General features: G+C 38.0%; 5 protein-coding genes across 8 annotated transcripts; 2 read left to right on the plus strand and 3 right to left on the minus strand.

The window, feature by feature from the left end:
* Window positions 1–3000: 3000 nt before the first annotated feature.
* On the minus strand, window positions 3001–14696 carry SLC7A9 (solute carrier family 7 member 9). The gene is made up of 12 exons (XM_009485715.2): window positions 14592–14696; window positions 13262–13409; window positions 12053–12295; window positions 11332–11457; window positions 10903–11002; window positions 9051–9095; window positions 8593–8716; window positions 6726–6829; window positions 5777–5873; window positions 4831–4980; window positions 4039–4213; window positions 3001–3065 (listed from the first exon to the last, which is right to left on the minus strand). Exons 1-12 carry the CDS (start codon window positions 14694–14696, stop codon window positions 3001–3003), a joined length of 1482 nt encoding a protein of 493 aa, XP_009483990.1.
* A 15801-nt stretch (window positions 14697–30497) lies between these two features.
* On the minus strand, window positions 30498–72633 carry CEP89 (centrosomal protein 89). 4 transcript variants are annotated; one of them, XM_075715531.1, is made up of 20 exons: window positions 72553–72633; window positions 70578–70684; window positions 69158–69313; window positions 68510–68529; window positions 68328–68428; window positions 67371–67476; window positions 66249–66277; window positions 64965–65019; window positions 63433–63651; window positions 62908–63050; window positions 62532–62582; window positions 61334–61417; window positions 60280–60387; window positions 56558–56669; window positions 55354–55534; window positions 54268–54435; window positions 53462–53603; window positions 50487–50576; window positions 38031–38200; window positions 30498–31306 (listed from the first exon to the last, which is right to left on the minus strand). In XM_075715531.1, exons 1-20 carry the CDS (start codon window positions 72589–72591, stop codon window positions 31069–31071), a joined length of 2319 nt encoding a protein of 772 aa, XP_075571646.1. In that variant the 5' UTR covers window positions 72592–72633; the 3' UTR covers window positions 30498–31068. The 4 variants fall into 4 exon arrangements, with proteins under 4 accessions (XP_075571646.1, XP_075571645.1, XP_075571647.1 ...); XM_075715530.1 differs by having other exon boundaries at window positions 68328–68529; XM_075715533.1 differs by lacking the exon at window positions 30498–31306 and adding an exon at window positions 43642–43710 and having other exon boundaries at window positions 38164–38200; window positions 68328–68529.
* LOC142594218 (E3 ubiquitin-protein ligase RNF182-like) lies at window positions 45908–46772 on the plus strand. The gene has a single exon (XM_075715740.1). The coding sequence runs from the start codon at window positions 45930–45932 to the stop codon at window positions 46653–46655; it is 726 nt and encodes a 241-aa protein (XP_075571855.1). The 5' UTR covers window positions 45908–45929; the 3' UTR covers window positions 46656–46772.
* A 1069-nt stretch (window positions 72634–73702) lies between the features above and the next one.
* Window positions 73703–76075, plus strand: FAAP24 (FA core complex associated protein 24). Its single transcript, XM_009482479.1, has 4 exons — window positions 73703–73814; window positions 74586–74725; window positions 75027–75179; window positions 75833–76075. Exons 1-4 carry the CDS (start codon window positions 73703–73705, stop codon window positions 76073–76075), a joined length of 648 nt encoding a protein of 215 aa, XP_009480754.1.
* A 2417-nt stretch (window positions 76076–78492) lies between these two features.
* Window positions 78493–107584, minus strand: RHPN2 (rhophilin Rho GTPase binding protein 2). The gene is made up of 15 exons (XM_075715308.1): window positions 107516–107584; window positions 96874–96989; window positions 93603–93731; window positions 90545–90620; window positions 89421–89498; window positions 88619–88743; window positions 87537–87703; window positions 85066–85253; window positions 83578–83734; window positions 82975–83094; window positions 82683–82877; window positions 81886–81962; window positions 81083–81229; window positions 80037–80192; window positions 78493–78744 (listed from the first exon to the last, which is right to left on the minus strand). The coding sequence occupies exons 1-15, from the start codon at window positions 107582–107584 to the stop codon at window positions 78493–78495; spliced, it is 2052 nt and encodes a 683-aa protein (XP_075571423.1).
* Between the last annotated feature and the right edge of the window lie 6085 nt (window positions 107585–113669).

A 113669-nucleotide genomic window follows, 5' to 3' on the forward strand; every position in this document is an offset into this window, starting at 1 on the left:
CCAAAGGCAAGTTTTGTTACTTGATTGGAAATATGTTGACTTGGTGTGAAATTTTGTACAGTACAGCTCGCTATAGTAACTGACTGCTGTACAACTTTTCTGGAACAAGCACTGTGATAGTAGATTCAGTATTTGTTTTGTTTGACATTTTTCAGTTTTCATGAATGCTCTTATTTCATTACCTCTCATTTATCTAAAACTTTTCTCCTTTGCAAATGAACAATAAAATCTTGTCTGTTTAGCCCTAAGGCTTTGCCTTTTAATATACTATCTTTCAGTAAATAATTTTTCACTGTTACATTTTTGCACATCCAGAACATCTTGCAGTGAAGTAATAATTTAGAAGATATTTATAATAAATGAATGTAGTATAGATCTCTTTGCATCTGTAGATTTTAAAGCACGCTAGTTTCCCCAACATAGCTATATGGTGATTTAGAATGGAGACTTCACTTTACAGATTTATTTTAATAATTAAGCCTAATTTTTTGTTGTATTCTTAACTAGGAGGAATAGACTTGCTTGTTGGGGATTATTCTTTCAAGAAATATTGGGATGCCTTTGCTCCAAGAATGGGAGAAGGACTGGATCAATGTTTACACTGACAGCTACAGTTTTTCTAATATTAGCATATAATAAAGCTGCTTCTTTCTGAATATTTAAGAATATTGATGAAGCCAGTGGAAAACAGAAACAGTTCTAATTGTTAATGTATGGCTAAAAAAATTAGTGCTGTTGGGAACCTGACTACAACTGAGCTCAATTGTAACCTTCACCTGAGTACAGGTACTTGCAAAGCTGTAATTGTTGTAAAAGTACTTGAAGAAATCAGTAATGTAGCTGTATTTTGGTCTTGCTCTGCATTGTGATGCAAACAGAAGACACTCAAACACCTAATTGAAAAAAATGCGATGCAGCACGATGTTTTCCTTCGTGTGTTTTGTTCTTTGACTTGTCTGATACCTAAATGTAAGGTGATTTTTCTGCTGGTAGATAAATTAGTGGGTTATTTAATAGACATAAGTTATCTGTAATTTTTGTTTGAAAAGTAAGACACCTTATATGAGGTAGAAGCAAAAGCTGGTTTTAGCTATACATTCTTAGCAGCTGCCAAGAGCCAATTTATAAAGAACAGTGTAAAAAAAGTAGCAGTACATTCCAAGAATATTCTCTTGGCCTCAAGCAATTTTTGATCACGGTCTTCATGACTAAGAGGTTTTCTGTGGAGTTCTTATTTGAATTATTTCAGCTGCATTTTGGAACCTACATCAACTTCTAGCATTTCTCCTGTGCTAAGGAAGTCAGTAGTCAACATATTTTGTGAAGATAGATCCCCCCCGCCGTGTTTTGAAGCCATCCCTGCTCTGTCTGCTTGACATCCTGTACCCTCAAGATGTAATAGGAACAGATAGCTCACTTTTCCCATTTTCTTGTCACTTAAGACTCTGCCTATGGACCTCTGTCATCATTTTTCCCCCCGTCCCCCAATCAGGTATCTCTATTTCAGCTTTCAAAATTGTAGTAGATAGTCATTCCCTACACAACGGTATCCTATTCCTTTGGTCTTTCCCTAAACCTTACAGTTGTTCTGTTTGAAGTGGTATTTTTACCAGCTGGGGTAGGGGAACAGCAGTTTTAACAGTGTGACTGGGACAAAACACTGTGGCAAGTAGGTACTTTATATGCAGTGTCATAATTACAATTTTGTTTGCTCTCCTTTGCCTTCCTTAGTCAATCTTAACCTTCTTTATACTTGCTTTACACTGATTGAACATGGAGCTGATATTTTCATGGAGCTGACTATAATCACAAAATCTCCATCAAATGAATCAGAACCCATCGTTTTTATATGCACCTTTGGGATTGCTTTTCTATGTAGGAGATGCAAAATGAAATATATACAAACTTAAGTTTTATTTATTTCTTTGTAGCTGCAGGATGATAGAAATAGCTTCTTTAGTTGAATTTGCTAGGCTAGAGGTAGTATGAACTTGATGATCTTCAGCCAGTTGCTTAATATTCTTGTGTTACATATTTAGGATGAAGGTGCTTAAGAGTTGTTGAGAGGACTTGTGCTTTCAGTATAAACAGTCTTTCTCAAATTAATCACTTCAAAATATTGAGAAGTGACTTGATAACATGTCTTCCTTTGTGAGTTTGCACTGAGGGAATATAGTCGTAAAGAATGTTACCAAGAATCCTTAAGTTTCTTGGGCAGGGAACGTAAAAGCTGCTTACATCTGTATGTTAATGTAGTATCTATTTTTTTTTATTTAATTTTAATCGGCTATCAAATGGAGTGTATCTAGGATGATGAAGTTACCTCTGTAAAGTCACGTTCATGCTGAAGATAATTTCTGTGGCATTTACTCACTGTTCTGTAACTTGGATGGTTTTGGAGAAAACACAGATACCTGAGAAATTAAGCTTTGATTATCTTGTTATAATTTAAAAAAAAAAAAAAATCAGCCTCTTTTCTTCCTGTCAACTGTGCTTTCCATTCTTTTTTGATTCCAACTTCCTTAGTCTTTAATTTTTTTGATAGCTAGTGTTTGGTCTGAGAAACTGAGAATGGAGTTAGTCTGGTTTTATGTTTTTTCTGTCCTTTCTTTGTGGCCTGTTGCATGTGATGCTGTAAATGATAGCTGCTTCATTCTTTCAGCAGTGTGATCAAAAGCATCTTAAGAGTGTTGCTGGTAAGTTTTGCTATCTTCATAATTGAAAAGTTTCTCTTGTTTATTTTGAGTAATTTTAATGCAGAAAACAAGATACTGTAACTTATTAGCAAATAATGAAAACAGCTCTGCTGGACACCATAATCTGGCTCAGAAATGGTTTATTCTTATATATTTAACGTTTTTCAAGTACTAAAGTGTTGCAAAAATAATACACCAGTATGAACATAACAATTTAGAAACTATAAATGTGTGCCAGACTAAATTGAATCTCCTTCAATCAGTATAGCACTTAAAAAAAAAAAACTGGTACATATAAAATACTTCATTCAGTAACTTCCTCTGCTGGAACAACTTCCAAAAGCATCTGAACGTGCATAGTGATGGACTCTGATGGAAGAAAGTTATTGTTAGAGGCTTTATGAGAGAACAGTATTTCTATTCAGACTTACACTATTTTTCTAAGTGAGAAAATTATCCTTGTGAGTAGTTGTCTGTCTCTTCTGTATTCCTATCTCAAACTTAAAAAATAAGGGGTGGTGAACAAAAGCAATCTTACGATCCAAGCTACAACATTTCAGGGTATCTAAACTTGCTCTTAGTAGAGTACAGTGTTTCTAATTGCATAATTACATGATATTTAATAATCCCAAGGGGGCAGGAGAGATGGGTGATGGGATTTTTTTAAATGTCTGGAGAACTACTAATTCTGTCCATTCTGTCCCCTTCAGCTGGTTCCATTTTCCCTTTTAGAAATACCTGTGTATCTTGTTTTCCCTGAGATAGTTGCAAAGAGTTTCTCTTGAGACTATGCAAAATCATTTTATAAATGGTCAGACTGGGTTCTTGCAGCTTTCACTTGACTCAGCAGCACTGTGATTAATTTTGGTCTTAATCTTGTTAACATTTTCTTTAGTAAGTATAGCAAAATTGATTAACTTGAGCTAAAAGCAGAGGATTTTGTGGCATAAGAATGTATGTCTGCTGATCTTTAGTTAATGGCTAAAGCAATGTTTTGAAATATGAACAATCAAAAAACTAACTTTCCAGATAAAATATTTCTGTTCATTTTAAAAGTCAGTTTCTCTGTACTACTACAGTGATGTATTGCTTTTTTGTGAATTAAGTTTTGTTTTTCCTGAAGTCAGGCATCATTTTTTTCACAGGAAGGAGTAAAATACAATATTTAGTAAAGCTCACTATATGCCCCTCACTATGTCTGGAAAATTGCCTCCCTCCACACCCCGTTCCCGTGATTTAGACGGGATGGACCATATAATGAGCTTCATTATGGTAATTACTTTAACCTAAAGCTTAGCAATGTTCTGTTGAATTTGGAGCTGGCTGTCTGAGGTATACTTACTTGATATTTTTCGGGGCCAGTTGAATTTAAAATGAACAAAAAGTACATAAACTATAAGTCCACTAAGTATAAATAAAACACAGTACAAATAGGCCAATTCAGGTGCACTGATGATTGGTGCCAATACCAGTAAAATGGAGACTAATGTCACTATGACTGGAATGATGATGGGTATCTGTAAGATAGAAAGCACAAAATTACTTGTTCATTCTTTTGCTGTTCTTACAGAAGGGGCATATATGAAAGAAGAATATTTTCATTGCCTTATGCAGTTTTTCCTTCTAAAATTTCTGGAATTAGATGGGGCAATTGAAAGACTAGCAAGAATTTGGATAGGGAAAACTCTTCTGCTAAATCATTGACCAAGATCTCTTTGTCTGTATTGCAAATTGCAGTGTAAAAATTTGCATTTCAATGAATGTGGGACCCGACTCCAGTGCAGTGACCTGGGTGGGGTCTTTTTTGGGTACTCTTTCAGTGGTAGTATGCTTGCTGCAGTTTCCCATCCCTGAAAATGTGTCTTGTGCCCATGATCTGTGCAAGTAAAAATAAACATCGTGTAACCTTTTCCCAGTCCTTATGAGTTTTGCCCTAGTGCAAAACTGGAACAAAGAGAATAATTAGAAATAAATGGCTAGGTTTCAGGTAAGGGCCGGGGGGGGGGGGACGACATGACACAAACAAGGAGGAGTCTGTCTGAGGATGTTGTTTAAATATCCAAATATTTAGGAGGAGTTTGTGTTTCAGTATTTATGGGAGTGGAGGAAAAGTCATACTGAATGCTGAACTTACCTTGATTGGTCTCTTGAGTTCCTTTCTTGTAAACCTCATAACAATGAGTGCAAGTATGGTTAAACCATAAAACAGCCAGACTGCGAAACTAAAGTAATTTATAAGTGTGTCAATGTCACCAGGGATAATATAAATAATAGCAATGGCCCCCTAAAAATGAAAATGAAAATTAGTATAGTCTACTATAAAAGAAGGCTGAATTTAACTTATGTGTCAGTATTGGGTATATGTTTACAGTGTTCCAGAGTGTGATCTGTGAATGCTTTTGCTTAAACATTTGGATGTAAGTGTATTGCAGCACCTTTAAAGATAGTATCTACATCCTGCCAACATGTGTTTATGTTTGTGTGCAATCTTAATTCCATTTTAAGTCAAAAGACTTGCAATTTGTATGCAAATCTGTTATGTTGTTGACTGCGTATCTTGGAGGAAGTGAAGATACTAAATATATTTTTAGGTTATTAAAGTTACTGGGGTCAACAGCAATTGAATTTTGAATTTATCTTGGTTTACCTTGAAGATAAGATAAATGGGTAAAATATATAAAAATAACAAGATATTCTAGATTTATTTTAAGATGTATTACTGAATAGAACTGTTTTTTAGTGAGATGTTAAAGGAATTCTTACAGGGAGGAAGTAGGGTAGTGATAGCTTTCTTTCAGGCATCCTGTGAAATAAAGGATTTGCCTAATACTAATTATTTAATTTCTTAATTTTGTTTTCATGTTGTGGCTTCTTAAAAACATTTTGATTTTAAAATCCAGTTCTGGAATTGAGAAATTGGGGGGTTTTTTATATAGTCTTTTTTCCTAATGTGTATTTAGTAATTTTCTTCTCTGGCTAGTCAAAGGTATGTGTGAAGACCGCTGGCAAGAAATTATGAAAGCACGTATTACTGGAAAATTTTTGTTTATAATTTTTCTGTACTTAGAATATATACTTACGTAAAATATGATAGCAGGTGCTGGTGTTAAACGCTTAACGCTAATGTAAGATAGCACCTTTAGCATGTGCCCTTCACGACCTGCAACATAAACAAGTCTGACAAAACAAAAACAAGGCAGTCTGGTTAGTGTGGCACCTAGACTTTAAGTGGTGTTACTAAATAAAAAAATTCATTTTCAGGTTTGTTTTATTATGTGGCTACATCTGACTATAATTTCATCAGTATTTCCTTTGATATGCAATGGGACTTAAGGAGTATTGTAGTAGACTGAAATAAGGGAAATAACCCGTATTAAAGCAGTGAATTTGAAACTAATTCTGAACCAGTATAGGAGAAGTGAACTTGAAACTAATTGCAGAATCATTAGTTTGCACGTTTAATTTAAATTTTTTTTTTGAAAAAAAGTTAGCTACTGTGTCCCTTTTAATTAAATATTTCGTAATTAATTTGCTCCATATTAAAAAGCTACATTGACAATCTTCTGTCAAAAAAATTGGTCTTTACAGCCCTATCATATTCAGATAGAGTTGAAATTTAAAATATTTTTAAATAGTAAATGGAAGCATTGAACAACTGATAGAAAGGAATAGGTTCTCTTTCCAATTCTCGTCTTTATCATTACTGGTGTAGTCATGTTCTTACTGGCAATTTTTTTTAACTGTAATTCTTAGCTTTAAGCTTGATGAGAGGTGGAAAAAAAACCTTTTGTGCTATGCCTGCTTTGAATTAAGAGACTTTATTTTCTAATTTTTGAAACCAGCATAGCCACTGCTTCTTTTTGAAAATTAAACAATATAGCTAGATTTGCAGGTACTTTTTAATTACATTTTGTACATTTGGATCAGAAGAATCTCTATATCTTTATGTGTGTAGATACATAAACGTGTATATAAAATTTTCCATCCTTTAAAAGTTTTCATTTTAAGATACTTAGAATGGGAGCTTACCTGCCTGCAGTAAAACAGGTCCCATTGGCAGATCCAATTGTAGAAAAGGCCACAAAGAGAGGAACTATCCAGGAGGCTGGATAAAGGACTCTATCTCCGAATGTCTGTGATATGGGATTAAAATGAATCATTTTTGTCATTTTAACTACCATTTGGTATATTCAGTAATGTTGGAGCCTCTTTAAAAGTACAGTAAATGGGTATCTAAGGTATGTTACCAATCAAAACATATGTTGTAAATTTTGTGTAGTTATTAAAGAATGCTTTGCCAAATGAAGACCTGGATTAATTCATGAACCACTCTTTACAGAGCAGAATATTGTTGTTGTGGTGTTTGAGATGCAGCATCTGTAGGAAACATCGAGAGACATGTAAAAACTACACAGAAATTAAATTCTTTTAAAAACACCTGGTTTGGGGATGTGTCTGCAAAACAAAAAGAAAGATAGCATTGCAGCAGGGAGCCATGCATACGCAAGCTGGTTTCAACCTGTATAGGAGGAGTAACACTAGTAGCGACGGCATGACAGCCTAGGCCTTATGGGGGAACACGTAAAGGACAAGCTTGCTAAGGTCCTTCACTACACTTCACTTTTCACCTGTGCCATGGTATGTTAGTTGTTACTGCAGGATGGATTAGATCTGATGTAGGTACATTGATCTACTGTAAATGAACTTGAATTCAAACTTTTTGGACAGGTAGGTTTGGGGTTTTTAGTTGGGGGGTGGTTATCTCTTTAGTAAGTCAAGCATAAAGAGTTCTGGTTTTGCAGAAGTGTAACATCAGTGTTGTTTCTTTGTGCAGTAGTAGGACATTCAGTGCTAAGCAAGAAGTCTACTTACAGATGTGTAGACCTCTTTATACAGTGCACTCCTCTTGCTGTTTGCTGTGCTGCCTTTGTACTGCTCAGTGGCAGTTCTGAGATTTTGTTGTTAATTTAGTCTGAGTTTAGTGGTAGCTGATATGTGTTGTTCACAGACTGTAAGTTTAGTGGTATACTGAATAGGACTAGTTCTTAAACAAGATATATCTTGATATACATTGCTGTACCTCTTGGTGCAAACAAGATGCTGGAATGCACTGAAGTTCTACATTTTAAAAGATTATATTTCTTAACATTTTTAAGTATTTCTCCATTAGTGTACTTCTTCACTGTGCTACGCTGCATTTTGCATGCATGTCGCATACTGTTTGTTTTCCCCAAAAACTAACATTAGTAAAAATGGCTGCATGACCTCTCAACAGTTATTTCAGAGACAAATGTCCCATGAAAAATTCACTTAGTGGAACTGAAGGGACAAATGTGTTTGTTAAGATTTTAGAAATTTATGTAATCTTCAATTTTGTCTGTAATAGTATGTCTTGCAATAATGTAAAAAGGATGTTTCTTAGCTTTGATAAGAAAAAAAGAAGAATAAGGAGGAAGTGAATTATGGACTACTTGCTCCAGAATGACAATCTTTGATTTACTGTCATTTTGCATGTGCTTCTTTCTTGGAAATACTGGAAACACTGGAAAGGGCAAAGCAGCAGTCAGATGCTATTTCTCTTTTCATCTTTTTGGTGCTTATGGAAAACAGTTAACCTCCGAGCTGTAGTGTTTCCAAAATGTTAACTGAAGACTGCATTACTTTGGCTTGCTTGCTTTTTTTCCTTGGGATATGACACAACTACTGTTTAAATTAAGCGCTACCAGAATAAATTTTAGGTGAAGAAATGACAGTAGATAATCGGGGAAAAAGGTGACACTGACAGCTGAGACAGAAATTAATTGTATCTTAAGCAAAATTACAGGTTCCTTTTTGCTCACGGCTTTAATGCACACAGCCGCCTTCAGATGCTCTATTACAAAATAAAGTGGCTTACCACAGCAACTGCCTGGGACTGCAGGAGTTCTGTTGAAGTCATTACGGTGAAATATGAAATGTTTATCAGAACGTAACAAACTGTAACCAAGGGGATTCCAATAATTATAGATAGCGGTAGATTTCTGAAGAATGCAAAAGTAAGACTCCATCAGCATTGCTATATCACTGGTAGAGTTGTCATAGTAAACTGTGGACTCTTACTTTTTCCCCATATGCTCTTTGGGTGTATTTACATTTCTCTATTGTAGACCCCATGGAAATCAGGATTTTAAAAAAGGAAAAATACAGCTTTATGCAAATTTATGAAGCCTGTAATAGATGCTAATTAGCTCTTAGTGCTCAAACCTTGAATAACCATTGCTTTTAAAACCAAACCAAAATACATGCCTGCTTCTACAAAAATATTGAGTGTTTGATTTCTGTCACTAGAAACACTGCTTTCCTCCACAGTTTTACCTGTAAGGATTTTTAAGTTCTTCTGTGATGTAATTGAGTTGATTCCTGGAAGGAAAAACATTTGTATGTTGTTATTAGCAGTCACGTGTTGAAATACTAAAATATTACAATCAGGTGTTATTTCCTGTGTGTTACTGGTTTTTACCTCTTTAGTTAAAAAAACCCAACCAAACAAAAAAACCCAACTTATGGTACAACCAGTCTTAAGCAGCAAAACTGCAGGATAAAAAACTGTGAGCTTCTTAGCCAAATGTCAGCCTCTTGATTCACCATCTTTTCCTCCTTGCGGTTTTAGAAGTATCTCTCAGATTTTGAAATGAGATTGTCTTTGTCCTTGGATAAAATATCCCAGAATAACAGAACAAATATTTGGCAGACATTTATCTCAAATTTACAAGATTGCCTTTGAACTTCAGGCTTTGCAATATCTGAGCCTTCTCAAATAAAAGCGCAGGCGTACCCATTGCAAGGACTGAAGCAAGTCTGCTGATGTTTCACAATAGTACTGAAGTCCTGTTATCTAGAAAACAGTCATGAAAGCCTTCTTACGGATTACATCTATCAGAATTATAATTTCTAAATGCTCATTTTTGCTAGAGCACGTAGACCAGATTGAAACAAGATTTTTAGTCATCCACTTCTGAAAATGTGAGCAGGAGTAGGTGTTTACAGTTCAACAGGCTAATTTTCAAACGTCGGTGCCCGGTGGTTACATATTGAAATAATTATTTAGGCACCAGCTTCCCTGCCACATTAAAAAAATCTGGTTGAATGTCTGAATTGGCAGACATACATGCCTGAGTTGAGACACTCAAGCTTGGAAATAGAACCTGAAAGAGTAATCCATTTAAATATCAGTTCAGTTTTAAGCATCTAAATGGGACTTGCTTTGTTGTAAGTTAAGATTTATATTCTGAATTCCATCCAAAATACAGACCTATATGCAAAATTTCACACTTCGAACATTTAAAAATAGCATTAATGGATCAGACCTTGATCTTAGACTTGTGCCAACAGAGCCCTAGACCAATTGATATTCCCTTTAGTTTCAGGAAATGAAACATGTAAGCTGTTTTCTGGACTGCGACAGATTAAGTTAAATATTCCTGCCAGTAAATAAGTTTATTCTTAAGAAAATAATTCTGGAAAGCACTCTTCTGAGTATTAAATATAAGTGCTGTATGTAGAACATAAATGTAAACCTAAACCCATCCATATTTGTGACTATTTTCAAATGTAAGTGTTCTCTTAAATCTAACGTGGTAGATGATAATGGATAAACGGATCTGGAGACTTAAACTTGAAAGCTTCTCAGGGAAGAAGACTTCAATGTTTTTACACTAATTCCAAATGAAACTGAATAAGAAAAAAATTTGAAAGTTGAACCTTATGATTTCTGACAATGTGGGGGTTTTTATGTCCTCCTGTACTAATCAACCACCACTACATACTTCACAAGAAATGGCAGTTGATGGGGTGATCTGTAGGGGCTCTGGGAAGGCTGTTTTGCCTAACGTAATGGAATTAAACTGTGTTCTATTCTCCTTGTTACCACAGTATCCAAGCACCTTCAGCAGCAAAGCAGTAGCCCTTTCAGGATTTAATATTGTTTCTTTCCCTAATAAACAGTAACTTGAAGATTCAGGGGGTCAGGAGGGTGTTTGGTTTTTTGTTTATTGGGGTTTTTTTTCTTTAACCAGACCAGTGTTCTATTTCCAGAATTCATTAAGAGATTCATAATAACAAGTCAGATGTTAACTTTTTCTGATCACATCTTTGAGTTCTACAGGGAGAGAGTAAACCAGTTAAAGGCTGTTAAACTGCACTCGTTAACACTAGTAAAGAACCTTACCATCCATCATATGCCCAGAGTCCATTATAGAATGCCAAACTGAGAGAACTAACAGAAATTTTACTGTCCTTGAAAGAATCTTTAAAGTTTTCAGTTTTTCCTGCAGAAAAGACACAGATTACTGATCAGTGTTGAAATAAATTCCTTTAATCCCAAACAGATGAAGAAATATTCCAACATCTGTTTCATGTTTTGAAACATCTCACTGTTAAAATCAATTCATACCAATTTTTATGAATTGATCTGTAGTGTTGTATTTCCCACCCACCTCCCTTCTCTAAAACAAAATACCATAGTTCCCAGGAGATCTGGAACTAAAACACTGAATAAAGAGAGCCTCATTGTTGTGCCACTTCTGTCAGTGGGAAATTTTTAAATGGTCATAGCAGAAGCTAAAATAATCTTTGCAAGTAAAGTATATTTGATTACCTTGTGCAAGGAGAACAATTCCACTTACAATAATGATCGTGACAATGATCATTTTAGCAGCCGTGAGAACATTCTGGAGATAGCTTCCCAGCTTCACACTCACTGCATTCACTATTGTAATTATCACTAAAAGAAATTAATATTTCTGCATTAGTCAGAACTGAAAGAAAAGTTGCTTCTTAACCCCCCACCTTTTTTTTTTTACTGTACTGCTTTTTCCTCACACTGTTTGTGTATATTATACACTTTTTTAACATAGTATGTTTGGATAACACTTAAAATAGTGAGGAAAAACAGCTTTATTAATTAGATTTTGATAGTACCTTTAACAAAAAAAAAAAAATTATTTTGAAGTTGCACAGCATTCTGATAAATACAGAAATAATACCTCCACACTTAATTTTTCTTCCTTTTCTGCTACAAATAAGCATTCGTTCCACAGCTATGTCTGTCTTGGTAAAGAATAAAAGAAACTTAGACTAGGAACAAACCATTTTTAAACCTATCCTTTTTATATGTTGAATTAGTTATTGTGGGAAGGGCTTGCTGTACTGTGTTCCAGAGTTTTCCGTTGCTTTCAGTGTAGGGTTGCTTCCTGATGTCTTCATGATTAACCTGCTGAAGTCTTACTGTGCTGAAATGTATTCATTGATGGGGTTGAACGGAAATCACTGTGTAATTATGGATCTTGTCTCTTTCTTAAAAAAAGTATGAATCTTACCAATGGCAGCTGCTGCAAGACACTTGATGACAACTTGGGGTGGATCGCAACCCGGATAAAAAGGAGCTGATGCATATTCCGCAAAGCTGAGACAAATGATTGCAAATGAACTGGGTTTTGTGACGAGTAAGCTTGTCCAAGAAAATAGAAATGCTGGAATTGGGCCAAATGCTTCCATCAGGTAAGGATATTCTCCCCCGGATTTTGTGATCATTGTACCAAGCTCAGCAAAACAAAGTGCCCCTGAATAACAAGAAAGGCACTTATTATTGGTTATTTAGTTCATGCACTGCTTAAACTATGACTGGCTAGAGCAGATTAGACTTTTTTTTTATAGGTAGCAAAGTTAAATATATATGGATATATACATTGCATCATTACTTTTTTCATGTTTCAGTGCATTTTACTGTATATACAAAATAAAATTCTAATTACTTGTGAGAAATTGGAAAAAATATACTGAAACCATTAAGTTACAGTCCAGAATTTACTATTATTTGTGTTTAAGACTTCAGCAAATAAAGTACAAAGATTCTGATTTCATATTAAATTTCTTTTTAAGAAACCAACACTGTACGAAGCATCTAAGCAATAACTGCACTGGCTGACCTACCTTTTGGAAACTTGAAAAAAAAATAGAATTGCTGCACAATTTTGAAGTAAAATGTCTACTAAGCTCAGCTTTAAAGTACAGTGATACTTCTAGATTTATTGCTGTATCTGGTATTTTGCTTAAAAGTTTTTTGTGTATGCTGTGTACCTGACACAATGCCCAAAGAATTCCTTTTTGTTTTACTTCTTGAAACATTCTGAGGTGCTTAGTGCTAAATTTTCATATGATAGAATATTAGGTATACCCAATTACACAAGTAGAAAAGTAGCCAAAGTACCTAGCTTGCTGCCAGTAAATTTCACATTTTGCCTGGAAATAGAAAAGCATTCTCTTTTTTACAGTTTGTGGATGAAGTAAGCAAAACTAAACCATGCTTTCAAAATGACCTAAAAATGTGCTTTACAATTTTAAAAGCTTAACTTATCTTTTATAAACGGCACATACTTTAAATTTTGTCTGAATGCTGCTACACTCATCAGGGTCTGATTGATTTTGGTCTAGGTGCCATTAGGCAATTTGTGAAATGAGAGTAGTATGCAGAAATAGGAGATACAAAGATTTAAGCAAAGATTCAGATTCTTTGTTGACTCATTTACCTAACGTTGCAACAATTCCACAGGCTGCCCAGATGGTTAAACAAGGACCCACAGCTCCAACATTGGCAAGTACTGATTTTGGAGAAACAAAGATCCCTGAGCCAATAATCGTACCAACAATCATACAGATTCCACTGATGAGGCCCACCTTGAAATAAAAGGAGACATTTTGGTAAAGTCATTTCTAATAATTCAATAATTACTTTTTGGTTTAATACAATTATAGTAATTGTCATTACTAATTTATTTTTTCAGCTTTCGGTATATAGCTTTTACTAAGTAATACATCCGACTAGGTGAAGTTTCTCTTCTCTTTTCTTTCCAAGGTGCATACACACCCTGTGGCATACTCCTGTTGTTTCCAAAAGTATAGTTATATGGACTTTGCCTGCCTGTGTATTTGCTTTATTAAACCATCCTTTGGATTATGTAGGTGTCAAATCTAACCTTGTACAGGTGACCTTGCCACTCTTTGATTAACCTCTTTTATGAGCACTTGAGGAATTCTGAATTTTCTAAGCTTCAAAAATTTGCTTTCTTGGATGGAGTCTACTTTTTTTAATTTAAGTAGTTGTTTTCCTCTCCTTGCTTCCGGGTATCTGTGCACAGGAATATATCTTGATACTGCTTGGTGGTGAAAAGATCGTGTTCTCCTGACTTCTTAGTGACCTATGTGTTACATGAAACTACTAAACCTTGAGTCGTCTCCTAAAAAAAAACAGTGGCATGGGCTACTTAAGTTTTCCTGTTAGTTATGGCTAGTCTAATAACGTGAATATTTTGCCAGTCTGGGCACCAAACTAACACCACATAGAGAATCTTTTTCCAGGTTACTTAGAGGAGTTCCACTCTCTCCTGAGAGCAAGTGGCACATCTGTTTTCTAAAACATCTCTAATTTTCTGGAGGAGACAAATTTTCACTTGTCTTTCTGTACCAGTGGCTATTTTACAACCATAAACACTTACAAACTTTCAGAAGCAATGAGCTGAACAGCCCACTTCAGCCTCTGGGAAGTACATGTGGAAAGAAACAGTAAAGTTTCTGAGGTGGCTCACTTGATCAACTTTGAAGTGATCAGATAGAAAAATTCAAAGACTTAAAATATTCTTACTTTTAATTGTATTTATAGCAGAGCTATTTAACTAGTAATAGCAGCTTCCTAAAATGTAAACCAACCACACCGTCAAGGTATTAGCACATCACTGCTAAACTGGGACACAACTGCAGTTTTTGTACAATGATGCATGTGCCACAGATACCCCCCTACTGCCTCCCTCTGCCAGCCCCTCATATGCATGCGGTCTGAAGGGGGAAAAGAAAAAGTTTTGCCTGCTTTTGTAGGTTCATCGTTTGGGGTTCATGACTCTGAATGGATTGTCCATCCTCTTTTCTGTTGTCCTCTCCTCTTCTTTTCCTCAAGCTTTCTTCACCCATTTGGTTTACTTGTTGAAATCTCTAAGGAAATAAAAACAAAATATCAGTCTAGCATATTAGTCCTTGCTTGAGTTTGCTTATATATATGGATCCAAAATAGTGTAGTTACGTTTTCTGGCAATATTTAAACACACACACTTGCTCACAGACAAAGGACTTCCATTTAACTACTTCCTTGGAGATTAAATCGAAGAGGCGTTAATGTCTACTTCACCTCATCCATCTGACTTGCTGTGGATTTTCCTCATATCCACCTGGCAGTGAATGTCTGTCTATCTTCTGTCTCAGGTTATACTCAGTTGAGAGGATCTCCTTACTGCAAATGTAGGTTTTATAGCTCGTCCCTCCCTTGAATTCCTCCAGAGGTCCAGACAGATTTAATCTTTTTCCCAAAAGCTAGTCTGTTTTCTTATCTGGGAGACCTTCTTTCTGATCTTCGTTAAATTAGGCCTTGTCTCAATTCCTTGGAGATGCAAGTATCTGCTAAACCAAGTGTTGTCTCCTGTAATTGTCTAATTAGCGGCTCTTTGCCTCAAAGAGTCACCAGTCTTCTCCGTGTTGCCTCAGGGTGAATGTCTTCTACTGAACGTTTTGTTCTATTTAGAATTACAATGTGAACAGTTTGTTTTCTACTTTAAATTTAGACTTCGGTTGTTTTGTGAGGAATTTGCTTGTTTCCCATAATATTGGAATAAAATACAGCCTGACATAGTGAAGGAAACTGATCAGGTTAGGTCCTGATTCTTAGAAGTTGATTCAGTCAAAAGTCTCTTCTCTCTTCAGACTCTACAACTATAATTACTAGAATCTGAATGTTGAAGATCATTTTGCAGTTCTACAGACAGTAATTCAGGAGTGTGTCATGTTTAGGCAACTTAGGTAGTATCCAGTAATGCTTGGTTGCAAAAAATGTAGCATTTTAAGTTGACAGAACAGCTATCTTGGTACTGCTGGTCTTCAGAAATATTTGGGCTATAAAGACATCCAGTTTATGTTTTGAATTAAAGATTTTTAAAAGAAATCATCATGAATCCAACTTTTAAGATTAAACCTACAATAGAAAATTGCCCACATAAGAAATGCAGGGCTTGGGCCACTGAATTTTATTACAGTTATCTCTAAATTTAAAGTCTGGTATCCAGAATGTTTTAATCATCATCTTTTAGCAATTCATATTTTCACTTACCTTATTTATTTATACTTGTTTGGTGTTAATCAGGCTCCAGGAATCTTTGTATACTGTATTCCTTTATTTCTCCCGTTACATTTACCAGCCAGTTAGACAGCAAGATATGTCCATGTCTGAAACCAGAATACGCAGAAGCAGCAGCTTAAGTACAGAGGTTATAAAAGGTAATCATTAAACCCATTCTCAGCCAAGAAGCTTTGAGATAGGAACCACAGGTAAACCAATAGTCCAATTAGTTTATCTTTAAAAAAAAAGTCTTTGTTCCATTTGTGAGAATGTTTGTCCAGTACCTAAGCAGTATATTACATAGTGAGAGTGAACCATAATTTGAAGAATCTATTTTGATGATTTGATTTTATATCAAGCACTTTCTAATTTAGAAATACTTTGGAAGGATAACTTTGAGGTAATTGTCGCGTCATGGGTGCATTAAAAACATCTGTCCAGATGTTAACTGCATCCTGTAAAGCTAGTTGATGGTTTTATATTGAGAAGGTAAGGGAGTGTGAGCAGAAATCTTTCCTTTGTTTTTCATTAACCTGAAGGTAGATGAGTGGGCAGCTTGTGTCCCTTCACTTGCAGTTCCAATTAATTTTTCATTTTTGTAAATGTTTAAAAATCTTACTTTACTGAAAAATGCCATTCTCTATTTCTATACAGTTGCATATCCAGGAAAAAGGTGGTGTTATCCTAAATGCTGAAATAAGGTAGCGTCTTTCATTCCTGCTAGTCATCCCTAAAATACTTGCAAAATAAACTCTTAATCACATTTCACTTCATTGTTTTTGGCAGTGGAGTTGTACAGCTCCTTTCCTGTATGACATCCAAACCAGTAAGTCCTGATCAACCTGATCTGACTTCACCTGACTCTTTTCAATATACATCTACTGTTAAAAGCTAAAAGATGTACTGGTATTAGTCACTGATGTTAAGATTTGTTATCTTGTTATGATAATGCCTCATGAACAATAGTAGTACAAGATTGGAAGTAAGACCAAATTGTTGGCCCTGAGTATCAACAAAACTGTATCCTGGCATGATTTTTACAGTTGGTTTTGGGGTTTTTTTTAAACTTTCTGTTTAAGCATGCAGGCTTGATCAACAGGAATTCCTGTCTTTTGTAATGTTGTAATGTTGATGTAAACCTGTGACTAAAAATGGAAAATGTGAAATAGACTTACATTGGTTTATATTTGCCACGTTTTGCGATGGTTGAGCCAGACTCTGTGCCATGAATGTCTTTCTCTGAGATTGCAAAGTGATGTCAGTACTGAAAACAAAACCAAAGCTGGGTTGTCTTTTTTTTTTTTAACTCACTGTCTTACTCTTTTCTCTCTTTGTTTTTCTTGCTTAATTCTCACAGAAACAGGGTGAAGCTTCAAGAGAAGCTCTTCCATCTTAACTAACTTCTTGTTCAAAAATTGCCATCTGAACAATGGTCAGACAAAAGTTTTTTCCTACAGATAAAGAGAATAAAGAGTGTTATAGTCTTACTACAAGCATATGAAAAGCCAGATATGAACAACTTACTCCTTTTTCTGCATCTTTTACAAGGACTTTAAAATATTTTTTATGGTAATTGTGACATAGGATTAAATAAACTAATGTTTTTATATCCATCAATTGCAGATGCCTTATTTGGGATCAGATATTATGTAATGTACTTCTGTGTTCTCTGTAGCTGATAATTTTGAAATTAAGATTCATAATCTTTTTATCATTCCTGTGTTTTTCCTGAAATGCCACAGAGACTATTGAAATAGATAATGTGAAAAGAAAAAAGAAGGGGGGAATCATATTATGGGGCTAACTTTGCCCCTCAAAATGAAGTAGATGCACCTTTCACATCATCTCTACCCTGGAATTTCCAGACAAGCAAAAAAAAGGGAAAAAATCTTCTGTAATTTTGATGAAAAGATAATGGACTATGTCATCTTTGATTCCATATTAAGTAAAGTTTTGCTTAGGAATTTTTTTAGATTTAGTGTAGGTAGTCTTTGATTTTTTTTGTGCAGATGTATGTTCTACACGTCTCGTGATGGTTTGGGGTCTTTTCTTTCTGCATCAGATCTATACTCTACTTTGTTCCTTCAGCTATAATAAAGGCAACATTGAAAATACGTTGTTTGAGTTTTTGCCTAAGCAACCAGTTTCTTTAGTCAACCTGGAATGTGTATTTGGAGAGTTTCCATCTGTTCAATAGGTGTCTTAAATCTCTGCCAGTGACTTGACCTTAACTAGCCTTTTCCTTATAAAAATGGAAAAGTACCTTCATTTATTGTCTGGTTTTGTTTTAGGGGTTAATCTTCTTGGGATGCTATAAAGTTTCTGAAGGATTTGCAATTTTACCAGCAATCCTTCTTTTCCTCAGCCACTTAAAGAAAAAATAAACATTGAGTTCAAGGATTCTACTGTTATTTTCTCCATGGACAAGAGAAATGGCATTTTACAGCCATGGGAAAAGACTCCTTCCCTCTCAAATATATACATAGATGAAGAGATCAAGGAGTTCAAATTCCAAGGGGCTGCAGAAGCAAACACTGGGCTGCTCCTGTTTAAACAGTGCAGTTTGAACCTCTTCAAATGCTATTGACCAATTAAATCATAAAAAGTAATTTTCAACTTTAATTCAGGAAATAGCAAGGGCACAGTTTATAAATACACCTTTTATTATCATTAGTCACTAATAATAAAGGTTAATGTATGTTAGGATTGGTATTTATTGCCTTGCAGTAATGCACGTGTTCTGCTTTGACCAATACTTAAGCAAATGGTAAGGGTCATTCTAACGTGCAGATTTTACTTGTAGCTTAGCAGTATCTCAGAATGGGTACTTTCCATTCTAACCTTGCTACTTAACAGGTTACTTAATTTTAATCAGAGCACTGGTCTGTTTACTTGCACTTGCTCTTCTTTGAATCCTACCATTAATAGATGTGCTGTAAGAAGTGATCTCACTACTGTCATCCTTAAATGCATTTTGATTTTTTTTGTGAGTAATTGCAGCCATGCTGCAAGTGGAATATAAGAAAACAGTCCTTTTTAATAGCTGTGTTGATGCTGGATTATGCTACTGGATTGCAAGATCTTTGCATCTTGTGGGAGTAAGTAGGAAAGATTAGATGACTATGTAGTCCTTAATGCCCATAGTATGTATGGGGTTTAAGTATCTGCATTTTTTCCCTACTTAATTCTTGGTTACAGTGTAGTTGGTTTTGCCCCTGTGACAAATAAGGCTGTTGAAAAGATCTTCAGGTTTGCTAAAGGTTTTGCACTAGATCTGTCTGAATACTGCACATGTTTTAGTAAGACAAAGATTTTCTGGTATTACAGGGGTCTATTTCAGTACAGCTGTTTGAGGACTCTTCATAAACTTGTAAATGCTGGGTATGTCATTCTATCCAAAAGGTCACAAAAAATCAAGGCGTGTCTTCTCAAGGATGTTCGGATATTCTAAAGGAATTTTGATGGCTGCTGAAGAAAATAAGCTTGACTGTATCAAATTACTTTTTTCAGAGCTTTCAGGAGCCAAAGTTTTTAAGTGTTTTGGAGCCTGATCAGAATTAGCGAGTTCCCTAATAAACAGGCAGCTGAGCACCTCACTTTGATCTCCTTTCTTGAGTCCAAAATTCAGCTTGCATTCCACTGATGTTTCATGAAGGAGGGATTACCAGATAACATTGGCTTTGGAAGATTGAATCTTTAGCGTGCCCATTTCTGGCTGAGGAAGAAACCAGTGAATACCGAAGCACTCTGTAGAGGTTATGATGCTCTGTGCTACCTACTTTTGAAGTCTCAGTTTAATTTTAAATTACCAAAACCAAACATTTGATATGTAAACCAACTTTTAAGTACTATGATCTGATATCTTTAGATATTTCATAGCTGAATGTGTGTTTATATGGATATGTTGAAATTAATTTAGTACAGGGGGAAAAAATCAGAGCTAAAAAAAATCTGGAGATCTCACTCACTGCAAAACCACATTTTTAAAGGTAAAGAAGCCTTCGAAGTGCATCTACTCTTCTAGATTCGAGCTGATTGACACTAGAATTTTTACCATCTTTATTTACATTAGATTTGCAGAGCAGAATGAGTGGTTAGAGTTCCCCTAAATGGAAGAGCTGTGCCTGGCCAGCGAAGGATTTGTAGTCCCAGAGGAAAAGCTCTTAGAACTCCTGATGCAATGTGCCAGTATTATATGGCATGAATTTTTCATGGAGAAAAATCTTAGGAGGCTCTCTTCTGAGCTGCTGAAGAGCAATGTTTTGGCTAGAAAGAAAACAGCATCTTTCTGGCTTAAAAATAGAGGTAGGGAGAAAGAAAACACTGGGTTTAAATGACTTGTAAATGGGTGGATGGAAATTTTCTAATGGGCTAGAAATTAGAAAATGAGTGACCCCCTAGTTCACAGGACATTAGGGCATACTTATCTTAATGTGTCTGAGTGTCGGAATCTCCTTGGTATTTACAGAACAACTGAAGCAGAGTATTGTGATACTCTGCTCTGACAATAGAGTAAGAAGTAATGCCAATAGAGTTTAACAGTAGTTGGAAAATGCATTGGAACTAAAACTGAGGTTTACTCCAGACTCTCTAGTGGTTTGGTTTGTTTTTGGAAAGGTGGTGGAAGTGTTTGCTTTTTGAATTTATAATCACACAATTTAATCCAAATGTTTTTGTAGGGAAAATTATGGTCAGTTATTATAGACAGAATATGCTCTGCAAGTTCAGCAATGAAACTTTAATGTGACTGCAGTTCTGCAAATTCTCAATTATTTTCTCAGTTTCTTGATAGGAATTGAAGAGCACTCCGTGTTTTTGTGTTGTTTTGCGAAAGGAAGCTGAAACTACTTCACTGGTTCAGTTTACAGACTGGAAGATAGTGTAAATGGAAGGAAGGTGCAGTAGTACATCACAATCAGTATGCTCTGTCAGCAGTGATTGAGGTAAAATAGTAGTAAATTCTTTAGTATCTATGAAGCAAGGCAAAGTAACATGATTTTAAAAAAAAAAAAAAAAAAAACTGATTAAGTTCGGGGGTTTTAAGGTACAGTTTTCTTCAATACTGTCGTGGTTTAGCCAGCAACTCAGCACCACGCAGCCGCTCGCTCACTCCCCCTACCCCGATGGGATGGGGGAGAGAATCGGAGGAGTAAGAGTGAGAAACACTCCTGGGTTGAGATAAGAACAGTTTAATAATTGAAATAAAATAAAGTAAAATAATAATAATAACAATATAATAATAATAATAGTAATAATAATATACAAAGCAAGTGATGCACAATGCAATTGCTCACCACCCGCCGACCGATACCCAGCCAGTTCCCGAGCAGCGATCGCTGCTCCCCAGCCAACCCCCCCCAGCTTATATACTGAGCATGACGCCATGTGGTATGGAATAGCCCTTTGGTCAGTTTGGATCAACTATTCTGGCTGTGCCCCCTCCCAGTTTCTTGTGTACCCTGTAGAGCATGTGAAGCTGAAAAGTCCTTGACTGGCATAAGCAGTACTTAGCAACAACTAAAACCATCAGCGTGTTATCAACATTCTTCTCCTACTAAATCCAAACCACAGCACTATGCCTGCTGCTAGGAAGAAAATTAACACTATCCCAGCCAAAACCAGGACAAATACCTGTGTACTAACCAAGCTCATTTACTTGATTATGCAAAATTCCAACACATTCACACTTGAGTGTGTTTGGAACTTGTTTCTAAATCCAAGGTGATGATTTACTTAGAACAGGCTAGTTAATTCTTCATTTTGGCACTTCAAAGATGCGTAAAAGTTGTTACCTGTGCAAATAGGAAGAGTATTCTGTTTGTTTCTTTGTAGTACTGTAGTGCCTAGCACTAACAGCTATGACACTGGACTATAAAGGAATGAGTTGCAGCAAGTATGAATTGATCAGTAATTCTGTCAAAATAAACTGGTTTCACTTCTCAAAGTAATAAGCCAAGTGGATAGGGTAGAAACAGTAAAATATATATATCAATTCTGGAAGGGCTTTTATTGGTGACTCTCTATGTTTTTACCAGCAAACTGTGGAGGGAAGGTCTAAAAAAATATATTTTTTTAAAAAAATCTGTAATAGAGTAGATGAACTAATTGAAAGACTTAGGCAGAAAGAAGCAGTGGCTCACTGTCAGGCTGGGAAAAGGTTTGTTCTGCAGGAGCATGTCCTGGATCTGTTCTGTTCAGTGGTTGTGTTTGTTGCAGCTGACAAGGAAATACTGTGAATGTACAAATCTAAACAGCACAAAATAGGGAGGATGCTGTAATAGAGTGGGCTGGTGAAGGGCTAGAACATATTGCCCAAAGAAGTTAGGAGAATTCCTTCATTACACACCTTTAATGAAAGATCAAACCAGTATCTGCCAGTAGTGGCACAGTAAAACCTCCTGTAAGGGCATTTTTCAGTGCTCCTGGATTTTTTGTAGTGTGCTGAAAACTACACCAGGCGTGGGAGAGAAATCCAACAGATGTACCAGCTTTGTAAGACGTAACAGTTAAAATCATGAAAAGCAACATCCTGAAAGCTTTGAAGTCATGGTTGTGAACACCGAGCAGGATTCACAGTATGTGCTTTGGTATGTGCAAAGTGATTTCTATGTAAATCATGCCAGCTGAGAGAGAAAAGTAGACCTTTGTTTGTCTATTTGATTGCTGCAGGAGGTACAGGCTTCAGAGGTTTATAATGTCCATATAAAGTCCACAGAGTACATGGTAGTACTTTGGAGTTTAGGTAACAAGTTCTGCGTGAATGTGTGTGACAGAAGCCTCTGCAGCCTCTGTCAGCTTCAGGATTTTTAATTTCTTAAGGCAGTTGTTTTACAATTCAGATTGTGCCTTTGGTACTTTTTCCCAATGCTATTTTCTTCCATGAACTTCATCCCATTACTTAGTGTGGCTTGGTTCAAAGGTTACTTGAAGTAATTTATTTCCATCCTCGATGTTAACAGAAAAGTGAAGAATGATTACAAGTTTTGTTTCTTCCTTAGTTTTCACACCAGTTAGAGAAGAAATCTGTAACTTTGTGTTTTCCAGAAGCTCCCTCCAAAGATGAACCTATAGTAAATGTTGCCAGATTATTAGCTTTCTTTTAGCAGTGGTTTAGCAGTATTGCATTTTTGTATGTAGTAGCAAGGAGTGGAAACAATTAACTTGGTCAATGGCTGGTATTGTACAATATTAGGGCTAAGGATTTAAAAAAAAAAAAAATGTAGCGTGGGAAGTCTTCTTTCACTCCTTGGAGAAAAGGTAGGATAACCAGATCCTAGTAGTTAACTGGGGGGTCAACTGCAGCCATGTCTAATCCTGCAAGAGATAATATACTTAAATTTCTGAAGTCTTAAAGAATTATCTATAGTAAAATGCACTATATTGTTTACATTTTATTCTTTTGCATTGTTTGCTTTCATTATTTATTTCTCAGGTGAAGCAAGGTGAATGTGGAGCTTTCTACTGTGTTGGTACAGGTCAGTTGAACAGCCTTTTGCAAGTGCTAGCAGGAGGTTTTTACCATGTGTCAGTTGGTGCCTGATAAATGTAGATGCAAAAGCAGCAGCCAGCAGGTGTCAGGTATGGTGTTACATGGTGAGCACTTTTTCTCCAAGTAAAAGCCCAACACCCTTGCAACCAAATAAACTTCAAAAATTTGTGAAGTTGGTAAGATCATACAAGATGGCAACGAAGCTGGTGAAGGGTCTGGAGCACAGGCCTTATGAGGAGCGGCTGAGGGAACTGGGGTTGTTTAGCCTGGAGAAGAGGAGGCTGAGGGGTGACCTTATTGCTCTCTACAACTACCTGAAAGGAGGGTGTGGTGAGGTGGGTGTTGGGCTCTTCTCCCAAGTAGTTAGCGATAGGACGAGAGGAAATGGGCTCAAGCTGCGCCAGGGGAGGTTTAGGTTGGATATTAGGAAAAATTTCTTCACGGAAAGGGTGGTCAAGAATTGGAACAGGCTGCCCAGAGAGGTGGTGGAGTCACCATCCCTGGAAGTGTTCAAAAAACGGGTAGATGTGGCACTTGGGGACATGGTTTAGTCTAGTCTGCCCTTGATTGGCTTAGAGTAGACTTGGTAGTGTAGGTTAATGGTTGGACTGGATGATCTGAAAGGTCTTTTCCAACCTAAACGATTCTATGATTCTATAAGATCAGCTACTACCTTGATACTGTAACCCTTGCCCATTTTGCACGCTTTTTCATACTCTCATTTTTTTATAGCAGTACTCAGTTTAGATGCTGTTCGTCTCTTCCAAGCGTATCCTCTTGTGAAGAGAAGCTCGGTGTACTGGAAGCTGATGGCTTTGGTCTTAAAAACCATTTAATGATGTATCACCACTGTCATAATTCATAAGGATCACAGATTTTGTGAGGGCAACTTCTCTGAAAACTAAAGCTATGGAGTTTGAAAAAGAGCTGAATTCCTGCTGCTGCTGAAAATGTTTGTGGTACAATTTGTGTATCTTAAAGCAGGGTGACAGCAATCCCTAAGTAAGAGTAGAGTCCTGTTGTTTATGCACTGTACAGCTATGTCAAAGCTATCAAATATAGTTTTCTCCTGATTTGGTATCTTATCACCAGGTAAAAAAAATGTTTGCAGTGATGGTAAAAGTCTGCATCTGGTCCCTAACAAATGTAGTGCTGTGAAATATATTTTTTCATTGCTGAAGGTTTCTCTGACAAATGTGGTTTTTAAATTAGCCTTTTGAAATACTTTCTATCACCTGTAAGTTTTGGCGTGGTAATGCAGAATTGTTTACACTGGCTGATTACAAGGAAGCTCTAGTTCTTGTGTTGGTGCCAAATAATTCTAGTTAGAACTAGTTCTTTAGGCTTACGGAGCCATCCCTAGTACATTGCTAAAATGCAGGGCACAAGAATTCATTTTCAACTACTTTTTGTAATGCTGTCTTGATCCCCTGTCCTTTTGACTGTGTTATTTCAGATTATGTAGGCTAACAAATTTTTTCATACCAAAGTCTGAGATGAGTGTTTGTACTTCTGCTCAGAATTGCAAGATGATTAAAATCATATGACCAGTGGGGGGGAGAGCTAATACGTATTAAAATAGTATTCAGAGTACTTGCATGTATTTGTTTTTGCAAAATTATTACCACAGTGAAGATGGAAAAATTCAGATAGACCCATCTTTGTAGTGAAAGCAATGCCCTTCTTTTCACCTTTGATCTTCAGACCACAATTAATCCTTGATTAAACACTAGATTGGACTACGTGACGGCATTCTCTTACAATAATCTGATACCGTTTTAAAGGGAAGAACATGTACCAACAACTGTTTTTTATTGGTTCAAGTCCTATCCTAACTTGTCCTGTTTGCTTCTAACTTCTGTAGCACCTCTCTTTCTTGTCTTCCTGTCGAGTACTGCAGCAGAGTGAGAAGAACATGGCTGTGGAGAAGAATCACTGTGCACAAGGTAGCAGTGTGTTTGAATTGGGTTTTTAATATAGCTACAAAAGGAAAACGTAAGGAAGGTAGTCGTTATCTGACAGCTGAAGTAAAACGGTATAATACTGTCTTGCCTAGTCGCTTCTCACGCAGTCCTTGGTGGCCGTACCTGAGAACTGCTGATCGCTCTGTTCTTTAACTATTTTTTCACACTGTGATGACATGCATCTTTCTTTAGACTTGTCTGCCTGATACCCCTTTATTTAATCTATTTTTCCTACTCTTTTGATAAAGTAAAATGAATTTCAGAAATGCTGTTTGTGTCAATCTCTTACTTGACTGGAATATAACTTAAAGTATGTTACAGACTAGACTTTCCAGCACTGGCATCTGAATTCACTGATTATGTTGTTATGGTGTTAAAATGTTGTTTCATTGGCAGTGTGTCTTCATGGAATTAATTTGTAATGAGAAATTAATACCAGAGGAGAATGCTCTCTGTTCATTCCAAAAGGATGGATCTTGTACTTGCATGATAGCATTTATTTGGTATCAATAAACAAACAAACAAACAAAACAAAAAACAAAAAACAAACTTGAATTAGGGTTCCTTCTGCTAGAGAAAAGCATGTGTTCTGTGGCAATATATGGAAAAAAGTATATTCCAAGTATTTTCAGTTTGTGAAATAAAAGGTCTCTGTATTGGGGCAGTTAAGTTCAGCCCATCCATCTATCATTCAGTGTGTTGGTTACGTTGCATCTTTCTGTGGTTCAGGATGGGTCTATTTGCCTAATCAGAGCTGTAATAAAATGTAACGCAGCCACTGTGTTTATAGGCCTGCTAACCTAAGGACAGGCTGAAGGACCTGTTTTCCCAGTGGCAGGACGGACACAAGCATATCAACTAAAACTGCACGCAGTTCTGGTAACGACAAGAACGAGGTTTTCTGGCCGGTTGTCACAGTTCTGTACAACTTCAGTCACAGTTCCCAAGCGTTACCAAACCTTCTGTCAGGCCAGTTGTGGGTGTAAGCCTGCCGAGGCGCAGCATCAATTGACAGCAGTCAGTGCCTTAGCCATGCTGTTGAATTGTGTGATAAATGGGTTGGGCACGACTGGGAGAGGGCACTGCATTTTGTACTCTGTTTGGGAAGCCTGAGAATCCAGTGTGGACAAACTTTTTTTCCACTAAATAACTTTTCACTCTTATAACACCCATTTTCAAATAGCGTGTTAACGCGTATAATTTGATCCGTAATGGTAAGTTGTAAAAGTGCTCAATGCTTCTTAACCGTGCTTGGTGCTGGCATCAGGAGTTCAGCACCTTCCTTGGGGGGCAGTTTCAAGCAGTTGACTTCAATATCATGTGTGTATGTTCAGGGGGACTGTACATTATGAATTAAAAACATATGTAATTTTTAAAGTTTTTTTTAAAAATAAGATGTGCTGATAAACTCAGTGATTCCTTGTGGGGTTTGGTTATCCAATAATGTGGTTAAATTCTCCTTAATTGCACCTCCCAGAATTACCCTAGTTTTCAATATTCTGAAACTGGAAAGAGTCACTAACTGCCAAAATATACAAAACGCCTCTAACTGGGTTGGTTTCTAGTGGCTTATTCGGGGTTTTTTTCCAGTGCTCAAAGAAAATTATTTTGGTTTTATTTTTAACTGCTTCTTAAGCATAGAAGTGATGGCAATCATCCTTTAAGCTCTTTACATTATTTCTTCTAGTTAGCTTTTGAGACATTGGATTTCTGTTTGATTATTTTAAGTAGTGGTATTGCCTGCTAGGCAATCTTAACTCTTAAAATTACCAACTTTGTTAGTAATTTCAGTGGGATTTTTCTGGTGTGTTCGTTTTTGGTTTGTTTTTTTTTTTTTTTACTTCGTGTTTAAATGTGTGTTTGAATTAAAAAGAAGTATTTTTTTCAAAAGAATATCTATGTGTAATGCCTGCCTTTTATGTTTTTTTCTAATCCTAAAATTGGTGGTCTGAAATAATAAATATTTTCATGTACTTTTTGTACAGAGAAACATACTGAAAACAAGTGTTTTAATGCAAGATTAAAAATGTCTGTAGCCTAAGATTTGTATTTCATCTGAAAGAGACTTAAGGGAAAAACAATTCCTTTAGCTGTTTATAAAGTAGAAAATTAGTTTCTTTCCTGTCAGAAGGAATTGGAGAGAAGTACCTGTCTAATCATTAATTCTATTTGTACAATACTTGACACTCTTGCAAATGTGTTTGCTTTTGTTAATCTGAAACAATTCCAGGATTTTACTGCCCAAGAATGCAAAAAGAGTGATATGTACATATGTGTTTAAAATACCTTTCCATAGGATTCTTTGGTATGCCAAGAAAGTGGTCATGAGCCACAAAAGGACTTTTTCACCCACGGGACGTGGTGTTTTCTCAGTTTTCTTGCAAATGCTGTGGAAACAGAGTATGGACAATCTTCCAGAGATTTGATTAAATGTTAGCTCATTTAAAGTTTAACATAATGTTTTAATGATACGCAAATGAAAAAGCGAGTGTAGCATTTAGTGCAAGTTAACGGTTGGACTTGGTGATCCTAAAGGTCTTTCCCAACCTAAACGATTCTATGATTCTGAGATTTCTGAACATAGTGTTTGTGTCTGTCCTGGTTTCGGCTGGGATAGAGTTAATTTTCTTCCTAGTAGCAGGCATAGTGCTGTGTTTTGGATTTAGTATGAGAAGAATGTTGATAACACACTCATGGTTTAGTTGTTGCTGAGTACTGCTTATGCTAGTCAAGGACTTTTCAGCTTCCCATGCTCTGCCAGGCGCACAAGAAACTGGGAGGGGGCACAGCCAGAATAGTTGATCCAAACTGACCAAAGGAGTATTCTATAGAACATGATGTCATGCTCAGTATAGAAACCGGGGGGGGGTTGGCCGGGGAGCAGGGATCGGTGCTCGGGAACTGTCTGGGTATCGGTCGGCGGGTGGTGAGCAATTGCATTGTGCATCACTTGCTTTGTGTATTATTATTATTATTATCATTATTATATTGTTATTATTATCATTACTATTTTACTTTATTTCAATTATTAAACTGTTCTTATCTCAACCCAGGAGTGTTTCTCACTCTTACTCCTCCGATTCTCTCCCCCATCCCATCGGGGTAGGGGGAGTGAGCGAGCAGCTGCGTGGTGCTTAGTTGCTGGCTGGGGCTAAACCACAACAGTGTCACTGTCAAGGTGCTGTCGTTAGAGCAGGCTTTAATGTATGGTTCAAAAATGGAGCTGTGAAAATGGGCGGCAAGTGTGGCAGAAGCACAATGCCAAGACATTCCCAGTTTACTTAAGTGGAGGAACAGTTAAGCCAATATTGAGATAGTCTTGAAAATCTCACTTCTATTTCTAAGGTATTACCAATATGCTAGTGTTTTCCCTGTGAAGTTGTTTATTTTTACAAAATCTTGAGACATATTCAAAAGGGCAATTAAAAATGGTTGAGGAGAATATGTAAATAATTTCCATATGCAGTTCCAAGGTTGCATTTGCATACTCAGAGATGCTTATCTTGAAAATATGACACAACACTTCATTTACCCTTAATTGGTTTAGTGGTAGACTTGGTAGTGTTAGGTTAGTGGTTGGACTGGATGATCTTAAAGGTCTTTTCCAACCTAAACGATTCTATGATTCTATTCGATGATTTTCAAAACCTGCCTTCAAAGACATGAAAAACAATGTGGGTATAGCCGTGTTTGCTTGATGTTCTTTCAGGATTGTTGTGAGCATACATGCAGATTGGAGCTTGTATGGAAATCAGGGGAGTGTGTATGTCTATATAGTCTATGTATGACTTGTCTGAATAGGTATTTCAGACCTTCCATTTCAAATTAGTTTTTTCAAATTCAAGGAAGACAGGAGACAGGACTGGTTTAGCAACAGACACCCCCCACCTCACCCCACCCCCCCCACCCCACCCCCCCCCCCCCCCAAAAAAAAAAAAAAAACCCAAACCAAAACCCCGACAACTTCTCATACTAAGTTATTGAAGACTGTGCTTAAAAATAATTTCTGATGGTTTGGTTGTTATTGCGAGTCACTGAGTCCTGAAATAATCAAGTTGAAAAAGCCAGGCAAACGAAAGAATTTGAAGATGTACCTCTTGTTAAGTCTCTGGGAGGAGACCATAAGACAGTAGTGCTCGTTTTGTTAGTCAAAGTCTTAATGTGGCATGTTGAAGTTTTATCTTGATGAGCTGGTAAGGTTGTTGCACTTGTTTTATTCCCAGCCAAGGAAAAATAATTGAAGTACATATTAACATCCCACTGACTGTAGGACTCGTGTGTCTTTATGACTTAGCTGCCTTGGTGTTTTGTCTCTCGTCGGGGCAATACCTGAGCGCGCTAAGATTTTACAAGTGCTTTGAGTCTGTAGAGTCTTGAGTTTCTGCGGTATTGTGGATGCTGGCTTTAAAACAGCACAGACACACAGCACTGAGAGCGCGGTGTGACGGGAGGTGCTCTCCCCAGCCTCCCCCAAATAACCCCCGTCTGCTGAGTCGTGTCCTTGCCCTGAGGGAAGACACCTCAGGAAAGCAGGAAAACTTTCTAGACATGAACAGTATGTAATCTTTCAGGTATTTAACTTTGTTTTCTACTCTTTTTGTTAACTTTGATCAAAGCCAATGAGATTCTTCGTTATTTCTGACACTATACAACTACGATAGTTACAGGGGTTTTGTATTAAGTTTTCTGGTACCGTTTAGGTTTTGTTATGGAAATGAAGCAAAAGCAAAAAGCTGATCCAACAAGTTCTACGTAAATCCAAAATAAAGTCACTTCATACCAATACATACTACTCCAACGTTGATGTGCATATTGTGAAAAATCAACAATTATGAAAGCTGAGACAAATACGTGCCATAATAATCTAAAGGCTGGCACTGCTGCAGCGAATGCTGGGGGGGGTGGGGGGGTGGGAACCAAAAAAAAACCCCCAGTGGCTTCTGAAGCTACTGAATCTTAAGTGGGACGAACAAGACAATCTGGAGGAGGGCTGCAGCCTCTTCTGGCATCTTGTCACCTTGGCAAAACTATGGCAGGAATTTGCTGGCACCTGGCCTCCTGTAAATCTACTTAGTGGAGAGTTTGTGTTCAGGCACTACCAGGCATCACCAGGCTGATGAAGCAGGTCTTGTCTGCTTCACAGTCACATCGTTCTCTGTCCTTGAGATGACAAGATTCTTGGCAGACAGTCTGGTATAAGGACATCTCAGGATGTCAAGATGCTTCATCACCAGCAATGAGAACACATTTTTTTTTTTAAAAACTTTGAAAAAGTCTATACTTTATTTGGTGATTTGGGGAAAATTTATTGAAATTTGACCTTTTAATTAAAACATATGTAATCAAGATGCATTATTTACCATATTGGAGGCTTTCTATCTTGCTGTTCACTTACTTTGTGGCAAGGTTATGTGTCTGTGCTAGAACGCCAAGCTTACCAGTTGTTTATCTTGTTAAATGAATCTTGTCTTTTTATGTTAATTTAGAGCTGTACCACATTTTGCCTTAAGGAATAGCCTTTTCTTCAAAAAACAAAGTTATATTTTAGGCTAGACTTACACTACTGATGATACAGCTGGAGAATATGCTGTCATTTTGACACTAAAATATACAGTAATTTTGAAGAGGGCAGATGTTCTGTTACATCTTGTGTTGTTGAAAAAGTCAAATTCAGGCACTGAGGTCTCTTTCTTGGGTGAGATGCATAATGCATCTGTATTCTTATCACTGAGATTCTTGTTGAATTTCATTTTTAGTAGGGGATGAAGGTTTCACATCGCAATAGCTAAAATCATGTCCGTAAACTAGGTCCTTCTGAGAGATTTCATCTAAGTGTGGTTCATGAACCGTGACAGTGCTCCACATGCTGTTCTTCCTCAGGGATTTATGTAAGAGTTCTCTCATTCTCCTGTTTTCTTTGGATGTGGATTCCCAAATGATGTCAAGTTCCCCTTCCACTTTCCTAGAAAAAAAATGAAGAGAAATCCGAATTTTAAAAACGCTTTTCAGCAGTACATAGTTACAATATGTGGATAAGCAAATTATAAACTGCATGTATTTAGATGCTTGAAATTATCTGACTGAAATTTGTTCCTGTTTTGTTTATAAAAAAGCCCACTGCACGTAATGCTAGAGAGGATATGATCAGAAAAAAGATCTGGACCATGTAATAAGTTGGATTAAGTCCGCACAAAAGAGCAGTGTGTGTGAGATCCACATGTTGTGACTGGCACTGTCCACTGAATCAGAATCCGTCGCGACTGCAGTTCTGCTTCCTGTGACCGGTTGGTCCCTTCTGCCAGCTGCCAGGAATTCTGCATCTTTCTGCCTGGAGGCTAAAAATGTCTCAGCAAACGGAGCGTCAGACTCTGTGCTTGACTAATGCGTCATTGTGGAGGCCAAACGCAAGTGGTGTACACTTTTGGGGGGCGGGGGGGGCAAAGATAGTGAAGGGCAGTGCTTAAGGTGGTATACCTTATGGCCCGATTTCTCTGACTGCCCAAGCATAAATGAATGAATTATTTAATGTTTTTCTCGAGAAAGAGGTTATTTTTCAAACATGGCAGCTAACATCATTTAATAATGCAGTATATTCCAGCAGCAGACTTTTTAGTAGGGTATATTTGGTCAAGGTTAAGCTCTTGGGTTTCCTCTGACTTGCTTCTAGTGTATGTCAAAATACAAAATAATCAGAAAATCACAATCATTTGAAGTGGAAAGGAAAGCTATTGTGTAGAGAAGTCTATACCATCAAAATTTGTGTGCTCGTTTTCAAACAGTCATTTCAAGCCACTACCTGAAGCACTTGGTAGAGCTGGCCCTTTACACAAATTCTGAATACCAGGTTCTAAAAATGAGAAACAAATGCAAAATGTAAATGCTGTCAGGCTACATTTCTGGCAAAAGGCATATACTAGAAAATACATAGCCAGTACTTCTTACAGAGCCTTTTGTGGTCAGTAACACTGAGAATGCTAAAAAAAAAAAAAAAAGTGGCCCAGCCATAGGTACTAGCTCATTTTGTGTTTCACCTTATGACTGGATATATAGATGGAAGATGGGGGAAAAAACCCAAAACAAAGAAAACACAAAAAAACCCCACCACCTTACTGAGAAGGCCTTAAGATTATCTTTGTATATATTGCTTGGAATGAACTTTTCGTAGTGGAAGAGATCATTAAAAATGGAATTAAAGCAAAAGAAGGCAGGTGAAAGCAGTACAGTTGCCAAGAGTAGCCCAAAACTCTGCTCAAGAATACGAGAAGCCACATTAATGAGTTAGACCTTTCCATTTCTGCCAGGTCTCTAAAAAACTACTAGGAAGCAATCTTTCATTTTTTGAAACACCAAAACTGTAGATGACTTTGTTCTCACAAAGTATATTTTCTTCTTGAGCCAGCGGTAAGAGCATCTAATGCTACCAGTTACTCAGTATATGCTTCAAAATGCTTTACAAAGGCAATTATCGTCGTCATCCACTTACGTTTTGGGGGATGTGAGGCACAAAGAGTAAAATTACTTGATTGAACTCCCCCAACAAGCTGCCCTGAGTTTCACCCATTCGTTGACTCCGGCCCTTTGTATTGTGATCTTGGAACATTTTCAGCATCTGGTTTTGGTTTTAAATGAACTTTTCTATCTTGATAGGGATAAGCTGCTCTGTTGCCACTTCTCTCCAACTAGAGTCTGCATGCAGTGTGCACAGCACTCCTGTGTTCTTCTACTAATGTACAAGAGCTTAATCTGGTTTACCCATATTGTAGTGCAGAACATTACCCAGGCTTTATTTCATCTGCTGATTTCTAAAATGATCTTTTTTTTAACATTGTTTCATTGTTAATGTTTGTATGACTTTGAGGCAGAGAAAATTTGAAGATGAAACTAAAGATCACTGAATTCTGAATTGTAGTTTAATACTGTCGGCATGCCTGACAAATGGGATGCTCATTTTCAGTCCGTACGTTCAGTTCAATGGCAACTGCATTGATTTTTAGAAAAAATAATTTGAAGAGATTAGTTTTAAAAGTATCCATATGGTTAAAATTACTTCAGTAGCAAGGAAACAGATGCCTGTAGAGGTAGTGCTGTATCTGAACTCTTCTTGGGAGGATTAATTTTTAAACAGAGCTGAGAGATGCAGAGTCTGGAAGTGCTCGCTGACTCTGCTGTGGCACGAGCAGTCCAAGTGTGTTGTCACAGCAGCACATTGCAGCTGCCCCGGCTTTGCACACAGTATACTGCAGTCACAGGCAAGTCTTTTCAGTGCGGCAGAACGTACTGCTTTTACAGCTCAGCTGTTTTTCAGGTGAACATCTAAAAAGTAGCAGTTACGACCTAACTGTAGTTAGACAAGGGGGTTTTGTCTCTGGGTTTTTTTTGTTTTAAAATTCTGACCTGATCAAAATCTAAAAATACATTCAGCAGAATGGGTTGGGGAGGGGGTACCTTTATTGTTGCTAGTCACAACCTCCTAGCTGTCTTAGGAACTTGGATTGCATAGCAGCTTGGTTACCATAGCTGCTGATGGTCTGAACTTTGTTCTCAACACCAAAATTTCCTTGCTCCTACTTCACTGGGCAATGGCCCTCACTACCCTTCTCTTTCTTACATTCTTCTGGATCTCACCAGAAGTTCCCTCAGGCTCTGCAAAGCATTAGAATCCTTGACCATGACTACTGTGACACACCACCCTATACAGATCACAGCCTAAGAGGTAACCCTTGTTACTCCATTGTGCCCACAGCAGCCAGTTCACCTCTTCAAACACAAGTCTTTGTCACCTGGCATTTAAAACTAGATATGTACTCCATAGTAAATGTGTCCTGTTTCCTGTTGTCTTTAGGCAAAAAGCATTAAGTTTGTTTCTCATAAATGTAGGCTGTTGTTTCTTAAATGAGTAAAAATAAAAATTCCATGCAACCCTTAACCTAGCCAACATGTAAGGTTTTGTATCTTGTTGAGAGTAAGCAAAATGCTAATGCTGTACTGATGTTTGAGGATGAAAAACAATAGAGGCAGATTCTTCTTTACGAAAAAGACAGAGCTTTCTGCCCTCACTGAATTAAATTCATTCAGCCTTCATCTCTGGGAATCTTATTTGGGCTGCTGTCTCAAGAATTAATTTTCATCTATCCTGTAACAGTTTATCCATGTCACAAAGATCAACAATTTTTATCATGGTTACAATTTTATATGTAACCTTACAGGAAAGACAGCTCCTCTCCCTTGCCTGTGCATGGCTGCGAAGCTTTTCTGCTGTTGACCATCTTCCGAGGATGGTCTCAGGCAGTTTCACTACTAAGGCTTTCAAACCTGCATTTAGCATCCAAAGTACCGCAGCTGTAACTATCTCGAAGTACCACTCCTCTGCAGAAGACTTATGAAATACACTGTGACCTAGAAAACTTACAAAGGTAAGTGTCCTGTGAAATAAGACTTGAGGCATTTACAAAGCTGGTTTTCTACCCTAGAACCACATTGACAACTTTGTTTATATCTGAAACGTGGAATGTATTTCCTTTAAGGAAAGATACTTGATAATGATGACTCATAAGACTACTCTGTAAAACAATAAATGTGGTGTTATGATTATCAGCTGCCTGAAGAACAGAAAATTATACTGCTTTCTCATCGGTTGCTTTAGGCAAAAGGTTGCTGTGAATTTCCAATATTCTCTAGCAAAGGCTGTAACTACTGAGAAGGCTCTACAGAGCAGCTTCTAGGAAGGTGAAATTTGCATATCTTTAGAAATTTTAAAAGCTTTTTATTTATCAGAAGAACAATTATATCTATATGCATTTCTCTTTGAAAACCCAATGGAAAAATTCTGTTCCCTTGGATGCAATGGGTAACTAGCACAAACCCTGATTTTTGTCATCAGGTGAAAGATTATGCAGGAGGGGAGAAAACTTCAAAGGAAAGTCACTTTTGTTATGTTTTACGAAGCCCATGTTAGTTTGGATGTACACTCGTTAGAATGATGAGAGAAGGAACAAAAATGAAGTGCATGAGTATTGCTACTGTGCAAATGTCTAAACAAGCCTGACTTTCGAACATGCTGTGATCTGCAGTAACCACCTCTGGCCACGTCGGTACTGTGCAGTGTGCCGTGGATGGAGGGTCCTGAGCTGCGATCAGCCAGGGTCGCCATGGTCCTGTTCACATTAATGAGATGGGGCTGTTTGTGTCTGATGCAGCATCTCACTGAAAGAACTGGGCTGTTTCCAGACCTGAAGTGGTAGCCTGCCTTGTTTTACAAGAAAACTTGCCACCAACAATAGATGCGGTAAACTTTTCTGATAAAGAATTTCATGTGACTTAGCTAAGTCAGACTTGGTATGATTTCCCAACTCCACTATTATAAAACTAAATGCAAGAGCAAAAGCTATTATATGAAAAAGTTTTCTGTCTTCACCTACTTACAGTGCTTTTGACTAGAATGACTGTGGTCAGTGCCTTTAAAATAGCTTAATTTGTTCTATAGCCTTCCTAAAGAGAAATCGTAACTTTATTAAAATACAAAATCAGCTATCCGAACAGCCAGCATACTTTCAGCTAAATTTTAAATTAAACTGGCTTTTCTGCTTAAAATGTGGCATGTGACTTAGATTTCATTACTTAAACACTGAATTTAGAGAAGCTAACGTACAATATATTTATTGTATGCACTTATCTTAATGTTTATACAGGTATTTTGAATTGAAACGCTATCAGCTAGACAGTTTTCTGGACTATAAACTTACTCCATAAACAGAGCTAGTGGAAATAAATGTAAATGTTTGGTACTGTCCTGGCACTAGTGACTTCGGTTGCCAAGCTACAGATGACTAACAACATCTAAACTACAAGTAGTTTTCCCTTCCTTACTCCTGTGACTGTGTGGAGGGAAGGGAGAGAGAAAACAATAAAACCAGAAAAACACAAAGCTGACCAAAATGCATGTTTAATTTCTGGCAGATAGGCGTAACAGAGTACACATGTATTTGGATTACCCTGGAAACTACTTTATATTACCACAATACTTGAGCTGAACAAAGGAACATGAGGAGACTAGTTTATATGAACGGTATCAGCCATGGCATTAGTAGGTTTTATTGATTTTGTTTTATAAAAATAAAAATATGTTCGTTCTTATACAGGTGTAGAATTCAGCTGACTTCTTAGTGACACTTCATTTTTTTAACCTAGATTTTTTAATATCGTTATCAAAGGAAAATAGTGGATGATGAGGTGAACCAAAATACAACTTGAAAGATGAACATAAAAATTATTTTTTTACTTTCAGAGTTGTGTTCATTATATTATACTCTAATATTAAGGCTTAACTACCACCAGAAAAAGGCAGTCACCAGTTAACGTAGGAGACTACAGAAATGCAAGACACGTCTTGTGAGGTTCATTTTGCGCTTGTTTCCATAAACCGTTTTTCATCATCATATTGTTAAATGGTCCAAGTGCAGATCTTGCTTCTTAAAAGTTAGTTGCAGGTATTAATTTTGTATGCTTACTGAAGAAAAAATGAGTCAACTCAGACTGGAGGAAAAAGAGATTTAGTATATTGTATGGAAAGTGTAATTAACTGTTTGTCATGGCTGTGTTACATCATCTCATGTACCTACTTTGGGGCTAGGAAAGTAAATTTTGAATGATCCATATTATGGGACTTTGAACTATGCTCTAGCCTACATTGAAAAAAAACCCTCTTTATTTAACTAGCTGTTCTCTACTGTAAAAAAATTGCAGCATGAGCCCAGAGGTATGAAAAGCACTTAACTAGTTAAAAATCCTAAATAACTATTTCCAGAAAAGTGTGAAATAGTCAAAATACTGTTTTCTCATGCAAATTTTAGAGGTTAGTGGGATGGTCATTGTACAATCCCCAGCTCCTCACACCTGTTTAATAGCACTGTACGAAGTAATTGAGAGAAATTGTGCTGATATAAGGTAGATGATACCAAGCCCTATTTTTCTGTTGTCTTTATTATGTCACAATGGCAGAGATGACTTGCGAGATGACTGCTTAATTACCTCTCTTTAGTTGTAGAAAGTTTTTCCTGTATTCTGATAACATGAATGTGCTATAAAGCTTTCCACTACCAGAGGGGAAAAATACCTTTAAAGGACTCTATATTAAAAAGATATTTCAACACTGACAGTCATAATCTTGTCTAAATCTGTTAAATTATCTTTTCTTTTTATTCTGCATGTAGGCAATCTAAGTCACTTGTTAACGCAACAGTAGGTAGGTTCAAAAAGAAACCCATCATATGCGTACTCATTAGATTCCTTTAATTTCCTACTATTCTGAAAACTGTTGAGGGGTGTGGAGAGAAGGTGTTTGGCCTTTAGTAGAAGATGCTATTAAATAATTAACATACATCCTGATGATTTATAGACCCTCCAAATCATCAAAGACAAGGCTCAATGACATTCTTAAGAAACAGCAGTAATCATCCAGAATACAGTCCTCCTTCAGAAGGTCGTCTTTGGAGCTAGGAAGGATGGAATTAAGAGGAGCATTTCAGCATTTTCAGTATAGCTAAAACATGAGTGAGAAAAAGATACCCAGAATATACCATATGAGGCTCTGCTGAAAAGCAAGCGCTTGCGGCTCTGTGCAGTTGCCTCCCCCCAGCCCTTTCACCTGTCAGATCTAATTGGATTGCTTCTGCCTGAGGCTGACTTACCTTTGCTGCTGCAGCACTTCGTCAAGGGTTTCCTGTTTGTCTTGCAGCAGACGCTGGAGGTGCTTCATTTCTTGCTGGTACTGAGCAGTCTTCCCGGCAAATTCTTTCTCCTGCTCAGTCATCTTGAGACTGATATCGCCAAGCTTCCCAGCTGCCTTCTTTTTATATACCTGCAAGGGTTAAAGATAATAGGAAAAATGTGATTATAGGAGAAATAAGGACAACTTGCTACCAACAAAAGAAATAGCTAGAGATACTAATTTGCAGTTTAATCTTTACATCACTGCCGCCTTGCTTAAGTATGTCAGGTAGGTTGCATTATGGTTTTTTACCTATTTGTTAATTTGAAGATATTACACTTGTACTTCGTTCTCCACGTAAAACCAGTGTGTACAGTGAACACCATGCCGTATGTTTGTTTCAGGAGTGAAAAGAAGTAGCTGCAAAAAATGGGTTTGTTTTCCAAAATGCAGAGCTACACTTTATAGCACATGTTGCTTACCACTCGTCCAACAGTCATATTTATCAATGCATACCATGAAAAAGTGTTCGTGTTCTGTTAGTTCTTTAATCTTAAGAGGAAGAATAGAGTGGCTTCATGTTTTAAAAGATCTTGCTGCTTCACATAATAGTTCCTTCTGTTCAGTGAAGCACAAATGATTCTTTTTTCTTATTGGCAATAATAACTAAGTACACCGGTCTAATCTCAAAAACAAGAAATCATTTTTGTACAAAGTGATTTTGCTTTTTGAAATAACTTCCCCATTAAATTACATAAGCACGCGAGGAACTGAAAAATATGGCTTGTGTATTGTCACACATTTCTACATGCTGCTGCTCTCAACAAAAAACAACATGTGTTATCCAATATTAGCTTTTTTCCTCGATTACAAACAGAATGCGTAAACTGTTACTGTATCCGCAGAATGCGATGTTTTATGTAGGCTATAGGGCAGAGTTTGGGGACAGAAGCACCTCCTTTAATAAAATGGCAAACTATTTAGTGAAGCTTTGAAAATACTGCTATTTATGTCTTGCTAATATAAAGTTATATCTAAGGTGTTAACCACTAAGGTTTTATCTTCTATCTGAATCGGAGCAGAAAGTTTTGAGTATGCTTTCTAGAGGAAGGAGGGAAAAAAAAAAAGGCATTTTTAGGTATATGCTGCAAGCTACCTAATCCTTTCCACAAACTGTTTCCTTTCTAGCTCCTGTAAAATGTGTCATGTTGGGAGTTTCGTTTTCTGGAGGTAATAGGATAGTTATAAATAATCATATTTACCTCGGAAGTTAGTAATTCAGTATTTAAGGCTGACTTCCTAGCTTTTCTCTGTCCATTCTAAGAAAAGAATTAGAAGCCTGCAAGTTAACTAGTCACATCACTCAGCTTTTTAGATTCCCAGAGAAGTCTTCAAAATGTGGAGTTAGATGCTTGCGCTTGTAATGCTATGGGTGGATAAAGGTAAACGTGTTCCTTCTGAGCAGAGGGTTGTTTAGAGCTAGCCTAGAGGAAGTGCAGCGCACAGGAAAACAGCTGAACTTCCACCTCTGCCAGCACATGCTTCCTCCAGCTCCGGACCCAAAACCTGAAATGCTCTCTTCAGGGCAGGTGCCTGTAATTATTTCAGAGAACTAGAGAGAACTTCCTCTCTCGCATAAAAGACTGATAAAGAAAGTAGGCAGTAGCATTGGTGAAATCCATTTTTTACCTAGTGGTCACTGATCAGCCAGCTAGTGGGAGGTCTGTGTCTGAAGGTGCACTCTGCCTGAGATAGTTCAAGCTTCCCGTGGATCCCACAGCTGCCTCTGCTGGCTTGGCAGGCCTGCCCTTCACTTGCCAGCTGAAGCTGTGTTATGTGCAGAATGGTTGCAAAATCAATGGGGCACAAAGGGCAAAAGTGCACCTGATTTTTCTGACCTAATGATTAGGGCATGAAACTAGATATGAGGGACACATACTTCTGATCTTGCTCCTGTGATTGATTATAACTAAGTCTATTTAAAATGCGTAAGCTGTCTCAGCAGAACTTCAGCAGGATGGGTGTAGAGGGCCTAGACTGCTCCGTACTCGCCGGTGGGAGCCAGACCAGCTCCAGGTGGTTCTGGGCACACTGACACGCGCAGCTGCTGGCACTCACAGGTCCTTCGCAGCAGGCTGCTACCTTTGAATTGTTCAAGACAACCCCCTATTAATTTTCTCTGAAGTGAAGCAGGTAGCAGTAAACAGGCTGGTGAAGACAACAATTCTCAGGAAGAGGGTGATATTACCGCTTCCAGCTATGTGTTATTTTCCTCTAGAGCTGAAAAGGGTAGCCTGCCCAGGGTCACGGCGTCACAGTAAGCACCCAAGATGAGGCATGATCACAGATGCAGCAGCTGGTACTGAAGAGGACATCATTTACAGGCTTCTAAAGTAGTTTCAGGAAGGTATACTCCTGGGTACCATAATTCTTTTACACCTCATGTACTGAATTACAAACTGGAAATTGGAGAATTCTGGATAGAGAGCCAGCAAAACATTATTTTACAGATGTAGGCTGCTGGCCATAATACACGTAATGATCTGGTCCTCCCTGGTGAAGCAACAAAGCTACTTTCTGTCAATCACATATTGTTCTTGCCCTGTCCTTTTACCAGTAGAAATTAGTATTATCCCTTCCAAAAGAGATAAATCAAAGTACCATCTGAAGAAAATTGTCTCTCTGTCTCTATAAAAAGTGTTACAATTCTGATCCTGACAGAATAGCCCTGTAGTGGGAACCCTGATTAAATTTGTACTGGGTGCTATGGAACGTTGTCAGCTGTCTCCCATGACAACTAAAACCTTCTAAAATACATTCATTATGATCACAGTTATCTTCAGGGCTGTGTAAAAAGTCATATATGGGGGGGCAGGAGGGGAGTCCCTTTTCAGTAGCAGACAAGGACAATGTTTATACCTATAACCTGCCCAGTAAAATTGGATGTGACAGTTGAAAAGTGACAGCCTATATATTCAGAAGTCTTGGTGAAAGAATGTCTTTTGTCAGACAGTATTGTGGTGTTAATAGGAAAAAAACATTTCCTCACAAACACTGGATTTCTGGTCTGTTAAGGGTTTGTTTCTGTTTCTTAAAGCCTCTATTCAAGTCTCTGTGAAAAGGGTGTGGGTAAAATGTAGAAACTTTTAAATTCAAAAGCCAACAAAATGAAGAAAATGTTCAGCTATAGTTGTGGTATGTGTCGCAGTAAAAAAGTCTCTATTTGCAGGCTGATATTGGCATATAGATGAAGGGTAAATAGTTGGGAAATCAATTGAAAAGCAAAAAGTTGTTTATGGTGGAGAAACTTTATATGTCCACAGCTGTGAGACAGTTGTGTGTGTGTACATGACCTGCTTTGACAAAAAATAATCTAGTATTAGAAAAACAGAACTGACTGTATTTTAGAGACAAAAGATAAAATTGACACAAGGAAATTGAAATTTCTATTACTTGAGTCTTACTTTATTCATGAGTACCATGAACATAAAACACTTTGCACACTAATCCAATATTGTGAAATAAATTTAAAGCCGGAATTATCTTAAAATTTAATAGCTCACTAGAGAAATTGCTTTATACAGCATATTTCCTGATTCTTATCTTACTCTACTCTTTAACCTATTCTTATCTTATTCTATTTCTGTAACCTATTTAGGTTTAACCTATTTCTATCTTAATTCTCTTCTCCTGCCCTAAAGAGGGGTATAATGAAGTATTCCATTCCCATACAGAACAGAACTTGCATAAATACAGAAGTCTCGAGTTTACTTGTTTAATCTTCCCCCTGGTTTTTGAACTTGCAGGTTGAACTTGTCAAATTTTAAATATCTCTGTAACCAGAAAGGCTAGAAACTTTTTAAGAAATTGGGGGTTTTCCTGGTGTAGCAAGCTTTTGGGAGCTGAGGGAAGATTTGGAAATGCTGCATTTCCATTTTCTGAGCAACACAGCAAAAACACCCGTAATTCCATTCCTGTTAGGAATCATAATTATGCAATATTCTCCTGTAGAAAACATGACTTTTCAGTTTGTTGTGACAAATTTGAGGCTTCCATCTAAGTCATCACTTTGGTATCTAGTTACTAATTTGAAATTTTCTACCTACAATGTTCAGGTGATTCTAGTTTCTCTGCTAACTATTTTGGCTACCAAGCAGACTTCGGAGGGACGTAGCGTGGTCTTGTTCTTACTCAGAAATTGTCGATCTGAATTTATTATTTGGCTTGGAACCCTCCAAAAACATTCTAGCAGGAACCTAGCACTACTTTTTTTTAAAGAAGAATCTTTGAGTTCATAAACTGCTGTCTGTGCTTAAGAAATTTTCCTTTAGGATCTTTACCTGTGAGTGGTTGTTCTTTTTAGAAGGCTCAAGGAGCCAACACACATAACTTAGAAAACTAAAATAATTGTCCTGGAAGAATAGCAAATGGGGTGGGGAAAGTATATTTAGATAAGTTTGGGGTTTGGGGTGTTTTGGGGTTTTTTTTTTTTTAAGGGCTTATGCCTTTACCTAACTCTAGAAATAGGTAGGGCAATTCTTAAAAGTCTTAGAGGGGTTAACTTTTTGCAACTTTGGATGTTTATTAACTTTTGGGGTTTGTCACCATTATATGACTCTGTACTGCAGTTACAGGCCAGCATTAGGTCTGGAAAACCAGATGTCCGTTCTGACCGAGACAGACAGGGAAAGAGCGAACTATGCTTGCTTTCTTTTCTGATTCTTTGGAGAATGCACTGAAATAATGCACTTCTCCATTTCCCACCCACTGCTTAAATAGGATTGACTGAGACAAAAGCCACTTGCCAGAGATCAAAGCATGTTTCTGTGGAGACCAAAGGTGACTTCTAGCTGCTGGTCATCCTCACAGACATCACTCCAGAGTTAAGCACAGCAATTTAAGTGAAGCAAGGAAAAATTAATCTGCTGTGATAGAGATGGTGTCTGTTGGTAACTAAAGCATATTAGAAAATACCTCTAAAACAAATACACTGAAATAGGTTAGCAGGCAGTAGCTTTTAGTAGAGAAGTTTATGATACTACCCCATCTGCTCAAAACAAGCCACAGGCAGTCACACAGGGTAGGCACTGTGCTATGGTTCTGTCTAGTCTCCTAAGAGGACGCGTTTCCTGGGTTCATTACAGAGCTCTTGGGAATAGATGATTTTGTAGCAATGGTGGAAAGAGAGGTTCTACTAAGCAGTGGTTCAGAATACCTGAGGTGCATGGCCAAAATGACTGGGGATACTCATCGCCGATTTGTAGCAGTACTTTCGCATGAGTGGCAGAGTACGCAAATAATCTACCTGTAAGTTCACAGTTAAGACCGAGTAGAGAAGCATGAGGAAACTGAAACAGTTTCAGACAAAAGCCAGAGTAAATTTGGGCACATCTCTCCCTCCTGTGCATATAGACTATCTCAGATGTGTGAAAAGAAAACTTGGGGAAAAGAATACTTCTTTCTAATGTTTCCTTATCAGTAAGATGAATGCATTTCCTTTCAATTTTCGTTACAATTCCTGTTTTCTATGCAAACACTGTTAACTCTGGGGAATAAGCTACCTAGTATACGAAACAGTGACATATACTTACAAGACTCATTTAGGGATTCTTTGTATACTTCAGCTAACATCACAAAGTCTGAAAGATCTTGAATGTGTCCTGGAATGAAGGGAAAATAGGTGTTGCAGTATTATACGCTGTACTACCTGGGCCCTTGCATTTCCCAATTGGTAATTTGGGACAAAAATATGGGTGCATATTCTATCAGATGTAATCCGGGATAATTTAAACAATCTGGAAAAAAGTAGTTCTGTGGGGTTTTTTGGTTGGTTGGTTTTGCTCAAAGTTGGCATGTAAGGAGGAGACAGCTGCCTATATAGATGATAACAGTGGGATGAATAGGTGCAAGGGGGACTGACTTTTAACCCCTGTTCCTCTGGCAACTTTGTATATGATAAAAATTAGGGCAGAAGGGTTCATCTGCTATTCTCATATTCTGATTTGGAGATCTTCCTTTTTTCAATTATGATTACAATCTCTATAAGAGAGACATACAATTTAAAAGGTTAAAATAAAATTACCTGCTATTATATGGTGGTCATGATGCAAAGAATAAATGTGTGCATCTTCTCAAGAGACAGACCCCTCCTCTCCCTCAAGTTCCCCCCATGTTAACAAGTGACATCCTGGACCCCTGCAGTTAGTGGCAATGCTCCCTTAGGTCTATTGTTGTATCCAAGGCTGAGACCAGGTATGGTTACAAAATGGTTATGGAAAAATTCCAGAAAGGTAGATCCTTTTCTAGGTAGGCACTGAATGATTGCTTAGATCAAGCCTCAATCCAAACAGTATCAAATGGCTAGATGGATGTATTATGATGACAAAATGAATATGGCATTAAGAACAAAGCATGTCTTCTAAAGGTTGAATGCAAAACAAGCCAACAAAACAACTCGCCAAAACTGCTATGCTAACCTTTCATACTGAAATCATGGGGGGGGGAAGGAAATAAGATATATTTTAACTTTTTTTTTTAATATATAAAAGCTGCTCTATACATACTAATTTGCTGGTTCTGTCTTGGTTTTTAATTGAATAGAATAGTTCAGTTGGAAGGGACCTATAATGATGATGCAAAAGCAGATCTAAGTGTATCATTTCACTTCAGTTACAAAAAAAGTTTCATGTGTCAAGGACTCTTACAATTATTGCTGACAGCATATCAACTCCTAAATGCAATATTGATTATATGGATTTTATAAGTAGTTTCCTTGGCTGTATGTTCTCCAGGGACAGGATGCAAATTAGTAAGTACAGTCTTCCTTTCCTGCCAGAAGGACCATGATTGGATACTGCCAAAACAGGGTAAAAAAAAAAAAACCCAAAAAACTAATTCTAATGCATTCTACTCCAGTCTTATTAAAAAGTACACAGAGCAGATGTTTATGAAGTTACCTATGCCTGTAGATAGAAAAAGAGGGGAAATGCTGCTTTTTATAAATATACAGGAAGATAGATTTACAGAGCCAAACAAAAGAAACTACATACTGAAACTGGAAACATTTCAGTGGGCCAGGCATATGCTTAGAATAATGAAAGCAAGACAGCTGAGCTTGGATGTTCTGAGCTGTTCAAACATCTCATTGAAGAGTGAGAAAGACTCAAGTGCACTTTACATTTCTCCCTTGAGTTTTATGCCCTTTCACTTGATGTGAAAATATGGGGCAAATTGCATGTGGTTAAGGTCCATCTTTAGGAGAGACAGAGCCACAGAAGCAGTTTCTTCTGCGGTTGCATTACAAAAACTGCAACACTCCTTGAATTTTCATGGGCCCCAAAAAGGAAAAATTTGAATTCTAACAAAGTAGAATACTCTCTGGACAGAAAAACCATGTGTGCAGAGAGACTTAAATAAATCCATGGTCTCCTGATGTTAGACCCAAAGCACCTTTCCTTAAATCCAGATTAATGTTGATAGGAACATGGTGAAAAAGCGGCCCCTGTTTGATTCAAATGTGCTGGTGTGTGCAACTGGTTTACAGAATACAGGCATTTCTGAAATACACAGTCCCTCAATGTTCAGGAATTGTTAAGAACAAACCTTTAATGCCTTCTCTTCACCAATAACGATTTCGTACTCTAAATACAATATGTAGCAAGATGGTAGGAAAAACATTTAAGGCCAGTCTGTTTGGTAAAGTTGCATGAAAATGAGGGGAGTCACAGTGGGAGATGCTAGATATCTTCAGTATAAAGGTTGTTTCTATCTGTTTTTACTAAAACCTAATGACTGACAAAATTATCGTCAAATTCAGAATCCATGAAACAACTTGTTACAATCTGACTTCTTCTTTTTGACAGTGTGTCTTAATTTAAAGATGAATTATACTTGCACTGAAGGAGAGGAAAAGGTGCCTGCTGATGAACTGGAGTGCAAAATCTGTTATCAAAGATTTACTGTTCACAATCGTAAGCCCAAAATCTTGGACTGTCTTCACAGAATTTGTGCTAGATGCGTGACTAAAATACTTCATATAGGAGATGGATCTGTCTGTGTTAGCTGTCCCTTTTGCCGCCATGAGACAGAGTTGCATGAAGAAAAAGTTGAAGGACTCCCCAATGATACAAACACTATGTCCAAGCTCATATTAAAAGACAAACCAGCATGGAATTCTGACTGTAAAGAAGTTATCTTAACACCAGAAAACTTGGCTTCCTCAAGTTCTTCCCACGGATCATCAAACTGCTTAGTAATTACAATTATGGAAGTACAAAGAGACTCCCCAAGGACTCCCAGTCAAAGTAATGCCTCAGATTATTACGCTGACCATGGCACTGAGTCAGTCTCTCTAAGCTCTCAGAGTCAGCTGGACCAAGATCTCTTCTCAAAGCTACGCAAGCATGTACCCAGAATATTGGTATGTCTGCTTGCATTTCTCTACTTTGATTCCCTCCCTCTTGGGATCTATTTACTAGTGATTCAGAAAGTGACCCTAGGTGTTGTGTGTGTGAGTTTAGTTCCCTCTAGTCTAACCGTGAGTCTCGTGTATGGCTTCTGCCAGTGCCTCTGCCACAGAATTTGTGACTGCTCTTCACAAAGCTGATAGGCAGTGTTTTATCAATTGGTAAATTTTTAACAGAACCATAAAACAACTTAATTGCAGACTTTAACCTTTATGGACTGTTAAAAATGTGTATAGTATGACATTTATGTATTTTTGTTAAAGCACAATAACTTGTGTGAATACTGGCAAAATGACAATGTGGTATTGTGGGGTTTCTTTTACTAAAAAGATGGAGATTACTGTCACCTGTTCCTTAAGTAACAAATGGTTTTAGACCACCATCTCATTAACTGTGAATAGAACAGATATTGGAATGTTACTTATTATTTTTAAAAAAACCCCAAGCCATACCCTGTTTTTATCAAATACATTGTCACTGTCTTTAAAAACAGATGGAGATCAGAAATGCTCTGTATATGACTTGTTTAAAAAAACCAAGAGTCCCATTACAAGCTAGTTCAGATTTGAGTCAAATCTCTTCTGATGTCAAAGGGAAATAAAGTTGCATTAAATAGTCTGCTCTACAATCAGATTTTTCAGGAAAGTTTTGAGTTATGAGAATTATGACAAAGCAGCTTGTAGCTGAATCTTAAAGGGCCAATTAAAGAAGTTTTTAAGTAAGCTTTAGTATTTTTCATGATTCAGTATGCCTGAAAAATTATCTGACATAAACCAAAGTATATGAAAGTAGAAATGAACCTAATTTGTTTTGAAAATTAAAATACTGAAGTAAGTTTTGTTTCCTTAACATAGTTCCTGCAAAAAATTATTTCTTTTTCTGAATATTTGTATTCAACCTATTGGATACTGCTCTACTGTTATTTTCTGAATTTCATGTGGTACTGATAACCTACAAAACATTTTGCACAGTGAATTACTTTATAAAGTTTGTTTACAGTAATTGGTAAGTCCCAAACTAAAAATGGGTATTTATAAAGAGAATCGCTTCTGATTTGCTACCTAACTTAAGCATACACAATTTAAAAAATATGTAATAAAGCTGTATATATAAATATCGACATGGTTTGGGGTTTTATTTTAGCAAAAACATGTTATTTAAAGACTTCCAAAGATCTGCCAGATCTTGATTTATTTTGAGGCTTCTCAAGGAAAAACAAAAAACACAGGATTTTTGTTCATTTACTTTCATCCGAAAGAATTCACTAAAAGGAAGAACTCCAGCCCAGAAGACCAGATCCACTTTTATATGCAAAGCACAAATGACCTGACTTCAGAGGGAAGTGATCTAAAGGGAATGGAATTGCCAGCTTTTTGAATGACCACTGCCACTGTCTATAGGGTACGTGCCATATGTTTCCAGTGAAGAAGGGCTGTCCCACCTAGCCTGCCTTCTTTCATCCCCTCAAGTAACATTTGCAGTGATGTGAAAGAAGCCCCAGAGAATCTTTTGACACACACACGGTGCATCTGACCTGTAACATGGTTTTGGATGAGTTTGTGCCTGCTGAGATAATGAGTCAATGAATTCACCAAAAGGTAAGCATAAGATACCTGGTTATGTCTAAAAAGCAGAAAATACAGACGCACATTGTAGGCACTTGTAGTAACTCAAACCTGTAGGCTAGAAGCTTTTCTCTCATCATAACCCAAGGACTCTGTGCTCTAATTCATGGGATACAATTTGTATTTCCTATCTTGTATCTCGCTGAAATAGCTGAATATGGCTAAAAGCCAATGCAAAACACCCTTTTCTAAGACAAGAAATAGTGTAGCACTCACACTACCAGTATTTATATCACCCTTTCAAAAATATGAATGCGTTTTAAATACTATTATCACTGGAGACAGATTACACCTAAATACAGCATAAGAGGTTTATCCTGTAATTCAACATACAGGGCAGTGACCCAATTTGTGATTTCCTGAAGCAGCTGATAGTAGTATTCCTCCAGCTGATACAATCAGACTAATGAGACTCCAACCTATCTCACCCAACTAAGTAGGAAGTACGTAATCTTAAAGTAAGCTGCTGTTCAAGTTTCATGGTTGTTGGAATTGTGCATGAACTGTGGAGGCAAACATGTATCTTCCAAGTGAAGAATTCTTTTGCCTTTCCACATTCACCTGAATTTGTATCAGCAGCACCTGAAAAAACAGTGTGTGCAATACGGCCTGTCCTGTTTGAGGAACTGCATTACACGTTGAGATTAAAAAAGTCTCATGACTAAAAAGAACCAAACTAAAAACTTGGCAATGTATTTAGACTTACAATTTTTTTTTTTATGTAAAACAAAAGAATCCCCGTAACTTTCCATACATCACTGAAGAGAACAAGTTAATAAACTTCTATTTAGAAAAGGGGATTAACTAATTGGAGTTGTTTAAAAAATTAAGGTGTTTTCAGCAAAGAAATAAATGATACTAGCTTTTAGCAAAGTTCAATTAATATGATAACCAAGAAGCAGATGATATTTTAAGGTGTTCTGTGACTGTTTAAGCTTTCTGCTTTACTGTCAAAAACTAAGAACAAGAAAGTTTTACAAGTAAATTAGTCTTACTTTTGCTAAATAGAAACAGCAATATTTAAGAACTTTATTTACAGGCTGGTTTTTTCTAATTTCCATTAACAGTTGATGGGTTAAGAAGGACTTTTTAAATTTTATTTGGTTTTGCACTTAAAATTCACACCATGTACTGCATGTAAATATTCTTGATTTTACGCAAGTCTCTTCTCTATCCCTTATAGTAGTCACAGATCTATTAAAGTGCAAAAAATCTGTATTTAAGAATACAAGCCACTGTCTTGGTAGGGGAGATGTTTTCTAAATTTAGACAGACATGAATGAGGGTGAGAAATGGCTAAAAAATTTATAGCTGTATTAGTGGAATGAGAGAATTCTTTTATGGTAGTGTTTCACACGTTTAGGTATTTTATGAAGGGCTGCTTAGGAATTCTAGCTATTTTTCAATTTCCTGTTCTCTCTTTACATCTACGATTTTGTTTATTTTCTTTGTTGCTAATTCCTGGGCTGTGTTGGTCCTTACAAGGGAAGTACAGAAGGAGCTGGTCTCCGTTATAATAGCGGTGCAGATTTGTGTCATTCGATGCAGGAATAGCAGCGTAGGTCTCGACTGGGAAGTACAATGTATGGAGACTCTCTGCTTTTGGGTAAACTGCGCACACTTGACTTAGTACAAAACGGCTTTTGAAAGTAATATATATTACTTTCTATATATAGAAACAAATACACCAGATACCCTCTTCCTTCCTTTCTTGAGTTTACAGTAAAAGCAATTACTCTAGCACCAAGGATGTTAAAATATAAAAAGTTTCAAACGTATTTCCCTCTCTACGCTGTTACACTGCAATTACACACTATGCTTTGTATTTGTTTAGACAGTTGTAAAGATAACCTATAATGTATTCTCTAGTTAGGCTAGATGTTTGAACATCCTATGTGTTTCTAAACCTCCTACCCTATGGCCATATGAAAGTACTTGAGGATAACTACACTCAAGATATGTCTTTCATTCTTCCAAATATAATTGTAATGGACGTCAAGTTGAAGCATTAGTACAGCCTCAAAAAAGTAGGAGAGAGAATGGTTGGGCTACACTACAGAGCAAAAATGAAATACAAATGAAGTATAATTTTTAATTATTTTTGCAACTAGTCATAATTCCCCAGGTAATGATGTAAATGGAATGACCTGGCAGACATGCAATGTACAACTACAATGGAAAAAGATATTTGTGAAAACTCTAATGATGATCTATTTGGCTTTTTAAAAAATATTTATAAAATAATCCATGTCTTTCATAAAAACACTGACACAGATAAACTACTGCCTTTTCTCATTAAAAAAACAAAACATTCTACATAATATTTAGCTTAGAAATACTGCTTACCTTAACTTTTTCTTCCAATCTTCCTAAGCGTAGACTGCCTTCTACTATTTTGTTGAGAACACCATGATTCTCATTTTCCAAACATTTGGCCTGCAAACATACAGTATACTTAACTCAGTGTAATCATTACTTTAGACAGGGCAGACAAAATACATACACTGAGGAAGACAAAGCTATTCTGTTTTGAGCTCCAATAGTCTGAAGAACCAAGATGGAAAAAGAATCCTGAAAATTATTCTAATGATGGCTAGTTAATAAGTTGTCAACTGTCTGTGAATACTATTTCACTAACAAAATAATACCTTGAAACAGTTTTATTCTGAAAGGATCATAGCTACTGATACTGTAAACCCAACCAATTCTGCATATTTTTCTACAGATGGATGTAGGGATCCTATTTGTATGCATGAGACTCATCCTTCTGGGTGAGATTTAGTAGTCTGCTCTCAAAAGAGCCCTTGAAATTGGCAGGGATTCAGGCAAGGACTCTGACATGTGGCTTATGAAATGCTTCTGTCTTATGTCTGTTTCCATCATTTCATACATGCTCTCTCAGATATAAAAAGTAAACAAAACAAAAACTGCATAAGCTGTAAACAATGAAATAATTTTAAAGCTCTAAGAGGTTTCAACTGTTAAATCCACTGAAAGCACTCAAGAGAGAAATAACCATGTTTTAGGATCAGCAACATCTGATGACCTTTAACTACCCATGTCGCTCCAGAGACACATCTCCTTTCACCGAAGTCAAAATTAACTAGCATCACTGGAGTCTGTGGGCTTCGTGCTCAGTGACATTTTGATTTACGGTGTGGCACATGAATCATACATTACAATAAAAGAATCATTTTGACAGCTGCTAATTCAAGATTACAGTCAATCATCAGTGTTGCACTATCAAAATTGTTTTAAATAAGTTTCTTGCTGCTCCGTTTTACTCCTAGATTTATCAGTAGGCTGTCACTGATCCTGGAAACAGTACATTTAAGACTATCCATTTATTTTTGTGGAGGTGGGGTTACTACAGATTTTTTTCTTTTTTAATACTCATTAAGGAAGACTATTCTTAGAGTGCTGTACCCTTTCTGCTCTCCCTGTCCTGGATTAAATGGGCATAAAATGAATTTTAAAACTTTAATTCAATTAGTGAATAAAAGAATATGGCTAAGGTAATAGCAGTAGCTGAACTGAGTAAGTAAACCTGACATACCAAATTTTGAGGTGGGGGGAATGGTAATACATTTTTAATTATACATCATGCTCAGTAGTGGCTCTTCATTACCATTAGGGTCTGGCTCTAACTAAATTTCTTTTGTTTTCTAGGCCTTCCCATTAGACAGCCTTATCAGATTACCTGACTACAAGATACCTGCAGTCTAACTTTCTGCCAAGGTAGGTTTTAAGTTCAGCAATTAAAAGTAGGAACAGGTTGTTCTGATTCAGCTCTATCAGGCAGCAAGGTAAACTGGATAAAGGTTTTACTGATATTAGACTACTTCAGTAGAAGTAGTATCTCAGTATCTGCTGTCAGCCCAGACACAGTGAATTCACAAAAAAAAAAAAAAAGCAAGACCTGTGTGCGCTGTTTAGTACCTAAGCCACAAAATAGAGAAATAACAGACGGCAAGTATGTATCATCTTCATACATATATGCAAGAGAATGCGATCCAAAAGGAGAGATAAATTCTGTTTTGCATGACCAGACTGGCATCTAATTGCTGGATCAGTTTATACCTGTCAAAAGACAGACAGGCCATCGTTGACTGCATGTTGGGCTGCTTTCCACAGACCTACTCTGAGCTTTTTGCATGTGCATGAAACTTGATTTTCTAGTGTGTACTTTCAGGTGCAGGTTTCAGAAGGGAAAAATATGATGTCAAATACTACACACTTGCAAAGATAGGGTTTACACTACCTTGTGGTGATTAAGGTTAAGACATCTCTCCTTCTGAAACAGGCTTTTACTGCTAAAAGTATTCTGAACATCTACTAGGGTTTTATTAAGCCAAATGGCACACCTTGTACTTACGGGTAATTCTGGATCTGTCATACTTCTCATGTGGTATGCTGAATATTTGAAAGTAGATACACCAGAGACTGAGAGGTAAGAACCAGTTCCCCTAATTCCTAGGAGACATTTACTGTGCCTAGTTTCACAATCCTAAAGTCCAGTTTGCAGTGAACAAGGATTTGAGTTGGGTCACCATAGTTCCTCTTCTAGAATTAGGAATTAACCACTATAGAATCTTTTTACCCAACACTGATGACAACCTTTGTCTACTACTTGAACAACAGAAGCAAAAGAAGCTTTATTTCAACAAAGTTTTGTGAAATGGTTTCCAGGACCAATTTGAAGATGGAGTGCCAATATGTAAAACTGAAATTTTGTCCAAGATCTTGTAAAGGAAACAAAATGTGCCTATAAAAAGCCCAGTAACTTCCATGCTCCAGACGCTTTCACTAAACTGAAGTTGTTCCAAAACTCTCAACCAGCCTGCCAAAATGACTGCTCACCAAAAAGGAGCATTAACATGCATGCATTTCCACAGTAGAAGGTCCATACAGATCACTTCAAGGATAACAGTTTACCTTTACATTCAGAAAAGTGTATTAAAAATTTATGATCGTGTGCTATTTTTCAATACATGTAGCTTCAACAATTGAAGCCAATCTCTAAAATCAGATTAAAAAATTCTTTTAAACTTGATATATACCATTGCAGACCCTAATGATGCTGTGAGTTAAGGTTTAATATTATCTCCAGAAATTAGAGTAGTTGCTTTTAACCACTATTCTAGAATACAATCTTTTGCTGCTCCTGTCCTATCTGCAAAAGTCTATTTAAATAGCTAAATCATTAAGCTGAAATTACAGCTTTCTTTTTTGATAATGCAAATTAACCATAAATTGTGCTAGTATGGTGCTAATTGTGTGAAATATCAAATAAGTCATATTAATTATTTAAAGGCAATTACCAAAAAAATAAGATGATCACGCTCCTGAGCGATCTTCTCCACCAAACCAATAAGGTTTGTTAGATAGTGATGGGCTGCAACTTCTTTTTCCATTGCTTCTTCCAATTGCAGTTTCAAAAGACCTATTTTCTTCTTTAATCTCCTATAAAATTAACAGAAAAAGGAAAATCTTCAGATTGGGAATTAATAATGGCATTTAAAAAACTTGCATTGCATGTGCAAATCAACTTGTACAAGTCCTAAACAATCAAATATACTGCTAAAGATGCACCGACTCAAAATATTTGCAATGCTGAAAGTGACGTTTCCCACTTTCTGGGGCCATTTTCCTTTACAATATGGTGTGTGAATAACAACAGTCTTAATGATTCAAAAGAACAATTTGTGCAATGGCTACAAGCACATATTTCTTAAGAAATATAACAATAATACTGTGTTTACTTTTTGAACTATTGTGAGCCCAGTCTGAACCACTCAGGTGCATGAGAAGGTCTGCAAATAGTGTAATACCCTATTTTTCCGGTGAGTACACAAATGATTAATTGCTATAGCTAACTACTAGCATTAAAGATATATTCTTAATTTGCATGTAAACATAGAAAAGTGTGCATGAAAGCATACAAAGTTTAGCAAAGTTACTTTACAACCAGGCCTTTAAATGTGACAAAAGATGTGTTTAGGAAACATGTTTTTTCTGCAATAGGTAGAAATTACACACTGTGGAATGTCAGACAGTATTTTTACACGTATTTCTCCTGTTATTTTCATAAGTATTTCTACGTAAGAAAATAAGAATGTGGTATGACCTGTTTGTCTTTTGTGTCACTGCCATCTCAGTTTCCAGGATCTTGTTGTCAGCAATGGAGTTATTTTTCTCTAAAAGCAGTTTCTTGTTTTGAGCTTGTAGTGATGCTATCTTTCCCATTAGATCCTCCACCTCACAGCGCTTTTTCACCTGCTCCTGTTGTAAATGGCTGCAAAAACCAACAGTGTAGAACAGTAGTCATGTGTAGACCTCTTCACTAAAAAGCTAAATTACAATAAGATACACATGTTGAAGGTATGAAAAAGATACATTGATAATGCTTAATGTTCAGTGGTGACATCAGAGCGGTATTACAATCTCCTAACATATCAAATCATGAATGAAGCATAATACAAGCGAAATTATTCAAATAATTCATCCTGACTTCACTTGAAGTAGAATTTAAATTATAAAAATAGCCTATATAGCCCAAATGTATTTCCTTCGTAATTTTTCTTTTTTCAAAGAAATTACTAGCAATACCAAAAAAGGAGGTCTGAGAACTTCTCAGGAAGGCACTGTACCAAGAAACAGTAACTTGCACTATCCTAGGCTTGAAAGCAAACAAATTTACACAATGTCTTTAGAAAAACATTACTTTACAGACTATGCTGCATGACAACACTTTTGTGTTGTGTTATTTCCATATCGTAAAGACTGGAGAAACACAGTGTTTTTAGTTCAGCATTTCAGGATCCTTCAGACATTTTCCTAAAGATGGGAACAAAAGAATGCAAATGTTTTATATATAGTGTTGACAGAGGTAATTAGATTTGACAAAAATTCTACTTTTAAAGCCTCCTCTTCTACTATTAAAAAGGTACATTTAGCAGTACATACGCTATGGTAGAAACACTTCTACCGATGTTTCTAGAGCTGGGATTTCCTTGTATAATTTTAATTGCCTATAAAAAGTGAGACAGTATTTTTGAAATATTTCTTTACCTTTTTTTGGTAGTTATCTTCATAGATTACCAGCTTAAGTTTCCACTCGCCTGCAACCCACAGAGTGATGCGTATGCAGATCTGTTCATGTGAAAGCTTTGCAGAATTGTTTGCAGAATTTGCGCCATATGTAAACTCATACCTTTTTAAATCATTCACCAAAGCAAAGTGCTCCTCTGCTGCTATTCTGCTATCCAGTCTGGCTTTCAGGTCTTCACAAGTAGAACGCAAAGCTTCCAACTGCTTCTGGTACTCTGCTATCTCTCCCTCTTGACTGTGTTTCTTATCTTCTAAGATTATTATCTGTTTGGTCAATTTTGAAGCTTTTGGGAGGGAAAAAAAAAAAGCAAACCTGGGTACAGCATAATTAATTCAATTGCCTCATGAAACTACAACTAAACCAGTAATATGTTAATTCCTAGTTGTTCACAGCATTACATAACAGTGAATTTGCCAGTTTGTTTTGTATTTTAACAGTTTAGATTTTTTTTTTTTTTTTGCTGTCTCAAGCAGTTTGCTTTGGAAAAGTGCCAAAACTTCAATTTTCAGGGCTATAAGCTATTTGCTCATTGAAATGTCATTTTATTCTGAAAAATCCTCTGATTCAGATTTTACTAATTCAGGAAAAGAACCTAAAATGGAACATGACTTTTGTAGCCTAGTAGATAGGGCACACATCTAGAGACTGCCTAGTTTCTGTTCACTGATCTCCAAGTTCTTTCTGTAGTATGTATTTCAATCACTGGATACACTGCCAAAACAGTTGCAGGAACTGAAAGGAAGATCAGGGCTCTTGTCTCCTTGTGAGAAATTCAGCAATAGATAACAAAATCTGTCAGTGTTTTCTAGGGATGTTTTGACAAATCATACCAGATCGAGCTATTTTGAGATTTAGAAAGAGGAACACCTGATTTTGGGGTATTGTCTGGCCTTTGGCCTGGTACCTGATGAGTTGTTATCTTCTAAACACAGATGGATGTAGAGATATAAAACTCTAAACAGGAAACTCAGAAACTTTAAAAGCAGAAAGGAAAGTATTTATGGAATTAGGTGGCAGATGAATAGAAAATTTCAGAATTGGAGTTTTGCTATATAGGTTCACTTAAGGAAACCATTCTCATCAGTGACTTACGTTACTCTCACATAATTAAATGTTTTTCTGAACATCCTAATCTGTGAATTAAGGTTCAGTCTTGCTTTTTAAACTTCATTAAGAAATCTTACTTTCAGTTTTGGGATTTTAAACTGTAACACGCTTGTTCTCTTTCTAATACCCAATCAGAAGGCTATTAACAAGAAATATCCAGAGGAATCTGCCGATGCAAAAAATAACTCAAACACTGTACCTTCTTGAACATGTTGTCTGTGACTCTCTTTTGTTTTAGCTTGCTGAATTTCGAGTTGCTCCATCAACAATCCGTTTTCTTCCAAGACAAGCTTGGCCTGAGTTTGCAGCTGCTGCCTGCAATGACAACTGGCTTATAAATAAAATATAATTCAAATATTAACTTACGTCCACATTAAAAACACGACTGACTTCCAAGAGTATAAACTTACAAAATCATATTTGAACCTCTTAAAAAAAAAAAAATTTAAAAACCCTTATTGAAAGCAATGTCAGAACCCAAGGTAAGCTTCTTAGAGACACGAACTCACAACCCTCGATATGTAAATTATTTTAAATAATGTTTAAAATCTTTGACTAACTAAAGCAAAATATCCCTATAGAAAGAAGGAAAAATATGTATGTGTGAATTAGAATTGTGGCATCATTGAATGGCTGAAGTCAGAAGGACCTCTGGAGGTCATCCGTTCCAACCCCCCTGCTCAAGCAGAGGCACCTAGGGCCAGCTGCCCAGGACAACGTCCTGATGGCTTTTGAATACCTCTAGGAATGGAGACTCCACAACGTCTCTGGACAGCTTGCTGCAGTCCTCACAGTGAAAAACTGTTTCCTTATGTTCGGAGGGAACCTCCTGTGTTTCAGTTTGTGCCCATCACCTCTTGTCCTGCTACAGGGCACCCCTGAAAGGAGCCTGGCTCTGTCTTTACGCCCTCCCTTCAGGCATTTAGATACAGTGATAAGACCCCGCTGAGCAAAACAGCTGTAGGCAAAACAGTCCCATCTCTCTCAGACTTTTCTCATATGACAGAATTAAAGCTACATAATGGTGCCAGATGACTTGGAGAGAGCTGTGTAACTAGTAACTGAACCAAATTTGTTTTCAAAACTTGCAATAAATTCGTGGATAGGATTTGGACCTACTTGGCTTTGATCTCTGGAAAAATACTGCCAGTGTTTTATGGGCCTGTAAAGAAGACGGGCGTTTAAACTGACCTATCCTGAGCAGAGAACTTAACTCCTTGCTTTATAACTAGTATTAATTCTGCTTTCAAGAAAACCAATACCAGTATTTCTGATGTTAACAGAAGTTTAAGAACTATTTGCTCTTCTAATAATAGCTTAAGAAGTTGAGAAGTATTAGCCAGAATGCAAGTAGAAATACAGTACAAGTGTCAGATGATATCACATGAATTTAAACTCAAGAGTTGTCATCAGTCAATCAACAAGAGTAGCCTAAGCCCAAACAAAGTGTAGCAAAATAGACTGTTACAAAGGATTTCTGATGACAGTAACTAACACGATGTGTATCTACTTTGTTCATGTGTGGCCTGACCTAGATAAAAATGCATCCTATTGTGTACAGATCTAGATATGGACAATTTCCCCTACCATCAAATGATATTCTGACTAAAATTTAAGCTGAACCATACAGCTAACAATTGTTGTCTGGCAGCTGAAAAATATAGTCTTAAACAGTCTACCCTGAAGATTTTTGCAAACACAGAAACAGAAGTCAGCTTACACTTGTATCCATGAAAACATCTGCACACAGGAGCTTGTAAGATTAGCTGACTTATTTAATTTACTGTGAAATTTACTGCAGAGGGCACAGGAGAAGGAAGCAAATGCACATCAGCCACTTACAAATCAGTTGATAGCTAAGATAAAGTTCATATTGTTTAACCACTTAAGACTCTGCATGTTTTCATCTGCATGGATAAATACGAAATGAAAACTGAATGACAAAATACATTCATTATTTGTGACTGGAAGGTCAGGGCTGATGGAAGATGCTAAGCATTATCAGCTGAAAGAAACAATGGAAGGTTTTTTTCCCATTAAAACTATCTAGGATGGAGTTAAGGTTGAGAAAATGGATTGTGAATCTTATGGGACAAGTCTTTGAAGCAGAACAATTTTAAACAAAGAACAAAATAATTTTCCCGTTAAGACTGCAACTTTCAAATTGGTATCACTAACATCATATTTCATCAACAGGTTTAGGCATGAGGAATGTCTCCCACAAGCCATGCCTGGCACTGTGAGGCTATGTCATGAAACAAAATTTTAAACATTGCTACAAAAAGGGGATTAGGTTGATCAAGACCAACTCCTTTATGTGCTTGACAGTGCATGCCCATGAGCAGTTATGTCAATACAAATAAAGGAAAGGAGCAATGCACTGCAACACTGAGCGTGAAGAAGCCACTGAAGGTACAGAGCAAAAGCTTGGTAATCTGACATCCCTGCCTTGCTGAACCCTGGCCTTAAAAAACAGCTCCCAGACAGAGACTAGAGACAGCCTGAATCAGCTCAGAGAGATATGAACTTCTCTCATTCATTTGCAGAGAGGCAAAATTAAAAGCAAAGGTGTTAAAAGGTCAAAAATTCATATTTAAAAAGCTGAAACATCTCTATGAAGAGTGTTTTGGAATTTGTGGAGAGTATATAAGCATCCAAGGATACATAAAATATCCAGAGTATTTTATTAAAGCACCTATAAAACACTTTGATACCTTTATAACAACCTACTTAACCAAATCTATACAGAAACTAAACACTTCAATTCTGTCCTAAGGAGCCTCTCATTGAAAGTCAGTCGATGTTATTGGTTAAATCTGCAGAGCGACTTAAGATTGGAAGAGACAGCTTAAGTCATAAAGTCCTAGTATATATCCTGTGCCATATGATCCCTTCCATACAATTACCACCTGTGTCATGAGTGCAGTAAGAATTTTTAAGTTCACTACTCACAGTGGATGCCATTCCAAAACCTGTTACACTGGTTAGGAATCATCTTCCAATTTCCACTTTGTTTGTGGTGAATGAATACCCAGTTGTTGTTCTAGTAACACTATCTTCAGTCCTATAAATGCAGCTTAAGTAGTTCTTTGCACACTCCATGACTCCTGTTCCTGATGTGCTTACAGAAAGCAACATTGTCCTTTCTCAGCTTTTGTTTTGCTAAATGAGAAAGGCCAATCTGTCTAAACTCCAAATAAAGAAGGCCTTCCATTTCCTTGGCCACAACACAAACCCTTTCAGCTTTGTTTGTCCGTACTTAAATATGGATAACTGGGACTCTCCAGAGTCTTCCATATAATTGTGTTATTGCTCAGCCTCTACTAGAAGGAGCTATTCTAACATACCCCAAGACTATACTGCCTTTTTTTTTTCCCCTTTACAGCTGTTGCCCTAAAAAGCTCACAATCATCTTGCGATGAACCAGTACGACCATCTTCTCCATCTCAGTTACCAACTAATGAATGCCTGACTTAGGTAAATTGTTATTAAGCCTCATATGTATTTTATACTACTTTAATTATGTTTGCATTGTTTCACTTCAAGATCATCAGATTATTCTAAAGCCATACTGTAATACCGTTTTATATTAATGAAAAACTGATGTCATTAGCACATTCCTACTATTACTAGAAGTGTAAAAGTTGAGTATGTATGTGACCTGCAAGGTCTGGGACAGAATTACATGGGCTTCAGGTGCAAAACTGCGTATTCACTTTTTAATCTTTACTCCAAAAATATTTCAGGCATTGTATATCAGCATTGTTCCAACAAGATATAATCATGACCCTATTAACTCTTCAGCAAAACTTAATTTGCTTCAGGGTAACAAAATTTTTCCTTAAGATCTGTAATCTCAGAAGTTTGCATGCAACAAGCAAAAAAAATGAGTAGCTTTTAAATTAATTTCTAGTAATATACTTGCCATTCTGTAGGGGTAATAAAGTTATTTTTATTTAATTGCTCATGCAGGTCTTCATTCTCCTTCACCAGCTCTTCAACTCGTACTTTAAAATTCTTCATATCCTCCTGCAAGACAAAGGACTCTGCATAAAATTCTTTACAGGTAAGTATTTTGTTTTAATTTTTACATCCACAAAAACTTTTATAAATATTCATGCCTAAGTGCCTTCTAATTCTTCCAGTAACAGCATATTATCTCACTACTCACTCATCTTTAATTCGGATGTGCATATTTAATTTCTAAATTGCTTCATCAGTCTAGTAATATTTGATTAAAAATAATATAGATATTTGAATTGTGCCACATTTTTGCCAAGTGTCATTTGAATTAAGCACGTTGTAGAACCTTAAAATACAGACTTAAAAAAATTAATTCTGGAAATTACTAGATGATATTATACATTTTCAGTATGAATGACATTAATTTGAATATTGTAGGACAATACTGTGAATTTACAGTAATATAAAACCCTCAGTGTTTTCTGCTCATTCTATGGCTTAATTTTTTGAAGGAAATAAGTTATTTTGAAAACCTATGGCAGTTCTGCTCTGAAGGAAATCACCATTTTTCAAAGATTCAGTGACACAAAAATACTTCTAAAAAATAAAAAAAAAGAGTACCCACTCCTTAAATATCTAGAAATAAATATTTGTCTACCACAAAATCTACAGGCCTGTAACTGGAAGAGCAGCTATACAGGGCACTGCATCCCCATTATGAATGACAATAGCAAATTCTTTCTACCACTGACTGTGTTTATGGTTTACTCTATTCAGAGAGCACAATTCTTGTACATTTTAGTGTAGTGCCTGCTTCTACATCTGAACAGGCTGACAAAACCAAGCAAGCCAAGTAGGATAACACAGCACAGTAACTATGCATGGAAAAGTAAAACAAAGTCACTTTTTCATTTTAGGCAGACAATAGCTTTGACAAACCCCTTTTAAAAAAAAATCAGTAATTTATTTCTACTTTAGTGTAGAAGTATATTTTCTTTAAATGGCAACTTGCCTCATGTTCAAGAATTAAGTCTTCCTTTTCTCTTATTCTGTCTTCGTATGCCAACAGAAGAGGTGACAAATACTTCATATCCAACTTAAAAAAAAAAAATTAAAAAATCAATCCATATAGATCAGTTACAAACCATAATCTCATCAGTATTTTTTACTTCTTCTCCTGCTATACATTGCAAGTTTTAAAAGCTATTAAGGGTTTTCATATACGCCTTGCAAACAAAAGTGCACGACTTACACAAGCACACAGACCACCATATGCAAAATGATGCTGCAGAAACACTTAACAGCACTGCTTCAGGAGCAAGCTTTGGAAGGGACAAGGCTGGGTGCTATACTTGCACACTTCACTAAAAAGCAGCTATTACTTATCAGTATACGTAACACAGCAGAATGTGGATGCAAATGAATACGAAACCAAACTGAAACACTACAGTGAATAGTTAATGATAATCAAATTTAGCCCAGATTCATTAGTAAGTGGGAAAAGAATTTTTACACTCTCGAACCTGCATCTTTAAAACTAAATACATACGTATGTGATTCTTGGATATTATAGCTAGAAAGACAGAGCAGAAGGAGGACTTTCCTATTTCTGTATAGTTCTGAATAACAATGAGGAAGGAAAATTTAAGATCTTATTAGCATTTCAAGGAGAAATTGTTTCACATATTACAAATGCATTCAATTTCACAGACTATTTGCCTTCTCCTTGCCAGAAGTACGTAGGCTACTAGTGGACTCATGACCATTCCTACCATCAGAATCACTGAAATATGCTATTTTCTTCTAGTATCATCTTAAAAATAATCACAAAAGAAGATTAACAATTAAGAAGATTAACAATTAAGCAATAGACCTTGAAGCAAACTATATGCTAGACAATACTAAGTGAAGATGGTATTTATGCTTCTCAGGGTAACAGTGCTTCTACTTAATTTGCATTCAGTAGTTCAAAGTTGGTGACTGTATGCAGTCTGTAGCTTACTGTAAATTCAACTGGAGCTGCACACATTCATCGCAAAGTTCTGCCCTACATCTTTTTATGCAACAAACATGAATGTTTATAATATTCCACTAGCATGTGATAGTTCAGCAGAGTAACTAAATAATATCCTGAATATTTTGGTTCCAGTAAAGAAATTCTACTACTTAGAAAGGAATGAACAGGTAAGTGAAAATATTATTTTACTTACCAGCCACGGTGGTGGTGGTCCTTTCATGGGTAAACTTTTCAGTTTTAGATTCTAAAGTAGATTTTTAAAAAGATACTGAAATTATTTCCTGCTTTTGGAAGCACCAACCACTGTCCACTGCAGTCACAACTATTACCCCAAACAAGCTTATGTTTCTAACTACGTGTTGCATATGTAACACATGCTCAAAGTCAACAAAACCGCAAGTTCAATATTGTACTAATATAGGAAATGCTAGTTCTAAATTTCAGAAAAAGCTTATGCCATTTGTAGACTTTATGGCAACTTGGGAGAAAATAGTCTTAAAAACTGAAAGATTAACAAAAGGACAATGGGACATTTCAGTACAAACTGCCTCTATAACCAACATTCTCACCTCTTCTTGGGACAATGGCCTGAATTTAGTTTGATAGCGACTTAATTCTACATTTAAACGATGGACCGTCATTTTCAAAGCGTCATTTTCATCTACCAGTTCTTGTGCTTGTTGTCTGAGAGAAAGTAATTCTGTAGCCTCCTCTATTAAAACAAATATCCAACAAGAAAGTTCAATCAAAATTCAAGAAATGTTCACAATAATTTGTTAACTGTAAGGAAAAAAAATCGCAATAAGCTGAAATCCTAAGAGAACTTCGATCAAAATACTGTAATGGAATAAATGCACAAAAAATTACTAACAAAAAATGATTATTTTTCAAACAACCAAGTAATTTTTTTCATGATCACGTAAGTATTCCCTGACAAAAGTTCTACAAATGTAGAAAATACTGTTCAGAAACTACTTCTCCATAGATACTTGCTCAAATCAATGACTGGAAGCCTACTACTGCTGGAATTGGTTGTAAGAAATTAGAAAAATCAAACAAGATAACTACAGAATAAGCTTATATGTTTCTCCCACCTTCTCTATGTGACTTCTCTGCAGCTTCTTTAAGTCTTCTGTTTTCTTGTTCTAGTCTCTTCAGCTTTAATTGCTGCTCTTCCATTTGCTGTTTTGTTCCCTCAAATTGTTGGACCATAGCCTGGTATGCCTTGTTCAGAGACCAGTTTTCTTGTTTTAGTTCTCTGAACTTTTCTTTAGTCATATTTTCCCGTGCTTGCCTTGCCCGAATAGACACATCTGTAATGCCACAGTACAATGTATTTAAATGGTATTCAGACTTGAATATGAGTTTCAGCAAATTATAATCCATTTTTTCTAATATTAGCATTATGTATGAGTGTTACTTTATAAGATATAAATTGACTCATGGCTCCCAGAAGATAAGGCCAGAGAGAAAGAAAATTTGGAAAGAGAGCTAGAGTGGCTGCAAGTTCCCATCTTTTCTCTCAGACACTGAAGATATTCCTTCCTTGAAGGACAAAGAAAGTGTCAGCAGATCTCCCTCTCCCTAGCATGGGTGACTAGAGAGATGAGACAGAAACACGCACTGCAGTAAGCAAAGTGTATGTGCCCTGCATGGACTAGTCAGTCCTCTTGCCCCCTTCTTATTTTAATCACCTATGTAATTAAAGCTTTTAGAAGTTATTTAACAGTCCTTACAAAAGTATCATTTTAGATCATCTGCAAAACTGTGGATATATTGTTGCATCAGTAATAATGGATCACAGTTTCAAATTTTTCTTTTCATCTGTATGGGCTAAACAGCTTACCTATTAAAATGAAGGCTGAGATTTTACCCTTACTGTCAGACTTTTAAGAGCCAGCAAAATCTAATAGCATACAGGTGTGAACAGACTTAGTACAGAACAGTTCCTTAGTATAGGATATATATGAAACCCAAGAATTGGTTTTGAAATACAGAGCTATCTCTGTTATTGATGACATGTAACAGCTTCATGTCTTTGTGGTCACTGTTAACTTCCTGTGAGAAGGCATAAGATACTTGGACGGCACAGAAATACACAAAACCCCATGAATTCACGATAGGCACATATCCTGTCCATGCGACACACAAGCTTCAGAGGTGCTGTGCCTGGAACCGTTACATGGATCCAGTAACATAAAAATAAGGCACAAGCTGAAGATAGACACTGTATCTCATACCACTGTATGTTTACCACTTCAGTTGCAATGGGATACTTAATAATGCTGACATCCGCTAGTGTAGATGAAGCTTAAAGGATTAGAGAGTTCCAGTATGACTTTAATTTTATTACATTGTTTCACAATCATTTACTTAAGACTTCAAAAGTCACTCAGACTGGAAAAGAAAAACAAGTCTAAAACATCTAATGTAAAAAGCCTGTAACTATTGTTTTTATAGCTATCACAGAACACTCAGCACTTTCTCATCTCCTGTACAGGAGAAATACTTCCCCCGCCCTCCAAATTAGGCTTAGAGAATACAAGCAGGAAAATTTATTTTTATATACATATGCCTATTATTAAAGTGAAGAGTTGTACTAAAGGCATAAAAAAATCAGAAGTACCTGGGGATGGTGGAGGCTTTTCACGTATCAGATTTTCAGCTAATGATTTTTCTTCCTAGCAGAGAAATAAAAATTTAAACAATTTGCTTTAACAGTTATCCTTTCTGAAGTACTCTGAACAGCATCACTGTTGGAAAACTTAAAAAACGGAACTTTTGGAGCACTTTCTTTTATATCAACAAAATTTAAGGTTGGATTCACTACTGACAACATATGACTTGTCATTTACCATCTTGACATCATTTTGTCACTTATCACTGCCATCAGTCACTTTGGATACTTGAAACTGTTAATATTTTCTTTAGTTGTCAGAGATGTACAGTTCTCAAAACAATTTTATGACAGATATAAAAGTTACATAAATACAAAGCTTCTTGACCAAACAGGATGGATATTGCTCCCACTTCTTAGTTTGTATAAAATATGACTTTAGAATAGTCAATTATGATATGAACTGTCAGTCCCTAACTGGGAATCAGCGAATAAATTAAAACATAAAATGTTCTTCAACAAAGTTGAAGTTGAAGAACTTTGTTCTCCCCTTGCTGTTAAAAAAAAAAAAGTACCTATCTTTACATTTTCAGAAAGTTCTTTCATCAGGAAAGAACTACAGGCCGAATTTATACTAATGTACTTACTTGAGGTGAACATGATTGATATACAAACTTTCACCACGCTTTTATGAAACAGCAGTGAAGTTCTATAAGGATATGATGCCTTGTAATTTAACATACCAAGACACTGATGACTAAATGAGTCAAAAGTCAAGAACAATTTCAAAAGAAAATGTATGTGGTCAAGAACTTGAAGAAAAAAGCGATGCTAACAATGGAAGAACTGACAATTTTTGTAAATAATATTCCAGCAAGTTGATCTGAGAAACTGAAGTTTTGGGTATTCTTTTTCAAGCTTGAAAGCAATCAGATGGGCCCAGCTGGAAAACTAGAAAAAAATCTGGTGAAGCCAGGCTGAGAATTTGAAAATTATCAGCAAGAGCAATCTCTTGCTATAACATGACAACTCCCACTCTCAGTTTCTTTCTTTTGCATGAATAACAACAGAAGATATATTAAAAAAAAAACAAAACAAAACCTTTTGTATGGCCTATTTACCTATACAGTGGTATTTTTCAAAAGGAATGATTAGCCATTCTTGTACTCCAAAAGAAAAAGATTCCCTAGTAGCAATAAACTGGTTTTCTTTTAAGTGACTGTAAACTATCAGCTCTTTGTAACACCCTTTTTTCCAAAATGCATCACAAATTAACCTTCATATGAGTCTTACCTTTAAATTCAAGCCAAGATGTTGGTCTTCTGTTAGAGAAAAACAGATCTTTCAGTCAATTAAAAACAAAAGCATTTGTAAGTCCCTAAATTATGAGGGTTCATATGGATATGTAAGTACACGTATTATATACTGCAAATAAATTTAAGAAAGTCCTCCCAAAACCACAAATTAGATCACTAACTTTCTGTTATCTCTTTCATGGTGTATCAGGATACTGATGTGAGACCTTACTACACCTCACACTGTATAGATGCAACTATGGAAGAAATGAAGTTGTGTTGTTGTCTTCCGCTATAGTTTTAGAATTTGACTAAAGGACAAATGAAATATTTTCATTGCTTTTACTGGGCTTGAATCCTGTTGCATCTCTGAACAAGGCAAGTGCAAATCTGACAGCTTCCAAGATCTGCAACACTTACTGTGTAGAAGAGGGATTAGAAATGGTTTATATATCCTGTTCTTTTCAGTTTAATGCATCCACTTCCCAAATGGTTTCATCAAAGCAACCTGTTCCTCCTGGATATTGTTTTTTATAAAGCTTTTCAAATAACTCCACTGAAATAATATTGAAACAACACTGGGATCCAACATGAATAAAACTTAGAAAGACAAAGATTTTTCAAAACAGACTCAGTTCTGCTATCTCCTTCCTACCCAATAGGCCCTAGAGTGCTGCCATCCTCTGTAAAAACTGCATTTTGCAGCTCTGGAACAAATTCTTATTTCCTGTTTTCCTGATTTTAAAATAATGGACAAGATGATGATACAATAAGACTCCTATGCAGGTAGATTGGTCTTGCTCTCTTGTCACACTTTTTTCTCCACAATATTCTACTGTTACAAGAAAATAGCTTAATGACAGGTCCAGTTACGAACTGTTTAGGAGTTTCAGTTATACAGTGAATATAGACCAATCTTCCCTCTTCATGCAGATTTTTAATTTTCTGTAACTACTAGAAATAGCTAAGTATTTAGTAGCATTTCTTCCATTGCCTTTTTTTTTTAAAAAAAAAAAGGAATATATCATTATCATATAGTATTAAATTTATTTTATTCAAGAATTATTTTTCCCCATGGTATTAAAAGGTACAGCATTTTGACTAAAGTAAGTTTATTTACCTTCTACTTGCACGTTTGACTCATCCACCAGCACATGAAACTCAGTTTCATGAGAAGGTGCCTCTTTCTTGTCAGCATTAGTACTAGGAGATGGTGGAAACTCTTCCTGTGTAAAAATAAGACAAGCCTATCTAAATCATGATAACACTGTTAAAATAGCCTAACTGTCTTGTTATCTGTATGAAACCTTTAATGCACAGTCGCATTCGGAATTGCATTCCAATATTTTAAGATAATAAATGATAAGACATAATTTTTTTGGTTTAGGGCTCTATGTAAATAAAAACTAAACCTTACAATGATCAACAGGAGGTAGGAAACTATGATAGTTATTTAGTTCACAGGGCCAATATTCCCTGTCACCTTATTCAGTCACAAGAGTCTGTGAAATTATCCTACATTTGCTTGTTCTGTGTTGTATCTAAACTTGCTCGTAATAAAAGAGCAACCATTTATCTACCATATCACAATCCAAACTTATAACATGGAAAAAACACCAGTCCTCAGGACAACAAGGTAATTTATTTTGATTCTGAATCTCCCTGTCTCTGTATAGGTCTCTGCTCATTAGCACAATACTGAATCCATAACTAAGCTTTCACCATTTGTAAAAGTAAAGTTCCTAGTGCTTTTAACAAATAATCTACGATATAAGTATCATGCTCAACATAAAATATTGGACATTTTACAAGATTAAATTATGCACAATAATTATACACAATACCAGTGTTTCCTAATAAGGAAAGGCTCCTAATAATCAGAGATATGGAATCTGTGAGTATCAACAAACAAACCTAAATGGTATAGGAGTAAATGAACCACAAAAAGAAGCATGTGAAATAAAAATTGAATAAATGTCTAAAGAATAAGAAGAGAATGAAAAGCCTTAGAAATATTTAATATTTGCATTAATACATTAAAACACAGTAAAGGAATTAACACGTCTTAAAATCCTACCTTTTTATTTTTGCAGGGAACAGTATAAATAGCATTGGTGTTAAAGCTTTCTCCCCTTTTCTCATTACTCTCACAGCTGGACTCTGCCTCTTGATCAGCATCTGAAAGATAGGTATCCACGTCCTCATCCTCACAATAATTGCCTGATACTTCCAGGGACTGTACAGGAGATCTGTCACTACCATCAAGTTTCCAGTTGGGCCTGCAAGTAGAAAGCAGCTGAAAGCCTGTGTTTCAGTGTTGCTTACTCTTCCAAAAAAACAAACACTAGTAAAGTAGAACCATCAGTCCTGGAAGATACATGACAAGTCCAGACAGCCGACACAAACAGACATCTAAGCTTCTGTTAGCTGCAAACAAGGAATCCAGCCTATGTGTATGCTTTAAAATAGAAGATTGCCACTGGAGCTACATTTTCTTCTCTATCTTAAAGAAAATGCCAGATTAGAGATAGAAGGCTGCTAATTCTACCGAAAGAAGAGTCTGAAATAATTATTTAGCACAAAGGAAGTATCTGACATAATTCAGATGATTCCTCAGTGATCAACTGTTTGTATAATTGATTGTCATTTGGCAGAAATAATACGTTTCTACTTATGACTGCTGTACAATCCAGATCTCCCTCTCTGAAGATTGTATGCGTGACATCACTTTATGAGAAATGGAATAAGGATTGTAGACCCTTCAGACCCAATTTATGATGTGGTGAGAAAAAGTAAGTGGCTATAACACCAGCAGTTGAATTAGTTTGCTGTAACTCTTCGGTAAAATTGTATCATTGACATACTCTATTTCTAATACAAGATATCAAAACAGAAAGTATACACTACCCCATTCTGAGCTCTGTGACTGTCGCATATGGCTCAAAGCATTCTTGTTCCACGTAAGTGGAATCACTTTCAGAAAGTGATCGCTGCCGAGGCTGAGGAATGGCAACAGTGCGCCCTGTTAGTGTTGTTGCAAGGATAGCTGCTGCTAGAGCAGATCTGGAAGAAAACAGAATAAAGCAATGAAACGATACTAATGGCTTCTCTATGCTCCACATTTTTTTTTCCATTGCAAAATGTCTTCACTATTTAAGCAAAGCAAAAAGTTCACAGTTAACAAGCATAAACACCACTGAAAGTGCTAAGGGACTGGTTATAAACTATTAACTTCCAAAGTAAAGCACAGAACTGGGCAAGCTATCGTAACACAGCTGTCTAAGAGTAAAATACAATACCTATAGGTTTTCCCAAATCACGTGCATGAAAATCATGGAATATACCGAGTTACATTCCCAAAACTGACATCGATAATTTACAGTACTTAGCATTCACTTTAACCATACAATACTACCTGGCATTTTGTTGAAAAAGTGTTCCATGTTCTGGTATTTTGTCTCCTAGTTTCCATTATTCCCTACTCTGAATCTTTTACTGATGACTCTGAAGCTGTTAATAAATGCTAGCACATTGCAAACTAGGGCAAGCGTAAGTAGATAGAAGTGCCTATTTGTGGGATGCTGTGGAGTGTAGAGAAAGGTAAGATGAAGAGAAAAAAACAAGTAGGAACAAAGGAGAGAAATGGTGAGGACTGTAACAGGAATGACAACAACTGGAGGTGAAAAGGGAAGAAGAAATGAACTAGGATTAAGCAGGAATGTTACAGACACTAGAAAGACCATAGAAAACAACCAGAATTGAACTAAACATAGAGAAAACACAAAAGGAAAAACTGCAAGAAACTACAAATGAAAAGAAAAATAAATTTCTATTTTTTCTTTATGTAACTTGTCTATACAGCTAATTAAAATCGAATCCAACATGGTTTTACATGCCAGTTTTTTAAGTCCCTGCTTTTTTTAATATGCAATAAAATGGCATGTTAGTAACATTTAATTTATGCTTTTCTAATGAGTTAAAATTTCCTGACTCACGGTACTTGTACTGCTACAGTCCTACAGTCTGCTCTAGCAGCCAAATTAAAAACGGCCCTAACTTTAAATAGTCCATTTGTCTTTAATTTATTCTGATTTATAATAAATAACATTCATAATGGTCATTGTCCTAATCATTTAGCATGCTTAGGAGTGGGAGAAAAATAGGTATCTTTAAAGTTCAAAGAAGGGAACTGCCCCAATTAAAAATATATTCTACCTATGAAAAGGCTTATGTAAATACTGCAGCAAGGACATGCAAATATTCTAATCATGCTTTTCTAGTGTGCTATTGTAGTTGATGAAACAAAAAGAAATAACTCAAAACCTACCTGGGCCTTTCTGGAGAAGGGTTTGGACTACGAGGGGGAGGGGTGCGGGGAACTGCAGGTTTAGGAGCTATGGTAGCGGCAGGGACCAGGCCATGAGCTATATGTTTCTAAACAATTTAAAATAAAATTAGTTGACAATGACTTTGAGGATCACAAGGAAAAAAACCAGAATTGAACATGCACAAAAACTAACAATGCAAAATAATATAAAAAGGAAGAACAATTACATGCAATTAATGTAAACAGAAGACTTGAAATGGTTCCAAGTTTAACTTTTTAACATGTATGAACAGCTGCTAATGAAGGTTAGAAATGCAATTTGCATAAGACCCATGAATGTAGGTTCTCCACCCACTATATCATAATCTGCAAAAACAGAATTTTAACTTACTCAAGTTTGGGGTTTTTTTCCTGTATATATACAAGAAAAAAGGAATACTAGAAATTAACTTTTTTCAAAATATTTGAACCCTGCTTCAGAGTAACAATATTAGTCCCTTTCTTGTAGAGTCTGTCAGTCAGAAGTAATCCTCAGTCACAGCAGTATGAGATGGAAGAAAAAACTATCACTAAACAAGTCTTGCAGTCAAAGGTTCAGCCTGAATTAAAAAAAAAAACCCAAACCTAATGCATTTTTATCAGTAAACCCAATGCATTTTTATCAGTAAACCCAGCATTTTTTTTAAAAGGGTAACATTAAATACCAGCTCACTAGGACCAGAGTTCCCTGCAAAGAGTACTGTGGATGGAATCACATAATGACTGAGGTTGGAAGGGAGCTCTGGAGATTGCCTAGTCCAAGTCCCTGCTCAAAGCAGGGTCAGCTACGCAGAGGATCGCTGGGACCCTGTCCAGTCGGGTTTTGAGCATCTCCAAGGGTGGAGAATCCACAACCTCCCTGGGCAACCTGTTCCAGTGTTGGACCGCCCTCACTATTTTTTTTATTATTATTATTATAAGGTGAATTTTCTGTGTTTGAATTTGCACCCATTGCCTCTTGTCTAGGCATCAGAAAATACTATGTCATAATAAAGTCCATCACCTTCAGACACATCACTTTTTTATGAAGTAAAACAGGCTAAGTTTCTATTTGTGCTACAGAGATTTTTTTTTTTCAATTATTCTTTAATTGTCTTCTCCAACAGGATAACAAACAGGTGAACTGGGAGGTATTTCTTTACAGGAAGCTGCATCAAATAACTAAATGGTACATTACAAAGACTGTCTTTTTACTCGGTCTTATCTTGCAAATGCACTGCTCCCTAATTCTGGAAGTCAGTCTGGCATGCACCATTTTGTTTCCTAAAGGCTGCTGGCTGTAGATATCTTATTATAATTACCAGAGAATACAGCTGAGGCAAAAGGATGCTTGCTGTCACCCCACAGTAAAAGTAGAACAACAGAGGATCAATACTTTACTTCCATTCTAGTATTACAGAAACTTCAATTATTTCAAGTGCGTTAAAAGATAACGCCCACACCACTGCTGACAATCCTACAATCCTTGGCCGCTCCAAGCTTTCGCTGTGCAACTTTTATCAGTTCACTTTACGGCAGTGAACGTGCGCTCCGAGGATCACCTCCGCAAGCGCTGGAAGCGAGCGAGCTGCACGTCCACTCCGGGGGCTCCAGCCCCCGCCAGGCCCAGAGGCCTCCCTGGCGGGGAAGGGCGCCGGGAACGCCTCCCCCGCCCCGCCAAAGCCGGCTGTTGATCTAGAGAAGAGGGGCAGGCCCGGGACTGGGGGAAAGGAGAGCACCAGTACCCGGCCTCCAGACACCTTCTTTTCTTTGCTTAGGATTTGTTTTTCTCCCCATTTTTCACTTCAAAGCGCTCCGCGATCACCGGCGTCAACCGCAGGGCGCGGCCGCCCTCCCTGAGGGCCTCCGCTCGTCCCGCCCGGGCACGGCCCCCCGCCTGCCCCGCTGGCCCTGCTTCACGGGGACGGGGACCCGCCCTGGACGGGCCGATACTCACGAAGGGGCCCTTCCGGCCTCTCCTGAAACTAAACGCCATCGCGACCGGGTAGGGGACGGGTCTCTGCTACCGCCTCCCGACTTTCTCCACACTTCGGACGCTTCCCCCGTCGCGACCCGCTTGGTAACAACGGCGCGGCGGATTTGCTGCGGGTTTGCACTCCCCCAATCAGCACGCGTCTTACTCACCCCTCCTCCGGCCTTAGCAACCTACCAGTGACGAGGCCCGCCCCACTCCGCCTCCTCATTCGCTCACGGACGGCAGAGCTCTCGCTTCCTATTTGCGGCCGCCGCTGTCAGCCAGGCGCGCGCTCTGAGGCGGGCTGTTCGCCCGGCAGTTGTGAGGCGACGCCTCTGCTGAGGGGGCGGCGGGGTCTCCGCACCGGCTGGCCTCCGCTGCGGCCTGCGCGGCCTCCGGAGGAGAGGCTGCCACCCCGCAAGGTCGGGGCGCCCGGGACGGAGCTCAGCCTCTTCTGGGCAGGTCAGCGGCGGGCTCGGGCGGCCGCCCTCGGGGCCGTGTCCCGCTCCTCTCAGCGGGCCCCCGGTGAGGGCTCGCTCTGGGCCGGGCTGCAGGATGTGGTTCAGGGTGATGGTGTTTGCGGTGGTACCGGCTCGTCTTTGGCTCTTCTCCTTAAATCTGCCTTAGCTTCAAAGACTCCCGTTTCCCCCTAAAGTCAGAACACGGCATAAAGCTGGCAAACCTGAAAATAATCTCTCCCAGCAACTACCTTCTAATAATCTGTCTGGAGACTTCTGCCAGCTGAGGGCTGGAGATGCCTCTGGAGTCAGCTTTGTAATTGAAACAGACTTTCTCCCAGCAAGGGTGGATGAAGGCATAGAAAAAGCCGTGTGGTTTTTTTTTTTTTACCATCTGTGTGTCTTAATTCAGGTGTTTTTCAGATTGGCAAAGTTGGGAGTGGAATTTGCAAGCCAACAGCCTGTATTAAACAGAGTTGCTTACCGATTTTTGATATGCTAACCATAACTGTAAGGTAGCTTTGGGGAGGAGATAGTGTCTCTTCCAGGCTATTCCATCTTACAAAATTTTAATCATAGAATTTAATTTGGCACAGGTTTATGAAACGTGTTAATGCCTCTTCCATGTTTCTTTCTAGGGTGCTGCTACTGAAGTAAAGATTACAGGAGGTCTGATGACAACGAAAGCCAACTTTCCTGTGACGGCAGGATCTATAGTTGTCCCTTATGGGCACGTGATCGGAAATGAAAAGTGGAGAGGGTCAGAGATAGCACAAAAGCTACAAGGTAAGCACAAACAAATTGGAAGAGGAAAAACAATTCAGGCAAAGTATTCCCCTCTGTTACCCAGCATTAGCTCAGTTGGTTAGAACATGGTGCTAATAACGCCAAGTTCACAGGTTCAACCCCTGCTTACTGCAGGGGGGTTGGGCTTGATGATCTCTCAAGGTCCCTTCCAACCCAAAGCATTCAATGATTCTATGATTGTTGAGACTGGCTGGAATATGCTTTACTCTGTGCCTGACTGGTCCCATATTTGTGGTACAGCCTACGTTAGCAGGCTGAAAATTCCTATTTGTCTATCATGTATCTGCATGATCAGTTCTGTCGTATTTGCATAGTTGCTGAGCACTGTAGAGAAGAAGCAGAAGTATCTGCTGCTTGGGAACCACAGCAGTGGGGCTATTGTGAATATGCACCTCCACTGAAGTCCCTTGACTTTACATGGATACTGGGACTGTGCTATCATCAGTTGGCACAACAATAAACTGAGATGATCCTTTCAGAATAGCATGTGATGTTTTTGTTCAAGTCCAGATTTTACTGAGAAGCTATAGCACTTCCAAATCAGTAGTTTGAAAGTGCTGTTACTTGGCATTACATCATACAGTACTTCGGGTTGCTTGTACCAGTTTTGCTTAAAGAGACGAAAAGCTTTTAATGAAGTTTGTTGTCAAGTCACTAGGATTATGGACACATTAGGAAAGGTGTGCTGTGAAGCAATTTTTTTTTTTTTTAAAACTACTGTATTTTTAATTTAAACAATCTCACCTTAAGGGAAAATTAGACTCATCTTTGAAGATGGCTTGGGACTTGTGGATTTTCATCTTTCAAACCGAACTTGCATTTTATATATTTCTGAAGCAGATTTGGTTGCAGGGGATGAATTCAAACGAAGATTGGTTCGGTTTAGAAATGTAAGTACTACATAAAGAGAAAAGTTTTAAATTGGTATTGGTTTATTCCATGCTTTGGAAAAATTCTTCTTGTGTTATTTTTAAATTCTAATGGAGCTAAACTTTTGTGATAATTTCCACCTGAAAACTGAAAAATTATGCAGCTGTGTAATAACGCTGTATTAAACCTCAGTACTGTTGCTGCAACTTCTGTTCTTCCTCTGATTTGCTTTCAGGCAGCTCGTACTTGACAGAAGTTTGCTCTCTGTTGCATTGCATCAGCTTGTCATTAACAAGGTCGTCTCTCTTCCTTTCAATACAGGCCAGCAGTCTGGGGGGAATTGTAATTGTGGAGAGAACCCAAATAAGTGGTCAGTACTTCTTAGCAGTACAAAAGCTTGTTGTGCTAGAACTTGGAATGGTGTTGCTTCCTGTAGCAAATCAAGGAGAAGCTTCTCAACTTATTACTCAGCTAGTAAGTTTCTATGTTAGTGAACAAACATTTATTAAAATATGAGACATGAGAAGAACTACCTGTTTTCCCACAATCATCACTCATTTCAGAAAGAATACCTGGGATCGTAAGGGAACACAACATATTTTGTTGTTTGAATGCAAGGAATAAATATCCTGCAACAGTAATGTGGTAGTACAGTTCAGCAGAAAGATGGCTTATTTTGGGAAGAAAGAAAAAAAGTTGAAGAATATGGTATTGGATTTTTTTTTTTAATGTGATCTTGCACTGAGATGCCACTGGGCAGCATTAGGCAATCCTCACTTAGTTTGCTGTCAAAACCAACTTGAGATTTTGCTTTCTCAGGCTGGGGGAGTTGTGTTCTTACATAGTTTCTCTTTTCCTTTATCCTTTCTCTGATTTCATCAGAAGGATGCCAAAATCATTGTTTTAATTCATGGTTGGTATTAAGAAACTGTTGGTTTCCTAGTGAGACTTTGTGGATCTGTATCGAAGCCCTTAATAAGGGCACACACTTAAGGGGGGAGCTTGTTTTAAAATCTTCCTAGTGATTGCATTGAAATCTTTTGGGATGAACAAAACTATTTCAAAAACCAAAAGCAGAGCTCCAGCAGAGGGCACTCAGTGTCACTTGTGGTTTTCTTTTGCTTCAGGTGCGTGAACAAAGTAAGGATCACAACAGTAATCCCTTTCTTCGGAAACGGTGTTCACAGCTGGCAGAGCCATCAGTGTTTCGAACCGTGCAACAGATTCCTGGAGTTGGGAAAACAAAAGCTCTGCTTTTACTGCAACAGTTTGGAAGCATCCACCAGCTTTGTAATGCATCTGTCAAAGAGCTTGAACTAGTAGTTGGACAAACGGTAGCACAACAAATTTACAATTTTTTATGTTCCTGACATGCATGTGTAGTGCTGTTTTGGAAAACAAAGACTTTTTGTTTGGTTGTTGCTTGGGAATTATAACATTTTGTTTTTAATAATGACATATTACAGTAATTTCTATAACCCTGGTAACAACTGGAGGATGTTGACTAATTGTCTAGATACTACTCTGCTGCTGCTTCTTTACAGCTGTTCTGCTCATGTAGATTGAGCTGTGAAAATTACCCTGGAAAGAGGGCTGTAAAGTGTTTTGCATCGATCTTGTACAAAAAACTGAGAGAAAGCTGTCACTTTTAGCATCCACAGAAAAAACAGAAAAGCAATTTGCTTGCTTGCTTTTGTCTTTACACTAACTTACTTCTCTGGTTCCTTTTTCAGTTCACAGGGTGTTATCAAGTTTACTCCTTTGTGTCTATATCCAAAATCTTGGTTAATTCATGTTGTGCTTTTCAATACAGGTTGGGATAATTATAATCAATTACAATATATTAATAGTAAGTATGTATTTGTATGGCACTTGAAAAGCCCAAACTTTGACTAGAATTGGCAGGGGGGGAGTGATAAATAAAAAAGACCCCCACTCCAACTTTTCCTCAAGGACTAGTGAGTGGGATAATGGGAATGGCAAGGCAGTTAATCATGCTGCTAAGGGGGAAGATATTTGCAGAAAGACTACCATAGCAGGCTAAGAGAAATGAAGAGCTGCAAGGGTGATTCATGTAACTTTGCTAAAGATTTCATTAGCTGGGTAGTAATTTCAGCCATACATGCAAAGTAAATTTTTTCTGTATGGAATATTGTATGGCAGGGTCTTGCATGTCTGTATATGACTGCTGCTGCTTGTGTGTGTAAAAGAAGTGCTACTATAAATACACATGAAGAATAACTACTAAGGGTAGGCAAGTCACAAGTAATTTACAACTTTTTTTTTATGTGACCTTTATAGGAAAGCTCTAGAAATATGTTAATACATGTTGTAAGGAAGCAGGTTTTAGACTATAATTTATAAGTTCCTGTATTATACAATAAAAACTTTTAAGACAGACAGTTTCTCAGAACTTTGTAAGCAACATTACAGAAACATGCAAGAGGTATGCCAGCAGTATATAGAGAAAACCTGTAAATTATGCTGCATCATCCAAGCTGTAGCAGAATCAAAAAGCTACTACTAAATGGCAGCATCTGATTTTTATTCTTAAATAAGTCATCAACATATTTACACCTATTACATAAGAAACTAAAAATAAATGACTTTAACTTTACACCCAGATGCAAACTTTCCCCTTATTTTAAGTTTTGAGTATCAAACAGCATATATCTACTCTGTAGATGGCAATGTTAACTAACACTACAGTGTTAGCAATTTTCAATTAATTTCAAATTCAGAAAATAGAAGAATCGCAAAGAAATGCTCACATAGTTATTTTTTTGTCTCCCTCCTTAATAGATATAGCCAATACTTGCTCATGAATTGTTCCAAGGGGAGGATTTTATATTGTTTGGTTTTTTTACTTGGTGTGATAGTAAATAAATATTCTGCCACTTAGACTCACATGCACTTCTTTTCTCATATTATAAAGCATCACCACAATTTATGTACTCTTGATCAGTACACTGGAATATGTCAGGTTTGAGATTTGTTCCACAGCTATCATTTTTTTCCAGACTAATGAGATACAAGTCTTACAGTAAGTAGGTTAAATAATTTCAAGTTTGGAATGAAGCCTCTTTTTAACAATTGAATCAGCAGGCATTGAAAATGTAACCTAGATCAGAAAAGAGCACAGTAAAAGCCTTTTGTAGTTCAAAAGATCTTTTGACTTCTAAGCCTTCTAATTCTCTTCCAGAATTAAATTAACTATTCAGTAGAATACACCTAGTACTCTCAGAAAGAGAATGTCTATGCATAAAAACCACAACTACATGACACTGCCCCTTGGCACAAGGCTAGTTTCTCTGAATAAAACGTTATTCTCTCTTGCCTGTGGTTTGTTAACACCACTTTAAAGAATAATCTTAAGTGACTTATTATTGCCTCTAAACTTTTACAGCAAAATCATCCATTAATATGTCCCCTATTGTTTTGCATGCAGCATCAAGTTTGTAATAAATAACTCCCACCTATCATAGTTATAAAAAATTAGTCATGATACTGTATTTTGAAATTCCAAAGGAATCCAGTCTTCATGTGAGCAATTTTATTATCTACAACTTATTATTGCATACCTCCCAAACCACTTCATTCTAACCTTCCAATATGTAAGTTTTAGTTTTTGCCAGCCTCTGACCTTCATAGTGGCTCAATACACAGTAAATGAAGTCAATGGCACTTGTCTGCATTTATACATATGTATATATAAAGATAAAACTGATCAATATTTTTATATACATTTGAAAGAAAAATGTCATGTTAACAGATCCTTCTGAAAGACTTAGTACAATGAACTTTCTGTATTCAGAAGTGTGAAGGGAGAAAGCTTCTTCTTAATCTGAGAACTTCCAGCCACAGCTGAAGGAAGGCAGAGGGTGCTTGCAGCTTTCTGTCTATTTTTTGTTCCCCAACTTAGGAAAGGCAGTTTCAGTGGGGCTTTCTTGGTCTGATCAATCTTACCCTCTTCCATGGCTAAACAGATTAAGGAGTATGTCTTCTGCATTCCCACAGAGTAAGTTGCGCACTTACTATGCTGTAGAAAAAAGAGAAGCATTATAAGAATCAGTCACTCAAAATGGGGTCAAAATTTTGAAGATAACAAAAGACGACTGTGCAAATAGTTTTCCAAGGCAGACTACAGCAAGCTTTCTGTGCTAATGACACACTAACTGAACACAAGGCCCTTCAGAGTGCTGCAATTCTGGTATTTTGCCCATGTAGTCTCAAGGGTATACTATGCAAAGCGTAAAAGGACTTGTGAATCTTTTCCATGGGTTGCATTATAGTTAGCATTACTGGCTGCTAGCATAACTATACGATACATACACTAGCCTCTCTACAAAGCTGAGGTACGTAGTTCCTGCACAAATCTCTGAAGGGGGGTCTTTTTGCTGTCTTTGGACAGGTTCCATGTTGATTGCAACTACGATAACAAGAGCTACTGTAGGGCATTCTTTTGGGATACCCGAAAGGCACAGCCTTCTCTGTCTTCTCAGCTGTGCCCTGAAGCAATCTGATTATATTCTAGCCTTTTGTGTCCAGTAGCAGTTTGGAATGGCAGGTGTGCAATTCCTTATTTTCAATAAGGAAAGTCAACTTCTTAAACAAAACAAGAAAACCTAACAGCAGTAAAAGCACCTTGATCATTTCTAAGGCGACAATACTTCAGTGCCTAAGCTTGCGAGGGAATGTTAGAAGCATGAAGCAGTGGATTTAGCTGAACTACAGGTTCTCTCACACTACAAATAAATTTAAGTTATTTAGAGCTTAACATTTTTTAATCTTGTGATGATTTTTCTTTAGTCTAAAGCTTCTACAGCAGTTTACTGACTAGACAGTTAAAGTCCACCAAAATAAAAAATATATACATTAATCTGTGATCTAATACAAAAGTCACAGATCATTTTTGTTAACAATGCATAGAAAATAAGCATGTAGTCTTGGATGTTGTATTCCATTCCATTATTGTTTCATTGTGGCTTTTCCAATGCTGAACAGGGTAGTATTTTCATCCTCTGGGACTAGTTAGGGGAAAATAAAATATGCCCTGGAATTTATAAAGCAATTAATCTACGTAGCTCCACTACAAAAAAAACTCCACCACCCAACCACTCCTATGCACACAGACTGTACTTTAGCTTGCTAAGTCATGATGATTTACACAGACTGTTTAAAACTGAACACATGCCTGAATACTTTATATATTCACTGGTGGAGTGGGATATCTGACTACATGAAAGTAAACATTAATCAGGGACTGAAGCCAGGAAACTGAAAAAACTCTCAAATATCCAATCTGCAAAACATATTTGCCTCATTACATACCACAGACGCTGCTGTATCCTGGCAACTGATAACCTCAATCTCAATGGGCTGCTCTCCCACGCTTTTGAATTTTTCCAGCACCTCATTCACTCCAAGCCACTTGCAATCCACGCCACCAACTGAAACAATGTAGTCGCCTTCTTTTACGCCCATCGACTGTCAAAAAATTTTGCACAGGTTATTATCTGAAATTATAAAGATGCATAAAATGGTTTTGTCATCCTACAGTACCTGCCCTAAAGGCATTTCCCTCTTAGATGCTACAAAACCACTGCCTAGCCAGACATGTGGAACAGAAGTGTACACATAACATAGAAACACGCAACGTTTTCAAGTACATGGATTACCTATTTGAGTTACCATTGATAAATGTGATTCTGGCATACTCAAGTGTTTTTTTTACGCCCTTTTTATGTCCTTTTCACTTTTTTCTCCTTAAGTAAATGAAACCTGCGTTTTGCTACCCTATCATCCCCAATGAGATGTTTTCTCCAGTTTTTACTTCTGTTTCTTCAGTATTTTTATTTGTACTTCTGTGGTCACTTCTGCCTTTCCTGCAGCTAAACTATGCTCATCACTGTGTGCTGCTTTATCCCTTTGTTTTTTTTACCTCCAAAAGAACAACATATTAGAAGCCAACAAGATGTCCTTTCCCCTCTTTTTCCTTGGGCACATGCTACCTTGCCTTCCCTTCCAGATCCTCATCCTTATTGTTGTTGCTACTTTCTAAAGCCTTTATCCCTTCTAACTTCCTGAATTAGATGGGGAATAACATTTGCTTTTATTAGTTAGGACTTTTTATCTATTAAGTGTGAACAGAGGAAGCAATCAGCTCTAGTTTAATGTGGTGTCAGGGATACGGATACTCTAACATCTAAGGTGTATATAGCACTGAAAATGTGTTCAGATTATAGGAATTGACTATACTGATGTATAGCAGAACTCAATTAATACTCCATATACCAGTATGAACAAGCTAGAGTTACATTTAAAAGATTGTAATCTGGAGTCTAGATAAATTGTTAATATTGCACCAGTGTACTTACTGCTGCAGAACAAACTGGATCAAGACAGTAAATCTGTACTGGTGAACCTCCTTTAAGACTGAATCCTAGCTCTCCTGCTTCATGGTGGATGCGAATAGTACGTGGAGCCGTCCATCTCTGCTTGGCTGAGAACACTGTCAGTGGGCCCTGGAGGTAACATAGCAGCAGGCACAGTATGGTTTACTGTCATTTGTAAGTAAGCATTTCTATTTTTCTAAGTTATAATGCTTTAAGCTCATCTTATACAGGTTTTACTCAGGTTAACTTCCAGCTACTTCCACTGAAACAGAACAATGAGATTTATCCCAGAAGTTCAAGGAGTGCCCTGAAGTGCTCAGTCCTACTTCATGACTGTTCAGGGGAAACCTCAAACAGAGCGGGATGAGAGCAGCTGCCAAGTTGTTAAGGTGTGCAGAATCTTTTGGCTGCAGCAGGCTCTAAGGTCCTATATTACTCCATTTTGGAGGAGATAAAACTCGTTCATGAAACATTGCATATTCTGATCCTAACGGCAACTCACAATTCCCTTTGCCCACCGATACACACAGAGCCACCTGAAAGACTGGCTTCGTAGCATGCAACATTACATGTTCTGCATGCTCATCTCCAAGTACTACATGTTTCTCCCTGCCTCTAAGTTGTATGCAATTATCCAGTGAAACTTCATGGGACTTTTATAAAACCACGGTTACTATAGGATCATTTTTTCAGGCTATAATACTTATGTCCCTTCCCTCACATTAGAGTGAATTTTACTTGCTAGCAAAATGACAGACCTTGGTCAGGATTAGCATGTTACATACCAGCCTGTGAAAGAAGTCTTTAACTTTCACCTTGGAAAACTGAGGAGCAATTGTTTCTATTTTGTGCTCCGTTTTAGCTAAAACAAAAAGAAAAACACATTAATTTTCTCTCACGTGTTAATTAAAACATATACAAACTTATTTTTCTTGCGTTCCAAGCTAGATAGAAGTTTCTCCTAAATTCTTACCAGTCTGTAGAAAAACTCATTTTTGTGGAAATGTGTAAGAGATATCTGAATTGCCTTAAAAATATCTTCAGAGCTCATAGGATCAATACAGAAAACTTAAAACAATCCATCCAAAAAAACTATGCTATTCTCCTCTTAAATACTTTTTTCAAAGAAAAATAAATTAAAAACCAGTGCTCATTCTTTCCCACTGCTTCCAAAGAGGAAAGAGCTGGAATGAGGTAGGAAGAACCAATAGCAGTCAAATTGAGTTAACAACTTCGACCAGTATAAGAGTTATGCTACAAGAAACAATTATTAGTTTTCCCCCAAATTATTTTAGCTTTTAAAGCTTCCCCATTTTTTCTAGCTCACAAGACAGTCACCAAAAAAAAGCTGAATTCTAAATAATAACCATTGTTATCTACCCCAGAAAATGATGTGGCCAGACAGAAACACTAAAGCAGCTGTATATACAGTATATAACCTGTACATTATTTATATTATGTATACTATTATGTATTTATACATACATACATATATATATATATATAAAAAAAAAGGCATATCCCCATGAAAGCATATACATGTATAGTTAGATACCCTTTATTTCTAGCTGTGTATACTTACGAAGGATATCTGGAGCCTGGATTAGACTGAGAAAGTCATCCTCCGTCTCTTGCTGAGCATATTTGAGAAGTGAGCGCTTATGTGCGGCTGTCAGAACCTCCTGAAGAACATCAATGTTTCGAAGCTTTTTGCACAGACCACAGACTCTTAGGGCTTCTTCGTGGTAAACGATGGCTTTGTGTAAATGTGCTTTCCCTGAAAAAAATTAGAAACCGTTGGTTGTCCTCCACAGACAATAAATACAAGGTAATTTTCAAATGGTATCAAGTAGCTGTGTGAAACTGGCAGTTACCTAATTGTTTTCTCTGAACTTTGTCCTTTAAAACGGTGAGAACCATCAGTCCTTCAGGCATGTAGTCATACAACTGGGACAAGGCTTTCTCCTGCTGATCTTCATCATCACTGGACTGCACTATAATAATTGATATAGAACATTAACCATTACACATCTCTTGGTGCCCTGTTCCTTTAGGTGTATTGTTGGGTTGTTATTACTGCCTACTCTCCAAATGCAGTCAAATATTTTTTACACAGATATACTGATGGGAATTTCAAGTTTTTAGGACTTTTATCAGTTTTATCATCTGCAGTAAGCAAGTAATACTTGTAACACAAGTAATACAGTATGCCAGAACATACTGACAAGAACTGAACAATTTAGTAGAATGTAATGGATATAATATTTCTTTTGTTTCTGCAAAAATTAGTTTATTGAACTTTAACATTCTTCTGTAAAGGACAAAAAAGCATGGCCTCTTATCTGAATGGGAAAATGGCCACAGATTAACATATATCGAAACCCTGGCTCCTAGTCTTATTCATAGACCAAATTATAACCGTTTATGTGTTTATTATTGTTATTTATATGAATATATAGAAAATGTATGATTCTTACATTCATGGTCACATAGAATGGTGGCAATGAAGTAATGCGCCAGAGCTTTGTAATGGTCTGACTTTATTTGTGCCAGTTTAGACCAGGAATAGGGGATATTCTCTTTCACTGGTTCCTGATTCATTGCAGTGTTAACCAGCATGTAAACCTCTCCCACCTAAAATAAAGCACAGAACTGAAGTATGAGAATTTAACATTAGTTATTAGGAGCTCAAGTAAGGGATATAATATTCAGCCTTAAGATAATTTCATATGCATCACATTAACAAGGGGGGGGGGGGGGGGGGGGGAGATTGTTAGAAAGGGTTGGAAGTAAGTTTTGAGAAAATTTGAAATTCCATCTCTGATTTTTCCCTTACAAGAAAAGTAAATCAATTTTGTACAAGAACAGCTGGACTAAGTCAGTCAATCTATACGGCTTCAGAGTTCAATAAAAATACCATACAATAAATGGTTTTTAATTTACAAATACATCTCATCAGGTTAATTCAGCTGAGAAAAAAGGTGACGCATATTACTTATACAGTAGTTTTGTGCTTCACTTCTGAAATTGTGGAGTCACATCTAGCCTTAAGTTTGTGCAGTCTAGTTAAAACTGGGCTACTATCTTTCATGCAGAGGAAATAAAACAGTTTTTCAAGCAGTGAATGCTGCTTTAATGGATCAAACAACTCCACCTGGCAGAATCCAAAAATCCTTCCCCTGCAGCTGATCCATTCCACAGATAAGTCAGGGTGGCTTTGCAGGGTTGGTAGGAAAGGCTTTGCCCATTTATCTGGCATGGAACCAATTATGTATCTGCTACTCTGATCGGCTCAGAAAGCATATTCAGATCTTGTTGGCATACCCAATTTTTTGTCAACCACCTCAATCAAGTATGAACACTACCTTCTGGGGCACAGCCTGCCTCCCCATTTTTCAGGCAAGTCCCAAGACAGCTCTGCAGCTACCAGTCCGACTCCACTCATCAGGGCCCTTCCCCCAGTTACAATTTAGTTATTCTTTTGGACTTAAGGTTTTTAGGTTTGCATAACCTCCAGCTGCTGGGAAGTAACAAGACAGGTTGTGTTCAGTACTTAAGAGAGAACTACACAAACAACCCTGTCCTTTTGTATGTTGTTCTGTGGACAAGATCTGTACTGTTTGAAAGAGCAATATAATAAATAGATTGTAAAACACCTTTGGCCAGTTCACTGCCCAAGTGTTCCAGCATGTTTCTATTAAACTTCATGAATTATGAATTGAAACCAAATCATAACAGTTCTAAAATAATTATATTTTAATTGCAGCTATTTGCATTTTAATCTTCTGAAAGGTTGTGATTCTCATTGTAGCTTGTGAGCTGTCCCTTATTACTTTTGGTTTTCAGTAATGGTTGTTAGCATTTAGGTTTAATAAATTCTGTTAATATTACTAGAGGCTGTAGCTAGTAACACATCACTGTAAACAGTTATTTTAAAGACTAAATTTTTAAGTCTCATATTTTACCTTGGCAACTTCCTGTGTCATTTTCACTAGTGTGAAAAACTCATTGCGTATTCCAGGAAGACCAATCTGCTCAAAAACACACTCTTGAGCTTGTGCGAGCATCATTTTTACTAGTACGTTCAGCATAGCTGGGCTCATATCATAACTTGGTGTGTGAGTGAAGGTCTCCTTTAAGTAGCTTAGGACTCCTGAAATTACAAAATGGTTTTGTCAGCGTTACAAAGAAAGAAACAAGTGAACTTAATTCTAGCATGTACCATAACACTTAAGACTGAAAGCATGCTTTCTAGTATTGCACTATAGCAATCTGAAGGGATTCTTAGTACATGTGAAATTAAACTGACTTACAGGTTTTGCTTTGCATCCCATCAAACATCTCCAGGCACAGTTCTCAAAATTACAACTCAGAGGAGCAACAGAAGCTGCAAGTTTTAAGGGCAATACCTTCAGATTTGCTTATAACAGTTCTCGTGACTGACCATAAAGCTGCGCTGAACTGAATGTGACTTGTACATGGGAGTGGTAGGCTAGGCTTATACACAGGTCAAGAAAGAAAAAGAAATCTATGCAACTAAAAAGAGGTGACAGTAGAACCCTTGGATGGAAGGAAAAAACACAAACATATTAACTTAATTAATTATGAATCTCCTTTTCAGATGCTGCTAAGTGCATTGCGCGTCCCAATGAAAGCTCAGTTCCATCCCTGTAGGTAAACTAGAACAGTATATTTAATAGAGTAAAATTAGATTCTGCTCTGGACATTTGGTTCCACCAACATATTAATCATTTCTATCATTTATCAAATTAAAAACAAACACTAACTGTAGTGCAAATATTAAGTAACAGTTTCATGGATGGAAGCGTAACCTTCAGCATGCATGTCATCCAACTGGTTTAGTCAGTTCTACTAGCCTGCTAATTGGTGATAATACTTCAAAAGTGTAACGATAAGACCTCTGCTTTTTAAGTGTCCCAGCTTCTGTAATCTTACTTCTTGCCACTACGTTCAGTTCTGGCAATGCTGTGCTGCATTTTCCTACTACTGGTTTCTCTGAGATTTTTCATGTTACACTTGCATCTTTTAACTTATTTATATGCCCTTGCACAAATGTGAATTATGGCCATTTTTGCACCAAAAACACCCAACCCCAAACTTGCCAGGCACGTCCCAAGTACAGTTGGAGTGCCCAACTGAAAGCACAGGGCAGGGAATTTTTTTTTTTTTTCATTCTCAACATATTTCTGCTTACGTGGTAAGCATATACACACCGAGAGCTTCGTTGAGGATAAACTCTGTGCAACGTTTTCCATTCAGCACAGAGAAACAGTTAATACATGCTCTATATCATGTCTCTACCAACATAATGAACAGTGTTACGGAGCCATGCACAGGTACAATGAAATGCCTCCTGAGCACATTGCTTTGGGGCCTTCCAAAGGTACTGTGGTAGCAAATGATGCATTTCAATTTGTGAATTAATTCCATTCTGCAAATATGTTGAAGTGAAAAGCAGTCAGCTTTTATCTGCAAAATGGAAGGAGCAGCAGCAAAAAAAGAGAAGTTTCTCAAGTATTGAAATTTCTTTTAGATCAAGTACAAAGGTTGAAAAACAAGCTATTTAATAAATGCATGAAGAAATACTGTCAAATTTTTTCGATAGCTGTGTATTCCGAAGGGGGGGTTTATGACAATCCAACTCTGTGGTCTGCAGCTTGTAGCTGATAAAGCTATCCATACAGTGGAAACCAATAGCCACAGATTGTTAGTGCAGAAATAAATATTACAGTACATATTAATTACATGGGTCATGTCTTTAAGCATTATGTGTAGTACAGATGACATTTACAAAAAATTAGAAAATCTACTTGGAAAAACACAAAACAAAAGCTTCCATAACATGTCAGTTCAAGGGATATGATTCCCTTTATTAGGATTTGTATTTTTCTTCGCTTGGGACAGGGACTGATTATTTTGAACCTGTTTGCCTTTGGACTCTATGAAAAAGTATGTAGTCAACTTCCAGTGAATTGCAAATTGCACCAGAGAACACAGTAAGGTTAATTTTGAAGAGACCATATGGAAAACTAGGTTTTAAGCCCTTTATCAACCCTTTAAATTGTTTTTTGTACAGATTTTACACCAAGGGAATATCACTGAGGTAAAAGCAGCTATGCTGGTGAAACAAAGAATGAACAATGAAGCAGTTAACGCTAGACTTATTACTCAGGCCTTTGAACTGCAGTTCATTAATCATTAACCACAGTATTCACTGTCTTTATCTGCATGTTCAGACTACAGTTCCAGGTTTTGAATTAAAGCTTCACCTCAGCTCTTCACGAGGCTTCTTGAATTTCCCTCTTCCTCCTTTTTTGTGTAATGAAGTCAGTGGGAAACGCAGAAATCTGCAGGATGTCAGGATGAGATTAGGAACATTTGCATAAAGACCGTCCCAGTATTTTAAAATTTGTACCTGCAGCTCTCTGAAAAGCATCAACAGCATTTTCAAGTCCACCCTGGGTCTGACGATTGCATCTTGTTCCAATCTGGGTGTAGAGGGCTCCAATGTTGAACAAAATACTAGCTTTTTCAAGCAACAGGTTTTGCTGACACACTGGGACACCTGTGAAGGAATCATACCTTGGGAGACAAATATTAGAAGAAGCGTTAAGATTAGCAGTCCATTAAAACAACAGAGATTTTAATACTGTTTTTTCAAAAGAGCGGTGGAATTCTTAATAATTGTTCTGCTACAGTGAAAATGAAGGTGAACAGAAAGACCATTACGTACTGTGAGGACAATCTAAGTGCTGCAAGCCGGAGAACAGCTTTATTTGAGGCTTAATTTTCAGCAGGTTTTACAGCAGTGCCTCCATAAGCATATTATATCTAACTCAAAAGTGCCTATAAAACATCACAGAGGCTGAGAGTATACTGGGGTAGTATCCATATGTGCTGCTACGCTCTCAGATGTTGACAAAGATCAGCTATTGCCATGTTCAGATTCTCTATAGCTTGTAAAGTTTCTTCTTGCAGTTATGACTAGAAATTTAACAGTTCCTCTTGGCTGCATGGTAGTCATCTTTTCTCATCATAAAAATAAAAATCCTGAATTCAGAGTCAGACTTAGATGCTCATAGATGTAGTAAACACTCCACTATAATAAATTAAGTCGCTCTTCCTCTCTTCTGGCCCAAATGATCTTCTTAACAAATTGAAGGAGGGCAATTAAGGTCTGACCCGCTCCCCATCTGCTTTGTGCACCAAGGTTCAGAGTCCAGGAAACATCTACAGTTCTCCAAAATGAAGACTATTTTCTCTCTCCTTTGTGCTAACCTGTAGCCCAAATCATAATCTAGCTAATGGATTCACTCTAAGCATGAAAAGGATGTACTGTACTCAGGTTTACTCTTAACACTAAAAAAATTGACAACACACACTGCAGGGAGTCGGGGGGAGAAACACACTGACATGCTTTAATTTAAACAGAAGACAGTTAATGATTAACAGTGTTCTAAAAAAAAGACAGAAGACAAACATGAACTACACACTTACCATGTAAATAGAACTCCCATGTGTCTAGTGGGTGGGAAAAATCTGTTTTCTACATAACCAAGTTGAAGGAAATAGCTTATCAACAGCTCAATGCCAGCTTCATCTCGGCTAGGAGTGCGGCAGGCCTTAAAATACAATAGATTAAAATAAAGTGTATTCTGTTGAGTTACAGAATGAATACTGAAACACCAAGGATAAAGCTCTGCTTCCTTTGGACTTCAGCATACCATAGAATGTGTGGAATCTGAAAACAGTAAGCTGAAGGCCATATGGATGCATTCCAAATAAGAGTTTTTCAGCTGCACAGAAGTAGCACATAACCTTTAAGGAAGCAGAGAGGATCTGTTGGGCAAGTCTCAGAGTTAATCAAATAAAGATTGTAGGTATTTTATGAAAGCTACAAAGAAAGTTTATGTTTCTAGTACAATACAGGAAATAAACAGTAGTTAGGAATAACCACCATTCTACTACAATCTTTTACCAGATGCATTCACTTCAACACTCTTCCTGCTAAATTTAAAATACTTTAAAAAAAGTAAGACAGACAAATCTTAGATTTACAAGCTTTACAAAGTTGGTCAATAGCTCAATCACTTTGCATAACTTCATTCTTTTCTTCAGTTGTTCTCTACTCAGATTGTAAAGCTCTCGGACAATGGAAATTCATGTTCCATATCTCAGAAATGAAGTCAATAAGAATATGGTAAATTATAAGTAATGGTGGCATATTCTGATTCCACACGAATGTTGTTATTTACAATGTAGATTAGAAGACCTCATGGTGTGCCATGCTTGAACTTACTTGTCTCAGATCCATGAGATCTGCTATTTCATCTTCATACTCAGAACTGTCTTCACTATAATGTTCCAGAATAAAGTCCTAAAAAAAAGGTAACAAGTTGGAATACCTAAAATTAACTGAAACTATTCTTTTTTTTTTTTCCTGAAGTTGCAAACAGTACAAAATTGATTGTTTTGATTTGCATGTTGTCTACTCCCTTCCAGTCAATAGTATAACAACATACAATGTTACTATATACATACTCAACAGCAATGAGACTACAAAAAGACAACAGCACTAATAATTTGATTTGATATGCAAGACAAGAAATTTCAGTCTGGTGTAAAGGAACCAAACACCTATTACATCAACTCCATTGGGTTTCAAAACAACAACACTTAGTGGTTTTGAAAGGGACAAATGAACCCTGTTAGCTAAAATAACAAGGGAATCAAGTGACCATAAAACCTTGTTAACAGAAAGAGACTGCCAAATTCTTGTCAGCTATATTAGTGCAATTCCACTTAAATTAACAAAGCTGCAATGGCATAAAGTGGTACCATAATCTGACCATGGAGATTAACCTACAGAAGTAAAAGCAGAGACGAATGCTACAGTGATATAAGATGGTTTACCATGAGATAAAGTCTACATTGCACAATACACAGTAGTCAAAAAATACAGAAGGTGGCCTAAATAGCCAGTAAAGTATATTAGCCAACAAACAAGTAGCATTAATACTGCAACACTGCTTCCCAACTGAGCTGGCCTGGTTAGTGCAAGTGGAGTATCACTGCATTATGCCGAGTAAAACCTTCATTACTACTTCCTTTCACATTTAGCGTGGTAATCAATAGTGTAATTGGAACCAAAAACTGTAGAAGGAATTTTCACTCTCTTTGGTTTAACTCTACTGTCTCTAAAGTGGGATTTCTTATAACATCTTCTGACTCCTTGCCCTAGTTAGATAGTAGCAATGACCCAAATAATTGGTGGCTAACTTTTAAACACATTGTGATCTCAGTTTTAGGGCAAATGAAACAAAACATAATTTTTACATAAATTACTTCCACTTCTTTAAACAAATCTGATGTGGAAGTTATTTCTGTTAACTATTCATTCTGAAATGCATCTCTGAAATTTACCTTGAGGGGAAGTGTAAAATCTACTTCTTTGGTTTCCTTCAGGCCAAGAGGTACCAAGGGAATGCTGAAAGTCTCTCTGTGGAAAAAAACAAAGAGATTCAGAAATGTGTGGTTTCTGTTTGTCTGTTGATAATTACTTTTGTTTCATTTGATGACAGAAAGTTAGTATGCTGATGGGTGTTCAGGTAAAAGGTACATAGTTCATAACAGTTCCTTCCTGTCCAAGAAAGTCTGCTTAATAGCCTATGACTCCTCAAAAAGGGAGTGAGGAAAGCTACTTGCCTGTGGGTTTTTTTGTTTGAGCCTATTTTTCCTTCAAGGAAAGAAAAGGAGACACTCAAAGGCTGGCTTACTGCAGTTTAGCTCAACTTTTACACACCTACACAAGTTATATGGACAGAAAACAGCTCCACAGCTGCTAGATCTGCCACGGTAAGAGCTATGGTAATCATCAATAGTTACCAACAGTATTTTACATGCTACCAATGGTTTCATATGTAGAAGTGATGTGTGTCTAACACAGGGAAAAGCAGGGCCAAAGTATACCAACTTTAACAGTGAAAGGTCTAAGACTAGGAAGTCTGAGAACTACTTTGTTTGTAGACAATGCTAGGTGTTAGCCTCTAAACAAGCCAACCTCTAAAACATCAAAGGGCAATAAGGATGAGAACTGTGACTTAAAAAAAATCTTATCCTCAAGAGAATACACATCTGTATCACAGACTTAAACCTGGATCATATTAGTAAACAATGCTAAACCTGGATCATATTAGTAAACAATGCTAGCTAATAAGACTCTTATGAATTAAAGAGCACCATTTATCCCTCAAAAACTACATATATTGCTCTTCCACTAAGCATATTACCCAATTATAAAACAGGAAGATCAGAATTGCTTCCAGATACAGTTTGTTGAGTAGGTTTAACAGATCAGTATTGGGCAATTATAAGGTTTATCCGATATTTTCCTTTTTCCTGAAAACAACTGATTGACTGTCTAATCATTGTTTAGAGCGTTCCATTACCAACTACAAAATCCCACAGGTGTGATTCATTTATGGTCTTAACAGCAAAGCCAGCAAAATCACTTTCCTACTGGTGAAAATTCCATGTTGGGAAGGTGGGAGTAGGAGTGCAGCTTCCTCAGCAGAGGAAAAAGAGTCCTTAAACTGGTTGGCATGATGCAGAAAGTGGCTATGCTAGCTTGAAAAGGACTTCCAGGATACAGAGCCAAAACACCACTACAGGTAGTGCAAATGATCCCATTTCTGATGAGGTTTTTAGAAGAAGGCACAACACTTTTACAACAGATTATATCAAGACTTTTTCCCCAAAAGGAAGTGAGACACATGCAAAAGAAATCCTAGCTTACCAATTTAATGAATCACAATTACACAGTCCTGTAGACACCAGCATTTGTCATTCAAAGGAACTGAACTTCTATTTTTTTAAGTTTCTAAGGTGTCACACCCGTGGCATCAACATCATGGGGAGACTGAACAGTTAGGGAGGTGATCCTGGATTTCCAGAACTGCGTAGAGTCATGCTTCTCGATCCAGCTGAGATGTGTGCAAGTACTGGGAAGGCCAACCCTTCAGATCGGTGTAACACAATACAGCGTAACCGAGTAATGTGGGTGTGACCTCATGTTGATGACTATATGCACAATAGATTCGGAGAACAACTATTAATAGCTATTTGCTATTAAAGGCCGGAGAGCAGTTACAGAGGGAGTGAATTATTTTAGCTGACAGAACATAAAAAGTATTTAGAGCTTAGAATGAACAGCATCAGCGAGGTAAAACACCATTCAAAACAGACTGGGGAAGCAGGATCAGGAGAGATTAAAAAGCATACTACTGTCCAGCCGCAAGGCTTCTACCTGCCTTGGGGACTGACCTACGGCTCACCCTTCATTGCGAATCCAAATATTTCAAATATTCTTTAGCTAGAAGAAGGAATAGTACTTCTGGAGTCTTGCTCTCATTCTCACAGCCATAACTTTCATACTGCTCTCTATGCTCACATGCATTTATGAAGACTGGTAAAATCTTGAACGAAAAACTTTTTCACATCAAATAGTTGTCAAAGTTTGACATGGGGGTGGAGGGCAGGACCTTTAGCACAAGTTTCTTTCTGAGAAAAATGAAACAGTTATTTTGCATCAGGTCAGCATTCAGTTGAAACATACCCCACTGGAAATGTGATTAGTCCCTCTGCATTAAGAATTCCTTGTAGTCCACCTGGAAGTTAACACCTAACTGAGAACAGCGCTAAGAGGGACCGAAAATTATACCTCCCTCTTATGAAGTGCTTCAAATTGTGTCTTGAGCTGCTAATGTTAATCAAATAGTAAATGTTTCATTTTAGGAGCAACAAGACATCTAACTGATATAGAAATCATTGCAGTATTCAGGCAATGAATAATCTGTAACTCTGAAGTTTTCTCTTTGAGGAATCCATTGCAACTTGAAGTTTAGTGTGCTCTTTAAAGCTGGAAAAGTATCCTGGAACGATTCCAACTTCATCTACTAAAAAATTCTCTGTTTCAGCCAGCTAATTTATGGATTTCTATCACTGAAGAGCACACCTTAAAGATTACCTCAAGTCTGCTCTGAGCTCCAAATCAGTGTTGGACTTGTGTTCTCCAGCTAAAGAGAGGACTGTTGTATGTACAGCATTTGAGAACAGATATTACATCACTAGGTTTGCTCACTCCAGAATGCACTAAACCAATGTCATTCTACTACTGCAAATTCTGCTGGGTGCCACGTGTCTCCCCACAAAGCCCCAAGAGCTTTCAATTCTCACAATACTCTCCTCCACGAAGGAACTCCGTATCTAAGGATTAGTGGTACATACCTTTCCCAAGTGAAAGACAAATATGGAGACTAACCCTTAGTCAACAAATCTACCATCAAGTATGTTCTCTTCCTATCGAGCTCTTTGCTCCTTCACGTAATTATTGTCCAGCATTCACGTTCACCTAGAAACAATTTTGTTTCCAGTGGTAAACAGAAGATCTGTTAATAATTGAGTAACTTAGCTTTATACTTACTCTGTATTTTGATAAACTTCTACCGAGATATTAAGTCCTTCCAATTCCTCCTTTAAGATCTGCAGGTCCGAGTTTACAAAACTCAGTTCCAGTAGTACCTGCTCTCGTACTTTGTTGTTGGTGGTTGCTCTGCAGAGAAAGAGACATACAATTTTTTTTTTCCTGAGGAAAAGGTTTTGTACATAAGTTTGGTTGACCCCCTTGCTAGCATTCTCCGCATTTTTAAGATTTTTTTTTTTTAAATCTCCTTAAGAGATGATACAAGACCCCATGTTTCAGAATTTACTAGGTTTTTCCGTCAAGAGCGAGCCTGGGATAGTTTCCAGATAACAGCACACAGACACATAGAAGTTTTGCTATGTGATAAATTTTTTTGTGTGATTAAGGGTCAGGCTTATTTTCAGATACATTAATCAACAAAACTAAAGCATCTTAAACAGAATCACTATCCTATTTTTGGATTATGTGATCTTTTCCTAGAAGAAAAAGATATGAGGGTGGAGGTGGGGGGAGTCAGGAGATATTTTTTCAAAAGACATTTCCCAACTTTATAAATTGAATTATGCTGTTGAGACTTCTGATCTTAAGAATGAGAGAGAACAACTTTCCCATAAAACTGTTACTACAGAGTGTTTTACAACCAAATAGAAAGATATTTCCTTTTAATACAATACAATCTTGTCTATAATTTTGTCAGATGCAAATAGGATTTTCTTGTTTGCTTTGTCATTTACATATTTATATGACAATGTTTTGAACTGCTAGCACACTGCATGTTAGTATTTAGCCCCCCAGAGCACTTCTGTGTGATTTCTTATTTCTGTATTTCAGGATATTACATCACTATTTCTAACCTGATTCTCCATGCAGTATTACTGCTTTCAAGAAACTTAAACTGTTATCTATAGCCACAGGTATGAGTTTAAGATAAAAAGCCTTGATCCATATCCAGGCTGAAGATACTGTACCCCTATATTAGAGAGTCCAAATCATTAGACAGTAACTTTTAAGTTTGCAGCATTTTGCATTTACCTTTATTTTAAGATAAAATTCACCCTCATATTTATGAGCAACCCTCTCCTACATCTAGGCTCCCCTTGGAACAATTCTCCAGTTTTATAGAGCAGCTTGGTGAAGAACTAGTTATTCCAAGGCTAAAATTCTAAGCTTGTACCTCATATTATAAATATGCGTTATCTGTGAATTTTCTGTGCTGTACTTTATTGAATACCTGCGATTGCTTAGATTAAGCAATGTTAACATCTGCTGCCTATGTATGCCAAACTAGACACAAATATAGGGTGGAGTGGATCCTCCTTGACAAAGGCAGCACCACCACCAGTTACAGGCGAGCTTTGATGCTAGCAGAAATTTAATTATGATGTTATTAAGTCTCCATGTTTGGTCGAGCTTACCACCCTCCAGAGGAGGGATTCTAATACCTGTCTCAGAAACCCCAATGGTCCATCCAGGTGAACTTCTCTAATATGGCTATATTCCTCCCAACATCCATGCCAATTTGGGGTTGATTTGATTACCTTTTCATGTTGTTGCACTGTAGACATACTTTGTAATGACAAACAGCAAAAGACAGCAACAGGGGCAATGTGATAACCTTAAGATCCACGTAACTCTACTCTGAATTCAGTTTTAACTCAGAACTTCCAAAAGAATAGACAATGAAAAGGAGAGGGTGACTTTCAGAAGTTCTAAAAACAAGTCTTTGCACTATTACGGATCATTTGTTTCAAGCCTAGCATTTACTTTCAGCCAGAAATAAAGAAACCTGCATTTCCAGTTTTTTCTCAAGTCCTATTGCAGGAAGCTCCTTGTGGACAGCAATTGGTTTGCTTCTTTTAGAATGTGATAAAATGCAAATAGAATCTGAAAACATAAAGCTAATTTATTTATGTTTTTCCTTAGGAGACTGTAAATACATATAGTCATGTCAACTATCTAGTGGTTGGGTTACTTTTAAAATTGCTTCTTTCAAAGAGTTAGCAGGTTTCAATAGTCTAACAGGTGTAAATTCATTTTAGATTTTTAATAACTTATAAATAAGTCTGATCCTCTACTCTTCAAATAGGCTTAGTTCCCACTCTTGTCAATAGCAACTTCAGTATTTCAGCAGTTAATATTGGTATCAGGAGACAAACTTTAAGACACCTTTAGGTTGAATGCTAGACTAACCAGTGTTCACATTAGATACTACTCATCTCTTAGCCTTTCCAAAACACTCCTGAGATGGCATGCAGCAACATCTACTGCATGAACAGTGTTCAGTTTCAAAAGCGGATGTAAGAATTTTGCTATGCATACAAAAGGTAGCAAAAGACCCTAAGCCTTACTCCTTAAGTCAATTATCAGAAAACAAAGCAAAACCTAGTCAGTCACAGAGGCTAAAACTACGTAAGCTTTGGACCTATCGCCTCTCTTGCCAAGAGTGGCGATAAAGGCAGGTGACAGGCAACGGGCAACCTATCAATTAACGGCAAGTTTAAGAAAAGTTAATTTATCCAAGCATTTTCACTTCTCTAAGGGAAGTATATTGACTATTTTGTTCTCAGACACTCATTGTTCCTGCAGTTGCAGAGAAACAGACACTATTGCAGATGAGTATTGGGGAAATTTTTGGTTCTTCTGTGTAGCGGAGGGATGGATTGTTGGAAAGCTACAGGACTGTTTGCTAAGCAGTTAATTACAGGATGTAATAACCTCAAGACAGGGTCAACATTAGGCTATTCCTATGGGGACAGCACGTAAGAAACTATGTCTTAAAAAAAGATTTGGTGGGCAAAATGTAATAGATAAAGGTCAATGCCTCTTCCAGTTACCTCAAACTGTAGGAGAATTTGGCAGCAACTGTAACCCAGCTCAAATTAGATGTGTGCTGCCCTGCTACTCCTGTATCACTACTACATGGAAAGGAGTCATTAAAATATTCAGCAAGGTTCACTTGCCATTATCATTAGCAATAAAGCTGATCAAACAGAGCAACATAAGACAGTCTAACATTCAGCTCATTTGCTACAACACAGCGGCTTTGAAAGTGCACTTTATAGCAGATAATAACTCTACAGAGCTACAGCGTTAAAAAAACTCCAAGGAGATTCACAAAACATCCAGCAGTAATTTACGCAGCATGTTAGTGGAGTGGTTAGGCAGACTGGGAAAAAGCAATAGCTAAAAGACTTTTAAAAAATTAAAAAAAAAAAAAAACAAAAAACTTTTTTTTGCTCAGGCAAGAAAACTAGGAAATCATGACACATACCTTAAAAGATTTTCAGCGCCAGCTCTCATTCTTACTGCTCTTAAGATCTGTTGGTTTAGGACAGCTCTTTGATTTTGCAGTTTGCTTCGACCAGTCTCAGCAAGAGGGTTACATCCCTAGAATTAAGGAAATGAGATTTTTTGTTGCTGTTGGACAAGACTCTGAAAAAGGAGTAACACTGAATTTGAATGAACTTTAATGGCATGGGTTCTGTATGAATACAAATTAACTACATTGACATCAGTGATGAATGAATGACACTTTCTTTTCTCAAACTTGGTCATTAAAAGCAAAAGAGACACCGCAACCAAAGCATCTGACATTAAAATCCAGGCAGAAAATACTTGTTTTAAAGCTTATGTACATGTGTGAGCCAGTCTCTTCTCCCCTAGAAATCTTTTGAAGCTATTTTCCAATTACAACCAAATATGACAGTGCGTTATTAAGTTTTTATGAGTTTCATAAAAACAGTATCTGGGAAGGCAGTAACTCCTATCAAAGCTTCTGCTTAACCTTTGGAAAATATCAGAGTTCCATGCTGGGATATATGCAGCCTTGAAATACAACTCTATCAGAAAACAGGCTTTGGTGGCACCACTGCTCACAGTTTTAAGAACCTTTCTAAGGATCTCTGCTCTTGTTCCTTCTGGTGCTCATACCTTCAGCACAATTCCTACCCCTCCTTCCCTAGGTTCCTCTCTTCACATCTCAAACTTATTTTTGGCACAGTACTGCTTATCTGCACAGTTCTTCTTCACACCCAGGAAACGCTCTAGGATCTTTAAGTCTACCCTGACCTAACCCAAGAGCACCTTTGCGCACTGCACCAAAAATGTGACATATGAATAAGCTTTATAAGTTATTTTATCTGTATATGTTCACAGTGCCAGATGTAATGATTTATCTGCCCATTAGTTTTTCTTGTTACCTGTTGGCCAAACGAAGATTATATATTGATAGCTCAGTATCAAGTAAGATAAGAAATGCAATAATATCAGATGGGATAAAATAAGATGGGATATGGAATAATAGACCTTGACAGGGTAAGATGATGATTATACCTTCAGAACTCATCAAATTAAGCCCTTAAAAAGTAAAGCATGGAATCTAGAACTCACAAGAATGCTCCTCTGTACGTGCATACCTTACAGAAGAACAAGACTCAAACTACTGCAACCTGTGTTTGAGCAGGACTGAGACATTGTATTCTGGTGAGCACCAATAAGCAAAAAATGTTATAGATGAATAGGACTGCATGTTTGTCCTTTGGGGTTTTTTGGGGTTTTGTGGGGTTTTTTTTTTTTAGGGAAACAGAATCTTAACACCTTTTTTAAACAGAAGTTTCACTTCCACTGTTTTATTCTTGTCCCACCCCCTCTTTTTTTTTTAAAGTATCAAATGTCTTTGAATATTAATGCTCACTTGTAGTCATCAAATATCTTTGAACACTAATACTCACTTAGAGCCAACCAGCACATCCCTGCAGCCTTAACTACTGATTCCGAAGGAAGTAAGACCACTCTGTTTTAAGGCTTACCCTTAAATAAAGTATGTCCTCTTGAGTGGCTGTCCTGGTTTCAGCTGGGATAGAGTTAATTTTCTTCCTAGTAGCAGGCACAGTGCTGTGGTTTGAATTTAGTATGAGAAGAATGTTGATAACACACTGATGTTTTAGTTGTTGCTAAGTACTGTTTATGCTAGCCAAGGACTTTTCAGCTTCCCATGCTCTGCCAGGTGCACAAGAAGCTGGGAGGGGGCACAGCCAGAATAGTTGATCCAAACTGCCCAAAGGGGTATTCTACAGAATAGGACGTCATGCTCAGTATATAAGCTGCAGGGAGTTGGCCGGGGGGCAGTGATTGCTGCTCAGGAACTGGCTGGGTATCGGTCGGCGGGTGGTGAGCAATTGCATTGTGCATCACTTGCTTTGTATATTATTATTACTATTATTATATTGTTATTATTACCACTACTGTTTTACTTTATTTTATTTCAATTATTAAACTGTTCTTATCTCAACCCAGGAGTTTTTATCACTCTTCCGATTCTCTCCCCCATCCCACCGGGGTGGGGGGAGCGAGCGAGCAGCTGCGTGGTGCTTAGTTGCTGGCTGGGGCTGAACCACGACAGTGGCCTTGCTGGGTATCATTACAAAGCTTATCAGGGTCCTACTGGATCCTGCATTACACAAGGAGGCTCAGATCTGTCCGATACAAGTCTTCCCTCAAGTACTCCAGCCACAAAATTATGCGCTATTTTAGACCTCTTCCTCTTAGTTTTGACTTTGTGTTGTATAGCCTTTCTCTACTAGTAGTATTCCAAGTCTTCTCTCCTTCCATTCTATCCATGCCATTTTTCATTTGAACCTTGCCAATTATTTCCTCTTGCTTTTTGTGCTCAGTTTGAATACTTGATTCTCATCTTGGGCCTTTCATCTCTATCTCCCTGTATAGGTCTGTGATGCTTTCTTTCAACTTCTTTCTCAACCACTTAGTCCAACCATCCTTCCTAAACATATCCTTGCCTTGCCCTTGCCTTCATTTTCTCTGTAAAGCTGCAGCTTCTTTCCAGAACTCCCTGCCCTTCCTGTGTGCCAAACAAGTTTCATGACTTCATTCAAATACTTCTTTACAGCTCTACTTCTGGGAAATTTTTCAGGAAGATGAACTGCCTGATTCCCAAGCCCATGAAGCTCAGTGTAAGTGGTGTGTTTATTTCAGTGGACCTTTGATCAAGCTCCAGCACAGAAATCAAACAAGCTCCCACTGAACGATGAGTGCAAAACTGCAATGATCTTAAACTCTGTGCAAAGAGAAAAAAATGACAGAAATGTTTCCCTGCATTTCAGGACCAGCCACTAATCTCTGTACGAAGCTGTAATGCAAAAACAGCCCTGGGGCCTAAGAGGACAGGGCACTGACAGACTGAGGCATCCATATCACCTCCAGCATGCCTGGAAGTGCTGCACTTTTGTCTCCTTGATGAAAGGCTTCTTGTGGGTAAAGGAGTCTTGTTTTCAGGACAGGCTCACCTGCTGCAAGCATATACCTCCCATTTACTTCTCAAGGCCTATAAGGAACTCGTGTTTTATCTTTAGGAAAACACTGCTTTTTACAGCTCCTGCACACGGGATGGAACCACTCAGCTAGTTTGTGTTCATTTGCAGGCAATTGCAATCAGACTGCCAGAAAACTGATGGCCAGAAGTCTGCATAGAGGACAGTGAAAATAACCAACATCTGCAAAAACCCATTGGACACACACAACCTGGGGAAGATTCCCCCTTGTGTAAAGCACAGATTCTGTGTACTAAAAAGTTATTTAGCAGACAGGTCCAAGAAAGGGCTTCATTTTGTTTTCCTCCATGTAGAAGATCCCTTTCCCAGACAGCATTTGTACATGGTTCACATTTGGACAATCCCAAGAACGTTAATCTTCAGTTCATTACAATATCTGGCAGCCAAACTTCCCAGTGGTTTCCACACCTACTGTTTCATTTCTTGTCAACAGGATGCTAGATGCTTCATTTAATTACTATTTATTTCTGTGCCAAGCCAAGGCAACTCGGAGAGTGAACTGGATTTTACCCTGGCTTATACACTATCCGTAAAATTATTAATTAAATAGCAACGAAAGAACGGTTATTACTAAGAAGTTGTAAAAATGACCAAGAATGGAATATGACTTAAGCTTTCATTGCATGCATTTGGGGGGGGAAGAAAAGACAAGTAAATCGAGTAAATCTGCTGCGAAGACAATTCAAATCGTAAACTCAGCTACCAATTTTAGAGCCTTTTTTTCCCCTCAGAGCATAGCTGCACCTCATAAAGAAGTGCTTAAAGGACTTTAATATTATTGTCCTTAGCTCCTGAACCAATAAAAGCTTTTTAAAACCTAGACTTCAGTTAGCTAGTTACTTTATTTCTTCCTGCTTGGTTGAACAGCATTGTTGAAGTGCAGAATCAGGAAGCTGATACGTTTTTATATCATTATCAGAGGCAAGACCCGCACAAGAGTTATAGATTCTTACCATATGTTATTTATGTACCTAGTCAGGTAGCATCTTGAAAGGAACAGACGCTGACATTAGACAAATAAGCATGCACCTCCTGATGAAGGCTGGCCTGTGCAGGGCCTGCATGTTTGACAGCCATCCTCTGACTAATTAATAAGGCATGCCAACAGATTCCAATGGGATTGCTGCTCACCTCTTGTTAGAACTAATGCCTGAGCTTAGGTGGCAGGATATCCCACCGGGTTTTATTTTTCAGTTTATAAACATTATCCCACACACACTTATTTGGCAAACATCTGTATTATGAATGCCTGCGGGATCTCGGTGTGACGCTGTCTCCGTCAGACCAGGCACAGCCAGTTCAACAGCCGGCGCTCAAGCAGAGCTTGAGGAAGCGACCGACTGACTGTTCGGGACTCGCGTGGGATTTTGAGGAGATTTTATTCTACAGATTACACGGGGGTAGAGAGGGTAGCTAGGTAAGCCTGCAGTCAGGTACTCCAGGTTAGCTATGGAGGGACACTATCTTGTCTCTGTACAAGGCACCAGTGCTTACCTCCCATCTAAAGGGGCCTTAAAATCCCCCAGTCTACAGGGTATAGGCAGTATCTTTCTTGTTTTCCAAGTTTAGGCTCTAGGCCTTGAGAAATTACCTACCACCAAGGGTAGACAGCTGTGAAAAGTATGGGTCCCAAATAAAGCAGCAGTTGTATTTAATTTGAGTGCCAGGAAGTTCTTTCTTCAAGATAGAAGTATTTTTTAGTATCAGAGATCCAGTTGGGACGGACACAAAAATCAAGACTGCCAAACAATGAGTAATCGCAGTAAGCATTTGAAATTAACATAAATAGGATTTATGAAGTAGTGGTTTGAACTTTTACGATGAGCTACACCCTGTCTGAAGGTGACATAGAGTTGAGACCGGGCGTGCCTTCTTACTTAAAATAAAACATTCCTTTCCAGCCAGTGCAACCTGTGCTGCTTGTCAAGCCCAGTAGTGTACGCAAATGGCCATATCCTCCAGATATTTAAACGTGTATGTGATTTAACTTATGCACATAACTTCTTTGGTTGCAATAGCAATTGTAGTAAACAGCATGATTCACATGAGTGTTTCTAGAACTGACCCTAAGTCCTGCTAAATTATTATCTTTATTTCCTCACCTTTTTCTGCTAGTATAATTGAAGTTTCTCTTTGCATGTTTCTACTAGTTCAATTTTGAAGTTTTAGCTATATACCACAGGTCTTTCAATTTTGAAGTTTTAGCTATATACCACAGGTCTTTCAATAGTAGAAGTTTTATCTGAGTTTAAAAAAAAAAAAAAAAAGGGGGGGGGGGGGGGGGGGGGGGGGGAGGAAGACCTGGTCTTCCAGAGCCTGGTCTATTTGTGCCATGAACAAGTATTTTACAGTTCTAGGTGCCCGGCCCCAAAGATTAATATAAAGTTTTAGAACTAAATATTGTATTAAATTCCAAACATATTTTTCTATACAATATTCCATCTTGTCACACTGCTTACTAAGCAAAGTGAAAATTAATATTTCGTCAGAGATGTCTGTCTCTTGACTAACGAAGTTCCAGATGATTCTTAGTTTCACACAAAGGCCTACTTTCAGTTTTAGGTTTTATGAATTTCTATATAATGAGTGGATATGGCATGACGGGGGTATGAATCATCGCAATATTGCTTCTGTCCCGCCAGACAAGTGGAAAGAGAACAAATAGGCAAATAAATATTCCTGTGTCAATGCTAATGTTGATGGTTGCCTGGCTACTAATGACCAAAACCAACCACATGAGCTAAACCCCAGTGGAAGCACAGGTGTAGCAGGTTGGTAAACTGATACATTAACCACAGTTGCGGGGGGAGCCCTGCAGAAGAAACCCCAAAAGCTAAGGAGGGGAAAAGAGAGAGAGTTAGGGAAGTGCTGATTCACAAGCTGGTCCATACCTGTCATCATTTTCAGCTTGGTGCTTCATTTATGGAACTGCTTGTTTTCTGTTTTTAGCCTTTTCCCCTGACAGGAAGGGCTAATATATACTGTCTTTCTTTCTGAATCATCAGCTTGGTCTATATGATAAATATCTAGCCTCACAGATGGAACCAAAGCTTTAAGAATGGGAAGAGAAAATAAAACAAACATCTTCATTAAACTGATCAGAATCTAAAGATTCACCAAGCTAGCTGTCCTACTGCTCTGCCTCTATGTAGCACAGTGGACTGCTGTCCAACACAACCAAATTGAAGATGGGATACTTAGCGCTGTACCAACAGATACTTGGAGAGCTACAGAAAGGGTAACCTTGGAAAATGACCTATGGCTTTTTCTTATCATTTATTGCAACTTCCTCACTGATTAGCTAACAGTCTGCGTAAGGTGTTACAAAGCAGTAAACCAAGATAGGAAAGATACAGGAGAAAACTTGCTAGATATTTCTTCCTTGCTCTGCTCCTAGCCACCCAAAAAAAACCCCCAAAACAGGGAAGGCATAGCCCTACTAATAGATCACCATGCAACCGTTGGATCCTGTGACTGGATGAATTCTACTTTATAAATATCCTGAGTTCTGTATATTGATGTGTTTTGGGGATGTTTACTTTGTGAAAACTTACTGGTTTAGTGGGGTGGTATGCTGTAATGAAAAAAGAAAAAAAAAAATAAAAGAAGGGGAGAACAGCTTGAAAAAGAGAGTTGTTTCTCCCACAAGAATTCAAAAGTAATTAAAAAAAACCAGGAAGAGGTCCGAGAGGCCAAGCAATCCACAGAGCCATGGCAGGCTTGAAGAGTAACTTCCCCAGAGGTGGGAGAAGCATCTCACATAAGCAAAGCGGCACATGAGGACAGAGCTGCTTTAATTACTATCACTCTACTGAAAAACCCTTCCTGTCTAAATGCCTTGCTCTACTTTTAAAACAAATTGTTCTTTGCTCTTATCATTAGTTCTGTCATTATTTTCTGCTGACCACAGACTCTTTCATAGGGAAGAAAGACCAGGGGCAGAATTTGGACGGACGTGCAGGATACGTATGGTTGATTCACAGGTTGCTGCCAGTAACAGTGAAAGAACACGGAACTCTGCACTGAGGAGGTCGAGGCATGAGGCTGACCGTCGAAGAGCACTTGCACCACCCAGGAGTACGGGTACAGTTTGCCCTGGCAATGTACGATGGAATACACGGAACTAAGCTATCCTCATGTGATGGTTGAGATAAACGAAACAGCCACAGAACAAGTTTCCTGGTGCATTATCTTCCCCGAAAGTAAAAAGTTCTAGACAGAAACTCCATCTTCTTTTTGATGGCAAGTAAGGTGCTTCTTCCACGTTGCCACATCCTCTTCAGGACACCAGCAAGGATTTTTTGTTGTTGTTTTGTTTTAACTAAAATCCTTCCTCCAAGTTCAGTTGCAGCTAATCAAATGGCTAAAGAGGGTTGTTTTGGAGGGGAGATACAAGGAAAGGGAACGGGGCAACACTGACAGAGCTGCATATACCCTGCATGGCTGCACAGGTAAATTCCTTAAAACTAGCTATTGGGGGGGAGGGGGAAGAAGCATCTGAGCCAGCTCAAAGCATCTTATACATTTAAGGAAAATTTAATTTTGCCTATATGACAGGCCTTTGCCATGGGGAAAAAAGGAGATAATGGACAGAGATGGGGAAAGAGGAAAAGGTCCCTACAGAGCAGCTCTGACATCGCTGGAAGGGAATGGAGAGAGAGAGTCTGAGGAATGGTGCAAATGGACTGCAGAAGCTGCCACCCATCACATCTCAGACTCACCTGGGAGTGTCACAGCAAGCCTAACTTCCTAGTGTGGCAACAGAAGCAGGAAACAGGATTGTGCATCCGTTTCCCCATTTCTGGTCATGGCCCTTTACACAGAGCCAGTCATAGTTTTACAGGGCCTCCTCCCTACAGGAAAAAAAAAAAAAAAAAGCACTAAACAAGAATTAAGTAAGTAAGTTGATTTACATATTGCATCTTGGGGATACTGAGGGCTGTTTTCTGGTATGCTGTATTTAAGACTTCAAAAAGCATAATACACAAAAGGGCACTATACAAACTTTGAGCACACTTCCCACAGTAATCCATTTATCAAAAGAAAATATCAAGAGTCTAAAACAAATGGATGTTGTGTGAACTGCTCAATTTTTCTCAATTATAAAATTTAATCGTGCACAACATTCTTGCGAAGTATGGAAGGCACTCTCATTGTGTAAATAGTGCTTGGAAGCCCTTCTGTGAGCAGGACTGGTACAAAGCAAGTGTTTTGACCTCGCTCCACAGCTTACAGAATACAAAGGTCAATTAAGTAAATGTCTTTTGATCAAAAAACACAAGAACTAGCCTTGGAAATTGATGTGATTCTGCACCAACAAAACTGGTAAACCAACCCTCAAATCCTTTCAGAGAAACAAAAAGTAGTGTGACCTAAAAAAAGAGCGGAAAGTCATACAAAGGAGCTGGGGGGTGGGGGGGCAGCACCCATGGACATACATGAAGAGCTCAATCGCTAGTATCAGTTACATGAAAACACCTAGCATACCATTCAGATGAACATGTAAGGCCAAAAGATACCATGTCCAAAGTATCTCCTTGGGTTCACAGCTTGTATCTGTTCAAGATTCCAGGAATGGGACTGTTTGGGGTTTTGTTTTTTTTTTTCTTTCCCCCTCCCCCCTTGTCCTAGAACTACTGAGTCAGAATGAAAGCTCTGATCTTTGAGACCATTCAACTAGTGCATAACAAGGAATACTGGTTTCCTGCTTACATCTAACTTTTAGGGACAGAAGGCTTTGAGCATTTAGCCTGATCTGTAGCTTACACCTTTAATAAAGACACTTTAGGAGCTGGATGAATCTTTCAAAGATCTGAATGTTCCACTGCAACACCCGGATTTATTTAATATCAGATTCATATCCATTTTCTACTGCTTTAAGATGTAAGTAATTCAAAAGTGGGAAAGATGCTCATGGTTAGGTATAAAATTGATCTTACAGTATTTTCATATATGAGAAAAACTTCATCCCTGTCCAGGATACGGGGTTTACACTGATCTAATGCTGTTTCAGTGAACTTAACCCTAATATACAACAGTGTAATTGAAAATAAACTCGGTCCTTCAGCAAGTCTGAGTGCAGAAGACATACTCCTCTTACGAAGTACAACTTGGCTATTAAACTTCAGTTAGTCCCCATCAGTAAAAACAAATAAGTGGAAGAATTGATTTATCTAACTTAACGAAGTTGACAAGTTCATGAAAAGTCAACTTTTTTACTAATATGCCTCAAGGCAGCCTACAAGCATGCCATCCTGTAGAAAACATAGCTGTGAAAACTCTAAATAATGACAACTTCATGGTTTCCTGCTATGGACTACTAAGAAAGAAGTGATTACTCGCCTAATATTATAGTAGGATTACTCAAATGAAGAAACCAGACAAGATTTGGTCAAAGTTTTTGTTTAGTCTGTCTAGTTAGTTATATGGTGGCACCGATTCATTGCAGCATGGCTGTCACAGGTAAAACTTTGCTCTTGCCAGCTGCAAGCAGTTCCTCTGCTAAGGGCAGTATTGTTGCTTAAGCTCTTGCAGGCTTATGAATTTGGTGACTACTGGGGGCAAAAGCCAGCCAGCCTGTAGAGAGGACACCAGAGCAAAGCATATGTGCCTCCCTGCTGTGTAATCCAGGTGTCCAGGTGGTAGCTGAAGTGCATCGTAAGGACATTTTTGTGCAGAGGTGAGCAGCAACAACCTGATGTAAGAGGCTTTTTTTTTTTTTTCCTCCACAGAATAAACAGTTTATGGTCTCGGATCCAGAATCTACACTCAAATCCCCGTGTACCTACACCCCAACAAAAGTTGCAGGAGCAGAGAACTTAAAAACAGCGAGGGAAGGCTGAATCAAAGCTGCCCGAAAACGGCACTTACTGCCCTTTACCGCCGGTGAAGTTCACAGAAGCCCACAGGGCTGCATTACAGGCGATACTTAACTATAATTACTGTTGTGCAGAAAGAGCTCAGGTGCAGGTTATGGCATAAGCCACCCACTCGGTCTGAAAAGTAATTAGGGCAGATGTTTCTTAAAAACTTCCTAACGAGTCTGTTAACTTCATTGCCTTACTCCGGTAAACTTTCTTACAGGTACACGAGGCAACGTACTGGAGAGCGAGCGAGGAGACGAAGCGAGGAGCGAACAGCAAAGAGCGCAGGGAAAAAAGGGGGGAAAAAAAAAAAAAAGTAGAATGCCACTGGTTTTGCGGAGGTGAGTGCTCCTGCCTGCCAGGGAGGGCCGCGGCCGCCCGGGACCCCGCGGAGCGGAGCGGAGCCCCCCGCCCGCCGCCATCTCCAGGCACCCCCGCGCCGGGCCCGGCAGCGGCGCTCAGCCCGCGCCCAGGTCCCACCTCGCCTCCTCTCGTTCCCCCGGGCAGCTCCCCGCCGCCGCGGCTGCCGAGGGACGCAGCTCACGACGCTCCCCCGGGAGAAAGCAGCCTGCGAGCGGCGGACGGGGGACCGCCAAACCCGAAACGCCCGCGGCAGGGGGGGTACGGATGGACGGACGGACACTGCCCCTGACCCAGAGCGCCCCGGGGACACCACCCCCGAGCCGGCCGCCGCGCCTCCCACCTTCCGAAAGTAGCCGTCCTCCGCCGGCTCCGCCGCCTGGCAGCCGCGGGGCGGCAGGGCGTCTGTCATCTCCGGGCGAGCCAGCCGTCCCTGCGCGGCGAGGCGAGCGCTGCTGCGGGGAGCCGCGACCCTGCGGGAAATGTCGGCGCTGCCCCCCGGCGCCGCCCGGCTCCGCCTCCGCTGGTGGCGGGGAGGAGCCGCCCCGCCCCGCCCCGGCCGTGTGGTGGCCCCCGGGCCGCTCCCCGCGGCCGGGCAGCCCCGGCATGCTGAGGTGCCCCTCGGCCGGGGACAGGCGGAGGCTGGGACTGACTGGGAGCGGAGCCCGGCGCCCCGCTGCGCGGCGGCGGCTCAGCCCGCTCCTCCCCGGCCCCCCGGCTGCGCGGAGCCTGGCTGGCCGCCCCGGAGGGACCGCTCGCCTCTTGCCACGGCCCCCCCCGCCCCGGCACCGCGGGGCCGCCGCCAGCCCTCCCCGGGCCCGGTGCCCGCCTCGGGGAGATGAGGTTTCCCGCGGGCGGCTGTCCCTCAGCGCGGCCTCCTCCCTCCGGGGGGGCTCCCCGAGGCCCGGCGCTGCCCCGGGCAGCGGGGGGCGTTTACCGGGGCCGGTTCCCGGGGCCCGCTCAGCCGCATCGCGCCTCAGCCATGGGCTGCGGGGGTGCGTGTGGGCCTGCGGCCCGGCTCGCCGGCCTGGCCTCTCCCCCGGCCCGCGGGGGGGCCCGAGCCCCCGCACCCTGCCTGGGGGAGGGCAGGAGCCCGGGAGAGACCCCAGAGCCCGGGCAGCCGGAGGGGCTCCGGCCCTGGCCCCTGATAAGGGCGGCAGTATCCCGGTGAAAGGCAGGGCTGGCCCCGGCTCCGGGAAACTGCTGTGGGATCGACCTCAGCATCGCAAAAATCTGCAGTGTTCGCACTGAAAACCTCCTGTCTTCGAAACGTTCCGTTGTGTAACCGGTTTCGCAGATGTTGGTATTGGACGCTCCTGTAAGGAAATTGCCAATATTGGTTCCTATTACTAGCCAGGCCTAACCTACAGAGTTATGTGGGCATTTAGCGTTTAAAGATGCGACACAGCAAAATACTTATATTACCAAACTTGTCTCCCCACACGCACACTTCCCTCTGTTTTCATCTCTCTTAGAAGTATGGTGTAGTTGCGTCAGGAAAAAATGTGCAGAGACAATGTTTCTTTATCAAATGAAAAATATCTTTGGAATCACTTCCTTAACTGAAACTTTCTTTGAAAACACTGGTGTCTCCAGAGAGTTATGCAGAGCAGTCCAGTTAAAATGTGTGTCTACTGCCTGTTCTTAAGGAAGAAGACTAGAGTCAGCAACTCAGAAATTGGGATCCAAAGATCTGCTGCTCGCTCTCTTGAAGTCAGATCAATTTTGTTCACTCTCGACCCGGTACTTTTTCCTTTTTTCAATAATTCTAAAGATACCAGATGAATGTATCAAATTATACGTTAAACAGAAATAGGTGAAAGTGGGAAAGTAGTTGAACTTGCTCCAATTTCTATTTAGAGGGTGTAAAAAATGTTTATGCTATTAGAAAATGTACTTACCTGCCAAATTAAAAAGCATCTTAAAATTTAAATCTTGCAAGATTGGTGTAAAACTCCAATGCAATACCCATAAATTAGTTTAAGTTAATATAAACGAGACATAAATTAGTGATTTGCCAGCATAAGCCACGCTGATACAATCTGGCAATTACAACAGTATTAATGTGACCATCTTGAGAGTTTGCACTGCTTTCACTGGATTTATTGAAAACCAATCTCATTGAAAAGCTATTACTCGAAATAAAGTTTGTAGCCAGGCCAAAGGATCAGACAGTTAACAACAGGATGAGTGACTATTATTATGGTTATGTGTAAAACACAAATTTGCAGAAGTTTCTGCACAGTACAATACCAAAGATAACTTTTAACATATCTTGGTGACAAAACGCAGCCTTTCTTCATTGCTGGTGGATTCTTTGAATAGAACAAAGTCAGCAGTGCTACACAGAGCAAATTTCTACAGCAAATCGTGGGAGTTCAAACTAGCTCTTACAGGCTTCCTCCCCCATCTTTAGCGTCCTGGGTGTATAACCCAACACTCTCACAACTGCCAGATTAGACTGTGCCTTCCCCTCACTTGGATAAAGGGCACTTCATCATGACTGCATTAGGACTGATACCATATTTCTTAAGTAAGTCACTAAGTTTTGTCTGGATATGGTGAATATGCTTTTTTGCAAAAGGCACACGTTGATTGCATGGTCACAGTAGCGTGGGCTGAGCTGCGTAATGAGTGGGTAGGAGTGCTCCCTGACCCTGGAATGTAAATTGCAGCTTAGAACATTCCGAAACATCATTTACCCTGAAAAAACCACGTCCCTGCTCTTCTCACCAGTTGGTTAAACATCTTGTCTCCAGTAGCTTTTTTGGTTGCTATTAGAATTCCTAAAGAGAGGTGGGTTCATACCACAGACTTTCTCAGTTTCTTGCAATTACATTAATCAGAAGGTTTGGTTTGCTGCATGACTAATAACAGGCTAGGAATCTGGAACACATGCGCTCAGAAAAAGGGGCGTATAGATGCAGATGTTTGGTTGCTATTTATCTTTAATATTAGAAGAGAGTAAATTCAGCGATCTGGTGCACCAGACATGTGGAACTATCTGTGAGAAAGCATCAAATGCCTAAGAATTCGCATTCAAAGAAGATCAGTACGGTGTGCCTAAAGTATTGAAATTGAAGCAATGAATCTTATCTCTGCATCACATCTTTTTGTTTTACAGAACTTGGTGCTATCTGGCTTTGTGCATCTTCACAGATAAACCAGCCAGGTGATCTGAACAATGACCGCGCTGAAAACAGGCACAGAATGGCAGAGCTTGAGTTGTCCCGAATTTTGTCCCACAATAGTAAAGGTAAGAGGGACCAGAATTTGGACAGCCTTACCACAGACACACGGTAGTATATATATGTACATGTACACATTATGTGCCATATTTCTGTTAGGTTTGTATCACTCCACTTGCTCAGTCAATCTTGTCCTTCTCCCCCTCCCCCATCCTGAAAAAATACGTGAATATATGAAATTCCATCTTTAGCCTTCTCTTTAGCCACTAGGAAATGGTCTCAGTTTGGGAAATTAATTTCCTGCTGGGACGTGTGTTGATGCACTGTTACATACTGCAGATATGAATCTGCTCTGACTTAGTAAGGACAGGTGCTGCTCTCTGGAAAGAGAATGTTTCTTTTTTGTGATTTTTACAGACCTTGCAGCTACAGGATGGTAACAGGTGCCTCAAAGACAGCTTTTGTCCCAGTGAGACACAGCGGCTTATCAGCAAAAGCAGATTAGAATGATACTCTATGAAGGGAGAAGTATGCATCAACTCCTGCTGATTCTCAAGGTAGCTTCTTGAATTCTGAACCTGACACGTGGTTACATATTTCTTATCCTATTGTTGGTGGCTTTGAATATTAAACTTCTGTTCTGAGAGGAAAGACAAGATTTTGTCAGTAACCCTGACAGCCTATAGCTTCACAGTCAATGAATTAGTATCATCCTTTATTTCTGAAGACTGCAGTTCTTAATGAGCAAATGTCTGGCTACTGTAGGGAAGTTTTAGGTGAGGAGAGAGGAAAAGGGATCATAGGTTGATTTCCCCGCCTCAACTCTTTCCAAACATGTATTTGGGGAAAAAAAACAGATTGAGAATGGCAAAAACAGGGCATGGGGGCACAGCGGCAAGAGTGATGTGAATCTGCTTTGAGACTGTTACAAGTTTACAAGATGTAGGGTATTTTCAAGTTAGAAAAATTTGAGAGTAAAGACTGGGAAGGTGTTCTCATGAACAAAAGAAGTTCTTCTGCATTTTATGACAGATTAATTGAAAAGTGACCAGACAGGAACTGCAAGTAAGAAGTGCCAGTAGAAGGCTTCCTTACCAATAAATTTACTGAGTGATAGCAAAATGGTATAAAAATGGTACACAAACTCAGTACAAGGGCTTTGGATGGCCATGATATGACTGGCTATAGGTGCAGGATTTCACTGCTGCTTCTTCAGGTTAATAGTGTGAGGCACATGTCAATTGCAGCTTTATCTTCACTGAAAAAAAATCCCATTTACTGTTGAATAGCTAATATGCTTTGCCTGTTCCACTGTGAGATCATATTGGAAACAAGACATTGCGGTTTCAGTGGGAATTAAGAACTTAAGGCCAAAAATGAGCAAAATCATCACCACTTTTCCCAGATAATGCCTTGCCTGTAGCTGAGATCCACAGATAAAAATCTGTGTACTTAAGGACAATATTCGTTATCTCTTTTTTTGTGATCATTGTTTTAAAAAATGAAAATTAGCACTTTGTAGAAGCTAAAACAGTGCCTCAGGGTCTGTACTTCATGTATCTGTTCCATCAACTGATACAGTAGCCATGTGTTGGTAGGAACAATATTCCCATTGAACGCAAGATAAGGCATAGGTGAAGTTAAGCTGTCTGTCTCTTTTTGCTGTGTTTTGAAAAATAAAAAGGTAGTGTATTTAATATTGTATTTTTGTAATTCCCGTACTTATGTTTTCCTTCTTTCTTTAACATGTTTTTAACACCCCTGTAAATGAATCAAATTTTTGCTTCCTTCTTTTATATATTGATTATGCTGCTTTTAGTCTGAAGTACCAGTGACTCACATAATTTAAAACTAATCAACAAGTTACCTATTTGAGGAACTGGTTTTAAAGAATATAATAAAAGATATAGGAAGACACTTTCATGGTTGACCTTCTTGATGCACTAATTCAGAAACAGATGTTGAAAATGTATTGGAAAACTAAAGCCTGAAGTCCACCTCGGCTGAGGGCCTCAATTTCAGCCTTGTATGTACTGGTAAGTATTTGAGCTTTCATTCAAAAATGTTGATTTTTTTTTTTTACCAGCCAAATGACTGTAAAAAAATATTTTAAACATAAGCTATCCAGACCTACTAATATTTTAGTTTCATTGTAATTATCCAAAGACACTGGAATTACTGTCTTGTTTAACAGGTACAAATAGCAGTTGTCACCTGGTTTAACAGTTGTAAACAGGAGATAAGAGTTTACCATGGAGAAGGAGATACCACTGGGATGCAAAAGTAATTCTCATCTGATAAAAGCCTTAAAGGGAAAAGAACTTCAATATTTGATTACCCCAACTCTTTGAACATAACAGATGAGACACTGAAAAGATTTTCTGTTAACATTGTGCAAAAAAGGTGTATTTAAGCCTGTATGTTAAATCAAAGTCACATAGACTATGCAGGAACAATTATTTCCTGAACAAAGAGAAACAGCAACTGTGCTAACAACTCATTTTGCCACTATATGTTCTAGCTAACTGCTTACTAATTAGTAATGATGAGAAAAGATAATGCATGTAGATAAATGTCTGTGGCTTCTACTATATTGTTTTTAAGTGAATTAAAGACCTAAATTAAACAGAGTACTCCCTATTTGCATGAAACCGTGTAAATATTTCCTATAGAAACCTGAAACCACATGAAACTCAGGTAGTTTCACTTTGAAAGAAACCAGTTCTGTGTATAAAAACACACACAAATACTGGATTAGAGAATTTGCCACTAAACTTGCAGAAGTCTTATCTGTTAAGGGCAGGAATCTCTCAAGACTGTGTTGTGATTTATTTTCAAGGATTTCAAGAAACTGGTGATACTTGCTTACGAAACTTGTGCATTGATAGAATGTATCTTCAGCACAAGATGAAGTGTTTTTCGTTTGGGTTTGTGGTGGTTTGGTAGGTTTGTTTTTTAAATGTATAATATATTGTGCTTTTAGTGAATCTGAGTATTCAGGTAAAATGTAAGCTTGAGAAATCAAATTAATCAAAGTCGATATATGAGTTCCTCGTGGATAACACAGTGGAAAGGCACAAATTAAAATCCAGATTTTGAACACTTGGGTCTTACTGGTAGATACTTACTGGTTCTTATGTGGTCTTTGTATAAAATATATTGTGAAAGTTTCTCTCATGATGCAAGACCCCCCAAAGTGGTGCAGAGATACCTGAAAGTGTAGAGGGATAAAGCTCTTTTAGTAAAGGTTTGAATGCAGAGACTTTTGCGCTGATTCCTGAGCACATTCTTTTTTAATAGCTCATAAAA

The sequence above is a fragment of the Pelecanus crispus genome, chromosome 8, assembly GCF_030463565.1.
Source record: "Pelecanus crispus isolate bPelCri1 chromosome 8, bPelCri1.pri, whole genome shotgun sequence".
NCBI lineage: Eukaryota > Metazoa > Chordata > Aves > Pelecaniformes > Pelecanidae > Pelecanus > Pelecanus crispus.

Excerpts from the sequence above, each read along its gene's own strand:
- SLC7A9 (XM_009485715.2), bottom strand. The coding sequence starts at position 14,696 with ATGGGTGAAGAAAGCTTGAGGAAAAGAAGAGGAGAGGACAACAGAAAA. Across the intron at positions 11,003-11,331 it reads AATTGTTCTCCTTGCACAAG|GAAAAACTGAAAACTTTAAA; the intron begins GTAATCAAATAT and ends TCTTTTCTGCAG. Across the intron at positions 3,066-4,038 it reads CTGGCCCCGAAAAATATCAA|AGTCCATCACTATGCACGTT; the intron begins GTAAGTATACCT and ends TTCTTCCATCAG.
- LOC142594218 (XM_075715740.1), top strand. The coding sequence starts at position 45,930 with ATGAATTATACTTGCACTGAAGGAGAGGAAAAGGTGCCTGCTGATGAA.
- CEP89 (XM_075715530.1), bottom strand. The coding sequence starts at position 72,591 with ATGGCGTTTAGTTTCAGGAGAGGCCGGAAGGGCCCCTTC. Across the intron at positions 62,583-62,907 it reads GGCCATTGTCCCAAGAAGAG|AATCTAAAACTGAAAAGTTT; the intron begins GTGAGAATGTTG and ends AATCTACTTTAG. Across the intron at positions 50,577-53,461 it reads GTGATCATCTTATTTTTTTG|GCCAAATGTTTGGAAAATGA; the intron begins GTAATTGCCTTT and ends GTATGTTTGCAG.
- FAAP24 (XM_009482479.1), top strand. The coding sequence starts at position 73,703 with ATGACAACGAAAGCCAACTTTCCTGTGACGGCAGGATCTATAGTTGTC. Across the intron at positions 73,815-74,585 it reads GATAGCACAAAAGCTACAAG|GGAAAATTAGACTCATCTTT; the intron begins GTAAGCACAAAC and ends TCTCACCTTAAG. Across the intron at positions 75,180-75,832 it reads CTCAACTTATTACTCAGCTA|GTGCGTGAACAAAGTAAGGA; the intron begins GTAAGTTTCTAT and ends CTTTTGCTTCAG.
- RHPN2 (XM_075715308.1), bottom strand. The coding sequence starts at position 107,584 with ATGACAGACGCCCTGCCGCCCCGCGGCTGCCAGGCGGCGGAGCCGGCG. Across the intron at positions 90,621-93,602 it reads GAAGTTTATCAAAATACAGA|AGAGACTTTCAGCATTCCCT; the intron begins GTAAGTATAAAG and ends TTTTTTCCACAG. Across the intron at positions 83,095-83,577 it reads CATTCTATGTGACCATGAAT|TGCAGTCCAGTGATGATGAA; the intron begins GTAAGAATCATA and ends CAATTATTATAG.